This window comes from Carettochelys insculpta, chromosome 14, assembly GCF_033958435.1.
Source record: "Carettochelys insculpta isolate YL-2023 chromosome 14, ASM3395843v1, whole genome shotgun sequence".
NCBI classification, from domain to species: domain Eukaryota; kingdom Metazoa; phylum Chordata; order Testudines; family Carettochelyidae; genus Carettochelys; species Carettochelys insculpta.
The window spans coordinates 43,047,141-43,167,337 of NC_134150.1; the positions used below are offsets into that span (position 1 = coordinate 43,047,141).

General features: G+C 56.6%; 2 protein-coding genes across 3 annotated transcripts; both read left to right on the forward strand.

Annotated features, from left to right (window-relative positions):
- The first annotated feature begins 2,303 nt into the window (after positions 1-2,303).
- LOC142020614 (B-cadherin-like) lies at positions 2,304-35,529 on the forward strand. The gene is made up of 16 exons (XM_075008628.1): positions 2,304-2,429; positions 3,268-3,382; positions 19,099-19,322; positions 21,217-21,360; positions 21,820-21,975; positions 22,860-23,004; positions 23,658-23,833; positions 24,740-24,868; positions 25,820-26,005; positions 26,792-27,036; positions 28,296-28,438; positions 28,895-29,119; positions 30,329-30,553; positions 30,717-30,847; positions 31,495-31,638; positions 32,921-35,529. Exons 1-16 carry the CDS (start codon positions 2,376-2,378, stop codon positions 33,131-33,133), a joined length of 2,655 nt encoding a protein of 884 aa, XP_074864729.1. The 5' UTR covers positions 2,304-2,375; the 3' UTR covers positions 33,134-35,529.
- A 3,794-nt stretch (positions 35,530-39,323) lies between these two features.
- On the forward strand, positions 39,324-115,804 carry TANGO6 (transport and golgi organization 6 homolog). Of its 2 annotated transcripts, XM_075008524.1 has the most exons (18): positions 39,324-39,400; positions 42,326-42,978; positions 45,268-45,384; positions 48,590-48,740; positions 50,696-50,832; positions 51,528-51,690; positions 53,457-53,539; positions 60,048-60,160; positions 61,660-61,836; positions 66,629-66,755; positions 67,956-68,120; positions 70,413-70,547; positions 72,845-73,381; positions 74,631-74,688; positions 85,569-85,721; positions 102,037-102,188; positions 107,529-107,642; positions 115,091-115,804. In XM_075008524.1, the coding sequence occupies exons 1-18, from the start codon at positions 39,328-39,330 to the stop codon at positions 115,265-115,267; spliced, it is 3,285 nt and encodes a 1,094-aa protein (XP_074864625.1). In that variant the 5' UTR covers positions 39,324-39,327; the 3' UTR covers positions 115,268-115,804. The 2 variants fall into 2 exon arrangements, with proteins under 2 accessions (XP_074864625.1, XP_074864626.1); XM_075008525.1 differs by lacking the exon at positions 102,037-102,188 and having other exon boundaries at positions 115,091-115,229.
- The last annotated feature ends 4,393 nt before the right edge of the window (positions 115,805-120,197 follow it).

Consider the following 120,197-nt stretch of genomic DNA (forward strand, 5'->3'; position numbering starts at 1 on the left):
CTTAGGTTCAACAAGGAAAAGTGCGGAGTCCTGCACTTGGGACAGAAGAATCCCAAGCATAGTTACAGGCTGGGAACCGATTGGCTAACTAGCAGTACAGTAGAAAAGGACTCAGGGATTACAGTAGATGAGAGACTGGATATGAGTCAACAATGTGCCCTCCTAGCTAAGAAGGCTAACAGCATACTTGGGTGCATTAGTAGAAGCATTTCCAGCAGATCTAGAGAAGTTATTATTCCCCTGTATTCGGCATTAGTGAGGCCACATCTGGAGTACTGCGTCCAGTTCTGGGCGCCCTGGTACAGAAAGGATGTGGAAGCATTGTAGTGGGTCCAGTGGAGAGCAACAAAAATGATTAGGGGGCTGGGGCACATGACCTATGAGGAGAGGCTCAGGGATTTGGGGTTATTTAGATGGCAGAAGAGAAGAGCGAGGGGGGATTTGATAGCAGGCTTCAACTTCCTGAAGCGGGGCTCTAAAGAGAATAGAGAGAGGATGTTCTCAGGGGTGGCAGATGGCAGAACAAGGAGCAATGGTCTGAAGTTACAGAGGGGGAGGTCTAGGTTGGATATTAGGAAAAACTCTTTCGCCAGGAGGGTGGTGAAGGACTGGTTTGCATGGCCTAGAGAGGTGGTGGAATCTCCACCCCTAGAAGTTTTTAAGTCCCGGCTTGACAAAGTCCTGGCTGGGATCATTCAGTTGGGGTTCATCCTGCTTCAGGCAGGGGCTGGACTACATGACCTCCTGAAGTCCCCTCCAGCCCTGTGATTCTGTGACCTTATTGCCTCTGTAGAAATCCTTGGTGCGCCCACACACATCATGAGCAGCGCGCACAGACGTGATCGCCTCATCTCAGAGAAAAGATCTTGGCACTGGAAAAGGTTCAGAAAAGGGCAACAAAAATGATGAGGGGTTTAGAACAGGGGCCATGTGAGGAGAGATTTAAAAGACTGGGACTTCTCGGCTTAGCTGTTCCCATAACATAAGAACTAGGGGTCACCCAATGGATGAACGGGGAGCAGATTTAAAACTAAGACCAGGAAGTTTTCCTTCACCCAGCGGATGGTGGGTCTGTGGAACTCCTGGCCAGAGGACCTTGGGAAGAGCAGGAGGGTAACAGGGTTTAACAAAACAAACAAACTAGATGAAGGGGGTGCCCGGGTGGCTGGTCACAGGGCAGGGAGGGATGGTGGCCCTGGCCCGTTTGTGGGTGGCTGGCAGTGGGTGACAGGGAGGGCTCTGGCAATCGGGGTGGGCTGAACCTTTGGGCTGCCCGGGGTGCCAGCAAAGGCCAGGGGCGAGAAGTGGGACGCGCACAGGCCAGGGCTCACCAGCCGTGCTCGCCCTTGGGGGTAATGGGGTGCCTGGGGCGGGACGCGCACAGGCCGGGGGTGGCCAGACGCGCTCGCCCTTGGGGGTCACGGGGTGCCCGGGGCGGGACACGCACAGGCCGGGGGTGGCCAGACGCGCTCGCCCTTGGGGGTCACGGGGTGCCGGGGTGGGACGCGCACAGGCCGGGGGTGGCCAGACGCGCTCGCCCTTGGGGGTCACGGGGTGCCCGGGGCGGGACACGCACAGGCCGGGGGTGGCCAGATGCGCTCGCCCTTGGGGGTCACGGGGTGCTCAGGGCGGGACGCGCACAGGCCGGGGGTGGCCAGACGCGCTCGCCCTTGGGGGTCACGGGGTGCCCGGGGCGGGACACGCACAGGCCGGGGGTGGCCAGATGCGCTCGCCCTTGGGGGTCACGGGGTGCTCAGGGCGGGACGCGCACAGGCCGGGGGTGGCCAGACGCGCTCGCCCTTGGGGGTCACGGGGTGCCCGGGGCGGGACGCGCACAGGCCGGGGGTGGCCGGACGCGCTCGCCCTTGGGGGTCACGGGGTGCTCAGGGCGGGACGCGCACAGGCCGGGGGTGGCCGGACGCGCTCGCCCTTGGGGGTCACGGGGTGCCGGGGCGGGACGCGCACAGGCCGGGGGTGGCCGGACGCGCTCGCCCTTGGGGGTCACGGGGTGCTCAGGGCGGGACGCGCACAGGCCGGGGGTGGCCGGACGCGCTCGCCCTTGGGGGTCACGGGGTGCCCGGGCCTGGGGGCTCGTACGTAGAGCTGCCCGGCTGCCCCAGGCCGCGGGGGCAGGGACTGGCTCTGGCCCGGCCTGGGCCTTCCCCGGCAGGCAAGGGGCGCCCCGGCTCGGCTCGGCTGCGCGGGGTCCCCGGTGGGGCGGGGCCGGCCGGGCCGGGCCCAGCGCTGGGTCCCGCCTCACCTGCGGGGCGGGCGCTGGGAGTGGCCGCACCTGCCGGGCGGCACTCGGCGCTGCAGCGCGCCCGGAGCGGAGCCAGCGGAGCCCAGGACCCCCCGACCCGCCGCCGCCTCCTGCCATGGGGCCGCCGCGGGGCCGCCTGCCCGGCCTCTGCCTCCTGCTGCTGCTGCAGGTAATGGGGCTGGAGCTGGCCGGGCCGCTCCGCCTACCTGTCCCCCGCCCCAGGCCCAGCTCCGGCCGCACCGCCACGGGCACAGCCCGTCGTTAGCTGGGGGGCCGAGCCCTCTCCGGGGAGGCCCCAGAGACCCCCCTGGGCTGCCCCCCTTTGTGTGGGGATCCCCCCTTCCTTGCTGCCCCCCTTTGTGTGGGGATCCCCCCCTTCCCTGCTGCCCCCCTTTGTGTGGGGATCTCCCCTTTCCCCATCGCCCCCCTTTGTGTGGGGATTCCCCCCAGGTTGATCCCACTGCCCCCCCCGATTGTGTGGGTATCAGCCTTCTGGGACTGTTCTCTGTTTGCCACTCTCTGGGCAGCGGGTGCTGGACTTGTGGCATTGTGGGGCAGCATTGGCCAGGGCTGTCCCGTTAGCAAGGCACTGGTTCCCATGCTCAGGGCTGGCCACGCTCTGGGGCCTCCGGTCCGGGGCTGGGACTCTCCCGGTACAGGGTGTCGCGAGCCTGCCGGCCTGTGACAAGCTGTTCTCCCGGGGGGGGGATGGGAATTCGCCTCGTGTCCTGCCTCCTCTGGGGTCCGCCAGGGTGGAAAGGAAGGGGGCCGAGGAGGGGCTGAGCTGCCGGTGGAATTGCCTTGTAACCTGGGGCAGGGAGGGGATGCTCTGGGGGGCCGTGACTTGTGCTGGGGCTCCCCAGGGGCCGGAGCTGTGGGAGCTGCTCTTTCCAGACCCCGCAGAGTTGGGTTCTCTAGAGGGACTTTCTGGGGCTTGGTGCAAGCGGGTCCCAGGGAAATCGCAGGCAGAACGTGTGCCCCACGAACGCTTGTTTCTGCGGACTCAGGCTGGCCAGTGGTTTTGTGAGGAGACGTCACCATGCCAGCCAGGTTTCAGCGCCAGGAGCTACACCTTCCATGTCGCCAGGCGGGATCTGGAAACGGGCCGAGTGCTGGGCAAAGGTAAGGAACACGCTGCGACTTCTCGTCCCCGGCTGGCGCCGCGTGGGGCAGCCGTTCTCACGCGTTGTCTTGGGGCCAGTCTCGTCCTGAGCGTGTCCCTGAGCCGCCCTTCTGGTCGGCCTCATGCAGATGGCTCCTGGTCCTGTGGCTGGAAGAGACCACTGGGATCGTCTCCTCTGCCTGCCCCAATAACTCGGGCCATGGGACGAGTCCCTGCGTGGACTGGGCAAACAGGCCACCTGGGTGGAAAAACTGTGGGTGGTGTAGAAGCGGGATAGGGCCCTAGTGGCAGATGCTGCTGGGGATAAGTACTGAGAGAAAAGGAGCTGAGAGATTTTTAGCTGCTGCTGCTATTAACAGCAGCTGGAAGGAAGCGGAAGTCGGTCCCTTTTGGGTTGTGGAGCAGTGGCTGGTGGCTGGAGGGGTTCAGGGAATGCCCAGCCGGTTCTCTACTGGTGGTGCACCTCCGCACACCCCTCGGTACACAGACCACAGTTCCTCCTGCCCGGGTGGGATTGGTCGGCAGGGCCCTGCCGTGGAGATAGGACTGGTCATCAGGCCGCCCGTTTGCATTTGCTTGTGCGTCTGTTGCTGCCATAGCGGCAGGGGTCATGGGCTAGGCCAGTAAATGTTTATCCTGTCTCCTGCTGCTGTCAGTAAAGTGTTAAGGAGCAGGAGGCTCCCTGGAATCTGCCCTTTTCCCTGCAGCCATGGGAGGGGCGAGGCAGGCTGAGAGCAGGCTTGTTCTAACCAGCCCTTTTCCGGAGGGCAGCTCCCCTGACAATGTGTCTTTGGAGCTCCCGCTGCCCAGCAGCAAAAACCAGCTCTCTGAAGCTTGGGTGTGAGGAGTGGGGCAGCTCTCTGGGCTTTGATGTTGTGTAAGCATGGCCCCTCTGACGTATTAATCACTGAAAGGCCCCTACGCTTGGGGGCTTAGCTTGGGTTGGCTGCTGACAACTGGTTCTCAGGCGTGACGGGCCCAATCAAAGCAGTCTGTCCACAGAGCTGTGGTCTCTTCCGCGTACAGTCTGCGGGAGGGAGCCTTGCACAGCTCTCTGGAAAACACCTGGGACTAGACAAGTAGCAATTGCCAACGCCTGTCGGTCCAGCCAGAGCAGTGCCTCTGTCCTCCCTGAGCCGGTCGACAGGCTTCGTGCCCCCACCTGGCACTGAGCCCCTCGGCCGGCGCTTTGCTGGTGGTCCTGCTGGTGCGTGTAAGTTAGAGCAGGGCTGCCTCGTGCTACCTCAGCCGCCTGAAAGGCCTGTGACCCAGCCTGGACAGAGTCCCACTGGTGTGCTAGGAACCTCGCCAATGGCCAGGTGAGGGGCCCTGTGTGGAGGTGCCTCCAAGCCGTACCTGTAAACAAACACACCTGGCTGCAGAGGAGGCTGGGTTTCAGGGGGTGGGGAGGTCTGTCCCTCACTAGCCACTCGCTGCACCCCTCAGGCGTCCAACCCTGGCGCCTGGGAGTGAATGAAGAGTAGATGCAGCCCCTGCCCCGTAACCCCTCCTTGCAAGCACTGCTGCCTCACTCGCGCTTAGCATTCCCCCAGGAACCTCCCAAATCAGCAGGAGCCCGCCCACTTCCTCTTCCTCTTCCGCCCCACAAGCCAGCCCAGGCCCACTACTCACCTCTTCCTCAGTCCCGCGGCCTGGGGCTGACAAGCGGCCAAACATGAGCAGAACAACGAGGGTGTGTCCACCCGTCCGTCCGTGGTCCAATGTCCTGGGCTGGGGCGGCGGCTGCTTTTGCTGGTTGTTGTGGAGCAAAGGAAAGCTGCTTTTGCCTGTGGCTGGCACCAGGCATTGTGGGGTGTTTAATGTTGCAGTGTGGCTCGGGACTGGAAAAGGCCTTTCCTTGGTGGCAGACTGCTTGGTGAGAGGCCACTGGCTAAGGGAGCACACAGGGGCTGGCCTGGAGCTCCTCTCGCCTGCGTCTGGCTTGTCTGAGCGATGTGTAGCCATGCCAGGGAGCGGGAGAGGGTAGGGGGCATCGGCTCAGGCTGGAGGGCCAAAGGCTGCAGAGCCTGGCGTAAGGTGACAGAGCGGAGTGCCTGAGGGGCATTTGGAAAGGTGGTGGAGGAGAGGGCTCCCTCTGGTTCTCATCCCTGGGCAGAACCATTGTTCTGTGTGGACGTGCACCACCTCTGAAACGCCTGCTGCCCATTGTGGGAGGCTGTGGGTGCTCTGCCAAGCAACTGGCGGCACCTGAATCTCTCGTGGGCCACCCAGGCGCTCAGCTGGCAGGGAACGCTGCTGGTGTCAGTGTGACTCTTGTGCCTTCTAAGGTCCAGGGGGTAGTGTGGGCAGAAGGGACACAGCACAGAACAGACTTGTCAGCACAGGAACCAGAAGCCGTCAGTACAATCCAGCTGGGGCAGAGGGGCCCAGAGGGGTCCCCGAGCCGGGCCCTGGTCCTCCTTCCTCCCCCTCCAGCCAGCCCAGACTGCCCCACTCACCAGCCCAGTTCCAGTTCCAGCCCGCCAGGCCCCTCCTCCGCCTCTGTCCTGTGTCCCGGGGAAAAAAGGGGTCACCTGGTTGCCTGGGTTACAAAGCATTGAGTACATGTGACAAGTCATCACATGGAAACGCCCATCTCCAACCATGCCCTGATGCTGTGCCTGGGGAAACTGAGGCACCTGCCTGGTGTTGCCACAGGACAGTGGGAAAAGTGCAGCCTAACAAAAGCCCTCGCACCCGCTTGGTTACAAGGGTGCCCTCTGGCACATCTGCAGCAGGCGCCTCTGACCCTCCTTGGGCACTTGTGTCTCATCCATTCCAGACATAGCAGAGCGGGTGGCCAGAGGGGGCCTGGGAGGCAGGCTCCGGAGGCCACGTGTTGTCTCACGTGAGTGGTGGGCAGCGCTGCCCTGTCAGGCTGGGCAGGTGGTTCCGGCGGAAGCTTCAAGGGCTGCTCTGGTGCCCTTCATAGGCTTGCTAAGGAGATGCTGTGTGCACTGGCTAATGGGTGACTGGGTTTGGCTGGTAGACCAGAGGCCTTGGGCTAGAGGGGCGGCTCAGCCCCTGGGAAGGCCACCCAGAGCCCCGCAGCGGAAGTGCTCACACCGGGGGTGAGTGGTGGGGGACAGGGCAGGTGCAGGAGCTCGGTGGATTTCTTCCTTGGGAAACGCCTGGTAGCGCTGCTGCTTGGCGAGGTTGTCAGCCCCTGCACTGAGCTCTGCAGCCCTGTTTGCAGCCCTTAGACTTTGCACCTCTGCTGTCAGTGACCATGAGATAAACCCGCGGCTGGGCTGCTGGGTCCCTCTGCCCAGTGCCATGCTGCCTGCCCAGCCTGGGCTGGCGGGACGGTGGTTTGCCACTCAGCAGGCTGAGTCATCCTTCTTCCAAGCCACCCCAGTCCCATGAGCCAGGGAGAACTGGAAATCCCCTTGTTCAGGGGCATGTTTTGCTTCCTGGCTGGGCAGGTACCAGAAATTGCTCTGGGATGGTCTGCGTCCTGCCTCCCTTACCTCCACCACCCAGGCTCTGGCTGACCCAGTTGGGAAGGCCTCACGTGCTGGGTGCTTATTACCGCGGGACAGAGCGTGAGCAGCAGGACGGGCTCGCCCCAGGCCTAGCGGCTGGCTAGAGGCAGCATGTTGCAGAGAAGTCATTCTGCTGGGAGTTCCTGGCTACTGCCTGTGGAGAAGCCAGGTCTGGGACATGCAGCAAAAGCCATTCAGAGTATGAGACTGAGTCAGACCAAAGGTGCATCCAGCCCAGCGTCCTGTCTGCTGACAGTGGTCAATGCCAGAGCAGTGAACAAAACAGGGATCAAGTGATTCTGGTTGCCCATTCCCAGCCTCTGACAAAGCGAGGCCAGGAGCCCCATCCTCTCCCATCTTGGCTAATAGCTCTCGGATGGTCATTTACTCCAAGAATGGAACTAGTTCTTTTCTGAACCTTGGTGAAGTCCTGGTCTTCTCAGCACCCTCCGGTGAGGAGTTTCACAGGGCAACTGTGGTGCTTACAGCAAAGCTTCCTGCTGTGTGTTTTAAACCTGCTGCCTGCTAATTCCCAGCCCAGGACAGCGGGGAAGGGAAGCTCCGTAGTAACGGGGTCCGAGGCCACTTGGCTTTCTGCGTTGTGAATTCATTACCCTCCCTTGCCACCCACTAGAGGCAGAGCCTGCAGCCCAGTGCTGAGTGCTCACAGTGCAACACAAGCCATGCCATTCTGTGCTAGCTGAGGGCACCAAACCTTTGCCTGACAGGCCCCAGCAGAGCCCCTTGCAAGGGTCTCTCCTCCAGGTAGAGGCACGGGTCTGCACCCCAGGAATGGACATGGCCTCCTAACCAGCCATAAGTGGGGAAATTCTCCAGAGGCCACAGCCAGAGTGGGAGACTCCCGAGGCTGGTGGAAGTCTGGATGTGCGCCTCTGTGGCAGGGGCCTGGGGGGTCACGTCCTTCGCAGGGTTCAGTGGTCAATGGTAGGGCAGAGTTTAGCCCCGCACCCCAGAGAGGAGCAAGATGACTTGGATTTCCCACGTTCGAGATGAAACTGTCCACTGTGCGTTGAGTTCTGGTTTCAGGGCTCATTCCTCACTCACCGCAGGGGCAGATCGCTCAGGAACGGCATTGCAGTAAATTAGATCTAAAAGGCAGCCCTGGGTCTGGAGGAGCTTGCTAATCAGGCACTTCAAAGGGAATCCGCTAGGTCCTGTGACTGAGGCCTGGGAGCTTCCCCCCCAGTGAGTTAGGCTGTAATTCGGATGATTAGCTCAGGGTATGTGCACTTTCCAGCTGATGGGTTTTGGTAGGTCCCAGGATGCAATTGGTTCTGAAGGACAAACCACCTGTTTCTGGGATCCTGGCCAGAGCTCTGGCTGGTTGCTTTAACCGGCCATCCAGGCTCTGCTTAACTAGCTCCTCTCTGGAGGCACTGGGCTGCTGACTCTCAAGCCTGCCTAAAGATGTAGTCCATGATAAGGCTCTTTAAGGAGCTAACGAAGGGGTTGGATGGGGGAAGGTGCAGCTTCCTGAGAATTAATGGCAGGGAATAAATGCGGCCTGTTGCATTACGCTCAGCAGCCATTACCGAGTAGCATTTACATGTCACTTTGTGACTGCTCTGCCTGCTGGTCTATTCACCCAAGAGCAGGGCAGGTGCTCAGACCAAACCACCCTCTCGTGGAAGGGGTGGGTGGGCGCTGGGGCCAAACCATCCTCTTGCGGAAGAGGTGGGTGGGCGCTGGGGCTAAACTATCCTCTCGTGGAAGGGGTGGGCACGCGCTGGGGCTAAACCATCCTCTCGCAGAAGGGGTGGGTGGGTGCTGGGGCTAAACCATCCTCTCGTGAAAGGGGTGGGCAGGCGCTGGGGCCAAACCATCTCTTTTAGAAGGTCCTCGGCCTCTAATGTCGACTGCAGAGGCAGGCTTCCCTGAGTGCTGGGCTGAGGACACGGTGTGCTTAGTGGACAGAACGCAGGGCTAGGAGCCAGGAATTCCTGAGCCTGTAGCTCTGGCTCTGACTCGCTGGTGACATTTGGCCTCTGTCTCCCCAGGCATGGAGGGCGGAATGGTGCCTTGGCCTTGAGCGGAGGGAGCGGGTTAGCTTGTGTGGCACATGGGAGAGTTTTCTGGCTGGTCCCATCAGCGCAGCCAGGAGGGCCAATCTCTGGAGTCGAGGGCTGACGACATCTCCACCTCGTGTATGAGTTTATCTGGTATCAGCCTCCTGCCGATGCCCTCTGGGGTCCCTGTGGCGTGCAGCCCACGCAGCATGCAGGGCTGTGGCGTCCTTCCATAGCGATCACCTCTCTGAGGCCCTGGGAGCCCCCCCAAGCAGCTTGGCCAGCGTCTGGGGAGGCAGCAGCAGGAGTCCCTCGCTGACCTTCCCGCCCCTGGTTCAGGTCCCTAGAGCCTGTGCAGCCCCACTCCCCGGCAGCGTCCGTGGGCTTGGGAGGAGCAGGGACTGCGTCACCCAGAGGCCTGGGCCCGGATGTGGAGCTTTCTGAGCGAGGCCGTGCCCCGTGAGCAGCCTGACTGCACTGTTTGCTTTGCACATGTGTGATGTCACCCTGAGTCACCTTTCAGGAGAAACTGGTTTGCAAGCCTGGAGTCGTGGTGAAACCGCGCTGCACGCCGGGGTGGGGTCGCTGGGCGCTCGCCATCCTGAGGGTCCCCAGGGTCCAGAAAAGCTGGCGCTGCTCTGGTCCCAGACTTCCTCCTGCGCCAGAGGAAGGGGCTGCCTCCTGTGAGGGAGCGGGGCCTGGGTAAGCACAGCAGCAGGTTGTCGCTCAGACCTGGGGCTGATCCGACAAAGCCAGCAGCAAAACCGTCTCTGGCTGGCAAGAAACCCGGGCCCTGCCCTGACTCTGCGTGGGAGGCGGGAGCTGGGAGCTCGGCTTGTAACCTGAGGCTCTTTGCCGCTTATCGGTTCAGGAAGGGCGGGTGCTTTCCAGCCAGTGCGTCTCTCTGGCTCTGGGAGTGACTCACCTCCACCTGCGCGAGGCCTGAGTGCTGAGCTGGCTGCGAGTGATGTCACTGTGCCCGGCCCGGCCTGGGCTGGAGCGAAAGTCTGACCCATCCCTGGCGGTGCCAGAGGTGGGTTCCCACGGGGACTGGGATTACCATGTTAGGTGCTGTGCGAGCGGCTAGCGGCGTACCCCTCTCCGGCGTCGCTGAGCTGTGGGGACTGGGCATTGCAGGGGCAAACAAGCACCTCTCGGAGCCGAGCTCCGGCTCTCTTGTGGGCCATTCCCATCCATGGTCATCTGCGCCCTCCCGCCCCAGCTCTGGCCCCAAGGCCTGTGCGTTGCAGACCTGGCAGAGGCGGACGGAGGACAGAGTCAGGAGTCTCTCCAGGCTGCCCCATTCTTTGGTTAAGGGGAGTAGGGACAGGCCAGTATCTCTGTGAAGGCCACAGCCTGCCCTGTCAGAGCAGGGAGGTCTGCCCGCGCTCGGCCTGGCCTGTGGTCGTGGCGTTCTCCCTGGGCAGCTTGGGGACAGGCGGAGAGCTGCACACAGAGCAGCTTTGCCCGTCTCACCTCTCGCGCGCTCTCTGTCCTGGCTGGGGGAGCTCAGGGCACAGGAGCCGTATTGTGCCGGGGCAGATTGCCGGCCCAGAGCTGCCTGCACGTCATTTGCTGGTAGTCGCACGTGGGTAGAAGCCGTGGTGCAGTGTCTGGTACTGTGGCCTCTTGCTGTTTGCAGTGCACAGAACGTGGGCTAGGCTCCTGGGGGACATGCCGGCCCAGTCGTTTTCACCAGTGTCTGAAGTGTTGAATCTTTTCAAAGATGCTATATTAGAAGCCCAACTTAAATGTATACCCCAAATTAAGAAACACAGTAACAGACCTAAAAAAGAGCCACCATGGCTTAACAACCAGGTAAAAGAGGCAGTGAGAGATAAAAAGGCATCTTTTAAAAAGTGGAAGTCAAATCCTAGTGATCAAAATAGAAAGGAACATAAACACTGCCAAATTAAATGTAAAAATGTAATAAGAAAAGCCAAAAAAGATTTTAAGGAACAGTTAGCCATAAATTCAAAAAACAATAGTAAAATGTTTTTAAGTACATTAGAAGCAGGAAGCCTGCTAAAAAAGCAGTGGGGCCCCTGGACGATAGAGACATAAAAGGAGCAATCAAGGAAGATAATGCCATTGTGGAAAAACTAAATGATTTCTTTGCTTCAGTCTTCATGGCTGAGGATGTTAGAGAGATTCCCAAATCTGAGCCGTCCTTTATGGGTGACAAATCTGAGGAGCTGTACCAGATTGAAGTGTCATTAGAGGAGGTTTTGAACTAATTGATAAGCTAAACAGTCACAAGTCTCCAGGACCGGATGGTATTCACCCAAGGGTTCTGAAAGAACTCAAATGTGAAATTGCAGAGCTATTAACGGTGGTTTGTAACCTATCCTTTAAATCAGCTTTGGTACCCAATGATTGGAAGACAGCTAATATAACACCAATATTTAAAAAGGGCTCTGAAGGAGACCCTAGCAATTATAGACCGGTAAGTCTTACGTCAGTACCGGGCAAATTAGTAGAAACAATAGTAAAGAATAAAATTGTCAGACACGTAGACAAACATGATTTGTTGAGCAAAAGTCAGCATGGTTTCCGTAAAGGGAAGTTGTGTCTTACTAATCTATTAGAGTTCTTTGAAGGGGTTAATAAGCATGCGGACAGGGGGGATCCAGGAGACATAGTATACTTAGATTTCCAGAAAGCCTTTGACACGGTCCCTCACCAAAGGCTCTTATGTAAATTAGGTGGTCATGGGATAGGAGGAAAGATCCTTTAATGGATTGGAAACTGGTTAAAAGACAGGAAACAAAGAGTAGGAATAAATGGTAAATTTTCACAATGGAAGAGGGTAACTAGTGGCATTCCCCAAGGTTCAGTCCTGGGACCAATCTTGTTCAACTTATTCATCAATGATCCAGAGAAAGGGGTAAGCAGTGAGGTGGCAAAGTTTGCAGATGACACCAAACTGTTCAGGATAGTCAAAACCAAAGCAGACTGTGAAGAACTTCAAAAAGATCTCAGCAAACTGAGTGATTGGGCAGCAAATGGCAAATGAAATTTAATGTGGGTAAGTATAAGGTAATGCACATTGGGAAAAATAACCCTAATTATACATATAATATGATGGGGGCAAATTTAGCTACAACAGATCAGGAAAGGGATCTTGGAATTATAGTGGATAGTTCTCTGAAAACATCCACGCAGCGTGCAGCGGCAGTCAGTAAAGCAAACAGGATGTTAGGAATAATTAAAAAAGGGATAGAAAATCAGACAAAGAATATCTTACTTCCCCTATATAAAACTATGGTACACCCACATCTTGAGTACTGCATGCAGATGTGGTCTCCTCACCTCAAAAAAGATATACTGGCGTTAGAAAAGGTTCAGAAAAGGGCAACTAAAATGATTAAGGGTTCGGAACGGGTCCCATATGAGGAGAGGCTAGAGAGACTGGGACTTTTCAGTCTAGAAAAGAGGAGACTGAGGGGCGATATGATAGAGGTATATAAAATCATGAATGGTGTGGAGAAAGTGAATACAGAAAAGTTATTTACTTGTTCCCATAATATGAGAACTAGAGGACACCAAATGAAATTAATGGGTAGCAGGTTCAAAACTAATAAAAGAAAGTTTTTCTTCACACAGCGCACAGTCAACCTGTGGAACTCCTCGCCAGAGGATGCTGTGAAGGCCAGGACTCTAACAGAGTTTAAAAAAGAGCTCGATAAATATTTGGAGGTTAGGTCCATAGATGGCTATTAGCAAGGGGTAAGGTATGGTGACTAGCCTTTTGTCGAAGGCGGGAGATGGATGGCAGGAGACAAATTGCTTGATCATTGTCTTCAGTTCACCTCCTCTGGGGCACCAGGCATTGGCTACTGTCAGCAGACAGGATACTGGGCTAGATGGACCTTTGGTCTGACCCAGTATAGCTGTTCTTATGAATATTTTGTGTGCTTTGATTTTTTTGTTCATTTAAAATCTACAAAACCCCTTGGCGTTGTCCAGCCCCAGCTCTGCAGTGAGGGCTGCCTGGGCTCTGAGGAGCTGAGTTACCGGCCCATGAGAATGCGTGGGGCCAGAGTAGGTGAGTGAGTTGAAGGAAATACGGATGTAACCTCAGTCCGGTCCCCCTGGGCTGTGCTAGGATTCTGCACCCCAACCCCACTTCCCAGCACCTGTCCTGGGGAGGAGTCTGGCTGGCCAGGTAAAGGTGAGCCCACCTGTGCTGTGGGTGTGGCTGGCAGGAATGCACTTTCCTTCCCGTCAGGCTTTCTGGACAAACAGGTTTGGCAGCTGCTTCTCCCACACTGAGCACAGCAGCTCACTAGAGTGAGCCCGGCTCCCTTGGGAGTGCGGCAGGATGGCGGCTGCAGCCCCAGAGTCAGGAGGTTTCTCTCTCCCTTTGGGCGTTCCCTCTCCATGCAGAGCACCCCGGAGCTGGCTCCATGGAGAGAAGGAAGGAAATGCCTGGGTGGAGCCAGTCACAGTGGGGCGTAGGGGCTCTGTGTGTGCTGTGGCAGTGCTGGCGTCATGGGTTACAACCCTGGTGTGCTAGGTGCTGTACAGACCCACAAGGAGACCTACCAGCAGCTTCACGACAGCCTCAAAGGCAGATGTGGCCCAACAGCGAGAAAGGGGCCGGGGCCCATTGATCTGCCATCTCACGTTTGTGGTTTCTTGCCAGCTCGGCAGCGTGCGTTGAGGAGGGTTTCGTAGCTCTTCCTTCCAGCTGCGTGGCTTTGGCAGCCTTTCTCCATTGGCTCCCCCCGACCCCCGGGGCACAAGGCCACGTGCAGCCCCACACACACAAGAGCCCTGGCTGTAGAAGGAGTTGTGGGAGTTTGTATTCAGTGTGCACCAGTGACAACCACCTGCCCCCTCATTAGAGTCCCCTCCCTGGTGCTTGGCTCCCTGTAATAACGTAGAGCTGCCTGCCAAAGCCTGGAGGCCAGTCAAGCTGGTGCTGAGCCGGCACAGTGGCTGGCTGGCTGGCAGAAGGGGTTGTGCTTCACCATGCCGGGACGCAGAGCTGAAGGCCCTGCAGGGCGTAGCAGTTCCTTAGGCATGAGAGCGTCTCCAGCAGCTGCACTCTCAGCTGGGCAAAGGCCAGAACCCTCCCTGCACCGTCCCCTGGGATGAACGGCACTCAGAAATGGCACCTGGCTTTTCTGAGAGCAGCAGGAGTCCTCCCAGCGCCTCTGTGCGCAGCTGGCAAACCAGCGCCTTGGACGCTAACCCTTTGCAGGAAGGGGAGGTCTGAATGTGTTCTGTGTGCTGCCCTATCCAGCCATGGGACTGAGGGAGCTGGGCCCATGGGGCTGGGACCCCCCCAGGTGGGGGGAAGGGTGGTTTTCCTTTATTTTGCATTAATTGCTACCTGCGTTATCTCTCCGCTGCACGCGCACATCCCCAGGAGTGTGCACCAAAAGCTGTGGGCAGGCTCCTTCCCGCAAGACTGGTTGGTCCAGCCCAGGCACACTGCGGCCTAGTGGTACTAGCAGGGGTTTGGCCCCGCAGTAGCTCGTTGCTGCCGGTGGAGATGATGAAATGTCCTGCTGTTCTAATGGCTTCACAGCCTTTCCCTCTAGCCAGGCAGGTAGTGGGCGTGGCTTGGCTAGATCCTCTGGGCACCGGCCGTGCCCTGTCTCTGAGCAGAATTCAGCTTTCGAGATGGGAGAAGTGACCGGGGTGGCTTACCCAGGCGGTGGCAAGGAACGAGTGAAGAGAGGGTTTAGGGGAGCCCTGCGAGTCGTGTGCCTTTCCAGTTTGCTCTTCAGTGCCATAATCACCACCTTGCTCAGCTGGGCTCCGCTGCCGCCCCGGGGACGGGGACAGAGCACAATCTGCCAGGCAGGAAATCAGCCCAGCCGCGTCCACACTGCTGTTCAATGCGCCGAGCGAAAGTCCTGGGACCCTGAGCTGTGCTCTGAGCTCACCTCCTGGGGTTACTTGTTCCAGCTGTGTCAGAGGGGTAGCCGGGTTGCTCTGTCACTTCCCAGAACAAAGCGAGCCGTCCTGTAGCGCCTTCGGGGCTGACACTGTACTGCTAAGGTAATGAGCTCCCAGGGCTAAGACCTCCACCTGTAAACTAGCCCCCAGTCTCCAGACCTGAGGACGTGGGTCTGTCCCACGACAGCTCGTCGCCTGCTACCTCGTTTGCTAGCCTTGGAGGGCTCCAGGGCCGCTGGTTGGTTTGCGAAGGTGCAGGCGCCCGCTGCCTGCGACAGTTAATAACGGTCAGTCTTTGCCACGCTGCGGGGCTGCTAGCCCGAGTGGGGTTTAACGGTCTCATTCACATGTCATGGTTCGCACTGGTTATCCAGACCTGGGGAGTAACCGGGGCAGTGCACCGCTGGGCCCTGCCGCATGCTTTGGTTTGGCGTGTCTGGCCAGTTTCACTTTCCCAGTGTCGGGGTGTATTATCTTGGTGCCACCTGCATTCCAAGCTGGCGAAGGAAGCGAGCTTGGAAGTTGAGGTTATGGAGCCCCAGACAGAGGGGCTGGAGGACACGTGGGATGAAACGACGGAAAACCCAGTGGCAAGTGCTCATTTCCTCTCCCCGGGCTGTCCCCAGTCTGAGCCGTGGGATTAGGGGAGCATCCAAGGAAACCAGAGAGCAGTAAGCCTGGAGCGAGTGGCAGGAGATGGTTTCTGCAGTCTGCTCAGAGCACACCGCGGCAGGAGGTTGGCTGGTGCCAGGATTTTAGAGAGCCCAGGCGACAGAGGCAATCGGGTGTATTGACCCCACTTCAGTTGGTGTGAGAGCTGAGCTTGGTGTGAGCCCCAAAGCTGTTCTTCCTGGCCACCAGTAAAAGAGATCACCTCCCTGACCTCATCTCCTGAGCACAGAGGCCTGGACCATGCCCAGGCTAGGTACTTTCAGGATTTGCAAGGTCACCTGCAGGAAGGAAGGAAGGCTCAGGGTTTGAGCCAGCTCCACAGGGGTCAGTGGCCGACCTGCAGGCTCTTAGCTCAGAGCTCAGGCCAATGGGTGAGGTCTGGGAAGGGACATTCCCTCTCCATGCAGAGCACCCGGGACCTGGCTCCATGGAGAGAAGGAAGGAAGTGCCTGGGCTGAGTGACCAGCAAGAGCTAACAGAGAGAGCCGTGCCAGGCTATATACTATCAAACCAAAAAAGCAGCCCAGTAGCACTTTAAAGACTAACAGAATAATGTATTAGGGGATGAGCTTTCGTGGGACAGGCCCACTTCTTCAGATCATAGCCCTACCAGTGGAGGAGCCAGTCACTCTGGGGCGTAGGGGCTCTGTGTGCGCTGTGGCAGTGCTGATGTCATGGGTCACAGCCCTGGTGTGCTAGGTGCTGTACAGACCCACTGCTTCCTTTGGTTCCTGCAGTGCCCTGGTCTGTTTGTACCCACAGCAAAGCAAGGGAGGCCTGTCTGCTGGGAGCTTCTTAAAGTCAGGATGGATTCACCTTGAGGCCAATGGGTCTGAGCCTGGGGACCCCTGGGAAAATGGGTGTCTCCCCATATCCCAGCCCCGCTCCTTGTCAGGAGAGGAGGGCGCTCACTTGTGCTTACCCAGGGACCCACAAAACTGTAATCAGCCTCTGCTGAGGACGAGCTGTTGGAGAGCCCCAGCCCCAGCCCCAGCCCCAGGTTTGTCCTGCCATGGCTCGCTCTGTTTTGGAGTCTGGACAACTCTTCTTCCTTTGTGCCCCCAGGCCCTTCCAGGAGCTGAGCTGCCAGCACAAGGCTTTCTGCTGGCTGAACTGGCCAGTCCTCTTGGGGGTGCATTAACTGGAGCCCCAGCCTTCGAGCTGCGGCACAGCTCCAAACCAGTTACAACGCAGCCCTGTAAGGTGCTTCTGCCTGAGGCGGCGTCTCCCTCTGCTGCCTCGCTGGCGCCCGTTTCCCGGTGAGCAGGCTGAGGCCCACGTCCCAACATAAGGGCCAGTGCTGGGTCCTGGGGGCAGAGCACAGGGCTGGGGGGTTGCTCCTGGCTCTGCCCCTGGCTTGCTGTGACAAACCAGTTGCCCTCAGCCCTGCTCAGTTCTCTGCAATGAAGACAACACACCCGGCCTGCTGCACAGGTGTGCCGAGGGGCCGCAGTGGGGCCTGTCCCCCTTTGGTAGGCAGGAGCCAGGGCTCTGCAGGGTGAGGCTCTGGGAGTTTCCTTCACGTGCCTGGCTCTCTGCTGTGTGTGCTGCTCTGTCCCTGTGCTCAGCAGCAGGGCCAAGCCGCATGCAGGCAGGGACCCTCAGCAAGGTGAGCCGTTTGCACCTCTGCTCCCTGCAGGGACTCAGCGACTGCCCCTCACCCACTCCAGGGGCCCCCAACCTCTGGTCTGGAACCCAGAAAAGCCCCCGGGGCCTTGTGGCTCCCTGAGAGGCCTCTGGGCTGGTGACCTCCCTTGCCATGCCCTGGGGGCGGCTGCTGGCAGTGCAGCTGCTCTCTCGATGGCGAAGTTTTCCCCGGGTGGCTCTCTGTGACCCTGAACACACAGGCCCCCTCCGTGCCCCTGCGCGGCGGCCCAGGGCAATGCTCTGCTCCCCGCGGGACCCGGCACGGACTAGCGCGAGCGAAAGGGCCAGAGGTGGTGGAGTGGCGGAGGGGAGGGGAGGTGCGGTGCGCCATGCCGACGGCTGTCCCCCAGCAGCAGGTGGGGTCCCCCTGCTCCACTGGAGAGGAGCAGTGGGAAAGGCAGGCTGGAGTCTCCTGCATCCCTGTCAGGCCAGGCATCGTCCTGGCTGCAGCAGTGACCTGCACCTCCCACCTGCGGGGCAGGGTGGAGGGTGGCACCTGGAAGGCCCCAGGCTGTGTGGGTGTCTCTCCCGAGGAAGTAGCAGGTGGTTTCTGTAATGGCGGTGCGCTCGGCCAGGCGGTGTCTGCTGTACCTGTGCTGGGACCTTGCCCTGCGCAGCCTGGGCCCGGCTGTCCCCTGGGGAGAGGCGCAACCCCAGCGCTCCCTGGGGGCACACGTTGGAGACGGCACGTTCGCACGTCGGCCCTGCACCCCAGAGCTCCAGGGCAGAGCCCGGCTCCGATCATTGCTACCTGCAGCAGCGCTGTTGACTGGGACCAGCCTGCCACCTGGGCCCTGCAGCCAGGGAACCCGGCTAAGGAGCCCTGGCCCCACTGCTCATGGGCCTGCATCCTGCCGGCACTCTGGGAAGAGCAGTTAGCCGTGGGCTGAGCTGCTAAGGCCCTGTGCCCGGGAGCGGCGTAGCGCCTGATGGGTGGTGTTCTGATGCTGCTGCGGGGTGTTCTGTGCTGCTGCGGCCTCACCGGGACCCGGCTGCTGCACTTGCTGGGTCTGAGCTCAGCGACAGCCCTGCCCTCAGCCTGCTGAGCTGGGACTCCAGGCCCAGCCCCCGGGCAGCCGCTCCCTAGCTAGCCCCTTCCTGCCCCCCTACCTCTGCAGCAGCCTGGCTCACTTGGGCTCTAGCCTTCAGGGCTCCGAAGTGGGGCAGCAGGTGGGCAAGTGACTAGAGAGAGCACCACGGAGGCTCCCCGAGGAGCCCTGCGGCACGCCCGGGGATGGAGCTGTGACGGGGGGGAGGATTTTCTCCATGGGTGGGGCTGTGTGTGTTTCCTACTCTCCTGTAGAAGTGCCGGGTCGTGCCTCAGTTTCCCCAGACACAGCATCAGCGCACAGGGGTGAGGGGGATTTCAGTGCGATGACGTCTCAGACGCAGGCAATGGCCCTCCCGGCTCTTTGTAACCCAGGCAACCAGGTGACCCCTTTCTTCCCTGGGACACAGGCAGAGGCAGAGGAGGGGCCTGGCGGGTTGGAACTGGACCTGGGCTGGTGAGTGGGGCAGTCTGGGCTGGCTGCAGAGGGAGGAAGGAGGACCAGGGCCCGGTTCAGGGACCCCTCTGGGCCCCTCTCCCCCAGCTGGATTGTCCTGACGGCTTCTGGTTCCTGTGCTGACAAGTCTGTTCTACGCTGTGTCCCTGTCGCCCGTCGCCTCCTGTTCTCCCGCTGAGCGAGAGCCGCCTCTGCCTGCGGCTGGGGCAGGGCCTGGGGACCCCCTTGCCGTGACAGGGCTGTTAGCACTGCCATCTCTCCTGAAGCCAGGCACAGCCTGGGGGGAGAAGTGCTGGGTGTGTTGGCTCCTGGCTGGCTGGGTTGATGTGGGTGGTGCTTGGTCCAGAGCGGAGCGTTCAGCTGCCCATGGTCCCGCCACCTGTGGGGGGTAGCACTCACTGCCCTGCCTGGGGCACACAGATGCTAACCCCCGTCTCCTCCCGGGCTGGGCTGTCTCCCTCTGCAGTGAGCTTTGAGAGCTGCACCGGCAGGAAGCGGGTGGTGTACCTCTCGGACGATACGCGGCTCAAAGTGCACACGGATGGAGTCGTCTCTGTCAAACGTCCCCTCCAGCTCTCTGGGCACGAGAAGAGTTTTTTCATCCATGCCTGGGACTCTGCCGGCAAGAAGCACTCGGCCAAGATCACGGTGAAGAGAAGTGGGCACGGGCACCGTCCCCACCAGCACGCGGTACGGTGACACACCCTGGGCAGCTGGTGCTGCGAGACCTGAGCCACTCTTTTAATAATCTTCTGAAAAAATGGGCTGTGAGTTCGGTAGAGGCCTGAGGCGTGTGCCTGGCTGCTGCTGCTCTGCGGGGGGAGGCCAGGGCCTGTCCCCGGAGGAGCAGGGGTGAGCAGCACACAGCAGGCAGTGGGCGCACGCTGCCCTCCATAGCAAAGCTGCGTCTGTGCCAGTTTGCAGCAGGTTGGGGTGAAGGAGGCTGTAAATTTCAAGCGCTTAGTGCTGCAGGCTGCTGAACACCCTTAACTCCCCGTCAGTGAGTGCAAAGGACACAGCACCTAGCAGGACTGGCCCTGGGTGAGGAGCTTGGTTCTCCTCTGGCTCTGGTTCCTCAGCGGGGCCCTGGCTAGACTGCTGAAAACATGAGCTCCGAGCACGTAGCCACCAAGCAAGGTAACGGTGGTGGGAAGCAGCAGGAGAGGCGTAATGGGACAGAAACCGTCCGACGGGCACCCTGGAGATCCCTGGGCTGCTGCAGACAGGTGGGGTCGCCCATCGGTTAGAGGGCGGGAAAGGGCACCCAAGCAAGAGGCGTATGGCACGGCTTCCCTGTGGGGAAGGAGGGCAGAAGGCCGGGGCTGCTCAGCTTGGAAGAGAGAGGACTGGTGAGGGGCGGTAAAGAGGTGCCAGGTCCTGGCTGGTGCGGAGAATGTGAGTGGGGACGTGTCTAATAATGGTAGATGGAGACACGCGTCTCCCCGAGCTGGCAGGGACCACTGGAGGGCGTCGAGGCCAGGCACCACCCCTTTTTTTTTACCGATTTGCCCCAGACCCCTGAGTGGCCCCTCAAGGACTGGGCTCACAGCCCTGGGTTCAGCAGGCCCAAGCTCGCACCACTGAGCTGTCCCTCCCCCACGTGTCAGTCACCCCTTCGTATAATACAAGAACCAGGGGTCGCCCAAGCATGTCAATTGGAGCAGGTTCAAAGCAGCCAGCAGGAAGGATTTCCTCACCCCGCTGGCAGCCAGCCTGGGGCACTGCTCGCCACCTGGCACTGTGGTGGCCAAGAACACGACAGGGTCCAGAACGTAATTAGCTACGTTCCTGGAGGGAAGGGCTGCCTGGGGAGAGCCTGGCTCCGGCTATCTCTAGCCTCTGGCTGCCAGGCCGGGGACTGGATAGATCGCTCCATGAACTGCCCTGTTCTCGTCAGTCCCTGGCGCTGGGCGCTCGCTGCTGGCTGGCGGGAGCCCTGTGTGGACACACACAGGTGCAGTGACAGACGCGATCTGCCGTCCCCGGGCGCACGTCTCTGCAGACTTGCCGGGCTCTCTCCTGGGGGCTGGACTGAGGCACCCCTCTCCTAGAGCTTGGTAGGGGTGAGCCATGGGCAGCCGCACCCGTGCAGAGTCAGACCCTGCACCTGCCCTCTGGGGAGCTTTGGGGCACGGACATGGCCGGGGGCTGCTCTCAGCACACCTGTGCCAGTGCTGCAGGCAGGTGGAGGGGCTGCTGCAGCTCCCCCCAGCTCTCCTGCCGGCCTGGCTGTGGGGGCATCTGTTCCGTGGACTGATGTAGGCAGCACCCCCGGGGCAGTGGAGCGAATGTGCATCCCCAGTCCTGCTGGCCCCAGGCCAGCCGGAGCGTTGCTCTCTTCCCCTGCCTGGATTTTAGCAAGGAGCCCGTTACAGCCCTTGTGGCTATGTGCCAGGCCCAGCTGGGGCAGGCAAGTTCTCTGCCCTTCCAGTCACCTGCCCCAGTCCAGCCCAGCCCAGTGGGGCATTGGTAACAGCTGGCAGCCATGGCAAGAACCGAGGCCTGGACCTGTCTGCGCAGCACTGGCCGCGGCTGGACTCCAGCCCCTTGTGTCTAATGCTGTGACTGGCATCTCCCCGCACAGGACTCCCCCACCGGCGCCGGGGCGGAGGTGCTGGTCTTCCCCGAGTCTCACCCTGGCCGGAAGAGGCAGAAGAGGGACTGGGTCATCCCCCCAATCAACTGCCCTGAGAACGAGAGGGGGCCCTTCCCCAAGCCGCTGGTGCAGGTAGGAGGGTTGGTGCGGTGGGCGGAGGGGGCTCTTTGGGGCGCCGGCAGTGGGGGCGTGGCTGGGGGAGGCACAGGGGGATGCTGGGAGCTGGGCAGCAGCCTTTGTTTGGAAGAGCTCTTGGGATCTGACATACTGGCCCCCCAGCCTGCTCGCGCTGTACCACGCATCCAGCTGGCCAAGGAGCTCTTTCATCACCTGGACCCTGGGCACTAGCACCAGCCCCAGGGCAGCCTCCACCTGCCCCGGCCGGCTCCTCCCTCATGAACAGCTGCCCCCCCAAGACCCAGGACCTGCCTTCCAGGCCCGGCGAATGGGGGTGCATGCTGGGCAGGAGCCTGAACTTAGGGGCTGTTTTTTCGGGGCCAGGGGGATGCTGGGGAGACGGGGAGGGGAGCCCAGACTGGCATAGCCAGGGCCCCAGATCCCCTCGCTAACCTGCCTGTCCTCCGGCACCAGATCAAATCCAACAAGGACCGAGAGACCAAGATTTTCTACAGCATCACAGGGCAGGGCGCAGACGAGCCCCCCGTGGGCGTCTTCACCATCGAAAGGGAGACGGGGTGGCTGAAGGTGACGAAGCCGCTGGACAGAGAGGACATTAGCAACTACACTGTGAGTCCCCGGCTGCCGTGGGTGGAGCAGGGCCACGTTCTCCGGGCTGATGGCCCCTGGCGCTTGCAGGTGGCTGGACGGGGCCAGAGGCTGCAGTGAACTGAGGCTCACTCCACTTCTTGCACTGCAGGGTCCAGAGCACAGCTGCCCTCGCCTCCCCCATCGCCGCCTCCCCCTGAGGCCTGGCTGAGTGACGCCCGAGAGGCAGGTGCCGACCCCAGCTCTGGCCAGCCCTGGTCACTTGGCCACGTCAGCACGTGGCCCTGCGGCCTGGCTCTTTCCCCAGGGCGCTGAGTGCTGCAGCGCCACTCAGGGGTCCAGCACCTGTGAGAATGGGCCTTGTGCACATTGACAGCCCAGCACCTGCTCGCTGCCTGAGCAGGGCCCTGCTGCTTCGAGACACGCCCAGCGTGGGCCCCCCTCTCCGAAAGCCTGGCCGGCATGTGGGGACGGGCTGTGGGTCTCAGCTGGGCAGAGCAGGGCTGGCGGGTGGCCCAGCAGGGAGGAGAACCCGTAAATCCGCAGGGTGGGACTGGCCTCTCGCCGGTAGCAGGACACCCCTGTCCATGGGCCAGCCGGTGACTGTCCCTCAAATGCCGAGGGGAGCCGGAGGAGCCCCTGAAGGCGGCTGTCTGGAGCCTGGTCTCAGGCTGATTTCCCCTGTGCTGAGCATGTTCCTGGGGCCTGGTCAGCCAGCAGCCAGCACGGTGGAATTGAAGGCAGGTCCCATCTGGCAAAGCCAGCCAGCCTGGGGCTCCTGTTCTGCACATGCCACGTGACCGCTGCTTTGGGAGCTGGGACTGGTCCTGGTGGGTGCTGCTGGCTGCCCAGGGCTAGACAGCTGCAGGCCTCACATGGGCTCACCGGCTGCGCTGGCTTTGCAGCTCTTTTCCCACGCCGTGTCTGCAAACGGGCAGCTGATGGAGGACCCCATGGAGATCATCATCACTGTGAGCGACCAGAACGACAACCGGCCGCAGTTCACCCAGGAGGTCTTCACGGGCTCCGTAGAGGAAGGGGCCAAGCCAGGTGCGTGAGCAGAGGTGCTGGTCATGGGACGTGGCTCGGAGCGTCCCTCCAAGGAGAGAGCCCTGGGCTGCTGTAGGGCTGGATTGATTTTACTCCAAAGAATGTAAAGCCTAGAGCAATCCAGGATGGCTGGGCTAGAAGCAGGCTCTGCCTCCCCCTCCAGCCCAGCCGTCACTTGCACCTGAGCCTGATGTCGCGTGGGCATCCTGGAGTTGAGCCTGTGGTGTGACCAGGTACCTTCCCAGAAGGCTCTGGGGCTGGCGGGGAGCAGGCGCACAGAGCAGTTACCAGCGATGGGGGCAGTAGGAGAACTGGAAGAGAATAGGGGAGCTGATTTGGTAACTACATGTGGCTGCAGATTGTGCCGTCTGCTTAGCCGTGAGTCGCTCCCAGGGCTTTGTCTTCCTCTCTTGCGATGGCTCCGGACTGGCCCTGCCCCGAGGCGCTTACGCTCTTATTCCCTCTCTTTGGTGGCTGCGAGGAAGAGCTGGTGGACGTTAGGGATGGGACACGCCTCCTGGTGGGGTTAGTCACCTTCCTCCCCCTTGGCAGGCCAGGGCGGGATTGTTCCCAGCAGTACGTTCTGGAGAATCGTCTCCGTCTAACTTTGTCCTGGAACTAGACAAACAGTGTTGCTGTAAACTGGCCCCCAGGCACCCCCGTGATGCAGGTGACGGCCACGGACGCAGACGACAGCGTGAACACCTTCAACGGGGTCATTGCGTTCTCCATCCTGCAGCAGATACCTGAAGAGCCTCATAAGCAGATGTTCACCATCAACTCTGATAACGGCATCATCAGCGTGATCGCACCTGGGCTGGACCGAGAGGTGAGCGCCTGCAGCGCCCGGTCAGAGGCACCTCCGCGTGTGACGCTCACCAGAGGGCGGACAGCCCTTGGATCGGCCGTGTGATCTCTGCCGAGACGCACTGGGAGCGTCCGGCACCGTCCGTGTCACCTCCAGGTGTCCGGCAAACTTCCGCTGGCTGTTCTCCGTAGCGCCTGGGCCACGCTAGCGCGCCCCTGCCCGGCCCGCCTGGGGCTGAGCGAGTTGTGCCTGGCGGGGATGCAGCGCAGGGCTCAATGGGCATCTCTGCGGTGCTAGAACCGAGCCCCAGGGGGAGGCCTGCTCGTGGGGACGCGGTCAGTTAATTCCGCTCATGCGAACGCATCGAACCTCAGCCCCCGGGGAGACGCTGCTGCACAGCCAGCGCCCAGCAGGGGAGGCTGCACCGGGAACTCTGCTGATCAAGGGACACCCACTTTCAAACACTTATAAAAAGTGAAGTTGACGTCACTGATTGATTGCCCAAGGCCAGAGAGATTGGCCCACCCCCTTCCCGCCCTCGCTCCCCAGCTGTCCTGGAGCAGAGTGAATGCACAAAATGCTCTCGGCTGTCACAGTGAAACATGGCTGGCAGCGGAGTGGATGCAGGCTGCACAGCAGATCTCCTGTGCCTAATCCTGCTGGGTTCGGTGGCTGGAATGCCCCACGGGGGGGCTCCTGCGGCTGGTTTCACAGTGCTGCCTGACGCCTGAGTTCTGGGGCTCACCCGTCCCGGCTCTGACAGCGCTGAAACAATCGTACAAAGCCCCTCCCCTCCGCCACAGCCACACGACCACTCCCAGGAGGGGCAGGGTCTGCCAAAGCCAGTTCCCACTGTATTGTAGCAGGCTGGTGTTCCCCACTCCCTCCACCCGGTGCTAACTCAAACATGACTCTTGTGCCTTGCAGACGACCCCCAACTACACACTCATCGTCCAGGCGGCTGACTTGCAAGGCCAGGGCTACACAACCACAGCCAGAGCGCTGATAGAAGTCACAGACGCCAACGACAATGCTCCTGTGTTCAACCCGCTCACGGTAAGGTCACCCCCTGGGGGCGCAGCCCACAGTGGAGAATATGGGGCTCAGGGGCTGCTGGGGCGCCCTGGATGTCGGTGCTGGTTATAACAGCAAGGCTGGTGGTTCCCGCCTCAGCTCTCCAGGGCGTCCCCAGGGAGCCCAGCAGCTGCCCTACCCGTGTTGAGGTTCCCGCCCAGCTGGAGAAGCCACGTACATTTTGCTGTTTTATGAGTTGCTCGGATTCTGGTGCTGCAGGAAGTGGTTGGGCAGCTGCTCTATAACTGGATTCCCCAGCCAGTGGCAAGAGCTCTGCCTGACAGCTCAGCCCAGGGCTCAGCAACCTATGGCTCCGGAGCCACCTGCAGCTCTTTAAGGGCTTCCTTGTGGCTCCCAACACTAACTGCAAAGTCAAAAAAAACCCCAAACCCTCCTGACTAGTCAGTGTCGGAAAGCCCAAAACTGGACATCTCCTAGCTAGTCGCCAGCGAGAGGTGAGCTCGAAAGGGTGCAGAACTCCCCCTGTGTGCATTGTGGGATAGGATCCGCTATCTGTGTTTTGATCGTGTTGCTAATAAAGGCCTGAGTTTTGCAAAGGCGAAGGAAGCTTGGGCCATCCTGCTGCGCGGAGCAGCGTGCATTTTGGGAGAGAAAACCAAACTTAGACATGGCCCAAAACTGGCACCGTTACAGGGGTTGGGGAGCGCAAGTCCCTCACAGAGGTACAAACACTCTTGCACGTGAAGTGTGAGGAAATAGACTGTAAAAAGTTAGTGAATGTCCTGTAGCGAACATGTATTGCAGCACAAATCCTCAGAACAGGGGCTACAGAAAGGCTGGCGTACCGTTATTTGAGGACTGGCTCGTAGTTGCGTGCATGGCTGCTCTGGAATTTTGCCACATTCGGAAAAAATGGCTCCTCTTGCTCTCTGGGTTGCCACCCCCTGGCCTAGCCTCTCCCTTCCATTGCAGTACGAAGCCTCCGTGCCTGAGAATGAGGCGGGGGTACTGGTGACCAGGCTGACCGTGTCAGACAAGGACAAGCGGGACTCCCCAGCCTGGAGAGCCAAGTACGAGATCGTGAAAGGGAACGAAGGGAACCTTTTTGCCATTACCACAGACCCCAACAACAACAACGGGCTCCTGGAAACAGCCAAGGCGAGTTGAACCTGCCCAGTGCCGCCTCGGCCCCCGCGCCCTCTTGACATGACTTGGGCGTGTGACGGTGTGGTGGGGACGTTGCCTGGGGACCTCCAGCTGCACACGGCTGCCTTCACCCCAGGAGCACACACTGGCTCACTCTGCTGGAGCCCCAGCAGAGCGTGCCTGGGGGAGATCCTTGTTCTAGTCCCCAGAGGTTTGCTGTGTGGGGGCCCTTCCCTAGGCAGGCGTGGCTCTGTCTGGCAGGGGCTTGGCTCAGCCTGACCAGGACCAGCTCTACGGACACCGGGCAGCGGTGGACCGGATGTGGAAGAGTCAGGCAGACTGCGAGCCTCAGCTGGGTCCTGAAGATTCCCAAAGTCTCTCCCTCCCACTCCAGGCCTGGTCAGGGGCCATGGGCCTGCCCACCGGGGGGCAGAGTTCGAGGCGCTGCCTCCCACAGGCCCCATGTGGTGCAGCGCAGGGCAGGGAGGGCTTGCGGTCGAGGGATGGGAGCTGAGGCCTGGGGGTTTGGGGTAATAGAGCTTCAGTGACCGCACGGTGGGAAGTTGTGCCTGCAGGAGGCTCAGGGGCCGTGCGCGTGGAAGGCCCGGGGCAAGGCCCAGCCTGCCGAGGGGCGGCGTTCTCCTGCGCTGGGCTGGTGTCTCCTTCCTGCAGGGCAGGCCAAAAAGCCTCCCCCATGCCCGGCGCTGCTCCTGGCCGGGAGCCCCACTGGAGGTGCTCTGCCGGGGTTGTCCTGCGTCCCACCTGGGAATCTGACTCCTCCCTTTTCCCTCCTGCCAGGGCCTGGATTTTGAGGCGCAGAAGCAGTTTGTGCTGCTCGTTATCGCCCTGAATGACATTCCCTTCTCCGTGAGTCTCCCGACGTCCACTGCCACCGTCACCGTGAACGTGGAGGACATGAACGAAGCCCCAGACTTTATTCCGCCCGTCAAAAGCGCGGTGGTCTCGGAGGCCTTGCCCGTAGGACAGGAAGTCACCTCCTACACAGCCCGGGACCCGGATCGGAGCCAGCTGCAGAAAATCACGTAAGGGCAGCAGTGCTGCAGCCGGGCCTTGGCCAGCTCCAGGGACCGAGCCCGGCAGCCTCTCCATTACTGCAGCTGCTGCCTCGGCCACCCCCAGAGCAGTCCAGAAATGCTGCACCATGGCCGGAGGTGTCCACAGGCCGGGGGCAGAGCCAGGCGCTGGGAGGGGCTGAGTGCAGCCAGCTCCCCCTTCCTGCGTGGGAATCCTCGGCTCGCGGAGAGGAAATACGGGGAAATTCTCCTGGCAGAGCCGGGGCGGGATTGTCCTGCCACAGCTCAGACCTAACTCGGCACACTCTGCCGTCAGGCGTTGCACCGGGCGCCTAGGAACGCACTGAGCGGGCTCTTGGCACGGGTGACCAGGGGATGTGCTGCGTGTGCAGGGCCGCCAAGCCGCCCGCAGAGCCAGGCACAGCAGGCCTGAGCCGGGAGGCAGAGCAGGTGCGTGCTCTGCAAGGCTGCGTCTGCGCAGCTGTTTTGGAGGAGCTCGTTTCCAAGTAGCGCATCTGCACACACAATTCACCTCACGAGAGCAGCCGTGCGGCTCAGATGCTGAATCGCAGTTCAGGCCACCCTGGAGCGGGGCTGGCGGAGGCCCCCGGATCCCCTGGCCGTACAGCCCCTGGTCCAAACTAGTCCTGTCGAATGAGCTCTCCAGATCTCGCACGAAGCCGCCCGCTGCTTGGGAACGATTTGGGACTAGTGGTTTGGGCGGCTGGACGCTCACAGAGCTCTTTCCAAATAGCGGCCGCGCCAACACGCAGCTCCCGCCAGCGCTTCAGCTGATGTGCTTAGGGTGAGGCAGTGTTCGCTGGCTGCGAGCTGGTCTGCCTTTGCCGGGCAGCAGGGCTGGCAGGTGCAGTGCTCAGCCGCTGACGGGAGCCAGTGTGGGAGTGAGATGGCACTTTGATTACTGCACAGGCTGTACCTTGAGCTAATGTCGCAGCCTGGACAAGTCCAACCATCCTCACCCGGCCCTGTCTCCTGAGCTGCTTCCCTGCGGTCCCCACGCTGCGAGCTCGGGGTGCCCTTCTGCCTTGCCCGCCGGCGAGCTGCTTTCTGCCAGAGAAACCTGGCAAGGACCAGGAGCCCATGGCAGGGGCTGAGCTCTCCCCTCCTGCAGGGGCTGTGAGCAGGAGACAGGCAGCTCGCTGGACTTCTGCCTGCAGCTGTCCTGGGCAGGGTCGGCTTGCACAGAGCAGGGCCCATCTGCTCAGTCCCTGCACTCCACGCTCATGCCTGCTTGCCCCCCCCACCAGGTACAGCATGGGGAACGACCCTGCCGGCTGGCTGGCTATTGACCCTGAAAATGGCATCATCACCTCCAGACTCCCTCTGGACAGGGAGTCGAGCTATGTCGTCAACAGCACCTACAAGGCCATCGTCCTGGCCGTGGATTCCGGTAAGGGCCCGCAGCTGAGCCCTTGTTCTGCGTCCCTCGCCAGGCGAGGACACGCCCGCCCCCCAGCTGCGGCACTGCCTCTCCCGGGGCCCAGCCTTTGCCTGGTGCTCACGTAGCTGCTCTCCTCTCCTGAGCCCGGCGTGCTGCCCTGCTGGCGGGGAAGGGCGTCCAGGAGACCCCCAGGCTGTGCCGTGTAACACTCTGGCAAAGGAAGAACAGTGCCCTTGCCCTGGCTGGGACGTGGCCGGGATAGTGGGGCACCAGGAGAGCCGTGGAAATGTTCACTAGAGCAAGGCACCACTTAAAGCTGTCTGAGCCCAGCTCCCCCAGTCCCAGCCCACCTGGTGGCAAGGATTCTCCAGCAGAACTAGCCCCCAGGTGCCTATACAGTGCTGGGGGGCAGCACAGGGCCACGTGGTGTCCTCTGCTCTGAGCCGTGGCCGCTGTCTCTCTCAGGGCAGCCCATGGCCACGGGCACGGGGACCTTGCTGCTGACCCTGGAGGACGTGAATGACAACGGGCCGGTGCCAGAGCCCCGGGAGTTTGACATCTGCAATCAGAACCCTGTGGAGCAGCGGCTCCGTATTGTGGACCTAGACCTGCCCCCAAACACCTATCCCTTCAGGGCAGAGCTGATGCATGGCTCTGGCTCCAACTGGACAGCAGCTGTGAACGCGCAGGGTAAGGGGCTGGGCTGCTGTGCGCCCTCCTGGGCTTGTCCTGCTGCAAAGCGGGGCCAGGCCCCTGCCCAGCCATCCAGAGGAGTCCTGCCCCCGGGCTGGTGTTCTCGCCAGGGCTGGCGGCCCAGGGTAGGACTGGGCCCATCCACTGGGCTTTCATGGTTCATTTGCCTTGTGGAATGGCCAGCAGCGCCTCAGGCTCTTCCATTTGCTGATTGTGCTCCCCGCTCCCAGCAAAGCGAGATGCAGGCACCGCAGTTCCCTGGGGTGTGGGGTGGATGCTTTTTCACTGAGCTGCCCAGCCACCGCTGCCCATGTGAGAGGTCTGGGGCGGGCAGGCATCTGCTGGGCTACTCGTCCGGTGCCAGCCAGCCTCCCAGGGCCCTGTAGCTATGGCAGGGGGACCTGAGGGGAGAAGCCTGCTAGGAATGACCCAGCAGACCATGTGAAGTGGCCTCAGGTTCCCAGGTGCCTGCTGGATGTAGCCAGTGGCAGCTCAAGCCCTCTAATGCCCCCCAGTGCCATCAGGCTGCCAGCCGTAAGGTTTGCTAGCCTCCCCGCCACACCCTGTGTAAACCTTCTGGCCAGAGCTGGGCTTGGCAGACGGCCAGGCCCTGGCGCTGGGCAGCTGCTCCACAGAGCATCTGGCCATAGAGCTGGAGGTGCTGGGGCCGTGCAGCAGTACTGCTGTGGCATGGCCAGGGCTCCAGGATCCCTGGCAGGCCCGTACGCAGGAATCTGTGTGGGTGCGGGCGTGTGACCTGCAAGTGTGTTAACTGCAAGGAGCTCAGACTTGTCGCGCAGCTAGTGTGCTGGAGAGAGGCTAGTGAAAAGCTAGAGTGGAAACGGTGACTGGGAAATGGTTTTGCTGTACTAACCACGTCTACAGTAATTAGGGTTTTGCAGAAATCTTACTGTAATATCCCAAGGGAAAAACAATATTCCCTCCTCCCCCTGCCTTTCCTGTTGCTAGCATCCCAGGGCCTGCTGGGAAATGTAGTCCTTTCCCTGGTCCAGGGCCAGCTCTCTAGGAAGGGAGGTGGCCAAGGAACTACAACTCCCAGGGGGCCTTGGGTTCCCCCATCATGTCCTGCAGGCTCCCCTGGCACAGTGCAGCAGAGGGAAGGGAGAGAAACCAGGCATGGAGGGTACATTTATCTGAGCCCACCTGCAGTGGGGTTCTGACTCCCAAGTCTGCTCCCTGCTGCAGGAGACAGCCTGGACATAAAGCTTACCAGACAACTGGAGCCAGGAGATTACAGCATCTTCCTGAAGCTGGTGGACAACCAGGGTAAATCCCAGGTGACGACTGTCAAAGCCCGCGTGTGCGACTGTGAGGGGGAAGCCAGGAACTGCGAGCGGAAAGCAGCCATCGCGGGCGGCATGGGGATCCCCGTCATCCTGGGGATTCTCGGCGGAATCCTGGCCTTGCTCAGTGAGTACCGCAGCACCCTGGGGAGGAGCAAAGAGCCGCATGCGCCTGCCGTAGATGGCCTGGCCTGGCCTCGGGGCGGCTGAGAACTCCCGGGGGCTGCGGCGGCTCAGCAGAGGGAATGGTGGCCCCTGCTCAAGGTGACACTTCTGCTCCCTCTGCCCAGTCCTGCTGCTGGTGCTGCTGCTCTTCGCGCGGAAGAAGAGGGGGGTGAAGGAGCTCTTGCTGCCCCCCGAGGACGACACGCGAGACAACGTCTATTACTATGACGAGGAGGGTGGTGGGGAGGAAGACCAGGTGAGTGGAGCTCCGAGGCTGGGCTTCGCGAGGGCCCTGCTCCCGGGGGCAGCGCTGGGGCTCGGGCACTCAGGGGCCGGCTCTAGACCCCACTGGCTGGGTGGGTTATTTTTTGTGCCAGACGCATGGAACGTGGGCCTGGCTGGGGTGTCACCGGGGGACCGTGGCCCTGCCAAGCTCTGCACCAGAGCTCTGCTGGCATCCCACCTCCCCCCGGCCAGTGCCAGTGCTCAGGCCCTGCTTAGGCTGCTCTTGATTGCCAGCCGCCCCTCGTCCCTCTGACCTCCCTGCTGCAGGCCCTGGGCCAGGCCATGGGCTCAGAGTGTGGCGGCCGAGGCACAGAGGCCAGGGCCTGCGGAGGTGCACTGCCTGTCAGGGCTCGGTTCCCCAGGGTGGCCCTACAAGGCTGCTCTCAGCTTCCTGTGGCCGGTAACCTTCCCCAGCTGGCTGCTTCCCTGTAGCCCTCTGTCCAAGCAGCGCTCTGCAGCGCTCCATGGGGCTGAGTGACGCACAGGCCCTAGGGAGGCTGAGCAGCAGTGAGGGAAATTCCTACCTCTGGGTGAGCCCCACCCTCTCTGTCCCACCCTGCTTTGGCTGCGACTTGCGGCACCGCCTGACGTCCCCTCTTCCCACATCCTCCTCCGCAGGACTATGACCTCAGCCAGCTGCACCGCGGCCTGGATGCTCGTCCTGAAGTCACCCGCAGCGACGTGGTCCCGACGCTCATGCCGGCCCCGCAGTACCGGCCTCGCCCCGCCAACCCCGACGAGATTGGCAACTTCATCGATGAGGTGAGCAGGGCGGACGGCCTGGCCCGGCCCGGCTTGGCTCGTCAGTCCCCTGGGCGGAGGGGCCGGTTCGTAACCCCAAGCTGTGACTTCCACCCAGCGCCCCTGGGTGGTGCGGTGCCTCTCGCCAGGTGGAACCTGCAGGGGCTAGAGCCTGCTCCATGCCAGGCAGGCCCTGCCCGGGGAGCTCGTTCCCACAGCTCAGGACTAGCCACCTTCGGAGCATGATGCGCAGCCCGGTGCCCCCGCCACCCTCCCCCCAGCCATTGGTACAGGTGCCTGGAACGCAGCGTCTGCATCCCCCGGGGAAAGCGCAGGGATCCCCTCGCTGCTGTGCTCAGAACCAGGCACACGAGACACCAAACACCTGGTTGGGAACCGGGGTGCCTGGAGAGACGAGCCCCCAGGGACAGAGGGAGGGAAGGGGGCAACCCTGCTGGACGCCCTTGGGGAGCTTGGCTGCCTCGGATCGTCTCCCACCCCCTCCATTGGGGCCAGGTTCTGTGGTGGGATTCCTGGGATGTAGCCTGGACCTGTGGGACTGCTCTGCCCCCTTTTCTCTCTCTCCTGGGCTGTCTCACAATGCCTGGCTGGCAGCAAGCTGCACGCCCCTCAGCACTACCACACAGAGCCCCTGCCCAGCTAGAGCTCCCAAATGCTCCTGAATCACACGCAGAAAGGCATCAGCAAAGCCCTCCGCCATGGGCGCCCGCACCGTACCGTCTGGTACCGCTCCAGATCCCTCCCTGAGCACTGCAAGCTTACGGATTGGTTCAGCACTTCCTCCACGGGGAGAGGGCCTAGGCCAGCCCCAGCAAACCTGCGAGCTCGAGGGAGAACCAGCAGAACCCGTTCATTGATGACAAGGGAGAGATTGATGCCGTTGCACCTGATGGGCAAAAAGCCAAAGAGGGCGTCCAAAGACAGCTGTGTGTGTGGCCTGCCCCTGCGTGGGAAGGCACCCAGCGGCAGCGCCCCTACCCTGGGGCCTGCATGGCTATGCCCCCCGCACCTCCTCGCAGCTTGTGCTGGGGGCTCCCCTGGGGCCAGGAGAGCGAGAGGCTGGTTCCTCCCAAGAGAAGCCGCCTGTCGGCAGGTGCCCCGGCGGCTGACTGCGAGGCAGGCACTGCGGTGTGCAGGAAGGGCTGATTCTGGGACAGCTCTGCTGTCCTGACCTTCCATTTCCAGTGCACCTGCGGGTCTCCTGAGGGCGTCCCCAAGAGGCACCTCTGCGCAGGGCGAAGCTCGTGCTCTCACTCCCGATTTAATGCTTCTCTCCCCCCAGAACCTGAAGGCGGCTGACACGGACCCCACGGCACCGCCCTACGACTCCCTGCTGGTCTTTGACTACGAGGGCAGCGGCTCCGAGGCGGCCTCGCTCAGCTCCCTCAACTCCTCCGCCTCCGACCAGGACCAGGACTACGACTACCTGCAGGACTGGGGCGGCCGGTTCAGGAAGCTGGCCGACATGTACGGCGGGGGTGAGGACGAAGAGTAGCTGCTGTGAGCATGATCAGGCTGCAGCCGGCGGCGCCTGTGAGGCACATTGCTGTGGTCCTTTCAGTGCATCCCAGCCATTGCTGCTCTGCTCGAGTGGGCTGGATGGCTGGAACTCCCCTCCCTTGGCAGACAACAGCACTGCATGAATCCATCCTCCTGCCAGGCCTGGCGCGGTTTCCTCAGCCGCCACGGAAAGCAGATGCTTTCCAGCTTAATGTGGGCAGAGGGTTCTGCTCCAGGAGCAGCCAGGTTTCAGTCATCCAAGGGCCTTGGCGGCAGCCTGTCAGGAATGAATGTTCCCTCCCGAACATGCTGCCCTTCCCTGCGTTTGCTGTCGGGGCCCCAGGCATTAGCCACATGCTCTAGGGGACCCCCCTTTACCCAGGTCCTCAGGGTCAAGGCAAAACGGGGTTGAGTTAGACAATCCCACCCATACTGACTCCCTAGGGCTCCAGAGGAAAGGCTCCTCACCTTACCCAGGCCCTAGGGCTTAGCACCTACCCTTTTGCCAGTCTGCAGGGTCGTCTTACTAGTGAAAGAGCCTTACACAGCAATATCTTTACCCTCTATTTATTAACAGTTACCAAAACAGACTGCACACACTAGGCCCTTAGTGCTCACCACGCCTGGTCAGGCAGATGACCTTTCCCTGATGGCCAGTCAGGACCTGGGGAACTCAGCTTCTGCACAGGGGAACTGGCCAGACGTTGAGGTCCAAGAGCTCAGATCCGGGGGCGCCAAAGAAATTCCTAGGACCCTCATTTGTACAGTGAAACTTGAGTCCTGCTTCACTATCCCTTAGCCCAGGGGTAGGCAGCTCTTACACTGGGCCCCACTTTTTGTCCCTGCAATGAGCAGGGGCCACCACCTGCCTAATGTCATCGAAACCGACGGACATTTTGGTTCGGTTCTTGTGAAAAAGCCCCTTTAGGCCCGGGTCAGAAAAGTCTGTAGAAGGTAAAAACGAAATGCGAACACAGATTCCAGCATTGGTAATGAGCTGGATGAGCCTGAGACCCAGCAGCCAGTAGTTCTACGCCCCTTGGTGAAGTCTCACCCTCCCCAGGAGGCCTGCCCCCGACTTTGGGTACCGCTGCCTTAGCCGATCACGTCATTAAAGTATTACCACACCCTTCTTTGAGTGACCCTAACACTGTGAACGGCTTCATTCCCCCACCGCCTTGAGTGCTTATAAAATGAATTATGCAACCCAGAGGAAAAGAACGAGATCAAAGCCATACAGATAAATGACAGAGAAGCGGGAACCATAAAAGCAGAACAATCAAGAAGCCGAGATTTCCTCCCCAGGCATGTGAACCAGCTCCTTGCCAGACAGACTGCCGTCAGAGAGTCCTTGCTTGTCTGGTGCCATGGCTGTGCCCTCAGTCAGAGGGGTGTGAGCATGGGGCTTTCTGCTGCTGCTGTCCGGCCCTTACACAGGTCCCATCTTGGCTCAAGGCAGAGCAACGCCTGCTGGGATTGGGCAGTTCCTAGCAGAACGCATCCCCACCCTTCCATTACCCAGGACTGTCTCCCCTTGTGCAGCTGGGGATCTCCTGGCTGCTGCTACTTCCCCAGCCAGCCAGCCACATCTACTTTCTGTGCCCACATGGCTGTGCACTGGCACGCACCCGCTAAGCAGCCTAGTCTTGCTCCTTTGCAGCCCGCTGGGCATGGGGAAAGCACTCGCACCCGTTGTCATCTGCTGGGCGTCTCTTGCTGCAGACTTCCCAGGAGCTGGGCCTGCTGACTTCTGGGGACTCCACCTCCAGCAGCACGATCCATTTCTCGCAATACCTCAGTCCCGTGGTAAATCCCCTCCACCAGCGTAGGGCATCTGTTCACCATTTAATGCAGCCCAGTGTGTGGTTTGGTGCTGCACATGCCCACAGAGGGCGTGTGTTCCGCAAAGGTGCCTCTGAAGAGCAGGCATGAAATAGCCTTTCCCTCAGTAACTGTGGGCTCAGCTACCGCTGGTTCAGTCCAGAGCACGGCCAAATTGCAGGGGCTCTGCCAGAGAGATTTGTACGGAATTTTCGGTGCCACTTGCATTTAATGTAACCGGAGCCCTGAACCAGGAGCTGAACTTATCATTGTGCCCAGCCCACAATGAGCAAAGATGACTGTAGCCTCCTGCTTAGCAATTGTAGCCATGGGACATGTTGGGAAGGGGGACATTTGGGACCCAGGAAATCCTCAGGGATTGACAGTAGATGCACACCCTTCCTGGAGAACTGCAGGGTTGCACAAACACCCTAGTGTGCTGATTAGTAACCGAGAGGGAGCCGTGCTAGTCTATACACTATCAAAACAAGCAAGCCATCCAGTAGCACTTTAAAGGCTAGCAAAATAATTTATTAGGTGATGAGCTTTGGTGGGACAGACCCACTTCTTCAGAGCACAGCCAGGCCAGAACAGACTCAATATTTAAGGCACAGAGAACCAAAAATTACTATTTACTATTACTGATTACTGTTTTTGGTTCTCTGTGCCTTAAATATTGAGTCTGTTCTGGCCTGGCTGTGCTCTGAAGAAGTGGGTCTGTCCCACCAAAGCTCATCACCTAATAAATAATTTTGCTAGCCTTTAAAGTGCTACTGGATGGCTTGTTTGTTTTCTTAGTGTGCTGGTTTCAGTGAATCTACCTGTCCTTTTCCGTGCATTCGAGTGCTCGGGACTCGATGCTAATTTGTGCCTGTGTGCTGCAGTGGTGACTTTCCATTTGTCTAACGAGAGGGCAGTGTTCTTCCCCACCTTGCCATGCACCTCTTACCTCCTCCACAGCAGCTGGGTTAGAAACCCACTCAGGTAGAGCGCTGCGGAGACCCTCCTCTCCCCGGTGCTGCAGAGGGCTGCCCCCCATCCTCTGCCAACGGGTGGGGCAGTGTGCTGAGGGAGTGTTCTGGAACACTTGGGGTCTCCATAAAGACATGCAATGTCTAAACCTGTCAGCTCCACTTGACGCTATATGTTTGTATAAAGTTGTTCCTTCATGTGCTTGAATAGGGGGGAGGTGATTGATAAATTACCAGCCAATAACATGCCATTTTATTTTCATATTGTATTTAGCAGGATGTCTTGTTTAATAGCCACCGCCGATCTATATTCTTCCATAATCTCAGATTATGACTACTTCCTTCAGTGTGTTTTAATCTACAAGGTTTGCAGGGTAATAATTGTGGATTTCATTAATGGAGCTTTAAAAAGGAAATGGCTTTATCTGTTTTCTAATTTATGTATTTGTACTTGGTACTTTTCTGTGATGGGAAATGGTGGACACAAAGCAAGCGCAGAGAACAGCAATAGCTTCATGTTATTTTGAGTCTACATTTTATAACTTTTTAATAAATCTGTTTTTAAATAGTTTTATTTAAGGCTAAATTTAAGGCCTGTTTTTTTCTGCTTTGTACACATTCTCTACAACTGGCCCAAGCCGACACCTTTGCCTGCCCCTCAAGGAGCACTGTTGTGGGGTCTTCACTTAACCCCCGCTGGCTCCTTTGGAAAAAAGCCCAAAGCCAAATGCTTTCTGCAGCCTCCAGCTCTTTCATATGAACATGGCTTTCAGAACAGCCCCGTGCAGTGGGACAGGCCTGGAGTGCAGCCAGTAGAGCAGGAACTAGTTGGCAATTCTCATTCAAAGGACTGGAAAAGAATTTATCCAGCACACACTGTTGCTTGAAATGCTAATGATGGAGTTAGGCTGGGATCCATTTTATACAAACAAAAATAATAAAGCTCAGACCTATATTAATGGAGTTTGGGGGCTAACTTCTGCTGGGAGTACTACAGGACTTACACACTGAAAAGTTTTGCTGTTCCAGCTGGAGAGAGACACTGGCAAACACTGCCACTCCCACTTCTTCCAGGTGTATGCATGGCCTCCACCATAACAATTCTTTTGCTGATATACCTCACAGAATTGTAGAACACTAGGACTGGAAGGGACCTTGAGGAGGTCATTCAGTCCAGTTCCCTGTCCTCTTGGCAGGACCAAGCACCTTCTAGACCATCCCTGATAGGTGTCTGTCTAACCTGCTCTTAAGTATCTCTAGTGATGGAGATTCCACAACCTCCCTCAGCAATTTATTCCAGTGTTTAATCACCCTGACAGGAAGCTTTTCCTAATGTCCAGCCTAAACCTCCCTTGCTGCAGTTTAAACCCATGGCTGCTTGTCCTATCCTCAGAGGCCAAGGAGAACAATTTTTCTCCCTCCTCCTTGTGACCCTCTTTAAGGTACTTGCAACCACTATCAGGTCCCCTGTCAGTCTTCTCTTTTCTGAAGTAAACAAGCCCAGTTATTTCAGTCTTCCCTCATAGCTCATGTTCTCTAGACCCTTCATCATTCTTGTTGCTCAGACCAGTCCAAGTGAAATAAATTATGCTGATATAGCTGCACCCGCAGGAGGGCTTTTCCTGGTGCAGATGTAACCCACACCCCTAGGTGTGGTTAACTGTCCCATGTAGTGGTACCTAGACCACTTTGCAGAGAAACAATGTGTCCTCTACAGCTAATGGGTAGCCCGTTTAAAACTGATAAAAGTTTTTTCACAGTGCCCAGTCAACCTGTGGAATTTCTTGCCAGACTGGAAGAGAGTTGAAAGAAGAGCTAGATAAACTCATGGAGGGTAGGGCCATAAAAGGTGATTAGCCAGGAGGTAGGAATGGTGGCCCTGGCCGCTGTTTGTCAGAGGCTGGAGATGGATGGCAGGGGACATGCGTGATGGGGTTCAGGGGTTCCCAAGCTCTGCACCACATCCGCAGGCAGGAGTGACTCTCACTCAGCAGGAGAACAGCGGGTTTATTAGCCGACAGGACACAGCATCGTACAGAGGAGTCAGTGCAGCCGGCAGAGACAGCCAGTCCAACCCATGCTGGGGAGAGGAGGCCCCGAGGGGCCCCCAGAGCCGGCGCCTGGCCCCCTCCTTTGTCTCTCTCTCCCCCAGCCCAGATTCACTGCTCCCAACTCCCAGTTCCAATTCAAACCCCTCAGGCTCCACCTCCCCCTTTGTCTGCAGTACAAAGGTGTCACCTGGTTGTCAAGGTTACCCTCAGCAGGAGCCCCCCACCCTCTGTGAGCCCCTCACACACACAGGTACCCCCCACTCCATCACAACAAGTCCCTTGATCTTGGGCAGGGAGGGAGGCCAGAGGGAGGGATGGAGGGAGGCAGGGACAGCTCCGCGGTTTGAGCATTGGCCTGCTCAACCCAGGGCTGTGAGCGCAGTTGTTGAGGCCATTCAGGGACTGGGGCAAACAGCTGCCAGGGATGGTGCTCGGTCCTGCCAAGGGGGGCCTGGACTAGATGAGCTCCTGAGGTCCCTTCCAGTTCTAGCAGATGCACATCTCCTATTGAACAACACCACCATTGTCCTCAGCCCCCCCCGGGCACCCGGCACTGGCCATTGTCAGCCAACGCGATGCAGCACGGGAGGGACCTTTGGTCTGCCCCCGTAACAGCCACTCCTGCAGCCCGGGAGCCAGCCAGCCTCTAGCTCCGGCTGCAGAGGCGCCTGCGCGGGGCTGGTTGCACAGCCCGGGTGTGAGCTCGCCCCGCGGCAGGGCCCCGCCCGCACCGGAAAAGCGCCAGCGGGCCCGGGCACTGCACGGGTGAGCGCAGCGCCGCAGGGAGCTGCGCGGTCCCTGGGGCCCGAGGCGGCTGCCGGCTCGCAGCGCCCCCTGCCGCCCGGCCCAGGCGCACCTGTCACCTCCCCCATCCCCGCCCTGGGCAGAGCCAGAGCCGCGCCTGCGCCCTGCCCTCGCTTCGGGGCCGGGCCTGGCTCGGCTCAGCCTCGGGGGCGCCAGGGGCTGGGAGGCGGCGCCGCAGGGTCCCCCAGTGCCCCAGGGCGAGCTGCAGCGGGCCGAGGCCCAGAACGTTGTGACTCCCCCAACATGGCGGCAGAACCGCCCTACGGGAGGTGTTGGGGCGACCCTCCCAAGATGGCGGCAAGGCCCAGCTGCCGGTCTCGGAGGTGGCACGCGACTCTACCAAGATGGCGGCAAGGCCCCGCTGCCGCTCACGGGGGGTGGCACGCGACTCTACCAAGATGGCGGCAAGGCCCAGCTGCCGCCCGGGAGTGGCACGCGACCCTACCAAGATGGCGGCGGGCCAGTCCCGCGCCACCCGCAGACCCTCTCAAGATGGTGACGCTCTGCGCTATTGTGCGCAGGCGCAGTGGGCGCGGAAGGCCATGGCCGGCGGTTTGAAGCTAGAGCGGGCGGTGGAGGCGCTGGAGCTGCTGCTGGGGAAGCCCGGAGGTGCCGGTGAGAGGGGCCACTCCTCGCAGGGGCCCCCTGCCCCAGTCCTCCCCCGTACCCGGGGTCCCCACCCCTCCCGTCCTGCGCCCCCCGCGCCTGGGGGTCCCCACCCCTCCCCCTCAGCTGCTCACCCCGTCCTGCCCCCCGTACCTGGGGTCCCCACCCCTCCCCCGCTGCCCTCAGCCACTCACCCCCGTCCTGCCCCCCAAACGTGGGGGTCTCCACCCCCTCCCGTTGCCCTCAGCCACTCACCCCCATCCTCCCCCCTCATGCCTGGGAGTCCCCTCCCCTGCCCCACAGCTGTAAGCCACTCACCCCATCCCATCCTGTAGCTGTGTGGGGTCCCCTCAGCAGCCGCTCTGGCCCATTCCCCATGCCTGGGTGGGTCCCCCTGGCCCATCCTTCCACACTGCCCTCAGCAGCTCACCTCCATCTTATCCCCTGCTGTCCTCAGCAGGCCCCTTCCCATGCCCCCACTGCCTTCAGCACTCTCTGGCCCATCCCCATTGTGCTGGGACCCCCTCCTCTGTCCCTCAATCACCGTGGGAGCCCCTGGCCTTGTCATGGTTTTCCACCATGAGGGAAGACGCCTCCCCCTTTCCCTGCACCCCGTTCTCATAAAGGTGCTTCTGGCACCCTTAGGCAGGATCTCTCTGCTGTCCATAGTGCTGTTCGTGTTTGTTTAAAAAGTAGCAGCTGCTGGAGCGGTTTTCTCAGAGTGGTGCTGGGGAATGATGGGTGAGAGCAGCCTTCCAGGGCACTGCTCTGTCTCTGAATTCCCTGGGCTAACAGGGCTCTGCTCTCCCAGATCAGCATTTTGCCCAACAAGTAACCTGAGTGAGAGATTACAAGACTTTTTCTTTGCCCATCTAGTAGCTGCTGCTGCTACTTCAATCTACACATTTCTCTTTGATGCAGCCCTCTTGGACTGCATCCACCCTGCCAGATAAATCCAAATTTCAGGCAGTTAGCTCCATTGTACCAAGTGACTGTCTTCACTGTGAATAGCACTAGCTCAATTTAGGGAGCATTAATATCGATAGCATGCAAGTTTGAATTTAACCGTTTGAGTGAAGGCTGGTGTGGAAATGCCATGTCTTTGAATCGAATTCATTAGCCTCCAGAGGCTGATTGGTGTTGCTGCACCTGGCCCCCAGCTCCTTGCACTTGTGCTGCTGTGCTGGTCAGTTTCCCAGCTCCCCTGAGTGGCCCTGAGCCAGGAAACTGACTGGCGCTGTTGCAACTGGCTGGGCTGGACTCCCAGCTCTGGCAAGCCAGGCACAGCAGCTCTGGTCAGTTTCCTGGCGCTGGCCTGCTCTCTCCCCCTCCCCTCCCCAAGCTGCAAGGGGAAACAGGCAGCAGGGTGAGTGCTGCTGACGGTGGGGGGGTGGGGTGCAGCAGGGCCTAGGGGGAGGGCACTGAATGTGGGGCTGAGGGAATTGTGGGATAGGTTCCCACAATGCACTGCTGAAATAGTCGCCATTCAGTGTGGCAGCACTAACTTGACTTTGTGGGGAAGTTAGGATACTCAAAGTCAAATTTATAAAACCCAGAGTTATAAAACTGAATTTAATAAGGTCAGATTTAGCTGGTAATGTAGACGTAGCTCTAGTCCTTCCCTGAAGCTGATAGTCTCCAGGTTTTCTCCTGTCCCAAAGTGCAGTTTGAAAGGCTGCCTCTTTGTTCAGCAAGGATGGGTGGTTTTGACCAGCAGGCATATGACTATGCAGCATTTTGGCACAAGTCTCCTGGCCTGAACTGAGAGACTTTGGCTAGTGAGGCTTATACTAATTCTTTAAAAATAGCTGCATGAAGAGCTGTGAAACTGGCATCTCGGGTTCTGAAGCCTGGGAGTTGGGGTGGTCTTCAAAGCCCAGCCTGAGCTGGCACTTTAAAGTGCTGTCTATATATACAGCTATTTTCAGAGCACCTGCCCAAGCTCTGCCAGCCAGAGCCTCTTGACCTGGGTTGGGAAGCTCACGCCAAAATAATGTGCAGACATACCCCAAGTGGGGAAAGGCAGCACATCCATATTTATTTTCACACAATGGATGGTGGGATGGGGGAGCTTCTCCCCAGTTCTCAGAGGTCAGGAGAGTCTCTTCTTGTTTGTTTTCCCCAGCCAGGGAAGGGCTACCAAGGCCTTTTTTCCAGACTCTTCCCAGGCAGTGCACAGGTACCAAGCTCTGACCTGGTGAGTTCCATGTTGGTAGGTCTTGCTAGCTCAGATAAGCAACAGTGAGATGCACCCATAACCCCTGTGCCTCCTGAGACAGTGATTGTCTCTTTTTCTGGACAAAGCCAAATCCTGGCTACCACGATAGAAATACTTGTCATCATTTTGCTCCTTTTCAACCTGAGCAGCTAGTTAAAGTATGGGGCCCAGGGAATGTTCCAGTTGGGAGTACAACTGGAGCTAGGTGCTTCTCTGATGGCACTTTGTATGGTTATAAAGAATGTATTGAATGTGGTGCCCCTGAAAGGAGAAGCAATCAGATAGCAGAAACAGCTTCTTTCAGTCACAGCACAAAGAGTATTCTTTTCTCTGCAGTCCTGACCTAGAAACCTCTGCCGGGTCTCTCTTACAGGCTCAGATATGCTGCTTTCAACTGCTCCTTCTAGCTCGCTGTCGCTCCCAGTTTTGTTCTTCTGAGTTCCTCTGTGTTCTGCTTCCCCCTCACTGCACAAATGCAAAGCAGCAAAACCCCTCTGACCCACTCAGCCCAAGAACTCTTGGGCTGGTTCACTGCCTCTGTCTGGTGATTAATTTATCCAGCTAGAGACATGAAAGTTTCCAGGGAGTAACCAGTACCTGTCAGCAGAACGCTGCTAGTAGCAGCTATGGTGGGACCTTATGTGGCTTAGTGCAGGACAGCTGCTTAGCATTCGCAATCCTTGTGCTGTGTGTGACGTTTTTGTTTTCCCTTTCAGGAACAGATTCAGGTTCTTTCCAGACTGCAAAACGTGCAGTTCTGCTCAAAACCTTAGGCTCCAACTTGGCTGCATTAGAGGAAAAGCTTGGGCAGGATCCCCAGTGGAAAGATCTGCAGGGCTTGCGAGCTGAAGTCAGAGAGCAGGCTGCGTGGATAGAAAGCTCCACAGATGTGACCTGGTGTTTTACGTCTCAAGTGCTGCTCTTACTGCTGTGTTTGAAAAAGTGCATGATCCTCCTAGCTGCTGCTTACCAGCCAGCCAAACCAAATCCTAGGAGTGCTGAAGTTGCTCCAGCTCTCAGTCCAGACACACTCAGCATCTCCCAGCAGAAGACAGTCCAGTCGGCTTTGCAGTTTGTGGTGACCTTGGGCCTTTGTCCATACCTGTTACCAGGGGTCGGAATCCCACTGAAGCACAGGACGGAGTTCAGTGCTGTTGTGCAAGATGTGGTGTCTCTGGATGCTGCCCCCAGTGCTATGCGTAGGCTCTATGCCTGCTGTACTGCATTGCTGCAAAGTGCCCAGCACCCATCTTTGGGCAACCTCATCCTTACCCGCCACCTTGGGGATCTCATAGCAGGTCTGTGCCAGCTAGGATTTTGCCCAACCAAAGGAAAGGGTGAGCAAGGCAGGCCACCGGTGGAGCTACAGGTTTGTGTGCAGATAGAATTTCCTGTCTTCAGAGCAGCTGGTGGGTAGGATCGCAGGCAGAAGGGCCGCCTGGACAATGAATGCTGTCATCAATTGGAATGTGTGGGGCCCGAGGCAGCCACCATGTTTGCCTTACCCTAAGACCAGGCCTGCTTGCCTTAATTTTGTATATAGGCTTAATCTGGTAGCTCCCCTCTTTCTGGGCAAAGGCAACTGTCTGGAAGGAATGTAAAACCCTGTGCTCCAGGACCTCAGCCAGTCTCTCGCTATTGGGGATCAGAGTGAGACCTTCCTTGAGGAGCAGATTATCCCAAATCTGCCTTCTGTATGGGGTCTTGCCACCTTCCTTTGAAGTGGCTTGTACCAGCTGCTGCCCCAGACAGGTTACTGTGCCAGCTAAGCTCCAGATCTATCCCTGTCATAAGAACAGCCATGCTGGCGTGGGCCACAGGTCCATCCAGCTTGGTGGCGTGGGCCACAGGTCCGTCCAGCCTGGTACCATGTCTCTGACAGGGACAGTGCCAGGCGCTTCAGAGGGAACGAACAAATCAGGGCAGTTTATGGAGCGATCCATCTGCTCTCATCCACTCCCAGCATCCGACAGGCAGCATCTTTGGACCACCTACAGCATGGGGCTGCATCTTGGCTAGTTGCCGTTGCTGGACCTACCCTCTGTGAGGGCTGTCTAATTCTTTTCTGAACCCGGTTACAAGTTTGGTCTGCACAACGTCCCCTGACGGTGACTGAGTTGTGTGAAGAAGCGTTTCCCTTTGTGTTAAAGCTGCTGTCTGTTACTTTCGTTGGGCGACCCTTAGTTCTGGTGTTATGTGAAGTGGTAAATGACATTTTTAATTCACTTTCTCTTCACCATTCATGGTTTTATAGACCCCTCTCAGATCCCTCCTCGGTCCCTCTTTTTAAGCTGAACAGTCCTAATCTCTTGAATCTCTTCTCACATGAAAGCTGTTCCTACCTCCAATTTTTGTTGCCCTTCCCTGTGGTTTTTCCTATTCTAAAGTAACTTTTTAGATGGGACAACCACAACTGTTTATATTGGGGCCTTGTGATATTTTCTGTTTTAGTATCTGTCCCTTTCCTAATGTTTCCTCTCAGGGACTCACAGCCTGGAGTCCCATGGCTACCTCCTGAGGAAGGGTTGGGGTGTGGCGAGCAAGAGAGCCCAAGCCCAGGTTCTCATTTCATCACCCCAGATCCCTCAGCAGGAAGTGACAGCAGGGCTCCAGGTCTGAGCCCCACACAGGTTTGATAGCCACCAGGCAATGTAAGTAATGCAGTAACTATATCGACCTGAGTCCTACGCCTCCTGCAGAAGTGGAGTTGTTAATTGGATGGAGGGGGCCTTTCACATCAACCATCACCATTCTAGAGCAGACACTTACAGATTTAGGTCAAGTGAAGCTGTCTTACGTCGCCCTAACTCTATAAGATAAACCAGGCCTGTGGCCCAGAGGGTCTCATCTTTCTTCATTAGCTCCTCCAGCTCAGCCAATCTGGTCTCAAATGCTCATACTTGGTCTCTGAGGGCTACCAGCCACTTGCACTGTATGCAACTATATGACCTGCCCACGGGGCAAGTAATCGTACATGCTGCATTCACTGCAGTAAACAGGGTAGGCCCCACTCTGCTGCTGGACTTCTGCCTGCAATGGTTTTCCTCAGGCTGGGTTTTTGGGTCTGTGCTTGTATGTGTGGTGGTTCTGGAACAGTTTTTGTTTAGACTTGCCCAAGTAAAAAAGTGCTCTTTTGCAAACAGGATTAGAATGGCCTAGCTTAGGGGTTCCCAGACTTCATTGCACTGCCTCCCGCTTCTTACAAAACAATTTACCAGGGAGGGGTGATGGAACTCTGAGCCTGTCCAAGCCCCTCCATCCCCAGGTGGGCAGGCCAACTTCAGATCCTCCACTCTTGGGGGTGAGGGCAAAGCCCAGGTGCTTCACCCCAGGCAGGTGGCTTGTGACCTGACTCATGCTGCTCAGGCTTTGGTCCTGGGCAGTAAGACTTGGACTTTGGCTTCAGGCGTGGGAGCCAGCAAGTCTATGGCAGGCTTGGCGATCCCATTGCAAGAGGATTGTGACCTGCTTTGGGGGCCTGACCCACAGTTTAAGAACCCCAGTCTATTCCCTACCCACCTATTTGTTTCACAATTAATGTCTTATAAGTTACTAGAGGTCCAGTAGAGGGAGGCAGAGCCTAGCAAAATACCTTATGTTGCTTTACCGTGGCCTGTGGTGTGTTAATGCTCCAGCACAGGGACCTGCTCTTTTTCAGGGCCTTACAGAAGAGGAGCGAACCTGCTGCAGAGAGGCTTTGCAGAGTGTCTTGGATCGAGTCTACCAACCCTTAGTAGTCTGGGAACTGCTTGTTCTTCAGGGTGGATCCAAACAGGTACCCAGGCTGCCAGCTGGTTCTGTAGCTGGTGAAGGCGTTTCTGATTCAGGAGGCTGTCTCCAGTGCCTGCACCTTCCAGGGCGTAGGAACTGGAATAAGATGTGATCTTCTGGCTCGGGGGTCAGCAACCCCTGGCAGGGGTGCCGAGAGTGGCACACGAACTGATTTTCATCCACATGTGTGGCAGGAGCTCAGCCCTACCCTCCTCACCCATGCGGCCAGGAGCTTGCTCTAAGCCAAGCCACATGCGGATTAACAAAAGAACAACTAATGCTCCCAACCACCACCCAAACAGTAAAGCACTGCATGTTTGTTTCTTAATGACGCTCTTGTAAGTAGGACTGTTAGGCTACGTCTACATGGCAGAGCTATTTCGGGATACTGGAGGTATCCTGAAATAGCTACTCTGTGTCTTTGACGCATGCCCATCCTTTCGAAATAGTTTTTGAAATAAAAGGCACACTGTTTTAGCATCCCTATATTCCTTGTTGCAGGAGGAGTAACGGATACTTCGAAACAGTGTATTATTTTGACATTTGCACTGTTTAGACAGCACCAAATACAAAATAGCTTATTTTGAACTATGCTCCTGCAGAGTGCAAATTGCATAGACTATTTTGCATTTAGGCTGCTGTGTAGGCGTAGCCTTAGTGACTTTAAAAAGTATCACCAACAGTCAGACTGTGCATAGAGGTCAAAAGATCAGCACTCCTCAGAATGGTTGTGACCCTACTCTAGATACTTATCTGAGCATTGGGATGAAGACGTGGACAGGGAATGTGCAGTAGAGACTTGCATTTGGAGGCTTTGTTTTATTTTTACACAAGCTGCATACTAACAGTCAGTCTGCTTTCTGGAAAAGCTTAGAAGCAAACCTGCTCCTTCCTCAGAGAAAGTAGTGTCCTGCTTCCACCCTGACTGCCCTTAGAAACAAACCTGCTCTTTCCCCAGTGAAGGTAGTGTCCTGCATCCATCCTGACTGTGTGGCTTCACCAAATATATAGCTGTATATGCAGGACAGAATCTGGCCCGTTGTCTGGTTTGTCTTCTTCCTGACAACCCAGTTGAATTTGTACTAAATGCATATTTGTGACTACTTCCTCCACGTGGGTTGGCTCTGCTATTTGTCCTGGAAACTTGGCTATCTTACCATAATGATTATTGCAAAAATATGTTAGTGTCATTATGGATTAGAATAGAAATGCACAAAAGTCAACAGAATTGTGGCTCATACAGTAACAGTGACCCTGTCACATAAAACATAAATATGTGTGGCATATATAATAATAAAAAGCCTCTTTGGGATGTGTGCAATAAGGGAGAGTTGCTGTATGCTAATTTTTGAGGCATTCACACTTGTAGCAAGTATACAAGCCTTACCAATTTAACAAACTGACTGTAGCGCCGTGCTTTATTCTTTGGAAAGAAATTGTTCTATGAAACACCTTGTGTGCTTTTGGTGCTCTCTGATTGGTAAATAGAGATTTCTGGCAATGCCTCGCTCTCTGGGTGGGGTGGTTTGCCCTAGAACTCCACAGATGGCATGTACTTACCAGCGGTCTTCTGTGAAAGTGGGTACAGCACCAAGTCAGCAGTTTGTATTCTGTCAAGCTTCCAGCATGACTGTCTTCTGGTGAAGGGTCTTGTCTTGTCACCTCCCTGGGTTACTCTGGCAAGAGAGGCATTGATTTATTGTCAGGCTGTGTGGGGCTCACTTGAGCAAATATCCGCAGTGGCTGGGGTGTGCTTAAAAACACACAAGGAGATGGGGGATCTGAGAGAGTCCTGTGAAGCTGACAGTTCCTGACTTCAGTCTGCTTAGGACCGCTGGGAAGAGCCTGCTGCTAGGCTTTAAATGGGGAGGCTAGCAGCACGTCTTTCCTGCCAGGTAGCAATTTAAACTTGGCCACGTTTCAGGGTGCACTGAAGGCTTATAAATTGGGAGGGTCAGGGGAGTTCAGCACACTGAGAACAATGTTGTTGTCAGGAATTCAAGGAACCACGTCTGGTGAAACAAGAGAAATCTGAGCCTTGGTCTTAATGCGCTGCCTACTCGTGCCCCTAAGTTGGATTTGAAATGTTTGGCTTGTACTGCTGGATTTACTGGCAAGGAGACTATTAGCGAGTCCTTTAAATATTTTAGTAGCCTGTCTAATTACGTATCTGTACGCCCATCACTGTGTTCTTGTGCTCCAGCCGTGTACTGTTGTTCTCATCTGTCTATTTGAGCTGGCAGGTGTCAATCGAAGTTGTTAATTTTGAGTTGGAACGGTTTTCACTTAGCACTGCAGCCTTAAAGGGGAGACAGATGCTCATTAAAGAAAGCTGCTGTCCAGAATGGGCCCTGGTCCCAGTCCCTCTGGGGTGTTAGGGTAAAGCAATATGATAGAACAGTCTATTTTAGGGTTGGGGTGTCAGATCTCATTAAATAAAACAGTTGCACCCTTCCGATCAGTTCTGAAAACGCTGTTGCCAGTAGCCTGGAATCTGCACTGGTTGATTCTTGTTTGATCTTTCCTCCTCCATAAACATCCATTTTATGAACTGTAGCTAATGAACACGGGAGGGAGTGCTGCCTTGTGAAGAGGAAGGTGAGAGGCCCCAGAGGTACTTTGTCAGTAAAGCAAACATACACCAGCCTTGTCCACTGTTGGGCGACAAGTGACTGAGCAAATTCTGTCCATGCAGACTGCATGCTTTCTGCTCGTTGTGCTGGACCAGCACCTGTCCTGCTACTGAGACACATGGAAGTTGGGTTTCCTTTTGTAACCTCATAGCTGGTAGATTTAGTTGTCTGTTTTCTCACCGCAGTGTGCTTTATTACATCACGGGAGTTGGAATTGTCTCCTCCTGAATGCAGAGAGACCTGGTCCATCCTGAGAACCCCCTGTGCATGTCAGTGGCAGTGAGACAGTCAAAGCTGACGTATGACCCCAGGAGACTGTAATTAGAGAAGAAAGCTCTGCATGGAGGAGAGGCTCCTGGGATGTTCGGCCCCTCAAATTAAGCCCTAATTATCTTGGTGCCATTGGTTGGTGAAGTGATTTAGTGAAAATTCCCCTGGGTTGTGTTCCTGCCATCACATGCAGATCAGGGCCCTTCCAGGCAGAGCATGTTGCCTTGCCCATCTGCAAGTACTGGTACACCGGTAGCATTCTCTAAAGCAAATATGTTTCCTGTCCCGCTCTCCGTGTCATTGCAGACTTTGCGGTCCCCCAGACAAGAGGTGCAGCAGCCACTTGCCCAAGCCCCAGCTTGGCTTCGGCGTCTGTGTGGACAGCTGCTCTCGGAGAGGCTGATGCGGCCTAACGGGGTTCAGGCTGTTGTTCGGGGCATCATGGAGGGAGTAGGGAGTAAGTATGTTACTCGCACTGTGTCGTTTCAGTTTCACAGATTATGAATGAATCAAGATTTCCACAGTGGCTCAGAGACCCCATGAAATCACAGACTGAATAGCATTGTGGTGACACTGACGTAAGAGTTCCTCTCATTAGACCGGTGGTGTCCAAAAGGAAGATACCCTCTAGCCACATGCGGCTCCGCCCCCCCCGCCCCGCCCCCAGTCAGGGGCCCTGTCCCCCTACCCCCAGTGACTCACCAGAGCCTCCCAGCCCCCAGAGCCAGTGTGGCAATGGCTCAGGAGCTCGGGCGCAGGTTGGCTGGCTTGGGGGCCAGGTGGTGGTGCAACAGGCCCTTGGGCGCTGCACTGTGCGGCTCTCTGGGCTGTGGGGCTTGCAGCTGGGCTGCTCCGTTGGCATGGTGCCCGAGGCGCTGCTGCACCAGCCATGCGGTGCCCAAGGAGCCACCGCCGCGTGGTGCCTGGGGCGCTGTGTTGCTGTACCGCTGACCACACCAGCCCACCGACCCATATTTGCCACAGCGTGCTTCCCCGTTTGCCACGTGACAAAAGGAGTGGATTGGACACTGCGGCATTAGATGGTAGACATGCGAGCTACGCTTGCTGCCAGACTTTAAAGGGGAATACTGAGCTCCTGAGGGTCATGGCACCATTGGTCAGAGTGTGTTGTTACATTTCTGGGTTCTGTAACTGGAAACCTCTACAGTGATTGAGCAAATGTAACTAAAATGACAAAACCTGGGCCCAAAATACCTGCGCATCTGAAATGCCAGTTCTTCACTCTTGTGGAGAGTGAGTTTGTCTTTAAAGATCTGTTTTACTCATCTTTTCATTAGCTCCTGTTTCTGCGAAGGGCATTGATCTGCAGGAACAGTGCTCTGTTGGTAAATAATAAATGTCCTGGGAGAGAAATGAGATCGATCCCACACCCTCTACGGGCTGGGTTCTCAAAGCCTAACACTGCCCCCATCTGGCCAGTTAGATCAAGGCAATGTTCCCTTCCCAGACTGGTATCAGAGAGGCAGCCGAGTTAGTCTGTATCTTCAAAAACAAGAAGTCCTGTGGCACCTTATAGACTAACAGATATTTTGGAGCATAAGCTTTCGTGGGCAAAGACCCACTTTGTCAGATGCATGAGTGGGGGCGTTCAGAAGAGGGGTTCAAAGAGGGGGTCTCAGTAAAGGGGAGGGCCAGAGCTGACAAGGTCTATTCAGTCAGGGTGGATGTGGCCCATTATCGGCAGTTAATGTGGAGGTGTGAACACCAAGAGAGGAGAAAGGAGGTCAGTTCAGTTGGGGGGATGTGGAAGAGCTCTTGATATTCACATCTCCACATTAGCAACTTACAATGGGCCACATCCCCCCTGACTGAACTGACCGGCTTTCTCCTCTCTTGGTGTTCACACCTCCACATTAACTGCCGATAATGGGCCACATCCCCCCTGACTGAATAGACCTTGTCAGCTCTGGCCCTCCCCTTTACTGAGACCCCCTCTTGAATCCCCCCCACTCGTGCATCTGACCAAGCGGGTCTTTGCCCATGAAAGCCTGTGCTCCAAATATCTGTTAGTCTGTAAGGTGCCCCAGGACTCGTTGTTTTCCCAGCCTCGGGGACCCATGTTCCATAGCCTGTGCTCTCGGAGCCGCAGCCAGGGTGGCAGTTTTGTGCTATGGCTCTCTGAGTGGGCCTTGAGATCACCACTTGCCTCCAGTGCCTGGCTGTAATGCTCACGAGTGGGAGTTGATGGCTGGCATCTGAGGCTTTTGTAAAGCTTTGTTCCCTTGCTCCAAGAAACTGGGCTGCCACCTGAAGGACACCTGGGCTGAGGAGACTGTTGAAACAAGAATCCTTCTTTTAGCCTTTCAAAGTCTGGCTTCAGAGAAAACTGAATGGTGGTTTGGAATGCCAAAGGCTTATGGGGGTCTGTGTCCTGCTCTCCTTTGTTTTCAGCTGGGGCAGCTGGAGGTGGCAGTGCTGAAGCAGCAGCTGCAGACTGGAAAAAGTGTGACATGGTTGCTAGGATCCTGGCGTCCTGTCCACAGCAATCTCTGTCCCTGGAGGATTACTATCGAGGGGTGTGCCCACAGGTATGCCCTCTGCTCCCCATTCTCACCAAAACACATCTGCGATGCCCATGAGAAGGGGATTGGGTGCTTAGCCCAGAATCCCACAGCATGAAATAGCCTTGCCGCCTTTTAGCATGCATTTGACAAAGGGGTCTTTGCTGATGAAAGCTTATGCTTCAGTAAATCTGTTAGTCTACAAGGTGCCACAGGATGTCTCGTTCCCACCTGTTATGTACAGCTTTAGCTCTGACCCTGGGGTAACCCAACAGAGAAGTAAAGGGAATCTGTGCCTCTGGTTCAGGCTTTTTCTGAACTAGGCTGATAGGCATTTGTTTTAGCCACTAAGTCATACAGATTCCTTTTCTCTTTCTTCTGCTGTGGCCTCTCAAATGTCGTCCTTGCTTATCACTGTCCATGGACCCTTGTGTTTCCCTGATGTCTTCAACATGAATGTTTGAGTTGGCCAAACTGCCTGCTCCTTTTGTGAATTGAATGGTCTTCTCTGTCCTCATTAGGTGACGATTTCACCCCCCTTCGCTGCAGCACGCGCTGGGGAGGAGCCCTTCCTCCTCGGATTCATGGCTGTCACTCATCTCCACTGGCATGGCCCCCAGTTTAAACAAACTTAATAGGGCTCCTCAGTCTTACCTGCTGGCTAAAGGTTAGCTGCTGCTCTTTGCTTCCTGGCTGTTCTGGACGTGTCCTTTCCATTCCAGATTCTAGACTTACTGCACATTCAGGATAAGCTGGCAGCCCACCAGTTCCAACGAGTTGCCACCACTGCCGTTCTGACCATGGCCAGAGAACACCATCAGCTGGCAGTGAAATACCTGCTCTGTCCTATGCTAGCACCACTTCTCCTGTGCAGGGATGTGGCAGGTAACAGCGTCTCTCTCTTTGTCCTACAACAGACCAGGCAAAACCTCCCATTGAGAAGGGCAGACTGGTTTCTCTTTCTGTCCTACACCTGTGGACACATCTCCTGCAATGGATCCCATGGAGAAATCTCTCTTCATATCTGGGGGTGGGTGAGCTGGGGTAGGCAAGCCCTCAGCCCCACCCCTGCTGCCCAGGGCCCCTTGGGAGCCAAGTGCACCCTCCACCCCCTGAAAGGGCACACTATCCCCCCCCCAACTGACAGTGTGGCCCCAGCCCATCCGCCACCCCCCAGAAATGGGCCAGTATGCTGCTGGCCTGTGTATAGCAATGGCGTTTGACAGCGTTACTGCTAAGTGGGGTGGGGCAGTGCACTGCGGTGGGGGAAGAAGTAAGGTGGTCATCCCTAGAAACCTTTGGTAGAAGATTGCAGCTTACCACCAAACTCGCATCAGGGCCTGTCAGGAGGATTCAGGGGATATTCCTGTGTGCATAAACAAGCTGCTGTGTGTGGCTCCCCTGTGCCGCCTCCACAGGACAATGAAAAGCAGATCTCAGTGCTTCCTCTGTTGTGCCACGACCTCTTTTAGTGCAAGTAAACCTTAATGCCAAGTTGATAGCTCTGTCCAGATAAGTTGGATCACTATTACTCAGGGTTTTCCGAACCTGTACTTCTATTTTCCCCTCTCCTGCTGGTTTCAGGAGTAAGTCAATGGGGCACAGCTCCTTTGTCTTATCAATGTCAGTGCTCCCTTCAGCCCCCCGAAAATCCTTTTTTATTAAAAGTTTACAGCATGCATCTAAAATAACAATAGTCTAGAGCAGCGGTGGGGAACTTATGGTCCACGTTCTGGATCCAGTCCAAGGCTTGCCTTGCTTGCGAGGCTCAGGGCTCCCTCCTGTCCTCCATGGGATGAACCAGCGATGGTTCTCCAGCTACAATGAGCGGTGTGGTTCTCTAGCTATGATGAGGGGTGCCAGGGGACCCTGTTGTCCCAAGTTGCCTGAGTTTTTTGCTTATTGTTTAGGGGCCACATCTATGAGAGCTTTTTTTTCGCTTCTCACTTGCATCCAGACCCATGCACCTCAGATATAGTTACCCAAAGTCTGAGATAGTGGTGAGTGATCAGTGGCAGGTTTCTGGTGTAGCTTTCATGGTCAGCTGAGTGGTGAGCTGGTAGGTGCGCTCACTATTCTGGGCACTTGGGAAAAGGCATTTCAAGAATTTTCAGGGCTTTAAAGGTGGGGGCAGCTTCTGACTTCCATGGAGTTCACGACTGAGACCAGAGTGGTCATTGTTGGGCATTGTGGGACAGCAGTTGGAAGACTGCTAGAATTGACATACGTAGTACAGTGTCTATGGTCACACTGCATCAACCTCAATACATCAAGCATGGCTCAATAGCTCTCCAGGAGGCGGTGTTACTATGTCAGCATAATGGAGCACTTATATAAATTGGAGGTAGATTTAAGTGTAGGCATATGCACAACTAAATCAATGCAAATTTGTCAGCTTAACTTTGTAGCGTTAACCAGGTCTAATCCTGGGGGACTTCTGATTTCACTGTGAGCTCTTCACTTCCTTCTGTCTGTTGTCCATTAACCTAACTGCACATGCATGTTCCAGTGCTGCCCCATCAAACTGCCTTTGGGTACTAGAGCAATGTGCTGAAACAGTGGCTTCTGCTCCCAGAGCGGGCTCTGTAAAGGTGCCCATGGGAGCGGAGTCCTGATGATCATGCTGTGTGGTTTTTTTTTTTTTTTTCCAGAGATGGCAGTGGAAGACTTACCTGCAGGGACTGTGCTGGTGAAAGAGGCAGAGCTCAGCCGCTGTGTGGAAGATGTGTTCAAGGTACAGTATCTGAGCTGGATCCCTAAGGTGGGTAGCTGCTGCCTGAGGATTGAAGAGAGAGCTGCATTCCAGGAAAGAGTCAGCCTTCAAGTCTGGCACCTGCCCAGCCACTTGATGCAAATATTTTAAGCTGCCAAAAGAGAACAAGGTCTCTAGTGCAGTCTCCATGCTGAAATACAGAGTTGGGAGCGCTAGACCCAGGGTGGCCAAGGGAGTCTTGGCCCTTCACTTTTTAACATGGGTGTTGTTTTGGGGAGCAGGGCTGCTGCATCCTCCCCCCTACCTGCAAGCCTTGGGCAGACACAGTGGTGCTGGCGGAGGCTGCAGCTTGTAGTGGGAAGGGTAAGACAGTAGGCTCCCTTGCCATGAAGCACAACCCCTGCCAGTAGCACCATCCTTCTTTTGCTAGGATGACTGAGGTGGAACTCCCAGGCCGCTGCCAGGGACAGGTGGAAGGTCCGAGTCACCCTACAGTAGTGCAGGCTCCTGGGGCGGCTCTTACTACAGCCCAGCTGTGACTCTGCCAGTTGTTCTCAGGTTTCAGCATGCCTGGGCAGAGTCAATAATGTCTTATCTAGCTAAACAATTAGTCTGTGCAAGCTGGCATGTGAATCTACCCCCCCCAGAGCTTCCAGCAGGCTCAGTCTGTGCACCCTGTGGACACGTGTTAAGTTGGTTAATGTGCTTTGGTCTAACCCTCTCTGACATGGGACTGAACCGGAATGTGTTGCACAGGTAGTGTGCTTCCGCAAGCTCCCTGGGGACAGTGACTTGATGGCAGGCTGCAGCGTGCAGGCTCTCTCGTGTTCATGTAGGCAAATCCGCAGAATGGCCCTGTGTAAAGTACAGCAGTGGGGCGACTGCTGCTTTTCTGATGTGACCCAGAGGCACCTCAGGAGCTTTTCATGCGCTGATGCTCAAACGTTCCTGGGAAATTTCACACAGCTAATTCCGCACAGGAGAACTTGCTGTTTGGCTCCTGTCCCAGAGGCACACTTGGGGTGAAATAGGCATGTTCTTCCTGGAGACAGTTGTGCAGCAGGTAGTGAGGCTCACACCACTGCTTCTTTGGGGAAGCCGTAACTGTGTGATTTGGAGCCGGTTGTAGAGTCCAGCCCTTTACGCAGGATAGAATCGTGTGCGTGTGGTTGTCTATCCTGTGGGAAGTGCTGGACTCTACACCCAGCTCCAAATGACATCATTACAGCCTCCCTAAAGGGCAGCTGGCCATTCTCCATTTTTCGCAGCCATCTCTCAATGAGGGTGACGTGTGCCATGTTAATTTTATACTGGTTGTATTTTTTTATCAAAATGCAGTGCTGTACCCAGTCAAACACCTTGTAGAGGTCAAGTGCACTACATCGCCGTTATTACCTTTATCAACCAAACTGATAATCTCATCCAAAAATTGTCAGTTTAGTCTGACAGGATCTGTTTTCCAGAAGCTCGTGTTGAGTGGTCTTAATTGCTGCCCTCCTTTAATTCTTTATTAATCAAGTCCCGTATCAGCTGCTGTGTTGTGTGACCTGGGATCAAAGCCAGGCTGACGTTACCCATGTGGTTACCCACGTCATCCAGTTTATCTTTTTGAAATATTGGCATGCTATTAGCTTTTTTCCAGTCTTCGTAACCTCCTTAGTGTTCTAAGACTTATTAAAAATCACCAGCAATAATTCAGAAAGCTCCTGAGCTAGCTCTTGTGCAACTCTTGGATGCAAGTTACTTGGGCCTACTGATTTAAAAATATCTAACTTCAGTAGCTGCTGTGTAATATTCTCTTGAGATACTAGTGAACAGCAAGAACGTTATCGTCGTCATGTGATGTGTCTACATCATCTGTTTTTCTCAAATACAGAACAGAAGTACGTATTATTGTAAGGCTTTTGTCAGGCTGAATACAGTTACCGACCAAGGTGAAGCCTGTTAGGAATTGGGAAAAGAAATATCACTGCTCAGCCATAAAGGATGCATTGTTCTTTTTAGCTGCCCAGTGTTCTATGCCCCAGGGTAAACAAAGTCAGGAGGTGAGACATCCAGCTTGGATAAAGAATTCACGGAGTGTCTTACTGGCCAGGAATGCATATCTAAATGTCCAGGTAAAGTGGGCAGGAAAACACAGAAGGCTGCAGCATCACTGTCTCAGCAACTGTTGCTGTTGTCTGCTCAGCCTTTTGCTTGGGATGATGTGGGTAAGGCAGGTTCCAGAGGAAGTTGGCTCAGTCACTCAGGTGTGCCTAAGCTTGTGTTGATTTTGGGAGTATCAGAAATCTGACTCTCAAAGGACATAGCCAACACCTGTCCCCTTCCGCTCAGATTTGAATTCTCGTTGACAGAAGTAAACACTGTTCGCATACCATGTAGATGTCTGCACGCTATGAACACCCCAGCTGTCCCTGAAAGACTGAGGCCCTGGTCTGCATTCCTGCCGCTGCAAGCAGCTTGATAGCTCTCTCACAGGGTGACAGTGACCGGTGCCCTGGCAGCTGGTTGGCAACTCGCGTGGAATGAATGTCTCTGTCCAGTGTTGGCTGTGCAGCTGTCCACATCATAGCTGATACCAGTCAGTGATTACGTTGGCAGTTTCCACCGGAGTGCCGAATGTTTGTGGAGACACTTCCTACCTCGCTGCTGGAGACGATTGTCACCTACATCAGAAGTGAGGCGTATGCCTGGAGGGCAACTTGCGAGCTCTTTCTGTCATCCTTCTTCCTGGATAAACAGGAAACTTCAGTCTTCAGGGCTGTTATCTAATACCTGTTCCTGGAACTAAACCTGAGGAGTTCAACATGTGTGACTGCTTTACAGTGGGGGGGTAATTGACTGTTGGAATGACTGATCTAGGGGTGTGGTGCGTTCATCGTTGCTTGGAGTTCTTAGTTCTGGATTGTCTGAGATGCCCTCATTCATCTGGAATTCATGGGCCCGATGAGCTTTTGTGGTAAGAGCCACTTGCTCAGGTTCTGAGTGTGAAGGAAGTGGGTCTTACCCACAAAAGCTAATTACCTAATGTGTTAGTCTTTAGCATGCTACAGGACTGCTTGTTGTTTCTGAAGCTGCAAACTGGCACGCCGCCCCTCTGAGCCTAGCTGACCTTTGCTCATGAACAAAACAGCCCCCCAAGTTCCCAAAAACATTGAAGTGAACCACTTGAGCCTCCAGCTAAAGTTTCATTCTAGCTCCTGGTTGCAGTTTCCATTTATGATGTGTCTGCCAGGTTGTAATCTGCCAGGTGTTTTCTCAGTTTTAACCTTCCTAAAAGAGTGCTAACAGAGTGTAATTCCCACAAAACCTGCCTTTTACCATTGTTGCTTACCCCATGCTTGGCAGGAAACAGAACTATGGATGGAATTCCTTCCATCTGAACTGGTACACTCAAAACATTGATGGAATAGTGAGAAGGAAACATACAGTTAGTTCCTTTTATCTCTGCTACTGGCGTGATGTTTTCTCCTGACAAGAGAAGTCAGACAATGTGGGAGGTCCACAGTATAGTGCTTTCCAGGTTCCCGATCTCATTACACCCTGCGGAGTAAGTAGGATGTTTTCCCTTGTGCAAAGGAAGAAGGTGGTAACTGAATTCTAACGTTAAATTCAGCTTTCAAGCAATGAGCAGAGGCCCTTATCTTACTCTGCAGTGTGTGGATTCCTCTGTGTTATGTAATTTCAGCACTGTAGACAAGTAATCTCTCCCATTTTTAGCACCATTTTAGCAGTGTAACTTACGAATCTTCTTTCAAGAATCACTGTTGCACGGCGTAGATCAACAGGAGGAGAATGAGCTGGCCAAGTCTGAAAGCACATTTGTGGTGATTGAGCCAACTTGCTACCAAAATTCACTGACACATTGGTAACGGAGAGGGAGCTGTGCTAGTGTATATACTATCGAAACAAAAAGCAGTAAAGTAGCACTTCAAAGACTAACAAAATTATTTTCTTAGTCTTTAAAATGCGGCTTTACTGCTTTTTTGTTTTCACTGAAACATGGTGGCTTTCCTGCTCCAAACCAGAGGGGGCACTCTTGTTCAGGTTATAAGAGATGTTGGGGGGGATCAGGAAAGCTGATGGAAACATGAGCTTACTACACGAATAAGCCTGTCACTGTCAGCTTTTGCCAATAGCTGACCGTCGTTAATGTTAATGCAGCAGGCAGGGAGGGTAGTGCAGACTCAGCATCTTATGTGCAGCTCCTCCTAACAGCGATTTATTGCTCTTGAAGCTGCTGCTAGAAAACTGCTCCATCTCAGTGGACTTGACCCTCTGTTGCTGAAGTGCCACGCTGAGGAATAAGTCCAAGGGGCTCAGATGGGCTCTTTAGAGCAGTGATGGCGTTGGGCATGGGGGATTGGTAACACAGGTCTGAGGTCTGTGGCTGCGGAGAGGAATTAACCTTCCCTTGTGGTGGTCTTTGAGCTTGTTAGGGACAAACTTCATGCTTTTGCTCAGAGCTGTGTCCAGAAATCTGATGCAGCGAGAGGGGCCTACTCAGGTATCATGCTTTCTGCTCCCCTCTTCCCACAGGTCAACGAAATGCTGAAGGGGGGTTAAAGTAGCGAATGGCCACCTTGAGTGGCAGCCTGCAGAGTCTGCATATGCAGAGCGGTGCTTGGATCAAGTGAAATGTTGACTGTGGAGACCTGTAATTGACGGGGTAGCATCCCTGTAGTAAAGGGAGAGTGGCAGCTGGCTGCATTGGAGAGCCCATGGGCACCTTTTAGCTACCCTGGCTAGTGCAGGATGGTGTGGGGGAGTAAAGCCCTCATAGGCCAGTCCAGGGTGAGACTTGAGCCTCTCCTGCGAGGACAGCAGCAAACAGCTGCTGGGGGGCTAGCAGAAAACAAGCTTCAAGCCAGTCTCAGCCTGTTACTAGTCTGCAGCGAGTGGCCCTGAGGCTTAGCTACGTGTCCTGCCAGGGGAGCGTGCTGTCCGCTGTGTGGTCCCAGACTGTGTGCTAGAAGGCAACTTCCAGAGCAATGGAATTTAACTGCAAGAAGCTAGAGAGAGGCTCTTTCATAAGATGCCTTTGTGTGTGAGCTTTTAATCCTTCAGGCATTCATGCTCTGTTAGAAGTAGCTGGATGGCAGAGACCAGACTGGGGCTGCTCTGCGACTGGTGCGCATTGTGAAAATGCCTGTATGGTTCAGGGTGGATCTGTCCTTAATGGCTGGGTGCTTTAGTCTTGGTATTAGCAGAACTTAACAATAGAGACTTGTGCTGGCAAGTGTACGTTTCTGTGCCTAGCTGGTGTCATTTGATGCTTGAGTGGGAAATGCTCCTTGGGAATTCAGCAGGAAGGCTTTGTATGTAACAGTTGCTGGTTAGGCAGCTCGGCTCCACAGGGATCAGCACCAGCAAAATACTCTTGCCTCAAGACTCGCCTGCACTGCCCTCTCGCTCGCACTCCGCTGGCATTCTGCACCTGACAGGCAATAGCGGCTTGGCAGTGCACTGCAGTCTGAGATTAGCTCAAACTCTAGGATCAGCTGCTAGCCCTTCCACTGCAGGGGGAACTGGAGCAGGACAGAATAGTCTTGTTTAAAGGAACAGTGCCCTCCAAGCAACCCAGGTTCCCAGCCTGCTGACCTGAAAATAACTCAAACCCTTTGCTAACAGGCTCGACATTTTATTTGTCTCTTCCTGGTACCCTCCCCACTTCAAACCAAACCCACATACCTGTGATTAGACATTTACTGTAACACTGGGAAATCGTAACTAATCCTAAGTCTGAACTTCCTGTGTGTTGCAGCCCTCTGCCCGGGGCACCTATAACATTAGTGCTATTACCACTGCCGTCTTAGGGGGGTTTCATTTAGAGAGAGTTCTGTGAACCCTGTGCATTGTAAGATTGGCAGGGTCTCTGTCCCTGGGCTTTGGGGTAGGGAAGGGGGATGTGGGGTGTTGCTTTTCTGGCAGGTGAGTGCCCTGGAGGAGGGCGAGGCTGCTGTAGAGGATTTGATATTTGAAACATCTGTGGGTGGAGAACTCTGGGTAGGTGCTTTGGGAAATGAAGGGGGAGGAGGAGAAACAGTCACTCTGAAGTCTCCTCAGACTGCTGCCTGGCTCCCAGGCCCTCTGCCTTGGATATCTCACTTTGCACACAGCAGTCCAGCCGTCATCCAGCCTTCGCTTTCGAGAGACTGCTCGTGTTCGCTCTCCCGGTGGGAATCTGACTCTGGGTGCATCATGCTTATATAGCCTTGTCTCTTCCCACACTGCCGTCTGGTTTTAAGCCCCTACCATGAGTGACTGGCTGTGATATCTGAATGGCAGAACGCCCTGCTGTAGCTAGCTCTGACTGTTCCTGGGTGGGTATGGAGAAGACAGTGCTGATGAAGGCTGCTTCCAGTGCTTTTGAGCAAACAGGCAGGGGATATGGACTGACACTCAGAAGGGCTGAGAGCAGTCCGTACCTTGTACTTTCAGAAGCCAGTCCCTACCAGGCATGCTGATGCCTTTCACCCTGCCCTCCCTCTGCGCCCCAGGCAGACATGTGACCCTTCTGTCTCCCTAGGTGTACGTGGTTGGGAATGAGCCCTCTGGTGCATTGCTGGAATCCTTGCAGCCAGCGTTGGGAGTGATTTTTTCTCTCTATTGTTTCACCAAGCAGAACGTGTCACACTTACGGTAAGGCCTGTGGCGAAGTCCTTTTGGCAAAGAATGCGGTAATGCCCGGCATGCAGCTTTGTGTCCTGGGCTGGGGAGCCCTCCTGCTTGGGGCCCAGCTGCAAGACACACATCAGTGATTTAGTGCTGCTCAGAGATGGAGGCGCCCAGAAGGCGCTCCTGGGTTGAGCACCAGAGCTACATTTGGTACCATATGTCATAACTGAAGGCAAAGCGTGCAGCCCCAAGGAGATCACGTTCAAACTCAACCCTGACCCTGCACGTCCGACACACATGGCAGACCAGAGCCGCCGCTGGAGTAAGTGCTTATCTTGGTTGTCTGTGACTCAGAAACTACAGTAGTACTTGGAGGTGGTGCCAATCTACTCACAGGATGCTGGGATCTGCCATCCCTGGGAGCGTAGTTTGTTCACGTTTTGGCTTTCATGGAAGGGATTACAAGACGGGGACTGTGGTTGCCCAGGCACAGCGGAAGGCCATGTGTGTGAGGCATGTGACTTGGCTGGGTGTGGCGTGTTTTGTGTGCAGGCAGGAGTTAGGGACTGGGGAGAGCTTTGTATAAATTCTCAGTTCCTGGACCTGAATGTCCTGGTGCTCCCAGGACCCCTTGTTTCCCATTTTAGCTAATTCTCTTCTTCCCGAAGGCGCACAAGACCTGCTCCTTGCCTGGCCATTGAACTCTGAGTTCTCCCACTGCTGGAGTAGCACCAATAATGTGCTGACTGCTTGAGTGCAGACAGCTGCCAGAGTCTGTGCCCCTGTGTCCTCTTGGCTTGCTCGGCGTGGGTTTGGAGATCTCTTTGGTACATACATTGCCAGGAGGTTTACTCAAGTCCTTCCCCATTTTTAATCCCAGGAGGGGCACATGGGCTTTGCAAAAATGCCCTTCACAGCGACAGCCAGTTGCCATCATAAAAACATCATTCCTCATTTCACACCTCCTTAAAAGGAGGAAAGCCGCCAATTAAAGCAGCTGCAGGGAGCTGTATCTTTCAAAGGATTCAGCAATGGTAACTGGATGGCAGCTGCTCAGCACTGGCCAGTCTGGCAGGGACCAGCACCTTCATGAAACGGCTGTTGGAGTGCACCCAAGGGTTACGGCCTTCTACAGCTCTGTCTCTGCACTCTCTTCCTCGGCTGCAGCTCTGTGCCCTGAGGGTGACTGCAGGCAGGCTTCAGGCCCAGCGGCCACTAATCCCACCAGGGCCGGTGGGGAAGTGGTCTTTGTTGTGTGTATTCACTTCCATTCACGCCGTCAGGCTTCTCCTGCAGCCATTGTGATGCATTGCTAAGCTGACATGAATAACTGCCGCCTCCCTGGGGTTCACTGCATCTGGGGAACTTTCCAAGATGTCAGTGTTCACCTGCCACCTTCCTGGGCCACCGGCTTGCTCTGATGGGATTTGTTGTGTACTGAAGCTCACAAAACACCATTGTTACATTGCTCTGTGTGCCAGTGGTGGAAGCTGGACTCTACTTTGGCCTGTGTCTCTTGACAGGTCACCATGCCAGGGGATCTTACTGTGGGTCTTGGAGAAGTCAGAGAGAGGGGTGGCCCTCTCCCTGCTGGAAGGGTTTGCAGGATTGGGCTCCACCGTGCAGCTTCTCCATCCACTGTGCCGGTTTCAAGTAGCTAGTGGAGGTGGTGCCACGATCGCGGTCAGAGAGACCATCAGGTGAGAGACCATGTTGTGATACTGCATGAGCAGCCTTATACCCACTGGCAGGCAGAGCGAGTGAGCAACTCTTCATCCAATGCTGCTGGCTGTTCTATGGCTCAGTCAGTGAGGGGGGCCCATGCAGAGGTCCACGACCTGCGCAGAACATGCGAGTGGGGTTCACATGGAGGTGGGTGATGCTGTAATCCTTGTTGCGTCCCCACTAGGCAGGGATGGACAATGATTTACGCTGAGTGCCAAGCTCTAGCGAGTGGAACTTCCTGCATGGCCTCAACCTTCCAGGCTAACAGAGCCCAATGTTGCTGGAGCAATGTGGTGAGAAGGTGGAGAAGCATTTAGCCCTGATACACCGATAGAATCAGGGGTAAAGTGAATGCTTGGCTTTTATTAGCATTACTGAGTTCTTCTTGGTACCCCTCGTCCTGAGGCTGGATGGCTCAGGGTCCTTGGAATAGGAAATGGTCTTTCACTGCTGGGTGACTAGTTCAAATGCCAGCCAGACTGGCTGTGTCTGAAGTCATCCCTGTCCAATGGCTGAGCAGTGGAGTGGACATCTGGCATCATCACCCGGTGGTAGTTGGCCTCCCGCTGGCAGCCTCTGTAGAGTGGGGTGGGCAGTAATTTTTCATGGGGGCCACTCTAAGATTTTGGGAAATAGTCAAAGGCTGCACTTTCCTGTGGAGGAGATGTGGGGTCTGGGATGGAGGGTGGGTGCAGAAGGGAGATCTGGGGTGCACGAAACTGTGGGGTTTGAGAGGAAGTTCAGGTGAAGAAGGGGGTTGTGACCTGGATAGGGTATTGGGGTGCAGGAGAGGATTCTGGTCTGGGGGAGCGGGTGCAAGGTGCAAGTGGGACTTTTGACCTGGGGGCAGAAGTTTTAGGTGGTGACCTGGGGCAGGGGATTGGATTCAGACCTCAAGGGAGGAGTGTAGGAGGGAGTGCAGAGCATTTGGGTTGTGACCTGGGGCAGGGGATGGAGGTGCAGGAGAGGAGGGGTGCAGGTCTGATGGGAGTTGGGGGTGGATGCATGTGTGTGACAGGTGGAGCAGCTCACACCGGCTGGGGATGACCCCCTGCTGTCTGTAGCCTAAGCTGGCAGGTAACACCCCTGTCCCTGAACAAAAAAGCAGTAAAGTAGCACTTTCAAGACTAACAACATAATTTATTAGGTGAGCTTTCGTGGGACAGACCCACTTCTTCAGACCATAGCCAGACCAGAACAGACTCAATATTTAAGACACAGAGAACCAAAAATAGTAATCAAGGTTGACAAATCAGAAAAAAATTATCCAGGTGAGCAAATCAGAGAGCAGAGGAGCGGGGGGCAGGGAGAGGGGAGTCAAGAATTAGATTAAGCCAAGTATGCCAAAGAGCCCCTATAGTGTCCCAGAAAATTTGCATTCTGGTTCAAACCATGTGTTAATGTGTCTAATTTGAATATGAAAGAGAGTTCGGCAGCCTCTCTTTCCAAAGCAGTGTGAAAATTCTTCATCAATAAGACCCAGACGCTTAAGTCATTAACAGAATGGCCCACTCCATTAAAATGTAGACTAACTGGTTTGTGGATCAGGAGTGTTTTGATGTCTGTTTTGTGCCCATTAACTCTTTGTCTGAGAGAGTTTGAAGTCTGTCCAATATACAAAGCATCTGGGCATTGTTGGCACTTGATGGCATATATGATGTTAGTAGAGGAACATGAGAAAGTGCCTGTGATTCTGTGAGTAATCTGGTTAGGTCCAGTGATGGTATCCCCAGAATAGATGTGTGGACAAAGCTGGCAGCAGGCTTTGTTGCAAGGAAAAGTCCCAGACTTGTGTTCCTGCGGTATAGACTGTGGCTGTTGGTGAGAATCCTCATAAGGTTGGGAGAGAACAGGCCTGTCAGAAAGCCCTGGGTGACATGCCTGTTCTCTCCTACAGAAAACCTCCCAACCTCATGAACCAGAATGCAAATTTTCTGGGACACTATAGGGGGTCTTTGGCATACATGGCTTAATCTAATTCTTGACCAACCCCCCCGCCCCGCTGCTCTCTGATTTGCTCATCTGGATAATTTTTGTCTGATTTGTCAACCCTGATTACTATTTTTGGTTCTCTGTGCCTTAAATATTGAGTCTGGTCTGGTCTGGTCTGGCTATGCTCTGAAGAAGTGGGTCTGTCCCACAAAAGCTCGTCACCTAATAAATTATTTTGTTAATCTTTAAAGTGCTACTTTACTGCTTTTTCGTTTTGATAGTATGTAGACTAGCAGGGCTTTCTCTGTTACTGTCCCTGAACAAAGAGCAGGGCAGAGCCCGGCTGGCTTCAATCTGGGGCGGCAGTTAGCAGGGGAGGGGAGAGCTGGAAGGCAGGCAGGCTGTGCTGAGGGGAGAGAGGAGGAGCGAGCAGGGGGCTAGTCTCCAGATGGGATGCCCTGGGGCTCCTCTCCCCAGGAGGGATGGAATTACTGTCTCTGCCACTGTACTGACACCTTTCCACTGCGCTGGCCTCTGTCGCCTCAGACTTCCTGTTCCACCTGCTGAGTGAGAGTCGCTGCTGGCTGCAGATGGTGTGCAGTGCTTGGGGACCCCTGGACCCCTCGCAGTAGGAGGCAGTGCAGGGTCTGGGAGAGAGTTGTGGCCTGCGCCAGGAGGTGTGCAGTGGGTTTGGATGGTGACTTGGGGGGGCGGTGCCAGATACAAGCTCTGGCTGGGAGGTGCTTATCTTGGCTGTTCCCAGCCAGCAGCCCAGCGGGACCCTCAGCAGGCTCGTGCCTGCCACAGCCCCAGGCAGTTCAAAGCAGCCGGTTGCTGGGGCCCTGTGCCTGTGTGTGCTGCATGCTCCAAGGGGTGGGGACTTCACATGGTGCCTCTGCCCCCAGCACAACCTTAGACACCGGCCAATGGGGGTGGTGAGGAGCGTGCTGGGGGTGGGGGGCACCGCCAGAGGTCCCCCTCCTGCAAGTGGCATGCTGCACCTAGAGGCACAGGGTCCCAGCAGCCACCCACGCTGAGCAGCCTGGGGCTCAGGCAGGCAGGGAGACTGGCTGAGGGTCCCGGCAGCCTATGGGCCAGATCCAAAGGCTTGATTGGCCAGATCCAGACCGTGGGCTGTATCTCGCTTGCCTCTGCTATAGACTGACTGAGCCCCAGGCACTGAACACACCTAGTGCCCCTGGAGGCGGTCAGGCACTCTGCTGCCCGGCGTCATACGGCCACTGCCTGTGCCCCAAGCGCAGGTTCCAGCACTGCCCAGGCAGAGCCTATCACCAGCACTACAGCTCTTGTTTGGGGAGGTATCTCCAAGCCAGCGTTACCACGTGAGTTCCTGCTTTGTCACTGGCTGGCAGTGTGGGCAAGTTCAGAGCTGTCTGCCACAGGGCTGCACCCATCAGTGAAGCTGGTGCAGAGCCCCATGTGGGTTACTCGACATCACTTCCTTCAGCCTGCTTGGAGCTGAGATCAGTGTCGCCCAGGGCTTTGCACTGCTTCAACGACGTGCGTGTCAGACCCCAGCCTTGGCAATGTGGATGGAGTTACTCTGCATGGAGCCAAGGCCTCCTTACCCTCGTTGCCCTCTTTTATAGTGGGGGAACACTTGCAGGCTGTGGTGTGCAGTAATTAGCTCTTGTCCAGCTCTCCGCAGCAGGGCTGTGTATGTGCTAAATATATGGTGTCCCTAGATTCTGCCCTGGTTATGCTTGTAATGAGTATAGGTTAACTAGTGAGCTGAATCCTCGGCCGTTTCAGCTTCACAACACTGAACGATCTGTGGGCTGTCCCCTGTGCCAGAGTGCAGTACTGTGAGTTGTGGTACCAGCCTGGGAGTGATGTAACGGTGTAAACACCCTCCCTGCTTCCCCGGTCTGGAGTGACAGGTGGGCTGGGAGGTTGTGGGAAGTACTGAGACCTGTGTGCCATAGAACCAGGTCCCCGACCACTGACTAGCTGACACCCCCGCAGAGTGGGCTGGATAGCCGGGGTCACCCATTGGCCATTAGAGCCCTTCATGCCTTTTGCATGAGTACAGCCCTTAGTCCTGGTGCCCAGACTAAATTTCATCTTCAGGTAATGTTGCCTCTGAGTTCCCGGCCCTCTTGTTGGATACGCTATTCCCTGCTGGGACCATAGCACTGCTGTGTGCTGGCTGCTGCATCTTGGTGGAGGATGAAAGGCTGCCCTCTCTCTGAAGCCCTCGGGATCGAGCATGCCAGGGAAATGCCCTTGCTGTGTCCAGTTCAACAACCAGCACACAGGCCATGTCCACACTGGCACAAAACTTCGAAATGGCCATGCAGATGGCCAAATCGAAGATTACTAATGAGGCGCTGAAATGCACATTCAGCACCTCATTAGCATGTCGCCAGCACGGCTCTTCGAAACTGCTGCCTTTTGCTCCTGCGCGGCTCGTCCAGACGGGGGTGCTTTTCGAATAAGGATAGGAATAAGGGGATTTTGAAGTTGGCGGGGTCCTTTAGAAAGGACCCCCATCTGGATGAGCCACGCAGGAGCAAAACATGGCAATTCGAAATCAGCTGATCGGAATAAGGGGATTTCGAAGTTGATGGGGTCCTTAAAGGACTCCCCCCCCCCCCCCGGTCTGGATGAGCCACGTGGCAGAGAAACGTGGCAATTTTGAAGAGCTGTGCCCGGCAGCATGCTAATGAGGTGCTGAATATGTATTTCAGCGCCTCATTAGTAATCTTCCATTTGGTCATTTGCATGGCCATTTTGAAGTTTTGTGCCAGTGTGGACATAGCCCCAGAGACAGTGGGCGGGCCCCTGTTGAGTGCAGTGCTGGCTCTGTTTCAGTGACGAGGATGAGGCACTCTACCAGAAGGTCTCCTTGGAGCAGTGGCAGATGGAGCAGTTGGTGGACCTGTTGACTCTCTGCCAGAAGAGTGGCTTAACTGGAGACTTTTTCATCTGGTGCTTAAAGGTGAGATGCTGTAGTGTAGTGTCAGAAGCAGCCTGGCCTGTGCTGGGCACAAGAGTCTCAGAGGTGCCTTGCACACCACAGAGTTCACTTTTGCATGCCTGATGGTTCCACACCACACGGAAGAAGGGGAGATTTTCCCCTAAATCTCCAGGGAGGGGAGGGGAAGGGAAGGAGCCGCCACAGGCATAGGGTAGCTGTGTTTCCCGGCAGTTCCTGTATGAAGCCATGAGCAGGCGCTTGGAGTCCTTAGTTCGTGAAAGGATTAACCCCCCCTTGTTCTGACAGTGGTAGCATGGCTGAGGTTTAATGGTGACGGTCGGGGCTAGGATGAGTGCCTCTTCCTTGGCTTTCAAGAAGAACTGGACCTTCTCCAGCTCCCTGCCTCCTGTTCCCTTTTCTTTCTACAGCTTCATATCCAACCTGGCCACCACTGCCTTGGTCCCATGCTTGGCTCCCACCTGCTTGCCAGGCTGATTGTAGAACCTGTGTCCTGCCAGCCTGGTTTGGGCTTGGTGACATGGTGTAATGGCCCTTGTGCTGTGCACAGAGCGCTGTGTTCCTTTGTCTCTGTAAATGGCCACCAGAAGAGCTCTCCCTGTGTGTGGATGGAAAGGGGCACTGGCGGCACGGGGGGGCACTTCAGTGTGAAGCAAGGGGCGTGCCTAGGCAACACCAGGAAGCCTGTCTGTTTTGTAACCAGGAAATAATTAAAAGCCAGCTTGTCTCAGGGTCAAAGGGCCTCTGCTGTGTCTGAGGCCAGCCCCAAAGCAAGTGGGCAAGCAGGAGCCTGGCAGGTTTGCAGCCCTCTAGCGCCTGTGCTTGGGGGAAAGCTCTCGGTGCTCCTTCCAGAGCCCAGCAGCAGTGCTTGGGGCTGGTAGTGGCCGTCTGAGGAGAGGGGCTGAGATCATGGGCCTGGAGAGCAGAGCCAGCACACGGTCCCTTGGGCATCAGGACTGTGGCTGGAGAGGACTCCCAAGACTTCAGTGCAGAGCAGCCTGCCCTGAATTCGGGCTAGGGCGAGGACGGCAGCAGCCTTCATAGGCTCATCGGCTCTGCGGCACTTGGCTGCTGTTAAATCTGCCCATGCTCTGGGATGTTAGCCGCTGGCTGGGTGTTCCCACGTGTGGGTGGGGCTGCTGCTACCCATGGCCTTCAGACCCATTCCCTGTAGTTAGCTTTGTTTCTGTCCGTGCCTGGCAGGAGCTGACGCGTGTGGCTGCAGAGGATGAGGCTGGCTTGGAGGCCAGTCCCCTCTCCCCTGCAAGTCTGGTGGAGGTGGGGCAGAAGAAGCAGCTGCTTGTGCTGCAGCTGGTGGCCATGCTGTGCGAGAGCGTCTCGGACACCGTGTTCACAGACATTGCACAGGTAGGTTGTGGCGGAGCCTGCGGCCGTGGCACCGGCCAATGCCTCACGCGTGGGAAATGCCGTGGGACCGGAGGCTCACAGAATGGTCCTCTGCGGGGCCCGAGGTGAGCATTGGTTGGACCTGTTCTGCAGACTGTCACGTGAAGCCGGATGTGGCCGTTGCCTATCCATGGACTGACTTCTGCACTGAGGAGGCGGTTTCCTTCTGTGGCCTCAGGGGAGGTGCCCAGACACACCTGCTTGGGTAGATGAAACTGCAGTAGTGCTGGGCTTCCCGCAGCCAGCACTACTACTCCAGTCACGAGCAGGCCCCCGCGGGAGAGGCTGGGGCTGAGCATTTCAGGCAGTGGCTCTCAGCTGCTTTCCTCTTGCGGACCTCTGAACAAGTTCAGACAGGTGCAGACCCCCCTGGAAGTCTTCAACAGAGTCTGCAGATCCCTGGATGAGCGCCACTGCTCTAGGGGACCTTGCCTTACCTGCTGCTCTGCTGCCACTTCCGACAGCACCTTCTTCTGGGCTAGTATTGCCAGTATTTTCCCCCGGTCCCAGGGCCAGCCACCCTTCCGTTGGCAATCTGAATAACGTTGGGACATTTCCAATCAGTTATTTATCCTGTACAACAAGCACACTTGTTACCCTCTGGCAGAGGTCGTCTGACCTGCCAGTAGGGGATGTCAGGAGCCCCAGATTGCTGGAGGTGCAGCATGGTGATCAGAGACCTGAAGATCCCATTTTGGGCCCCACAGATGGTGCTCTGCATTGAACCCCCTGCAAGAGGTATGAATTGCCACTCATCTTCCCTGCCCAGCACAAAGCTGCAGTAGGGTGCTCCAGGCTGCCTGTACAGCAGCAGTCAAATAATGAGCCTCCTCTCAGTTGCGCTGCTTCATGCTGCTGTTGTACAAAGAAAGAAGTGAACTGAAAGCCGAGCCAGTGACCAGCTCCATTAGACAGGCAGGAAGCCAAGGGACTGCCAGATAGAGAGGGCCAAGGCCAGTCAGGCAAGAAGTGGGTTTGTGTTTTTAAAGTTTGCAGAAAGTTGTGTACCTGGGCTGGCTGCTTGACCCTGTCTGACCGCAGGCTTGGTATGGCGTGAGTGGGGGCTAATCCCGCCTCTGCATGGCTGGGGAGCACTTGGAACAGATGAAATGTGCCTAGAGATGGGTTCGTGGCTGGGGGCTGGAACCCTCAGTGTGTTTCTGGAAAAGGCCAAGCCTTTATCCCTCCCAGCAGTGATCAGCTAATGCACCCAGTGCCCTTTGCTTCTCAGTACCTCGTCTGTCCTTGCCCACTTCCTGCCTTTCGCTCTGCACAAATCTCTAGCTGATGGTTTGCTCAGCTAAGGTCAGAAAAGGGGTAGTTCTTGGGAGCAGCTAACCTGCTGATCCCTGCAGACCCTGCAGGGTTTCTGCCAGCGGCGAGGCCTGCACGGGAACACGGTGAGCTGCATTATCATCTTCCTCGTCCAGGGACCGTGAAGGACTGCAGCGTAAAAGCAAATTAAAATGCTGCTTCCCTTGGAATAAAGGACTCAGCCTTGACAGAAGCCAACTCACTGTTGCTGTTTATAGCCCAGTCTTCCAGCGTGTGCCATTTAAGGGGTTTCTAGTCTGGGCTAAAACCAGCCATGTGTGACTCAGGCGGGGGTGTTAGTGTTTTCTGTTTTAAGAATCAGGCTTCAGAAATATCACTTTTCTGTCTCAAATCTGAAGGCTGAGAGGGAGGGGGAAGGCTGGGTTGGCTGCAGCCTCATACTCTTGGTGCTGACAGCCAAGTCTGCTGTTGAAATTAAAGCAGCCAGAATGCTGAGGCTTAGGATTGCCGAGGTGCTTTTTCTAGTGAAGAAAATGAGGCAAGCCAAGTTGGAAGTATCTGAGCAGCTGCGGGGACTTGTAGCTGCAGAAATACGTGCAATTTGCTATAAGTATTTCTCAGATTCCTATGGCTTCTTGGAGCCCCCCGAGAGAGCTTGTACTTAAATTAAGCAAAGCCGCGCTGTCGCCTCCCCCATTGGATCTGCCAGCTGGTCTCGCACCGGGAGCGCTCTGAGGCAGGACCCATTTTTGTGTAGGGTGCAACACCAAGCAGCTTGTGAGCCCTGAATAAGCCGACGTTCCCCTCTGTGGCAGACATGTGCCTCCAGCCTCCTGAGCGGCAGGCCAGCCAAAGGGGCACAGTACCTGGGGGTGTGATCGTAGGGCTTGGATCGAAGGTTGCGGGGTTCATGTGTCTCTCGCTGGAATGACGCGATCGCTCCTTTTCTTCTGCTCCCACCCACCCTTCCTTTGGCAGGTGGTGGAATTTGTGGCAGTTACTTTGCAACGCGCATGTGCAAGTCTAGCCCGGGGTTCAGAAGGCACCGTGGAAGCACAGACTCTGAGCATGTCCATGGGACTCGTGGCTGCCGTGCTAGGAGGGGCGGTGCAGGTGAGCTAGGCCACAATGGGTGTGTGCGTACGTACGGCGCGAATGCATGAAAGGGGCCCCTGACCAGCAGTGCAGGTGTTGCTCTGGAACGGGCATGATGGCCTGGACGCTGCCTGAGAGGCAACACCAGACTTCCTGGATCTGGGTGGTTAGTTTAGATCAGGTCCCACTGAAAGTTTGGAACCTGAGACCGGCTGTTTCCCCCTTCCCACACCTAAACCTTGGCCCTGGGGGAGACATGCCACCCCCCCGCCCACGACTCTTCGGCACTGGATATTGCAATGCTCCTGTCCCCTTTCCCTCCCCACGTCTGCTGAATTTTGTCTGCATGTGTTGCCAAGAAATTGATTCGTGCCGTCGTGTCAGCTGGAGCGGCCTCGTGTGCAACGTGTTGACAGGTGCAGCTGTGGTGTAGCAGAGGGACCAGCTGATTCACAGCTGAGCGGTTTAAGCATCACCTTTATGCAAGAGGTTACACTTGTGTCTGTCTGGGAAGCATTTTCGTGCCACCACCCATCTTTGCGCTGCTGGGATCCTGCTTCATACCTCAGCCTATTTCTCCGTCCGTTCACGCATTTCACTGAGGTCTCTTTGTAATGTGGTCTGTGTCGAGTAAGAAAGCCACTAAGCCCAACCTCTGCAAACAGACCCAGTGAAGGAGCATGGCCTGGGTGCCCATGTCAGCAAACTACTCTCCTTTTTCCTTTGCTGAATTCTGTTCATCTTCTAAAGTACAAAGAAGATAGTGACCCTGCATGTGGTTTGTAAGGGGCACAGGAGGGGGAGCCACTGCTGGGAAGGCAGAAAATGTCTTCCCTACCTACACAACTCTTAAGCCTTCGAGTGTAAGGGAACAGGGCCCTGTCTTGGGATTCCTGGTCCGGGGGAAGGTTGCTCAGGTGATGTTTTCCCACTTAGATCCAGATTGTGGAATTTGCAGCCGTACTGTTGCCAGACTTCAAATGCTGGCTGCTCCCAAGTCCTGAGAATCAATCTTCTTTGGGCATTTTTTTCCCCTAAACTAAATAAACCTAGGAAGTGACGTACAAAAATCCTGCCCAGCTGGTTGCTCACGAGGCATGAAGTACCAGCTAGCTTCGTGCGGAACCCTGAGTCTGCCACCATGTACACATGATCCTCGTCTTTACACTGGCACGCCATGTTCTTTTGTAATCTCATGTGCACGTGTATAGCCTCTTGTGAGCGTGCTGCTCCTCAGGTGCCTGACCGTTCCCGAAAGTCACCTAGGGGAAACGTACACAATACACAAAAGTCATAGGAAGACGTCCTGCATATTAAGCAGGCACAGGAATAATAGTGAACTTTTGGTGGGCAACGAAATTCACCTGGTAGTCAACTGCCTCATTCCCTGAGTCATACCAAGGGCAGGCGGAGCTGCTGGGGGGTGTTTTTCTGAGTAATGCGCTCTCGTTCAGACAGGAACCAGTTCAGGGCAGCCCCGGGGCTTGCGTGATACAGGAGGTCAGAGGAGATGATCACAGGACTTCCTTCTGACCTTGGGCTCGTGGAATGGGCAATCTGAGAAGCCCTCTGTGTCCCAGTGCATGTTCCTCTCCAGGGAGGATGACACACATGCAGTGTTTTTGATAACCATGAAATGTTCAGGCACCTCATCTAGTGACTTCCTATATGTGGCTCCTTGCAGATACTGAGGGCCAGGCAATCACTGCTTTCACTGTAGCACAGGTAGAGTAGATGATCTTGCGGTGTGATGGTCATGTCTGAGCACCTGTGCTCAGCTTTACCTGCACAGATTGTGAGCCATGGGGATGCAGTTGGACACAGCTGTCTAGCAGGTCAAGGGACTGCAGCTGTGCATTGCATGTTCCTTTTGTACGTGCTACTGTGAACACAAGGCCTGAGTAAATGCCTCCTGGGGGAGAGCTGACGCTGCACGGCAAGCAGACTGTGGCAGAGGCAGTGGAGGCTGCATAGGAGAAGGAAGAAGTGAAGCTTTGCAGAAACCAGGTCACTTCCAGCATATGGAAAATCACTGTCTGAAATGCTGCATGGCGTGGTGGGGGTCTTAGCCTCCTGCTAGCCAGTCCCCGTGTGGGGAGGGCAAGGGAAAGTGCAGGCCTGCTGTCCTATAATTCCCCCCCACCGCACCCCCATGCTCACACCTCTGGCTGGGGCACGTTGCTGCCTGACCCATCACCCTCAAATCCACGCTGTGCAGTTATTGTGGTTTGTTACTAGATTGGCTCCACCGCTCACTGTGCCAGGGCGTGCTCTCATTTTGAGCTGTGCCAGTGACAGCTGTGTTCTTCTTTCAGCTGAAATCGGGAGACTTTGCCATCCTAAAGCAGCTGGTGCCCCTGTTGGAGGAGCTCTCCTGCATTCATCCTGAGCCTGTCATCCAGGAGCTTGCAGCTGATCTGCGCATCACCATCTGCACTCACGGAGCCTTCTCCACCCAAGCCGTTGGCCCCGCTGCCCAGAGCACCCTGGGGAAAAAGACAGGGTCAAGCGGGTTGGGAGGACAGACCCACACAAACCCCACAGAAAGACTTGAGGCCGAAACAGCGGGGCTCAGCCTGGGACAGCCGCAGAGTAATGAACATTCCAGCTGCACAAAGAGCAGCGTGGGCCAGAGGTCCGTTCCTCAAGGAGAGAATGGGGAATCCACTGGGCGGAAAACGCACCCTTCTGGGAGTGCTCCTGCAGCCCACACCCCCCAGCGGCTCCACGAGCTCCTCTTAGCAGCCTATGAGCCTGAAATCCCACTGCGGGCCGCTGCCCTGCGGAGTCTCTGCCGGTTGGTAGAGCAGAGGGATCCAGACGCACTCAAGGCCCAGGAGAAACTTCTCAAGGTAGGCAGAACTCAGGACTAAAGCTTGCTTACAGCTGGCGCTGGTTTAGTGCCCTGTTTCCCTGATGACACTGAGCGCACACTACCTAGGGTCACGCTTAGAGGCTTGTCGTCTTGCTCCTTACATGACAGCACAGGTGGCACAAGGTGGGCACTGGGAAGTAGCTCAGGCTGGCTGTGCACATTTCTGAGATGAGCACACGGATCCCTGGGTGACAGGATTTTTCTGCAGACTTCAGCCTCCAGCCTGCCCATGGGCCCAGCAGCCCCTACTGTGTTCTTTCTCCTCCCCACCCCAGAGGCAGTAAATGTGAAGCGATGGTACACAGTTGTTGAGCCTGCTAACACGAGATTAACAAGGTTCCCCTGGCCCAAGATGGCTAGTGTCCTGGGGCACCTTTCCCACAGTGGCCTCTAATGCCCCACCTCTGCCCCTTAGTCCTGGGCTCAGGAGTAAGCAGCGGTCACTTCCGTTTTTCACAGAGGCGAAAGGAGAGGAACCAGAGTTAAAGCTGGAAAGTGCTCACAGATTGCTGTGAGTGAAGACTTCCCATCATCTCTGCGCATAGGTCAGGAAACAAATTGTCTCCCATGCTGTGGCAGGGCTGAGAGGAGATTCCTGAGCCACTCTCCAGCCTTCAGCTGCAAGCCTCTGCCGCAGAGGTGGGTGGCTGAGGAGTCAGTCTCTCTCTCTTGCAGATTTCAAGAATCAGCATGACATTTATGCTAGCCATGACCCAAGCTCAAACCCTTTAACCGGAGCCACCTGCAGTCCATGGCGCTGCTGGAAGTGACTCATGGGACAGCTCTGAGAGGTGTAAACTTCCATATTGATCTCAGCAGGGTGCTGAGTATGAGCCCTGGCTCTGATAATTTGTTAGCATTCACTATTTCACTGCTGGCAGAAGTGCCCAGCCAGCGTCTGGGTCTCTTGCCGCTGTCTGCAGAGGCACGCCGTGAGCTCAGGAGGAGGTAGAACAGCTAGTTGCTGTCAAAGTTTAGCATTTCAAAATTTTCTTTTGCTCCAAACTTGCCCACAAGGTGAAGAGAGAAGCTGCTTCCCCACAGGGCCTTGCTTGCAACTCCTGCTTGACCACAAGGTACTAAGGCTTCGCTCACTCAGAGGTGGTGGGGGCCAGCCAAAAAAATGGGGAGGTGCAGATAATGCCCCTGCATATGCGGGGCTGGAGCTGTCTTAGAACATGAGGCTCAGAGTCCTTGGAAAGTCACTGGTGTGGTTTGTCCTCCAGGTTTTCCTGGAAAATCTGGAACACGAGGACTCCTTTGTGTACCTTTCCGCTATTCAAGGTGAGTGCGGTGCCCACGTCGCAGGGTGCGGTGTCTGACGTTCTTCTGAGGAGGTGGTGGTGGTTAAAAGTGCACGTTGTGTCCGTCATGCAGAACCCTTCTCCATTCAGTTCCTAGACATGTCTGAGCAAAGGCAGCTGCCATGGAAGCCGCCCAGGGATCACTGCCTGGCATGTGGCAAGATCTCAGCATAGGCTCAGGAGCCAGGAACTGCTGGTTCTAATCTCGCTCTGTGACCTTCGGCGTGGTGCCTGCTTTCCCATCTCGGAATAGGTGTATTGCCTGGCCTCCCAAGGGCATGTGCGCCACACCCAGCAGAAGCCTACTGCTGTGCTACACGAGCACATCGCTCTGCCCTCTAGCGCACCAGGGAGCAGTCTCCTCCGTAGCCCCTTGGGGGCTATGGCAACTGGGCCGTGAGCTTAGAGCAATAAGCAGCCTTCTGCTGCTTGCCCGCGGGCAGGGAGCAGTGCCAGCAGGCCTCCTTGCTGCCTGTGTGCTGGCCTGCCAAAGTGAGTTGGCGGAAAGGTTCTTTGAGTGCAGTGACGGTGCCAGCCTCACGCAGGGCACTGTAACCCCCCCGGGTGTGTGGCTGTAGCCTTTCTGCAAGGGAGGTGCTTTCCTACCCCCGTGCTGTGGGCAGATTACCCAGCTCAGGACAGCCTAGTGTAAGCGTTGTTCTCGCCTGGGGCAGGACTTCCAGCAGAGTGGCTGCTTGGGTCATGACCAGCCTTCCCCCTAATCCTGTCCCTCCATCTGCTGATTTTTCCCATCCGTGTGTGGAAGAAGCTTTTATGTGCACTCAGGCCTGTGTGAATGTGCACCACCAACAGAAGCAAAGCACTGAGCTGGGCGCACTCGGCTAAGCAGCCAGCTGGCATTGGAATCTCTCCTGGGCAGCTGCACGGGAAGCCTGGCCATGGCAATAGATGAACCAGGCTCTTTGGTGAGAGCGGGTGGAAATGTGACATTCTCAGGCCTGGCTCCCTTCTCAGTCGTAACAGCTGTGCCGTTCTGGCACTCTCCTAGCCACTCTGCCTCGTGCTCCTCTGCGTCCCGCCCTCGGAGGGTGGCTGTGGTGCAACGCAGCAGGGACAGGTGTTGCTCAAGCCCACTCAATGACAGTATGAGGAGAGCTCCAGATTTTGGGCACATGAGGTAAAATGGCTTCGAGGGAAGACAGTGGCAGGGGAGAATGCAAAGCCAAGTGCCACCCTTGCATACACGTGTGACACTACAGCGTAATGGCTGGAGGCTGCCCCACCGTCACACAAAGGGTTTAGCTGGCCCCCGTGCTGCTATGGCGTGGGTGGCCCTGCTCTGTCGCCTCCCTGGCTCAGAGAGGACAGAAGGAAGAAAGAAGCCCAAGAATTGCAATTAGACTGGTTGTGATAGGAAACTTCTCTGCCCCGTCTGTGGGCTCCTTGTTGCCAGCGGTCGAACAGCGCCCAGCCTCCGGCTCGCCTGCTAATGGTGAGTGGGGGTTAGCATCTCCTCCACAGTCTCTAGTTGCACAGTGACATGGGCACTCACTTGGTACTGGCCTGCAGCTTGGTGAGGAAAAAGCAGTCCCCTGTTTGTGTCCTTCACATCTCTCCTTATGTTGATCCGCGTTGAAACCCCACTGGCAACGTCAGGGAGGGCCTTGTTCTGCCAGCACCCTGCTCTCTGCAGGCCAGTCCACGAGGGGATCAGCAGGTGCTTTCTGGGAGCCCTCTGAGATCGCTGTAATCCGAAAGGTAGGAAACCAGCCAGGTGTTGCTGGGTTCTTGCAGTGATGCCGGGCAAACATTTCCCAACAGAACAGGGTTTATTAGCCCCCTGGAACGCAGCACTGGCAATGCTTAGGTGAGCACGGGGATGGAAAGATTAGGACATAATCTGACTGGCCAAGCTCCTGCCATCCTGTCCAAGCTACTGTGGGCCACGTTCTGGGATCTCTCTGACCCTTTTCAGTCCCAAGTGAAAGCAGCCTGGCCTCACTCGAGCTGGTTCTTTATCCATTGCCTCTCACCTCTCTCCATTTTTCCCAGGCAGCGCCATGCTGCGTTTATGGCAGCAGTGTGCATACCTAGTCAGTCTCGTATATGTGCATTGTTTCCACCTGGGGACCAGGTCTCTCCGAGCAGCAGAAACATCTTTCTTGTGTGCAAGAGGGAGCAGTGCTCCTTTGGAAGCAAAGTCCGAGGCAGTATCTACACTACCAGATAAATTCCGATTTCAGGCAGTTAGCTCGACTGTACCAAGTGCCTGTCTTCACTGTAAATACCTTGAGCTGGATTTAGGGAGCCCTAAAATCCATTTAATAGCTATAGCATAATGCTGTCGGAACCAGGTGGGTGTAGCACTCCGTTTGAGTGAAAGGTAGTGTGGAAGCTCCAGGTCTTCAAATCGAATTCATTAGCTTCCAGAGATTCCCCGCAGTGCTCTGCTCTGGCCTCTTCCATCTCCACTGCTCTCCAGGCGTGCAGGAAGACGGTTTCACTTCAGCACTAGGAAGCCTGTGGCTGTGGGGTGCGGCTTGTATGGGGGGCTGCAAAAGGTCTGTCTTTCTCAGCTATCCGTGCTTTGAGCACATCTACCCCGACCGTAATCTCCAGCGTGGATTTCATGGTTCTGTACTACCTCTGCCAGCTGGGTTTTTCTGCACTGCCTGGTGCCAGCCACTGCCCCTCTGTACCACGTGGCCGCTAGGCTGTGGGTGAGGGTCGTGCTTGTATGAGAGGCTGAGAAGCTTCTTTCCAGCCATTGACATTTGGCGCAGGCCCCCCGCGAGGCACCACACAGTCTGGAACTTTCCCGCGCCCAGCCACATCACATGGCTTGCCCCCGAGCCCATGGAAGGACGTGCCTGCCGTTCAGAGCTGACCGTGCTGCCCAGCAGCTTCCACGTGGTGAGGGGCTCGCAGGCACCTGGGGAACGTCTCCCTCAGTGACTAAGATATTCAGGGACTTGATGCTGCCGTGGAGTAGTCTCCCCCAGCGGCTAACGTTCTTGGAGGGACTACTGCAGCTGGCCCCCCACTGAAAACTCCCCTCCCCCTGCCCCAACAAGGACCGGGGGCTTGCTGCCACCAGGGGAGGTCTCTCCCAGCAGCTAAGATATTGGGGGGCTTGCTGCAGATGGTGGGCAGGGGGAGTTTCCCCAGTAGCTAAGATTTTCAGGGGTGGTAGAACAGCCCCACTTGCAAAAAATGTTTGTGGGGTCTCGCTGCCTGTTGCAGACACCTGCTGCTTTTTGCAAAATCTTTGATGTTTTTGTTATAAAATCTTTTTCCTAACCTTTCCTATCCTCTTTCTTCTAACTTTGCACCCCTTCATGCAGGGAAGAGTGGGTAGAAGGCCAGTTGAGAACACAGACTGTACACAAAAGCTGTATAATGAACAGAGAAGCCAAATACCCTTCCCTCAGCAACTCTTCTTTCAAAAACTTTACTAGCAACTCTTTCTTCAAGCTTTTCATTGTCCCTTGGTTATTTTCAGGGATCGGCTACAATCATGGGAATGGGGGGGACAGTCAGTGGATGGCCAGCTGAGAAGACACACATGCTGATTTTTATGAAATCCTTGATAATTCAATTACAGAAGAAGGAGATTTCTGTTAACTCTGCCATCTTTGCCTGATGCCCTACTTTTCCTTCCTGCTGACTGGCAAAAATGGACCTTTTGCTTAGCATGGGAGGGGAATGAAGACAATCAATGTGGGAAGATGGTGTCAAAGACCAGTGAGCATACCCAGAATGCTATGGGGATGAGGGAACTGTGGGACAGGTTCCCAGAATGCACTACTGCAACATTCGATGTTTGCCAATGTTAGAGTGGCAGCAATAAGTCGACTTCTTGCGGCGCACATGGGGAGGTGTGGGTTGTCCAAATCGAATTTCTAAATTCCAGAGTTACAAAATCAATATTAATAAACTTGATTTTCTCATAGTGTAGATGCGGCCTGAGTGAGATTCTTAGAGGGGTGAGCAATATATTGCTTGAGAGACAAGTGTGGAGGAGGAAAACCCTGTTGACTGTACAGTTGGTTAATGCTGTCTCTGAACCTCCGCCGCAGTGCAGCAGGAAGCTGAGAAGAGAGGCATCTGGGGTGGTTTGATTGCACCTTGGAGCTAGCTGGAGCACATGGTTAAGACTGGCTCCTTAAAAATTCCCAACTCCTCAGTCCCTGTCTCTGCTGCTGCTGTTGGCTGGATCAAGAACAAGATAAGAGAACCAGCATGTTTGCTTCTGTAACTGGTTCCCTGAAAGAGCCACCCTTTGGAAATAGCTGGAAAATGAACATATTGGTAAACTTCCCTTTCTGCCTGTACAGTCTTGAGTGTGATGAGGTTATTCTTGCCTTGCAGGTGAAATATGCAAACACACTTAGGTACCTTCTGAATGATTAATGTGCCGTGGGCAGCTGCTCACATGTTTAGCGGTCGGCTGTGTTTCCGATGATCCCTGACACAGTTTCTTGTTGTGTTGAGTCACCGAGTGTGCACAGAAGTAACATGTTAACGAAGAGTAGGAAGCCTTGTCAGTCATGCACTGGAAATGGCCTGCAGGGATGTTGGGCCCAGGCTGAGAGCAGCTGATGGAGGCTTTAGAGAGGTTCCCTTTTTCTCTGGGCAGCACATGTTGCTTCTGCCGCAGCACTGTCTTGCCAGTCCTTTCTGATGCTGGAACTTGCGAGCGGTGAAGCCATGGCTGAGAACTGAACTCGGGGATTACGCCAGAGCAGTGATGGGCAACCAGGGCTAGTGAGTGAGTAGGCTGCCTGAGAGGCCCTCCTTCATCTCAGTGGGCCACCAGTTTGTCGAGCCACAGAGGGGCCGTGTCTACACGAGCCCCAAATTTCGAAATGGCCACGCAAATGGCCATTTCGAAGTTTACTAATGAAGCGCTGAAATGCATATTCAGCGCTTCGTTAGCACGCGGGCGGCCGCGGCACTTTGAAATTGACGCGCCTCGCCGCCGCGCGGCTCGTCCCGACGGGGCTCCTTTTCGAAAGGACCCCGCCTACTTCCCATGAGCTCATGGGAACAAGGGGACTTCGAAGTAGGTGGGGTCCTTTCGAAAAGGAGCCCTGTCTGGACGCGCCACGCGGCGGCGAGCCACGTCAATTTCGAAGTGCCGCTGCCGCCCGCGTGCTAATGAAGCGCTGAATATGCATTTCAGCGCTTCATTAGTAAACTTCGAAATGGCCATTTGCGTGGCCATTTCGAAGTTTGGGGCTTGTGTAGACGTAGCCAGGGTCTCCTGGGACAGGGTAGCATTGGTAACTGCGGTTGTGAAGCTAGCATTTGGGGGGTGAAGCGTAGCAGTGCTCTGGTTGGATGCAGAGGGAGGGGGCATGCAATCAATGCAGTGCACAAGCAGCGCACACCTTGCTTTCTGTGTGTGTCACTTCAGTAATACTGGGAGGAAAAAGCTACACAGCCAGAAACCAGCAGAATCTGGCAACCCTGCATCTGGGCAGCAGTAAACAAAATGTCTGGGCAGGCGCGGGTATTCAGAGGGCCCTGCTGGGCTGCAGGTTGCCTACCACTGCCCCAGAGCATGATACAAGAAGGGAGAGGGGTCTGGCACTGCCCCACTGTATCTGTGTCGGCGGGTGGCCGGCAATCGACAGGAGTGTCAGTTCATTGATACCTTGAGACTTGGGCACTGCGGGTGGGGGCTGCTGCTCTGAGGGGAGGAAGGAGTTAGATCTTGACAGGTATCGGGATAGCCGTGTTAGTCTGCAATGAGAAGTCCCGTGGCACCTTGTAGACTAGCAGATTAATTGGAGCATAAGCTTTTGTGGGCAAAGACGAAGTGGACTTCTGACGCAGCGGGTCTGCCCACGAATGCTTATGCTCCGATAAATCTGGTAGTCTGCAAGGTGCCACAGGTCTGTGGCTCTTGAGTTAGATCTTGTGTGTCAGCCCAAGCCGCCACCTGCAAGTTTGCTGGAGGCAGGGAAGCTTTGTGCCGCTGTACAGTTTCCTTGCCTAGCCGCTGCTTTTTGTTATGTTTCACGGTCACACCTGAAATAAGTCCGTCTTTGAGCTCAGGGCCAGGCGGTGCTGAACACCATCAGCTCGCCTGTGCTTCTTCCCAGGCCCGGCCGTGCTTCTCTCTTCAGTGTCGCTCGGACAAAGCAGCCAGGCAGGTTTGGATTCCATTTCGCAGCCTCGCTGAGAGTTGTCCCACATCTGCACTCAGTGGATCAGTCCTGAGAGCGAGCGAGCGCCTAAGCTCTGCATGGAGTCATCCTTCCTAGTGTCCCAGTTCTCCACTGGTTGGTGACAGGATGGCTCCACGTGGCACGCCCCTCCCCAGCAGTCGAACTGGGGCGTCTGCCTCAGTTTCACCTCTTGGGAGGATTCCAGTAACTCTGAGCGAGCAAGCGTTCGTGTCTCCTAATACCCCTTCTTGGGACGAGCTTATTGCAAAAACATGATGCAAATTAAGCATAACTAAAATCCCATTTCCCCTGCCCTGGTGTCATGTATGTCAGATCCCAACAAGACTCATGACAGCCAGTGACTACAGCAGAGCTAAACTTGCCTGGAAACTAGCCAGCCCCTGTCTCTGCACACAGTTATCTCACAGCACATTATGTCTGGCTTGTTCAGGGAATGGATGTTGACTGGCATGAGTTAGTGGACACCTGCTGCCACCTGTTCACTGCCTTCTCTCCCGTAACAGCGGCTTTCTGCGTGATAGCACGTTAGCACACCACAGCCTGTTGGCTTTGTCCAGCAGCCTGAGCAGAGGAGCTGTGTGGGGTGTGAGTAGCCAGCAAGGTCATGACACGAGCGCAGCCTGAAACCTAACTCCAATTCAGAGTCCATTCATGATGATGGGTATTGCAGGGATGGGCAACCAGGGATGGGCCGCATGAGTGGCCTCCTTTGCCTCAGTGGGCTCTAGCTGCTCACGGCCCACTGGGATTCTACCTGTGGCAGTTCAGGTCCCCTCCGCCAGGCATCTCTCGGGCACCAGAGTCCCCCCTTTGCCTGCTCCATCACCTCCCTCCCAGCACTTTTGGAGCTAGTGAATCAGCTGGTTCAGGCGACCAGCGTGCAGAGAATGTCGCCTTGCACCTGCCTTACTTCTCCGAGATTTGGCATAAAGACAGGTGACTGTGTTTGCTGGTTGAGAAGGAAACCAGAAGGTTTCCCACAGACTCCCATGGGGCTAGGTGCTGTACAGACTCAGAACCGAAAGGGGACCTAAGGAGCAGGCATCTCGGCACGTGATGGGCGGTGGTCTTGGCATGCAACAGGCAGTCAAGCTGCTGGCCAGTTTCGGTGCGCGTGGCAGTGAAGTATAACTCAGCAGCCATGATGCAGCAGTGCATAAGGGGTGGGCTGGGGACTAGTCCAGGGAAGGATTAGGGACGCAAGGTGGGCGAGTTCCTGTCGTTTATTTGACAGACTTGAGCTGGAGAGAGACAAACTGTCTGCACAGCTACAGCCCTGTGCCCAGGCAGATTTCCTGTAAGTCAGTGGCGCAGCCTCACCGGGATCCCAGGGGCAGCACTGGTCAGGCCAGCTTGGGGAGGGTCTCCCAGTCAGAGGGGAGCGATCCGGGTCTTCGCAGGGATCAGTTCAGCCCCAGGTGCTTCTTCCTGAGCAATGCACCCTGGCAGAGGTGGGAGGGCTCTGCAGTGCCGGGCTTAGCGTTCTGCCTGGGCAAGACCTGCTCTTAGTTTTACTTTCTGCAGAGTGAGAGAAGTTTTCCATTGGGGTTGCCAGTGCTGCGCTTTATCTGCAGATCTGGCAGGAGGGGAAGCGGTGTGAAGAAGGTGGTTACAGATGTAAGACAGAAAATGCCTGTACTTTCTGCCCTCAGAGATGAGGGTTTGGCTCCAGCTGTCTCATTTTCTCCTGCCTTCAGGGCACTGGGTAGGGATTTCTCTTCATTCCTACCTAAGTAGGGCGTGGCTAGCAGAGTCACATCCCTTACACCAGCAGGACTTTTCATTTTGAGTTTGTTCTCCATGTGACACTCATTGCTCGTTGAAATAAAGGCCACAGCTCCATGTCTCTCACTCCTGCCTTATAGCACCCTCTGCTCTTCGAGTCTGGGCCTCTCCCACCCGGGGGTGCCAGAGCGTCTCCATTCAAGTCTGCAGCATGAGCCCAGCTCTGGCTGCCCCCCAGGCTCCACTGTGCCCTGTTATCCCAGTCTGCACCTGCAGTTCCGTCAGGGGCTGCATGAGAGCCCAGGACACTGCTCTTGTGACCAGTACCACACGGCAGCTAGGGTCCCAGGAGACTTAACTTGCTGCCTCCCTTCACCTTCCAGCTCTGTACTCCCTGCACACCGAGGGGGCGGGTGGTGGCATAGACACACGTTATTTAACATCTACACCTGGGAGGTTCTCTGGGGATCTGCAGGTTGCTAAGGAGCGTGCCATGGAACGCCGAGGCTGCTGCTTGGCACCGGGGGGGCAGCACTCTGCTGCGAAGGAGAGAGCTGCTCCTGGGCAGAGAGTGCACGATCCAGGCTGGTGAAAACACCTCTGAGAGCTGCACCTCTTCTCTCCCGCTGCGGTGCTCAGCCTGGAGCAGTGCTGTACAAGCGAGTTCCTCGCGCCCTCCAGAGCGCGTGTCACACAGCGACCTTCCCGCCGGCAGAGCTGGAACCGACCAGCAATTCCAGAGGCCCACAACACGGGCTTAGGCTCGGAGCAGTTCACTGAATTACGTCGGGCTGGTGGGACAATGCACGGCCCGCAAACAGCACTCCCCTGCAGCTCACCAGCAGGGGCTGCCCAGACCAGGTACAGTGCTCTGGAAACCAGCCCCTGCCGTCCCTGTGCAGCCTATCGTGTAGCTGAGCCTGGGCGCGTGGGTTGCTGGCCATTGTGGTGGGTGGGATAGAGATTGCTCCTGGGGGTCTGGAAGTGCGCGAGGCGATAGTACCTAGCACAGTGCGGAGCCAGAAGGAGAGGGCAAGGGGTAGGGGGCAAGGCTGGCTCGTTTATTGAAGGGAGGTGGCCCCTGATGAATTCCGGCTGTGACTTGGTGTCAGTGCCTTGGTCTCCCCATCCCAGCCCATTGGCCTTTGCTAGGAGCACCTGAACCCCTTGCTTGCCTGGCCCCACTGCCTTTTCTGTTACCATGCACCTGAGGCCTGGCCTATGTTGTGTGTCTGTACCCTCGCCTAGCCAGGGCCATCCAGGCCAGCACCGTCCTGCAAGAACCTAGCCAGTGCTGAGCACAGGCGCTAGCAATCACGGTACCTGCCGGGATGCTGGGTGTGGCCTGTCCTGGTCTGCGCTCTGCGCTGCATTGCGTTCAGTGATGTCAGCCCAGCCAGCTTTGGCGACGGGCTGGGCAGGGCTGCCAGCTCTCGGGCTGCTGGGGCAAGCCTCGTAATGTTGGTGGTGGTCTGGAAGGCCCAGCTCCTTCTGTCACGTGCCTACAGAAGGGGTTCAGCTCCATTTGGGTCCTGGCCATGGTGGAAAGCCTGAAACGTAGTCCAGATTCACCCCAGCGGCTCAAAGGAAATAGCAAACCGATCTCCAGCTTTTATTACTGGCTGGGGTTGCTGGGGCTGTACACCAGCCTCGTGATTTTGGTGCCCTGCCTCAGGAGTTTGGCTTGCAAGAGGCCAGGGTCGGATGCCTGCTGAGAGTCCCCGGGATGGCGGGGAGAGGCTCAGGGCAGGGGGATGCAGTGTGTGAGGTGAGGGTGGGGGGCAAGGGCACTCTTTCGGGGTATGGGGGAGCTGCATCCCCCCCCACCCACGCTGCTTGTTGCTCGCTCTTCCCCTTCTGTCACTGTCAGGCAGGGAGAGGACAGCACACAGCGTGGCTTGCTCATTCCTCTGCCCCGGCCTGCAGCAGCCAGGAGGCAGCGGGTATGGGGACCTGTCTGCCGTGGCGGAAAGGGAACAGCAAGCAGCATCGGTAGGAAGGGTTCAGCTCCCATCAGCCCAAAAGGGCACCTTGGGGAGGGAGCTCGGGGCTGGGGCAGTCCTGGACAGGATGGGGTGCACTGCCAGCCAAGCCCTTTCACCTGCCTGCTGGCGGGCATCCCAGCTTGCCAGCGTGCCCTGGGCACCCGGCTGGGGGGTGTACCCTGCACGGCACAGGCACAGTCGGTGCCACTTCTCTGGGTGGCAGCGGGAGCGACACGCGGGCAGGAGCATGGCAGGTTCCGAGGCTGACACAGGCAGGGAGACACCACGTGTGCGGAGCTGGCGCCTGTTGGAGGAGCTCCAGCAAGCGCGCTGACACATGTAGAGGTACCAAAGGGAACGAAGCCTGGTAAAATTCCCCCAACTGTCAACTGCCACGGCCTTGTGCAAATAAAAGGTTTGCCTGCAACCTGCCCTGTCTAATCCCTGTATGGAGCTGTCAGGGAGCTCACTCCCTGCTCAGTCGGTGCCCAGTGCGTCTCCTGCTGCCCTCCAGCTATGGGTGAGATGCCTGGATGACAGCTGTGCCCACCACGCCCAGGGCTAGGACAGTAACCTGTGCTGCTAACCATTGCCCAGCAGCAGGGCTCCGGTGAGACCCCTGTCAATGCACAGACCTGCTCAGTCCCTGCTGTGGTGGCAAAGAAGGGAGTGCGTTTTGCAGCTGCAAGACCAGTTTTCCCCCCCCACCCACTTTCACAGCTCCAGGAGCCATTGGCCTTTGAGGCCGGATATTCTTAGCATTTATCAGCCTGCGAGGTAAAGTGCTTGCTCTGGGCTACAGCTGAAGGGCAGCCTGTTGCCCCAGGGAGCATCTGACCTTATTGTCAGGGGCAGAGTAATTAGACACCCTTGGTCCTACCTGTCCTCTCTCCCTCGTCCATTGTCCTGTCACCTGTGTGTGTCAGGTGTGTGCTGTCTCCTGCCTTGCATTGTTGATTCAGTCGCAAACCGCGTTTTGTTCTGAACATCAGGTGTGGCTCTTCTGTCAGACGTGGACCCAGAGCAGACCCTGCCCTGCCTGCTGGCCCAGTACGACTGTGCTGCTCCGGGCGCTGCAGGACCCCAGACTGCCGAGACCAGGATGAAAGTGGGAGAGGTGCTGATGCGGGTGACCCGGGCCCTGGGTGAGTCTACTACAGTTTCTCCAGATACTGCACCAGAGCCACTTGTACCACTGCTTTTGTGTCTGGTCAGGAGCTTTCCTGGGGCCTGCGTGTGTCTGTGTCCCAGTGAAAGTGGTGGCTAACTTGGAAATCATTGACTTTCTCACACAGATCTGCAGAAAATTGGTTTTTTTCAGATCTACAAAAGAAAACGTACTGCTAAGTTTCCACTTTCCAGTAGCGTCTCCACTGGAAGGTTGAGAGGTCAGCACTGCTCACTTACCCCAGCTGTGCCCAGACGTCACTGGCTGAGCTTACGCTGGGGATTTGAGGGCAACGTCTATCTGGCATAAAATGTAGGTGACAGCAAGCAGCATTCTCTTGTGGCGTGTGGCCCGGGCTGCTTGGATCAAGATGCAACATCCGTTTGATGTGTCTCCTGCACTTTGGCTGCCCTGACGTAAAGCTATTCATTTGTGACCTGATTTTCAGGTGTGCTCAGCACCTCCAGCTCCACCTGACAGCAGAGAGCAGCCCTGCAACCAGGTCCCTTCCAGCCCAACACGTCTATGGCTCTTTAGGTATCTACTAGTATGATACCCCAGGCAAAATCAGAGGGGAAGAGTGTCAGCTGGGCTAGTGGCCTGTGAGCTGGGCTTGGCTGATCAGACACTTCCACGCTCCTGGGGTGTTAGCGGCTCCTGTCCGCTGCTGTCAGAGACTCACTCTAGAGGGGGTGTTGTGGGGTGCCAGGGCACCCAGGGTGGAGGGATAAAATAAAGCTGGCTCAGGCCCTTCCGGCAGCTGCCATAACACGTAATACCCAGGAATTTGTCCCACCTCTACACCAGCAGCTAAGCTAAACAACCAGAGGAAAAGGAGCCAGGATTTCCTTTGCTCACGGACCCTGAAGGAGCTAGGCTTTGTCTTCCCCTTTGTGAGCCAGGAGCGCTGGGTGCAGCTCTGCCCCAGAGAAGAGATGCGGGAACATCGAGAGGAGTCCAGGGCTCCACATGGCTTATGCTCATCCAAGAGGCCACTGGAGACCCAGGCCACCTAGCCGCTGAGCCTCCACAGCCAGGTCCTACCAGGCCAGAGTGATCAGTGATCCCCCTTGAACTCCCCCAGATGGGTCTGAACCACTTCCCTCGTGGGGGTGTCAAGATTTGCGGTGCATGGCCTGCAGCCAGCGACAGCTTCCTAGCACCAGTAGTGATCCCTCTGGTGTCTGCAAAGGCAGTTGTCTATAAACCAGCCCTGGCCTCCGGGTCGCACTTCCAGCTCAGGCAGCTGGTGCCTTGGAGCCGGCTCTGATGACTAGCCTGAACCGTGTGTGCGGGAAGCGGAGGCTTATCAGCAATAATGTCCCGCTTCTTGGAGCTCCACCCCACTTCCTTGTCCTAGCAAATGCTGGGAAGCCCAGCAAAGCTCCCCGTGTGCTGTGCTGCGTTGTGTTGTTGTGAGCCAAGTGTGATGTTCATGCACCATAAACTCTCCCTCTGCTTCATTGCCATGGAACTGGTAATTCCGGGATTCCCCCCCGCCTCATACTCACTTCCCATGTGGCTGTCAACACGCTATATGGCAAAATGACTCTGCCCAGTGTTTCCTGGCACCCCGGGGACAGAAGATCTGTGGCTAGTCTGGGCATGGTGGTGACTGTGAGCCCTGCAGTTCTGCTCCTCCCACGGGAGGGCAGTGGCTCACACATGCTGGCCCGGTGCCTCTGAGGGCTTTGGCGCCTGCGTGGCTGATGGAGGGAAGTGCTACCTGGTGCTGCTCTGTTCCCTGCCCAGCCTGTCTTCGTGCTCGCCAGCAAACAGACAGTGCTCCTGCTACGTCCTTGCAGAGCTGCCTGTGCCCATCGCCTAGGTTCCTTTCCGGCCGTACTGAACTTAGCTCCGTACAGAGCCAGCTTCCCTCTGCCCCCTCCCTCATCCACCTGGTGCACAAGTGATTGATCAAACTGCTGCTAGGCTGCGCTGACTGGGGCCGAGCCCTGCCCTGGCTGGTGCTGCTGGTTACTAATGGGCTTCAGCCCCGTGAAGGCAGGTGTTGGGAGCCACGGTATAGGCAGTTGCCAGGTGCTGCTGATCCTGTTAGCTCAGTGGCCTCTAACTGTTTGGCGCCACTCTAATCAGTGCATGTTTGGCGTGGGTGGGTGAGCCCCCCAGCCGTGCTCCCGTGGGGGCAGGGGGACCTGCACCTCGGTCAGCAATGGCAGGGGTGTCCTGGGGATTCCCTTGGTCTGGGGGACAAGCGTTTTCACAGGCTGGTATGTCTTTGAACCAGTGCTGGTGACCTAGGCTAACCCTCCTCCATCTCTGGGGGCTGCCAGATTGTCGTACCCGAGACGGTCTCCCAGGACAGGGCAGTTTTGCTAAGTGCGCTGGTGTCCCTATAGGGTGCAGGGTGTGCTGATTGGACCCTAGCGGCACTGCGATTGGCTGCAGGGGAGCACAAGGCTCTCGCAGTCACTGTTGTGTGAAATCGGCACACCCCTCACATCGCATGCTCTTGCCTTACGTGTGTGTCATGTTAGTAGTACTGGTGGGAAAAACCTGTGTAGACAGAAACCAGGGGAATCGGGCAACCCTAGGCACTGGTAATGGTAAACGAACGTCCTGCAGGCCACACACAGACCCATAGTGGACCGTAGGTTACCCACCACTGCTCTAAATGCCGAGCGGCCATGCTGCGTTTTGGGCGCCCTGTTTCTTAGTGTTTGTGGCTGACGTCCTCTGCCTGCAAGCTGTAGCACCGCCTTCTGTCCCTGGTGGGGGGAAGGCATCCCCTCTTCTGCGGATCGCTGCAGGTCTTTGGGAATATGTCAGACTGACGGACCACAGTGAGGCTGGAGAGCCTGCTGAGTCCTCTGATCTTCCTGCCTAGACCTTTCCTTTTCATACAAGGCTGCTTGTGCTGAGTGGTAGGACCCCCAGGTTCCCCCCTCTTGGTGGGGGAAAGCTAGCTGGGCTTTCATTCCCATGGCCCCCACCTCAAGCCCCCTGGCACGGTGCGTTGTGCTTCCCCCACCAACTTGCTAGTAAACAGAGTCCTGGGCTGTAACCTTTGCCTAGGCATCTTGCACAGAAGAGGTTCCCATAAATCGTGTTCTTCTGCTTCACAAAGCAGACCCCAACTCCTGCCTCCTCCCGGGTGTGGCAGATCCACCTCAGGATGGTTTTAACTCGCTTCCTTTGCCTCCCTCCCTCCCTCCCTCCTGGGTGTTCCCCTCCAGTGGTGAGAAGAGTGGCCAGAGGAGGCATGTAGACCCGTCCATCGCTGTCTTTACTGACTGAAACTTCCTCTTACTGTGTGGTCTTTGCAGCCCCTTTGCTGCATTGGAATGTTTAACCCCTCACCTTCCCACACAGGCAGGGTGAGTCGAAGGGCCTTTGGTTTCCAAGGTAGAGGTACGTCCCTTGCTCTTGGATTCCTTCACATTGATATTCTAAACCGTCTCAGCTGCAGAAAAATTCCCTTAGCTTGGAGACATGAGCCGCAACTGGCAAAGGGCCCCTCCTTTAAAGAGAATAACATAATCACGCTCCAGTGTGCCAGGGCTTTATCCTGCTTGTTGCTCATTTGTCTCCTTTAAAAGAGAAAACAGTTGCAGTTTTCTCCTCTCCTTCCCCCAGAGCAAGGGAGTTGGGTTGGCTTGGTGGCCCTTGCCGTGTGCCAGGTCTGGAGGACAGGGAGCTAGAGGCTGAACCTGAAAAAAATAAAAATCCCCGGACACAACAGAGGGCTGGGTGTCCGGTGGTAGTAGGCAGGGCCATTCATCGAGCTGTTACTGAAGCATTCCAGTTACCCAGCCAAACAGGGAACGCTGAATGTCGTACTTGGCATTCAGCAGTGCAAAGGGTATCAGAGTGCAGCTTCCCGCTCAGCCCTGCTCTGCTCTCTGGTCTCCTGTTTACCCCGCTTCTACTGATCACAGGAGCCCACTCGTGGCCACAGGAATGAATTCCTTAGGTCACAGCAGCAGGGTGACAATGGGCCCTCTCTCTTCCAGCCTTTTGTGAGTGGAGAAGCCTGCTGAACTCACCTACCATAGGGAGTGGCCGGAGGTTGGGGCTTTTCCTTCAGATAGCCTAGTCTCTCAGCCGAGGCTCTAGCAGGTATCCCCGAGGTAGTCTGTCCAGTGTTTGGGTGGTTGAATGGGAACTCTTCTTTCTCTTGCGGCGGTTACTCGATTACGAGTAGGACGTCTTCATTCCACCCTCCTACGTGTGAGTCCGTTGATGGCTGATCAGCCCGATTCTGGAGCAGGTCCCTTCACAGGAGGGGCAGGTGTTGGTAGCCGTTGGAGGGGCGTGGAGCAGGCTTTGCTGCTCATTTCTTTTTTTCCACCTGTGCTATGGGGGGACCTCTCAAATTGTGCCTCTCCCCATGGGTTTCCGCTCTCATTGGGAACTAGCCTGGGCAAGGCTCTGCCACATGTCGACACCGATGCTGCACTTTTCCACATGCGCCTCCAGCGTGCCCATAGGTTGCGTCCGCTGGCCTCCAGCGCTGCTCGTCCTGCCTCTGGCTTAGACACCAGAATCAGTCTTGGGAGGCGGGTATTTGGCCAGTGATGGAGCAGTAGCTGAGGCGCAGGATCTTGCGTGGCAGGCGTATGATATTGTGGTCACTGGTGCACACGCCAAGGCCCTGGGGAAGTTCTGGTTCCCAGCCTCTAACTAGATGGAAGTTTGCAGTTTACAAGCCAGTTATGGAAATCTTTGTCCTGGGCGGGAGTAGGGGGAGGGGTCCCTGCGGCTCAGTGGGTGCTGCTCAGGTGTAGGAGCTATGAGCACACACTTATCACCTGAAGTCCTGCAGGGGGATGGAGCGAAGGCCGTGCACTGGACTCTGAGCTGCGTATTCCCAGGCGCTGACGTTTGGCATTTCTTAGCCCAGGTCTGCGCTATCAAGTGTTGTCCAGACAGCAGTATGAAAGGCCACCCTCCCCGTAGCTGACATAGCTGTGCCATCAGAGCCCAGGGGCTGGACTTGATGGCCTCTCGAGGTCCCTTCCAGTCCTAGTGTTTTATGAATGTCGCGTGAGCTGATATTACTGTGCTGCCAGAAAGCTGCTTCTATGGGGGAATGCTGCAGCTACCCTAGCCAGTTTTGCCAGCATAAGCTGTCAACCACTGCTAGTGCTCTTGAGCCCTTGCTGTGGTCAGTCTTCTTGGCTTTTGCCTTGTTTGTGCTATTGTGCCCTGGCATTTAAACCTGATCAGTCATTCTATGCAGTCTCAGCTCTGACTTCAGTTGTTTGGTTGGGATTCGTAGGGATGATCTCTGCTGCCTTCAGGAGCTGCCCTGTGGGAGGGACTGGTTCCTTGGCATTAGATTTCAGCCCTTTTTCCTGGGCAGGAGGTGGATCTCACAGTGCCCCTTCTTGAATCCTGGTACAGCACAGCTGTGTTGTGCCTGGCATGGGGAGACCTCAGCCAGCATGTGTCATGCCAAGTGGGACACCCCGGTGGCTGCTGAGCTTGGGGGTTGGAGGGCAAGCTGTGGTGTTGCCTGGCTCCAAACCATCTCTTCCACACGATGCTCCTTTGTCGGCACAGTCCCGGGGATGCTCGCTCTGTGGCGTGTGCTGACTAGCCTGGGTATTTATAGAGCAAATTAGACTGACTGGTGTGCCTTTGAATTTCACACATTGCAACACTCAAAAAGTTTATCCAGCGCTTCAAACCCACTGCTTGATCTTGCTCTTTTTTTCTCAGCGTTGCCATGAATTGGGTCTCCTCCGTCTCCTCCCAGCAGACAGTCCTGAGCACGAGTGGCCTTTTGTCTCCTGTGGCATAAAGGAAAGGCCATTTGTGTGGGTCAGGTGATGGAAGCTGAGGGAGTGTCTGTCCGTACCTCAACTGAAACGAGCCCTCACAAGAAATTTGCATTCTAATATGAAAGCAAAATGCCAGTAACGTTCTTCTGTTAATATCTCGTTTAGCTCATATTGACTTGAACCATCTAATGCAGCCAAGCTGACGTACCTGGGACTGATCCAGTAGAAGTGGAAAGGCTGTTAGAGACCACGCCCACCTTCCCACCACAAAATCAGGACGTGAATTCTTTCCAGGTGTCGCTGGAACATCCCCGGCAAAGCGCCTTTTCTGGGGCTTAGCGGGAAGCCAGGAGCCATCAGCTCCATTTAGGTTCCCATGCTGCACCCTCGCTGGGGTCGGACTCTTCCCCGGGGTGCTGATCCCACAGCAAACGACCTCGCCTGGGGCCGTTGTTCGGTGACAAGGATGAAGGGTGCTTCATGGCAGGTCACACACAAGCCCCTTCCAGCAGTGCGGCCGTGTGTGCATGGTGGGCAGCTAACTGAAGATGTGGTTCTTCTGCCTTAGCGGGGTGTGGTGCTGCAGTGCTGAATGGAGCACCCCAGCCATACCACTGTCCTCTCACAGCTAGCGGTAATGGCAGAGAAGCCGATCACTGAAGAGCTGTGGAGACTGAACCTTTCTTACCCCGAGCTGAGAGAGGTGAGAGCTGCTCTGGGGACCAGCCTGTGGGACGCTTGTACTGCCCTGCTCATGCCCAGCCTGCGCAGGTGACCAGGGAAGGGAACTCTCCCAAGGCAGAGCGGTAATGGCCTAGTGTTCTCCAAAGTGCCTGGGATGCTGAGAAATACAGACTAGGGCAGCTGCCCGTGTGCAGGCCAGAAAAGCAGAGCTGTATGCAGCCCACCATCCAGGGAATGAGAGCTTCAGTGGTGCTGTGCTGGCTCCGCTCACAAGCCCCATCAGGACTGAGAGCTTGCTTCAGCATGATGGTGGTTTAACGCTGTTACGTGCACAGTGCGGAGGCAGCCGGTGATCTCAGCGTCCCAGCCCCAGAGGAGCAAGGGGATGTGTCATCCTTTCCCGTTTGCACTCAGACAGTGGAAAACGAGCCTCGTGGCAGGTTGAAGGTAGCAGGTGTGCAGAAGGGGAATAAGGAAAAGTTAGTTACTTGTGCCCATGACGTAAGAACTAGGAGTCACCAAATGAAATTAACGGGCCACAGGCTTAAACCGAACAAAAGGAAGTACTTTCCCAGCAGCGCACAGCCGGCCGGTGGAGCTCCTCGCCAGAGGATGTTGTGAAGATCAGGACTTTAGCAGGGTTCACGAATAGTTAGATATGTTCCCGGAGGTTGGGTCCATCAGTGCTCGTTACCCAGGCTGGGTAGGAATGGTGGCCCTAGTCTGTGGCCTGTTTGTCAGAGGCTGGAGATGGGTGGCAGGGGAGGGGAGGGATCACTCACTGTTTACCTGTTCTGTTCACTCTCTCTGGGGCACCTGGCATTGGCCACTGTCCGAAGACAGGACACTGGGCCGGATGGGTCTTTGGTCTCACCCTGTGTGGCCGTTCATATGTTCTTAGCAATCTGGGGCTGGCACTGGAGCATCAATATGGAATAAAATTCCAACCTGCTGATCATTGTCTTCAGCAGGCTGTCATCCCCCTGAATGTACGGCTGTAGAGGTGTCTGGTGTCGCTGGGCTCCTGGGGGAGGTGACTCCTCAGGCAGCATGAGCATGGGCAGGAGTAGCCAGCCCTCAGTGTCACCAGGACTGTGCAACACTCCTACCCTCCCAGTCCTTTAGCACTGCCCAGAGTGCGCCATGTGGCGCTCTGGTGATGATTTAAAGGGCCTGGGGCTCTGGCCACTGCCTCTGGGAGCCCCAGGCCCTTTTGAATTGCTAAGACTTGAAGCAACTGCGCCCATTGCCCCTCCCGCCATCAGCAGGCCTGAATGGTATTGACACAAAGAGATTACAAATAAATTAGCCATGCAGGACCAGCTGGCATTCGCCCACAGGTTCCGAAAGAACTCATATGTGAAACTGGGGAATTATTAACTGTGATTTGTGACCTATCCTTTAAATCAGCTTCTGTACCCGAGGACTGGAAGACAGCCAATGTAACACCAATATTGAAAAAGGGCTCTAGTGGCAACCCCAGCAATTACAGACAGGTAAGTCTAACGTCAGTACCGGGCACATTAGTTGAAACGACAGTAAAGACTAAAATTGTCAGACACATAGAAGAACGTAATTTATTGAGCAAAAGTCAACATGGTTTCTGTAAAGGAAATCATGTCTTACTAATCTGTTTGAATTCTTTGGAGGAGTTAACAAACATGCAGACAAGAGGGATCCATAAGATAGAGTATACTTCGATTTCCAGAAAGCCTTTGGCAAAGTCCCTCACCAAAGGCTCTTGTATAAATTAGGTTGTCGTGGGATAAGAGGGAAGATCTTTTCATGGATTGAGAACTGGTTGAAAGACAGGAAACAAAGGGTAGGAATAAAGGGTAAATTTTCTGAATGGAGAAGGCTAACGAGTGGTGGTCCCCAAGGGTCAGTCCTAGGACCAATCCTATTCAACTTATTCATAAATGATCGAGAGAAAGGGGTGAGTAGTGAGGTGGTAAAGTTTGCGGACAATATTAACCTGTTCAAAATAGTCAAGACAAAGGCAGACCGTGAAGAACTTCAAAAAGATCTCACCAAACTGAGTGACGGGGCAGCAAAATGGCAAATGAAATTTAATGTGGATAAGTGTAAAATAATGCACATTGGAAACAATAACCCCAAGTACACATTCCATATGTTGGGGGCTGGTGTAGCTACAACTAGTCACAAAAGAGATCTTGGGGTTATGGTGGATCGTTCTCCAAAAACACCCATGCAGTGTGCAGCAGCAGTCAAAAAGCAAATAGGATGTTAGGAATTATTAAAAAGGGATCGAAAATAAGACAGAATATTTACTTCTGCTTTATAAAACTGGTACCCCCCACATCTTGAATACTGTGTACAGATGTGGTGTCCTCACCTCAAAAGAAGAGCTTTTGGCATTAGAAAAGGTTCAGAAAAGGGCAACTCAAATCATTAGGGGTTTGGAACAGGTCCCGTATGAGGAGAGGTTAAAGAGACAGGGACTTTTCAGTTTAGAAAAGAGGAGGCTGAGGGGGGACATGATAGAGGTATATAAAATCATGAGTGGTGTGGAGAGGCTGAATAAGGAGAAGTTATTTACTTGTGCCCATAATACAAGAACTAGAGGCCACCAAATGAAATTAATGGGGAGCAGGTTTAAAACTAATAAAAGAAAGTTCTTCTTCACTCAGTGCACAGTTAACCTGTGGAACTCCTCGCCAGAGGAGACTGTGAAGGCTGGGACTGTAACAGAATTTAAGACAGAGCTAGATAAACTCATGGAGGTTAGGTCTATAAAAGGCGATTAGCCAGGGGTAGGAATGGTGGCCCTGCCCCTGTTTGTCAGAGGCTGGAGATGGATGACAGGAGACAAGTTGCTTAATCATTGTCTTCCGTCCACCCGCTCTGGGGCACCTGGCACTGCCACTGTTGGCAGAGGGATGCTGGGCTTCATGGACCTCTGTTCTGACCCAGTAATGGCCGTTTTTATGTTCTTGTGTGTCTCTGCTGCAGCTTGAGTAGCCATGCCCAAGGTGGCATGAGGGGTCAGGGCCCAGAGCCTCTCAGCTAACTGGGGAGCTGCAGCAGCAGTGGGGCCACCCTCTTGGTGAAAGATTTCCTCAGATGTTTGCTGTTGCAGCAGCGTTTCGTTTTCCCCCGTGGTAGGGTGACCACAGCTCCTGGTGCTGAGTGCAGGGCACCTGCTCACATTGCTCCCATTCAAGCAAGCTTAATGGCAATCAGTCGAACTAGGCAGTGCAAACATCCTGATTCCCAGTGCTGGCTGAGCCCTGGTTAAAAAGAAATGCTGTGTACTGGGTCCTTTCCTTCACCTTCTTGGTTTTAAGGCTTTAGGGTTCATGTGGGGTGTGACACACACCACACTCCCTCCCCCCAAATGGGAGAGGGTGACACACAGCACTCCCATACACATCTCTCACACAGGGTAGGGGCGTTACCAACCCCACCTGCCCTGCCCTGCCCAGTACTCTGCACCTCCAAGCCTGGCTGGGCTCCTGGCATAGACTTGCCTCTCCTGTACCAGCTGCCAGGGCAACAAAAATTATTAGGGGTGTGGAGCGTCTGCCATATGAGGAGAGAGTAATGAGGCTGGGGCTTTTTAGTTTGGAAAAAAGATGATTAAGAGGGAATATGGAAGAGGTCTATAAAATCACGGCTGGTGTGGAGAAAATAGATAAGGAATTATTTACTCCTTCTCACAACACAAGAATTAGGGGTCACCAGATGAAACTAATACACAGCAGGTTTAAAACAAACACTAGGAAATGTTTTTCACACAGCGCACAGCCAACCTGTGGAACTCCTTGCTGGAGGAGGTTGTGAAGGCCAAGACGATAGTAAAGTTTAAGAAAACTAGATAAATTCACGGGGGACAGGCCCATTGATGGGCACGGAGGGTGTCCCTGGCCTCCGTTTGTCAGAGGCCGGGAATGGGCGACAGGGAATCGATCACTTGATGATCACCTGTTCTTTTCTTTCCCTCTGGGGCACGTGGTCTTGGCCACTGTCGGAAGAGAGGACCCTGGGCTTGATGGGCCTATGTCTGACCCAGGGTGGCTGTTCTTATGCCACATGTTCCCAAGGCAACAGGGAGGGAGCGAGACCTGTGCCGCCCAGGAGGATGGAGGAGCAGAAGGGCTGAGGGGTGCGAAGGCAAAGCAGGGAGCAGAAGGGTGTAAAGGACTGATGGAAGGGCAGCAGAGGCAACCCACACCTGACCACTGTCTGGCACCTGCCCACGCTCACCAACCAGAAATGGGAGGGGGGACTGCTGGCCTGCAGCAGCGGGGGCGGGGGGTGGCCAGCCCTGTGCACTGTGTCTTCACTCTGCCACCCGCCTTGCACATCCAGCGCCATCCTGGGCTACTGGACCTCCCACCCACTGCTGGTGGGCAAGCAGTTGGTACAAAGGGGTGTGGCCAGCAGCAGGACCTGCCAGTGCTGATGGGGCGGGACAGGTGGGAGAGGGACAGAAAATACCGAACAATCTGCTGCCTTTTTAAGAAAAAATTGGGTCACCTGCAGAAGGGCTTAAATCCCAAGACTTCCTTTGATAACGGGATGTCTGGTCACCCTGCTTGGAGCAGTGGTGGGCATCCCCCGTTGGCCTTATCCAGCCACTCGCTAGTTGATGGTAGTACCAAAAGTCACTGGCAGCTAGTGGGGCAATAACAGAACATTCTGAAAAGAAATAAACCATTTAAACCATCCACCCCGTGTCCTGTGAGCGCTGGCACGGCCAGCGACTGATGGGCAAGAGCTGGCTGGTGCAGAGGGATACATGCCAAACAAGTGTTCAGTACAGTGTGCAAGGAAGGGCAAGGTGCCTAGAAAAAGCCAGCTTTCCACGGCCACCCAGCTGAACACTTGGCCAGCCAATGAACAATTCATCAGTCTCTGGATTGCAGAAATTTGTGGAAGTCCTGGGGATCCACCGGCAGCATGCAGCATGGGGAAACAGTGGTGGCTTCTGACCTTCCTTTTCCTGCCGTGACAGAGTTGGTGTCCGTTATGGGACAGCCTCTGACTCACCAGGAGGAGAAGCGTTTTGTGCAACATGCTGCTCCAGTAGGGCTGGAGTCCCGTCTGGGGTCGCAGGTGCATCTCGCTGCTTGCTTGGGAAAATCTCTTGCAGTGCTGGATTCTACAGGAGAGGCAGCCCTAGCTGCTTAGGCAGTTGAGCTCTTTCTTCCTCGTGGGCTGTTGTAAGTGCCAGGTACCGCAGCATCTGTCGGTGTGGCCCACAGCCCTTCCCATCCAAGGAGTGCGCGTAGCCCAGCTTTGGCTCTTTGTCTCAGCCTTTTTCTCAGATAATGGTTTCGCTTCTGGCACCTGGCAGCAGACGGGTCAAGGCAAGCTGAGATCTGCTAGCTGGCTGCAGGTACCAGGAAAGTGATGAGACTCTGCAAACCGTGTAATCTGATGCTGGGGGCAGGGGGTGTAGTCCTGTGAATACGGCTGCTGCATCCTGCTTGTCCGTGAGCCCATTTGGGATGGGGCCAGTGGGGAGAGAGCTTTTCCCTCCTGGAGATTCCTGGAGGGTTTACAGCAGTGAAGTGAGTTTTCTTCACACAGGGAGAGACTTTTCCTCTGGTCAGTCAGGGATTAGCTGCCCTGCTCCATGCAGGAGGAGACGCTGCTTTGTTCATTCTGTAACTAGTCCTCCATCCAGCTTGTGCTGTCGGTGGCTTTAGCCAGACAGCCCCCTGGTATTTAGCTGTTCCTTAACTGCATGGGCCCCTCAGTGCAATGCAGGTGGGTGCCTAGCTATCCATGCTGGCCAGTGCAGAGAAGACCCTACCACGGTCCCTCCAGGGATACCGGCGTCTTTGCTGAATGGCTGTAGTGTGTGAATTCCAGAAGTCGCACTGTTTGATATGTTATTTGTATTAGCACCTAAGGACCCTGGCTGGGAGCCAAGACCTCTTTGTGCTGGGCACCGTACACACACACAATGACGAGATGCTGTCCCTAGCCTGTGTTTGCTAGAAGCAACAGGGGAGGGTCACTTGACAATTACCTGTTCTGTTCACTCCCCTGGACGCCTGGCACTGACAGCTGTCAGACAACAGGATACTGGGCTTGGTGGTCCTTTTGGTCTGACTCAGTGTGGCCATTCCTGCATCTTTGCTCCAAAGAACCGACAGTCCCAAGACAAGAGAAACAGATGGAAACAGGGAAGTACAAGGAGACAGCTCTGGTCATCATGACAGGCTGTGATCTCTGCACATCTAGCAGCTGAGAGCTTGTCCAGTGTGTTAGATGTGCCTGCAAAGGAGAGTTTTCAGGAGTGAGCTGTAGTGGGCTCATGAGGTAGCTTTGCAGATTTTGCCAGGGAGCTGCTCCAGAATGAGAGAAAGCACAAAGGGGTTTATTTCCAGTGTAAGATGTAGAAAATGTACAGAGAAAATGTGGCGAACAGGCAGCTGTGTCGTACAAGGGCACAGCTGCATTAGTTTATGGAGTCAGCACTCTGCAGTGGTGGTAACCCTGCTGTGAACTGGCTGAACTCTGAGCAGTCCAGGCTGGGTGACTGCGAAACAATGCAGTGCATTCTGTGCAGCTCTCCGACTGAATCTAAAGACAGGAGAAATTCAGAATGACTTGGACGTGCACTGAGAACACCCCACCTCTGGTGCCTTCTGACAGGCAAGTCAGCTGCTCAGTACCAGCAAAAGTGCGTGCTCCTGGACCCCAGGCTGCTTGGGACTGGCTTATGCCTGGCAGCTGAAAGGATTGCTCCTACTCCTACCTGCTGTCGTACAGGTGTGCTTCTGGTTCTTCTTCATAGAAATGCTAAATCTGTGTGTGCCTGCTGCTGAGCCTGGAGGCAGCTAGACCTGCAGGAGAGCTGTACTTGGTATGATTTTTAGTTAAGCATTCAGTTGCCCAGGCAGGAAGCTGTAAGCTAGAAAGGCTGAGCCAGGTCAGCACTAGAAATGTTGTTGGTATAGCAGCTTTCACTGGCATGGCTGGGTTTTAGAACATTTTTGTATCACAAAAGCCTTGGCGTGGACATGGTAATATTGGCATACACGTGTTTTTGCTAGTTACTTGCTAGGGATGGCTTAACAGCAAAACAATGGCCAGCGGAAGCTGCATCTGCTCTAGCAGGGTTTACACATACAGTGTAACAATAGCTTTACAGCCACCCTGGGAAACCTTTCTAGTGTGCACTAGGCTAAAGTCAGAGGTCCTGGAATGGGTTCTGCAGAGGATTTTGTTTGAATGGCCCAAGGCACAGGAGTGGGCCTTGTTACAGAACAACAGTTTGTAGCCAGTGGTTGTGCAGTCCCTCCTGTGTGCAGAGGGGTAACACGGTACTGAGTGCTGGTGGATGGGTAGAAGCCCATGGTTGGCTGCAAGTTCTGCTGAACTCGTGTGAGAGCACTGGGTCACGAGCAACCTGCTGTCCCCAGGCTCACTTGAAAGCTAGCGCAATAACGGGTGAGGCTCAGATTCCCAGACCAGGCTGGTTTTTACCTGTGACCTCATCCCGCCCCCCCAGCACAGGTGTGAGGAGTGCGGCAGAGTAGCAACGCCACCTACCATCACACCAGAGCCCCCGTTTGGAACACCCATTGCAAGGGGAGGAGCAATCCCAGCCCCAGGGAAAGTGGTGTAGTGGGAAGAGGAGCAGATCTGGAGCTAACCATTTTCTGATGAAGAACTCGGGAAGGAAGACACTTCCCATGTTTGAAATGATTAAAAATGAGGTGAGAGGAACTTGCTCTTTTTATATCCACAGGTCGTGGCCTCTGCTGGCAAAGCTCTGACAGAGCACGTCAGGATGAGTCTACGAGAATGGGCATGTCATGTTCAAGGCAGGGGAATTGTGGTCACTGCCTCCATCTCCTTTGTCTGCACAGAGCCAGCACGTATCTGCTGCAGGCTGGGCTGACACCTCTGCTGTTCTGGCCCTCCGTCTCCCACCCGGACAAAACTCAGGGGGCTTTGTCTGGGCAAGAGAGCTGTACATCTTTTGAGCATGTTTTCTTCAGCTATGCAAGAATTGCATCCGCCCCCTTGTCTTGATTCCTTCCTGCAGCTCTCTGGACTGTCTCTTGGGCCTGGACAAGCAGAACTTTACCTCTCCCTTTGTTCTGCCTTCGATTAGTTGAACTGAAGTGCATGTCTGCGAAATGCTGCCCTGTGCCAATACAGCAGCACTGGGAAGGGAGAGCCAGGGAAGCAGATGCTTCTCTGCTTGTTCATACCAGATCCCCTGAGCAGCATTTTTGTACAGGCCAAGAGACTTCTTCCAGTTCAGTAGAGAGCAGTTGTGGAGCAGCTCCGCCTTTGCTGCTTCCTGGGCACCCACTAACTAATGTCAGAGCAGCCGTGCTGTGAGCGCTCCCCCTGGAATCCCAGCTTTTAACAGAGCCTGATCACAAGTGTCTCATCTGGCCTCCTGCATGCGCTGGTTTGATGAGAACAGCTGCTTCCTCTCCTTGGAGTATATTGCTGGCATCTCTTCTTCCCATTCAGCACACGCTCTTCGGTGGCTAAGGGCTTTGGTGTCACTCCAGATTAGTGTTTCAGGGAACAGATACTGGGTGGGGGGAGGCTCTGGCAGGAAGCCCTGAGAGAGGCTTGTGAAGTCCCTGACCATGTGAAAGCGTTAATGTCCCCAGCTCCACAGTGGGATAGCTGCCATGCAGAGAGCCTCTCAGCCCTGCACAGCCACTGACCGGTTGCTCTGCCACTGGGGTTGGCTTAGAAACTCTCACCCGTTCTTGGGCCTCCCTTCTGCTCAGGTGTGGGGAGTGTCCCTCTGTGTGTCTGACGCCCGTGGGTAGCTCATAGCTGGTGTCACAAGATGCACTGTAAGTGAAACCAGAAGGCTGGAACAACTCCCCAGCTCCACGAGGCCGAGACACAGTGAGGGAGGGGTGTCTCCAGGTCTTCATGGATCACTGGTTTTGTTCTCTTGGTCTGTTACTGTTCTGTGTTTGTATTCTGCTCCCGCTGTCTCTGCACTTGTGTTTTAGTAGTGCCCCAACTTAATGTCAGTTGTAGCATGTAAGCGTTTGGATTTATACTTTCAGAAAATAGCATGCAGAGGAATGGACTGCAGTGTTCGCAATGCTTTTGTCCTATTTTCAGTTTAATCCTTTCAGACTTATGTCCTGATGTCTATATATTGGATACTTGTGCATACAGGTAGCCTATTGTGTGCACATTCACCCAGTTTGCACACCCACAATGCCCGGCCATGCTAATTAGATATGGATTTTGGCCCCTCTGAGTGTTCTGAAACTCTGACCTGTAGCACTCACTATGAGTTTGAAATGGTTTTAGTTGTGCTAAGTACTGCGTCATATTTGTAAAGGATGAAAGAGATTACAGCCGGTTGGAAGAACATGTGCGGCAGAGTGAAAGTCCCAGACACAGGTCTCTGATCCAGGTTGCACAGAAAACTGATGATCTACTCCTAGGCTGTTTTCCTGGTGTGTCTCTGGAATTGCTGAGGTCTGCAGAGTCCCTGTCTGAGATATAACATGGTGGTGGGCTGCCAGTGAGAATACGTATCATTTAATAGGTGCCGATCGCTGGCTGGCCTGCATCACCTAGGAGAGAAGTGGCTTAAGAGGTGACATCCTGGAATGCTATAGGAGAGCGGTACAGGAGCACAGCCATGCTCTAGCAGTCATGAAGGGGCTAAAAGTATTAGGTCCACCAATAGCTAATGCTGGCAAGTAAAAAGACTGGTTTGGAACAGGGTCCTTTCTGTGCTGCACCAGGAACGGGCTCAGCCTAGCAGGAAAGGAGTTCTGGAAAGTCCTTCCAGCTAGTGGGAGCCTTGTCTGGCCTTTAAACTCTGTGCTTTTGGAAGCTGGTGAATCTCCTGAGACCTGTGCTTTGTTCTTTCTCCTGCAGGGGACATGGTCTGCCAGTACAGAGCTCCTCTTATTCATGCCGTCTTGAGGGGAGCCAGAGACCCGGAGAGCTCCCTGAGGGCGAGCAGTCTGTCCAACCTGGGCGAGCTGTGTCAGAGGCTTCACTTCCAGCTGGGCTCTGTGGTTCAAGAGGTATTGACAGTTTACATCTCCCCTGGGCAATAGCCGCTTGATGAGGGTGTCTTGCCGCTGAAGAGGGGCCTTATTGACAGTTACAGGCGTGTTCTTTCCAGCCCCTCCCTCATAGATGGGAGACCTGGGATCGGGTGGGGGCAGCCATCCTCGGGCTGCTGCGCATCTTGCCAGTGCCCTTTTAGTTTCCTAACCCTAGAAACCATTTGTGCTGGGCCGAGGTAGGAATGAGGAGGCCTGTCTGCACTCAGTGAGAGCAGCACATCCTTTGCCTCCAGCTGGTCAGTGCCTCCATCTCTGCCAGTGTATTTATGATGCCCACAAAAGACAGGAAAGGCTGTGGAGCCGAGCGCTCGGGTTGAGAAATGCCAGAATTAAGGCTGCCCCCTTGTGCGTGTGCATCATACCAGAGTTTTCAGTTAGGTCAGCCATGGTGGGGTTTCCATGGGACCCCTGCCTTGGTCAGTGTGCGGGGCAGACGGTGTACTCTGAACGAGCAGCTGTTTGATACCTGTTTTATCCTCCTTGCTTGGTGTGTGACTCCAGGCCCCGTTTACCGCATACCACTCAAGCCCTCTTCTGAATACAGCACATGGCTCCCAGAGTGCCAGCTCCTCCCCTGGCTCGTCATCCCAGTCCCCCTCTCGGACACCTTGTCGAATTTCAGTCTCTCCCTACCCCTCTCCTGGGTCCCAGCGTCTCCCCAGCAGCGTCCAGTCCCAGTCACCTCACCTTGGCTCCCCACCTCAGGCTCCAGCTCAACTGTGTGCTAGCCTGTCCCGACCATCTCTGCACTGTATTTCTTGTCTGATCTGCCCTGTCCTCCCGATCCCTGTCTCGCCCACGCCTCCGAGCGCTTTGCTCTTGCCCCCTCCCATGTTCAGCTCCAGTCCCCTCTGCACTCAAGTCAGGCGGCTGCTCCTTGAGCCTGCCGAGGTGCCAGCTGGGGGGTCTTGGGAACACAGGAGAGAATTCCCGTTCCCATGCCCAGCACCCAGTCCTCCCGGCACCCTGGGCTGGAGCAGGCTCAGTGCAGACGGAATGTACATGGAATTTCCCTGCTGTCCCTAGTAAGCGTGTGCAAAGCGAGCCTTTGCCGTGGCCTCTGGCTGTACCGAACCTGGGCAGTTTTCCCGGGGACAGTGAAGTGCGCAGCTCAGACACTGGGTGAAACCACCGCCCCGGCTGTCAAACGTGGAGGCACTGTCACGTCTCAGTGAAACGAGGGAGAGAATATTGTAAACAGGGGCAGAAACCTGCACTTTTCCCTGAGCTCATTGTTGGCATCCGCTGGATGTGTTTTCCTGGCACTTGAGTCCAGTCTGAGGCAGTTCCCTGGTGTCTGAAATGTCAGCCCAAATAGCTGAAGTTTGGCAGCTGAAAGCAGAGTCTTATACTGGGCAGTGCCAGGCCCCCAGCCCTGCCTGTAATAATTTCACGGTTGGACAAGACCTTACCGCGTATTTTGTACCTGCTCCAGGCCCCTCCTCCCAGTTAACAGCATCTTATTACCCTTTGCGTGGCTGCACATGAGGAGGATTCAGAGCCGCTTTCGTTATAGCGGCTGCGGTACAGCACTTGGCTTGACGAGGTCTGTCTGTCAGGCGCAGCGCAGGTGCAGTTCCTCCAGCTGCCGTTTTCCCTTGAAGTTTTCCGGGCGAGAGATGAGTTTCTCCTGTTTCCCGGGCCAATTGTAACTGTTTGGCCTGTTGGAGGCAGTGAACCTGCTGCTCTGGCACTAACGCCATGTCCCTCACTCAGCCAAAACCAGCTTCTCAGGGGAAGTGCACTTCCACCCACAGGTAGTGTAGTGAACTGGCAAATACCATCCCACCTTAGCAAGCTTTGCAGCAGAGGATCCGGGCAGCTTTGCGTTTGTGGTCGTCAGCCCTCGCTTCCCTTGCAGGTGTGTGCACACACCTCTGTGGCAACTGGATTTATCAGGTGCGTGAAAATAACACGAAATATTTTGCTCGTGTGTTTCTTGCGCTAGCCAGCTGCAAGGCACTCTGGTATTGAAGGAGAAGGAGCCAGCCCCACGTGACAGGCAGCTGTGTCCTCCTTTGCCCTGTTCTACTTTGGACGTTGCCGCACTGGAGACTGAAAGCTCTTTGGAGCAGGGACTGTGTGTGTGCAGGACCTGACCCCGCGGGTCTCCTAGGGACTGCGCTCATATAAATGACCGGGAAACACCTCGAGCCCCATGGCAAGCTGTGTGTCAGGGCGAGGAGCACGCTGCACCGTGTAGCAGTTCTGTCGCTCGCTCAGCTGTGTCCTGGAGGTGCCCTCTCTGCCCAAAGGGCTGGGCCATGCCGTGTGGCTCAGTGGTGCTGGGACCTCCAGAGAGAGTTATGGCCCATGAGTACATAGCCAGGGTGGGCCTGGCAACCTGTCAGAATCCCAGGGCTCAACCTCATTTGCATAAAAGTGAAGCTGCTCCTTGCCTCTGCTGAAGTGGAAGCGGTGCCTGTCGAGACCGTGCCACGCTCCAGGTTCTCCTCCTCACTGGATGTGCTCTGTGCATCCAGCTTGTCCACAGTAAAGCCAAGGCAGGGCACAGCTGGGCCACTCCCAGGCTGCTGGCCTGTCTGGGACGGTCCTGAACCCAGGTCGCTGTGACTCGCTTGTGGCTTCCCCGTGTGCTGACACAGCTGTGTCTGTGCTTGTGAGTCAGAAGTTGAGGTGGCCGATCCTGCGCGTTGCAGCATGCAGGGCTGCGTCTCCGCAGGCATTGTGTGGGGCTGACAGAGCCGTATGTGATTTATAGCCACCACCCGGGAGCAGGGGGAGACCGTATCCTTGGGAGCCGCTTGGTTCTCTGGTGTTAGGGAGCAGAGCCCCCCCAGGGCAGGCCGGGTCAGCCGCGCACACGTCAGTGGCACAGCTGCAGAGCTCTGCAGAGACACAGGTGCAGACACTAGGCAGTTCTGGTTTGCAGCAGAGATGGGGCCTACAGCCTCGGACTGTCGGCGAGTTTGAAATCTGTATGCAGCAGGTGTGTGAAATCGGCCACTCCCGGCTGAGCAAGCAAAGGGATAGGGCGGAGGCAAGGGCCCACTCACAGGTGGGAGGCACTGGGAATGTTGGAGCCCTTTGGTCGTGTAGAACTTGTGCAGGACTCTTGGAGGGCTTCCAGCTCACGGTAAGGCCTGGCTCTCGCTCCATCCTCCCCTGAGGGGCTCCAGTATGAACAAGTGTGCGGACAGGTGCTGCTGTGTGAACCACTTCTGGCTCTGCAGCAGGCAGCAATCCAGCTGCTCTCAGTGGTCCTTGCAGCAGCCCACTCCCTGGGCGATGCACTCGCAGGACATGCCGGACTGGGCGCCAGCTTTGAACAAAGAGCCAATGCTCTTGCTTTTTCCATTGTTTGGAAATCTTGCCAGCCGGCATGCCTTGGGGAGAGGAGCGCGTTTGTCCGGGTCGGGCAGGGACCCACCAGAGGGGACCAGCTTTAGGCACTGGGTGTTGGGTCTGTCTCTGCAGGAGGCAGGTGGGAACTGGTGCAGCACATGGGAGGAGGAAGGCAGGCCATGCTGCTGCGTGGGACTGAGAAGAAGAGAATGCCTAGCCAAAGCCACTGAGGCATGATGGGTCGTGGGCTGGACTGGGATTGGAAGAACTCTGCTGGCCCACCTGTGCCATGAACGGGGGGCGGGGTTCTCACCTCTTGCTCACAGGCTGCTCTGGGAAACCCCTCTTAGCCCCCGTATGTTTCTGGGGACCTGGCTAGTGCCAGAGGCAGCAGGTGCACCACTGTGGCTGGGAGCTGTGAAGTCAGCAGCCATGCTGGAGCAGTGAACGCAAGCCACTGGCAGAGCAAGACAGTCAGAGCGATGTGATGAGCACTTCTCTCTGGGCAGCTGCTCCTGCCTCAAGCTGGCAGTGACCGTCCTGGATAAGCTGCCAGTGCACCGCATGTCAGCAACACGCTGGCTCTGCGAACACTCCCTGCTGGCGCCAATTAGCTCATTAGGCTTTTTAAACTCGGCCTGCCTGCTTACCAGCGGGGACGCACGCCGTGTGCCTGGCTGAATCCCTGCACGTGTGAAGGACCTCCCCTCCCACTGGAGAGCCACTCGCCATCCTGAGCAGTGCTCCAGGCTGGCCCGTCCTCTCTGCGGCAGGCGCTTGCTTTCCTTGTGGGCAAGTTTCTCCTCCTGTGTTCTTAGATGGTGCCGGTCCGGGACGTCGCTCCCCAGCAGACTCTGCCCCCTCTTTCGCCCATGGGATGGGAAGGGTGGGACGTGCTCCGAGTTGGTCAGTCTGTGATGAGCTCTTCAGGGCCGTGCCCAAAAGGGGGTTTAGTGCTAAAATCCCCAGTGTTCTCCTGCGATTCTCAGTACCTGGCACGTGGCTGTGGAGACAGAGCCAATCCCCTTGGGAGCTACATGCAACGCCAGCCAGGGCTCCAAGAACCGCAGGCCAATGCCCCAAGAAGGGAATACATGAACCCAAGCCAGTCTGGTGCTGCAGAGAAATGCAGAGGCCACGAGGTACCGTGGAACTATCTAGGCAACCAGCGTCCCTTCCCAAAGGAGCTGGGTACAGGACTCGCCGTGTGTTGCCCCTTTCGGGGAGGAATGGGGCCTGCTTGGAGCCCTTTGCTATACATTTGCTTTCTCCCCATGCAGTCTCTGCTGCGTTCCAGGGCCCCAGCTCAGCTTTGCAGCCTCATTGCCCTGACAACACTGTGAGCAAAGCCCCTCCCAGTACCTGAGCGGCCCAGTGGCCTCTGCATGTTTGATCAAATTGGTCCTCTGGCTAGGTGCCCAAGTCCCGGCTCTGGCTGCCAAGGAGGCTGATGTGCTGTAAAGGTGCTACACGACTCGCTCACTGGCGTGTGCGGCAGCCTCAAGAGCAGCACCTTTGGGAATTTGGACCCTTTTGTGGAGGGCTCTAATTTCGGACGCATGTGGTTGCAAATATTCAGAGACCAGCAGTGCTCCGTACCTCAGCGGGCAGAAAACCCAGGCGAGCAGCAGAATGTGGAGCTTGCAGACACCACCCTCTCGCCTGCAGCTGCTCTGAAGACCCATGCCCTGGGGTGTGCTCTGGCCTACAGGGCCATGTCTGCCTTGGTTTCCACAGGCTTGTTTCTGCCCCAGGCTCTCCTGTCTGCCAGGAGCTGCAGGTGGGCAGGCGTTCCCCTTCTCTGGGGGTGCCAGTCCTTTGCAGAGGTGCATGTTATGTCACTGATGGGGTTTCCAGGTCTGGGGTGGGTGTGCTGACAGGTCAGCCCCAGGACACTGAGCGGGACAGGAGCCCCTGGCTCCTGCAGATGAGGGAGTGCAGCAGGGGTGCTGTGCGCGCTCATGGAGTTCTGGCTCGTTCGCCCTGCAGGTGACCTCCTGTTTGACAGCGGTCGTGAGGAGCGACCGGGAGGCAGAAGTCCGAAGGGCGGCCGTCCACGTGGTAGTACTGCTGCTCCGGGGGCTCACTGAGAAAGCGACTGAGGTAAGCCTGTCCCTGCCTCAGGGACCGCCAGGCAGCCTCCTCACAGGCTGACCGTCACACATGGCTTAGGTGTGCACCCTGCTGCTCAGGTGCACCCCCCCGCGTGTGACACCACAGCAACTTCCTGCCTGGCTGGGGCAGTCACTAGAAAGCAGGGGCTCAGGCGCTGCTGGCGCATGGAGTTACTGGGCAAGGTCACTGGAGACATTTCCTGTCCCTGGCAGGCAGGTGCGGCTCTTGGAAGTTAATGAACTCACAGAGAAAACTTCCTTGCTTAGGCAAAAGTGCACATCAGGAGTCATTGGCCCGACGTAGTGAAATATTAACCCAGCGGTAATGACCCTAAAAGCCCCAGACTCCCGGCTGCTCTTGTTCTGCCTTATCAGTGACCTCAGGTTCCTCGCTCACACAGCAGCTCCTGCATATTGGCCTCCCCAGAGGAGGCTGGTCTCCGAGGGGAGGGGCGGCCATGTTCGTCTGTGCCTTCACAAAGCAAACCAGCAGTCCTGTCCCACCTTAAGGCTAACAGTATTACCAGGTGATGAACTTTCATGGGAGAGACCCACTTGTTCACAGCTGGAGAAGTCCTGTGGGAGAGAGAACCTGAGGAATCAGCTAATGGGGGGTGGGGAGAAAAGCCTCTGCAAGTGTCCGGGAAGCGAAGTGGGATGTCGGCCATGACAGCGAATATGGAAAGTGAGAAGTTGTCCCTGCACTGGGTCAGAGAACTGAGATCTTTGTCGCGTCCACGGGGATAGGTGTCAAACCTGAAAATGAGTTCCAGTCCCGAAGCCCCCTGGCCCCAGAGCCGGGTCAGCACTGCTCCTGCTGCAGTGTCTGGCTCCCTTGGCAGACTGAGTTGCAGCCTCCCTGCGTGGCTCTGGTGATGGCTGTCCTCTGCCGGGGGGCGTTTTCGCTCCTATGTCTGACTCCGTCTTTCCAGTGCTGCTTCCACCACGTGTGTGCCCTGGCCTGCTCTGCTCCTTTGCACTGCAGAGCCACCAAAGGTAGTGATAAGCAGCCTGTCCTAGTGAAGGTGATGGGGCCGGGGCCTGGGCCAGTACTGCCAGGGGTAGGTTCGCCCTCGGGACGCTGGATCTGGCACGGCTGTGTCTGAGGCTGTCGGCTGTGGAAGCCCCAGCACAGTCCAGCACCTTGCGGTACTGCCAGGGGTAGGTTCGCCCTCTGGGGACGCTGGATCTGGCACGGCTGTGTCTGAGGCTGTCGGCTGTGGAAGCCCCAGCACAGTCCAGCACCTTGCGGTACTGCCAGGGGTAGGTTCGCCCTCTGGGGACGCTGGATCTGGCACGGCTGTGTCTGAGGCTGTCGGCTGTGGAAGCCCCAGCACAGTCCAGCACCTTGCGGTACTGCCAGGGGTAGGTTCGCCCTCTGGGGACGCTGGATCTGGCACGGCTGTGTCTGAGGCTGTCGCTGTGGAAGCCCCAGCACAGTCCAGCACCTTGCGGTACTGCCAGGGGTAGGTTCGCCCTCGGGACGCTGGATCTGGCACGGCTGTGTCTGAGGCTGTCGGCTGTGGAAGCCCCAGCACAGTCCAGCACCTTGCGGTACTGCCAGGGGTAGGTTCGGCCTCTGGGGACGCTGGATCTGGCACGGCTGTGTCTGAGGCTGTCGGCTGTGGAAGCCCCAGCACAGTCCAGCACCTTGCGGGGGAGTTCAAGGTCTAGAAGACATGGCCTCTCCTGGGTTCAGCGCCTCTGTACGGTCTGTGGGCCCCTGACCAGGCAGGCAGTGCACTGGGAAAGCTGCCTCCCTAGGCCAAGAGCTCACTGGCTGACTCCATAGTTGCTTGGACAGACAGAGCAGCGTGACCTCTGGGTGAGAGTGAGAGAGCTCGCGAGGGGGGCTCCGGGGCTCAGCTAGCGTGTGACTCCAAGCCCAAGCGACCCCAGGGTGTGAATGGTACAGCGGCTTGATGCCTGCATAGGCAGCAGATTCTGCCTGGAGCCACCGACCTCAGAGCAGCCCTGTCCCCTGTCTGACCAGGACCAGGACCAGGTGTGTCCGAGGGAGCTGACAGAACATGGATGTTTTCAGCCAGCCAGTCCCAGGGATCCGGGCTCAGCTCAGCACGCAGGAGCGTGACAGCTGAACGCACCCCCCTGGGTCAGTCGGGCGCAGCTGGTGCTCCAGCGGCGGGGGTGGCGGGGTTACACAGCGAAGAGCAGAGCCCGTGTGGGAGCTGCCTGCATGCTGGGCTCAGCCGCTCATACGCCAAGAGCCAGTCCAGCTGGGGCGCAGAGAGCACTTCGGCAACCGTCCGGTCTGGGTCCACGGCCTGGCCACAGAGCTGCTGCTTGGCTCCTGCCCCTTCCCAAGCAGGTTGTCCCCCTGCCGATTGTGTTTACGCTGCGGCGTACACCTCTCGAGACAGTGATCCGGCCCAAGCGCCAGCAGCCCCTCCAGGGGCTGACAGGGCCCTTCGTTCCTGTCCTCCCCGCGGGCGCTGGGCTCGCTGGATGGGCTCTGGAAATTACAGGCAGGACTCTGAGTCAGGGCCCTGCTAGTGTCCAGGATTCAGCTCCTTGAGGCCTGAGAGCTGCCAGCAGCTTCCTGCCATTGTCCTCCTGGGGCTTCTCCCCCGCCTTGTTATAGCACCTTTCTGAGCCTGGGTTTGCCAGGGCTGACCACAGGCCCAGCTGCCGTTGCTGCTGCCCGAGCTCTGGGCCTTTGTAAATTGCTGGGCCCGTGGGCACGTGCCCCCTTTGCCGAGGCCCAGCTGCTGTCCCAAGAGCATTTCAACACAAGTTAACTCCTTGGGGCCTCACCTTTCCCACCGCCTCCAAAGTGCAAACGTTTGTGAAGCCACCTGCCGCCCTCTGCTCAACGGTGCAGCGGGTGCATGGCGCAAGGGGACTGGCCTGAGGCGGTCAGTGGCACTCGTACAGGCGTCCCCTGGGGCCTAGTGGTGCAGCTGCAGGAAGGAGGAGCTGGGGCACGCGCAGGAGTTCAGTGGGGGGACAGGGCTGGGTCTTCGGGATGAAGGTTGGGTGCCCGTAACGCGCGGGGGCAGACTGCACCCCTGGGCCTTCTCAGCGGGCACAGCCAGAGTGGGGGCATCTGCGCACAAAGCTTCCTCCCCCGGCAGCGGCTGGGCCCTGGCTTGGACTCGGGGCTTGGTAGCTGTGCTGGAGTTGCAGTCACACCGCATGCTGCACAGCTGTGTCCCTGGCGGCTCGCTCGGGGGCGCAGTGTTCCAGGGAGAGGTGAGAGCGGGTCAAAGCTCCGCTGCCCAGCACCGGCGATAGCTCGGCCGTTGCGCTCCATGTGCTGCACCTGGCAGTCCCCCGGAAGCACTGCAGACACTGAACCTGAGGCTTGCGTGCAGAGAGGTCAGGGACACCCAAGGCCTGTGCACTAGGGAGCCTCACTGGTAATGTCCCCTTTCCCAGCCCGAGCTGTGGCGGAGCTCTCCAGCGGCCCCTTGCTCTCCTCAGAGCACCGTTGCAGGTACCTGGGGTCTCCCTCTGACCTTCAGCCAAGAGCGGAACACCAGGGCCGGCCAGTCAAAGTATCTGCCTCCTTCAAGCCTGGCTCTCGGGAGAGCCCAGGGACTCGCCGGTGCCCTCTCCTTCCCCTAGCTTGTGAGCACGAGGGGCTGGGCCTCCATGTCGGGCCATTCTGCCCAGCCTTCTCTGAGCGAGGGTGGGATGCGCAGCGCCAGACACGCAGGAGATGGTTGGTGCCGTGGGCTGTGTGTAAAACTAACCCAGTAGCCCCACAGGCAGTGCAGAACTCCCAGCCTGGCCCCGCTGTCTACCCACGTGCAGAGTAGCCAGGCTGGGCCATGGCGTGCTGCTCGCAGGTGGCCTAGGGTGGTACGGCCGGGGGGCTGTGATAAGTTACAGGTGCTTGGGCTCATGAGTCGCTCGTGCCCAGGAGGGCAGTCAGCCCTGGGTCTCCCTGGCGCCTCAGCTGCTGGCGCTGGATTCCTTTCGCAAGGTGCCTCTTGCCTGCTGGGGGGCGGAGGTGGAATTCCCCTGCTCAGGATGAAGACAGAGTTGGCACAGGAGCGCTGTGCCGGGTAAGGCGCGTCAGTCCTCTGTCTGGGAAAGCCATGGAGGTGCTCGTGTAGCTGCAGCACTGGGAATGGCCCTTTCCCGCTCTGCTGGCCAGCTGCGTGGTGTTCCCAGCTGCAGCCTGGGCTGGGCCTCCTTTCCCCAGAAAAGGCAATTGTGCCCTGGCTCTGGGAATTCCCAGAGCCCGGCTGGGCTGGCAGGGCACTTGGCTCTTGAGAAGTGGGAGCTGTTGCTGTGCTGTCGGGTAGGACAGTGATGTGGGCGTGGAGGGAATGAAGCCTTTGGATGCTGAAGGGACAAAAGCCAAGGAAGGAGCAGCAGCTCGGGGGTGGAACAAAGGAATAACTGAGAGAAATGGGATTCCGCCGGGAGCTGGTGGTGTCCTGCCCCTGGGCCACGTGTGTAGCTGAGTCCTTGCTGGGCTGCGAGGGCAGAACGTGGGGCCAGGTAACAGGCCAGGCCAGATCTAGGCTGTCTCCTTTTGTGAGGTGATGCTGGTAGGCCCATGAAGTGCAACCCAGCTGTGGGACCTGCCCCTGGGAACAGGCAGGACACAATTTTTTTGCTCCCTGTGGTGGCAAGTTCTGCACGCCGAGGAGGACGTGTTGTGGAGGCTTTTGCCCAGGAGCGTCAGGTCCCTGGCAGGCTGTGTCTGCCACACACAGAGTGAAAGGAGCGGAGATGGAGCTTTGCCTCCCTTGCACTCAGCGAGGCCTCCCAGCAGCAGCTGCCACCCACGAGGCCAGGGCGAGCAGGAGGACAGGCCCAGGCTCTTCACAGCCTATCTCCCTCAACACCCTTTAACTCTCAGTGAGTGTTACTGGAGTTGTGAGTGCGAGGGATGGCCAACCTCCCGTCCCTGGGGAGTTAATACAGCGCCGGGAGGCGGACAGGGCAGGGGATGGCCAACCTCCCGTCCCTGGGGAGCTAATACAGCGCCGGGAGGCGGACAGGGCAGGGGATGGCCAACCTCCTGTCCCTGGGGAGCTAATACAGCGCCGGGAGGCGGACAGGGCAGGGGATGGCTGACGTCCCGTCCCTGGGGAGCTAATACAGCGCCGGGAGGCGGACAGGGCAGGGGATGGCTGACGTCCCGTCCCTGGGGAGTTAATACAGCGGGAGCTGGACAGGGCAGGGGATGGCTGACGTCCCGTCCCTGGGGAGTTAATACAGCGGGAGGCGGACAGGGCAGGGGGTGGCTGACGTCCCGTCCCTGGGGAGTTAATACAGCGGGAGGCGGACAGGGCAGGGGATGGCTGACGTCCCGTCCCTGGGGAGTTAATACAGCGGGAGGCGGACAGGGCAGGGGGTGGCTGACGTCCCGTCCCTGGGGAGTTAATACAGCGGGAGGCGGACAGGGCAGGGGATGGCTGACGTCCCGTCCCTGGGGAGTTAATACAGCGGGAGGCGGACAGGGCAGGGGATGGCTGACGTCCCGTCCCTGGGGAGTTAATACAGCGCCGGGAGGCGGACAGGGCAGGGGATGGCTGACGTCCCGTCCCTGGGGAGTTAATACAGCGCCGGGAGGCGGACAGGGCAGGGGATGGCTGACGTCCCGTCCCTGGGGAGTTAATACAGCGGGAGGCGGACAGGGCAGGGGATGGCTGACGTCCCGTCCCTGGGGAGTTAATACAGCGGGAGCTGGACAGGGCAGGGGATGGCTGACGTCCCGTCCCTGGGGAGCTAATACAGCGCCGGGAGGCGGACAGGGCAGGGGATGGCTGACGTCCCGTCCCTGGGGAGTTAATACAGCGGGAGGTGGACAGGGCAGGGGATGGCTGACGTCCCGTCCCTGGGGAGTTAATACAGCGGGAGGCGGACAGGGCAGGGGGTGGCTGACGTCCCGTCCCTGGGGAGTTAATACAGCGGGAGGCGGACAGGGCAGGGGATGGCTGACGTCCCGTCCCTGGGGAGTTAATACAGCGGGAGGCGGACAGGGCAGGGGATGGCTGACGTCCCGTCCCTGGGGAGCTAATACAGCGCCGGGAGGCGGACAGGGCAGGGGATGGCTGACGTCCCGTCCCTGGGGAGTTAATACAGCGGGAGGCGGACAGGGCAGGGGATGGCTGACGTCCCGTCCCTGGGGAGTTAATACAGCGGGAGCTGGACAGGGCAGGGGATGGCTGACGTCCCGACCCTGGGGAGCTAATACAGCGGGAGGCGGACAGGGCAGGGGATGGCTGACGTCCCGTCCCTGGGGAGCTAATACAGCGGGAGGCGGACAGGGCAGGGGATGGCTGACGTCCCGTCCCTGGGGAGCTAATACAGCGGGAGGCGGACAGGGCAGGGGATGGCTGACGTCCCGTCCCTGGGGAGCTAATACAGCGGGAGGCGGACAGGGCAGGGGATGGCTGACGTCCCGTCCCTGGGGAGCTAATACAGCGGGAGGCGGACAGGGCAGGCTGCAGGTGTGGGGGGCGGGGGGGGGGGGGGGTTTGCCTGTCTTGGCCTCCAGAGGCTCCTTGCGGGTGCCTTTAGCTCTCGGCTGAGGGCTTTGGTGCGGTTGCTGCCTGCGGTGCTTTGGTCTCTGGGGCACGCGAGCTGCTGTTCAGGGAGCAGGTGCTGCAGAGATCACCCTCCCACCCCACCTCCCAGAGCCAGAGCGGGGGAGGCTGGAGACACTGCTGACGGTGGGGCACACAAAGCCAACACTCTGCAGGTGCCCAGCTGGCAGGGGCTCGGGTCACTGGTCTGGCCAGATGGCAGCGATGCAGCCTGGGAAATAGATGGTAAGTTCAGGTGGCCGTGGGGCTACCAGCCTGGTGTGTCAGCCCGGCTCCTGAGGCAGGGCCCTTCCCCGCAGAGCAGGGGCCCAGGCGTTACCTGGGAAGGTGTCTCTGGGCGCCGTGTACCCTGCCGCTGGGAGCCAGGCTTGTTTGGCTCATACGTTCAGAGATCTGGAGCCTCTTGCTCCAAAGCGGTGGAAGTCTGGTCCCGTGGGTTGCAGCCACGCGTGCCCCTGCCCAGCCCTTGGGGCTCTTGCCCACCTCAGCCACGCTGGACTGCTCACAGAGCTGCCTGACCTGCGGCAGACGTGGCAGGGGCTCGGGGGTGGACGAGCACAGCAGGACACTTGGCTGATCTGCCTGGGCTGCGGTTTCTGAGCCCCGGAGCGAGAAACCTGCCCCGGGAGAAGAGCCTGGGCTGAGGAACCAGCAGCCACCTGGTGTCTGCAGGCTGCCGAGTGGACCTCCAGGGGCTCAGCGTCCTGCTGTGGGGCGTGAGCGCTCTGCGGGGTGGCGCCCCCCCCACAGGTGAGGAACCTGAGGCCGCTGCCTTGATTTGCTGAGGGGTCTGTGACTTGCTTGGCTGGTGTGCCCCAGAAGGCAGGAGGGCTCCGGCTGCTGTGCTCGGTGTGGGGTGTCGCAGCTGAGGGGAGGCTGGAGGCACTGACTGTCCGTCTCTCCCCAGGTTCTCCGAGATGTGCTGCAGGACCTCTACCGCCTGCTGAAGTGGGTGGTGCTTTGCGAGCGGGACGAGGTCACTGTGCTTCACGCCCAGCTGGCCTTGGAGGAGCTCAGTGACATCGTCAGGAGGTTCTTGTTCCCCCCGCAGAGCCTAGAGAAGAAGCTTGTGGTCCTGCCATAGTGTGGCTGTGGGATTTGACTGGTCAGACAGGCCCAGTGCCCAGTCCTCTCCCAGCCGAACCTTCGGCCCTGTCGCACGGCAGGGCCAGGATTCCACCGCCTGCTGCGAGCATCGAGTGCCCCGGGGCTGTGCTGAGCCTGCCGAGGCTCCTGCCCAGGGTCTGGGTGGCATCTGCGAGAAATCAGAAGCTCACAGTGAGGGCTCCCTGCCCAGGCCAAGTGCAGCCTGGCTGTGGGGGCAGTTCCGCCCGGGTCCCTGCTTGCACAGCAGAAACCAACCGGTGCTGTGCCCAAACACACCGGGCAAGAAGGAACCCACCCCCCCGGTGAAAAATCCTCGTGCCCTGCCCTGCCCTGCCCTCAGGGTCCTGTTTAACAGAACTGCCGCCAGCACAGCGCGTGGCCCGTCCTGGCAATGCCACATGTAGGGCGCTGGGTTCCCCAGCCACCCGGGTGCAGCGCTCTGCCCCACTTCACCATGTGCTCGGCCTGCCAGGGCTTGCTGCCCACAAGCAGAGACGTAATAAAGACACCTCCTCTCCGCACCTGTGTGCCTGGCTGCCTCTGCCAGCGGTGACCTTCAGGGGCTGGCAGCCAAGCCCACTTCAGGCCTGCAGCCCTGGGCGTGGGGCACTCAGACAAGGGCGCCGAGCTGGGCTGTAGCTGCGGCAGGGCAGGGGCTGAAAAAGGCCGCTCCAGGGGAGGTATCTCCAAGGCAGCCCCTCCCCACTGCCCGAGCCGTCTCCCTCTGGGTGCTAGGGACGGGGGCAGGCCCGTGTTGGACATGGGCCGCCCTGCGCTGGCCGCCGGGGTCTGTTAGGTTGCAGTGTGAGGTCAGCCAGGGTTCTCCCACCCTGGGCGCTCGTGCTCAGCTGCTGCGGGGATGGGGGGAGTGCAGCCTGCTGCAGACAGGCCCGGGGGGAGCCTGGGGCAAAGGGGTTGGGTGGCACTGGGGGGGATTGACCTGGACCATGCCCTGCAGAATGCCACGTCGGAGGCCCCTGCTCGAGCTCTCTGCGCCCTGGGGGCTGCCACCGCTGGGCGGCGTGGGCCAGAGCAGTGCCGGGGGCTGGCTGTGGTGCCGCGAGGGAAGGATTCCAACCCCCTGGCTGGATGGCAAACACTGGGCCCTTTCTTTGCCCAGCCCCACGGCCCGCGGGCCAGCAGCTCATTGTTGCTTAAAGGTTGTGGCAGCTCAGGTTGCTGGGGACAGGTGCTGTGCGAGGCTCCAGCCAGCCCAGTGTGCCCCAGGCCAGGGCCAAAGACTACCAGTGTTGGGTGGCTGCAGCGCTGCGCCCCCCCCGCACGGCAGCGCAGCTGCTGAAACGCTCCCTCGAGCTGCCCCACAACAGCAGCTCCCCAGGCGGTGGGCGGAGAAGTGCCTGCGCAGCGCCTAGGGACGGATCCCGGGCTGTGAACCGAGCGAGAGCGGCAGCCCTCCGCTGTGCATGCTCACTGCCCTGGCCGGGGGCTGCCTGCCTGCTTCAGGGGCTGCGCCACACGGGGCTCTGCCTGGCTGCCTCCCCGCCCTGTCCTGGGTCACACCAGGGTTTGCCGGCCCGCAGCTCTGGCCACGTGCCTGGCCAAAGCTGCATCCCAACCACAGGCAGGCAGCTTGGAGGCTATCTGGGGCTCACACCAGCCCTTGAATGACAAGTCTCTTCTCTGGGCTGCGGGCCCCATGCGAGCAAGGCGGGAATCCCTACCCAGGAGTGCACCCCAAGGTAAGGCGCTGCGACGGCGCCAGGGCCTGGGAAGGAGCAGCTGGGGGTGGGCGCGTGTGTGTGCAGCAACCCCCCAGAGGGCCGGTCTCTGGCCTGCCGGCCCAGTGCAGAAGCGGGGCGCCCTGCTGCAGCGTTCAGCAGCCACGCGGTGGAGCAGGGCTTGCAGCCCTCCCCTTCCTTTCTACCCCCCTGGCGCGCTGCGGGGTGACCGGGGCTGGCCTTTAACAAAGAGCCTCCCGCCTTTTAAAGCCTTTGTGCCTGGGACCGAGGAGGGGTGCCACAGTTTGCCCACGCAGAGCACACCCAGCCAGCCCCCGAGGGCTGGTGCTCAGCGTGCCTTGTGGCCCTCGTGGTTGGGATGCAGGCTGCCTAGCGAGCGCTGTCAGTGCAAGGCCTGCGTGTGCCTGGTCACACGGGGAGCGTGCGGCCAGCTTGCTCTCCTGCTGCCTACCCAGCCGGGCTGACCCCAAGCCTTGGGTGGCCTGTGCTTGGCTGTCGCACCGGGGACAGGCACTGGTGGGGGGTCTGTTGCAATCTCTTTTCCACAAATCGACGCCCTCAGCTGGGCCCTGCCAGCAGCTGCCGCTGGAGCCAAGGGACAGGCGGAGTCAGGCACTCCCCCAGCCCAGGTCTGTGACTGAACTAGGCCCCTGGGCTGTGGCAGGGCTCTCCTGGAGGCAGGCCCCTGCCCTGCCCTGGCAGAGCTGAGCTCTGTGGTGTAGAGCAGCCAGCCCAGACCAAAACACATGTGCCGTTCAGATGCTGCTGCTGGTCACCTGCCCTGGGCCCCTGGTGCTGGGCACAGCTGGTGCCAGGAAATCTTCCCTCTTCTTCAATGGGCCCCACGGCAAGTAAGCGAGCAGCTGTGGTGGCTGGTGGCAGTGGTTGGGTCTGGTGGTGCTGGCCAGGAGAGGGAGCGAGGTGGAGATGCTGGGGAACTGGGGGGTGTGCGCTCCAGGGGACATTTCCGTGGCACCGTACCCACAGGGCGACCACTGCTGAGAGGCGCCCAACTCCCCTTGTGCCGGGTCACAGAACCCCAGAAAGGCAACGCGTGGGGGTCAGCCCACCCTCTGCACGGAGACAGCCCCATGTGCACCTGGCTTGTCCCATCGGGACTTGTCCCACAGGCACTTGCACACTGCCAAGGACAGCGGCACCCCGTGTTGGAACTGCCCTGAGCCATGGACAGGCCTCCCTGGCTGCAGGTACAGGCCACCACTTGGCCTAACTTCAGCGGCCATGCAGAACAATTGAGCACCTCCTGCTTTGTAAGAGCCCTGAACAGGTTGGAAAATGCTCCCCAAGCCCGTCTGTTTTCTGCAAGGCAGAACAGCCCCACTTGTCTGGCCCTTTCCTTGCAGGCCGGGTTTCCGATTTTGTGTGGGTCCTGCCCAGAACTGGATACAGGGCCCCAGCTGATGCTGCCGCAGTGGCCAAGGGGACAGTGAGCTCCCGTGTCTCACATCTGGCTCTCTGTAATATGCCCCAGAGGAATAGTAGCCTTTGTCCTGCTGACTTGGTTTGTGATCCAGTCCCACCTCCAGCGCCTGGGCTGCTGCCTGGTTTGCAGGCGTGCAATTGATTTTTCCTTCCTGTGTGCAGCACTTTGCACTTCGCACTTCCTAGTCTTGAATTACATCTTGATGATCGCAGGCAATGCTTCGGTGTGCCACAAGCATGCCGAATTCTAACCCTGGCCCCCCAGGTTTGTGTCAGCTGCCGATTTTACCAATATACCAGACACTCCATTAGCCAAAGCGTTAAAGGACCCAGCGACTGGGACAGCCTGCACCAATACCAGCAGACTCCAGTAGAAATGCCGGCCCTGCCCCCCGCCCCAGTTTCACAGTGAATCACTGACCATTATAGGACAGGCTTTCAACTCAGTTTATTGTAATTTCATCTGGATCGCATTTCCCTAGGTACTGTCATGTGAGACTGTGTTCAGAGCCACCCCAAAGCAAGCTCTGTTAGTTCTGCTGCTTCCCCAGTCCCTAGGTCACGCAGCCAGGGCCCACACTTGTTAGCTGCCAGCCAAGACACCCTCTGGCAAAGCAGGAGAAGAGATGCGGTTGGCAGGATTGTTCTTGAGAACACCCATGCTGGCTACTTATTGTCCCACCGTCCTGTAGTATTTACAAATCGTTGGAGTCACCATGTGCTCCAAGCGCTGCAGTTAGGCTGCCTGCTCTAGAATACCCCAGATACTTTTGGGTGGTAAGTTCTACGTTAGCCCTTCTCCAGTCCTCTGGGACCTCAGCCATCCTCCAGGAGCTGTCAGAAATCATTGCTACCTGCTCCACGGTTTCTTCAGCTAGTTCCTTCTCTAACCAAGGGCGAATTTCATCAGGCTCTGCCAATGTCAGTACGTCTAACTGAGCTGTGTACTCTTTAACCTATTCTCCCCCTAGTTTGGCTCGTGTGCCTCCCCCAGTTGTTAATAGTGGTGAGCATTTACTTTTGACGTGAAGACTGAAGGAAAAAAGGTTTCAAACACCTCGGACGCCTGGAGGTCACCCCTTACTAATTCTCCTCACTGCAGGTTCCTTCCTCTCTCTTGCAACTGATGTATTTCCAAACCTTTTTCATTGCCTCTTACATTTCTTCCTAGGTGTCACTCACTCTGTGTGTGTGTGTGTTCTGCCTAGGTGTCACTCATTTTGCGTGTGTGTGTGTGTGTGTTTCTTCTTAGCAACCTACACATGATTCCACTTTCTGCAGCATTCCTTTTCTGATATTCAGGTCATTCAGGAACTCCTGATGCATCTGTACTGTCCTCTTACTAGTTTTCCTGTCTTCCCTTTTTAGCATCATAGTTTGTTGATGCACCTGTAATACTGTCTCTTTGTGACTGTAATATTACAGGGGGTTCTGGGCACAGCTAAGAAAACCAGTCCTGGGTTAATCACTCAAAATAGGACCACTTACAGCCCAGGATGAGATTTCCTTCTCACTAAGGCAAACCAAGCAAGCTACCAAAGTCCCTCTGCCAGCCCCACTGGCCAGCCAGAAGCCACACAAGCAAACCCACAGCTTCTCCAGCTGCTCCAAATGCCCAACCAGTCACCCTCCTCACTCACAGGAAAGGTTCTGAAAACCTATTTCACCAAAACCTCACAGATTCTCCCAGCCACATCCCCAGGTTAGTAGATACTTAGCTCTCACCCAAACCAGCAGCTGGGCTAGTCCTTTAGAATCCACAAT

Bases quoted from the DNA above. Each gene is read 5' to 3' on its own strand.
- LOC142020614 (XM_075008628.1), top strand. From the start codon at position 2,376: ATGGGGCCGCCGCGGGGCCGCCTGCCCGGCCTCTGCCTCCTGCTGCTG. The intron at 23,834-24,739 runs GTGAGCGCCTGC...TGTGCCTTGCAG, and splicing joins CACCTGGGCTGGACCGAGAG to ACGACCCCCAACTACACACT. The intron at 24,869-25,819 runs GTAAGGTCACCC...CTTCCATTGCAG, and splicing joins CTGTGTTCAACCCGCTCACG to TACGAAGCCTCCGTGCCTGA.
- TANGO6 (XM_075008524.1), top strand. From the start codon at position 39,328: ATGGCCGGCGGTTTGAAGCTAGAGCGGGCGGTGGAGGCGCTGGAGCTG. The intron at 45,385-48,589 runs GTACCCAGGCTG...GTGTCATTGCAG, and splicing joins TTCAGGGTGGATCCAAACAG to ACTTTGCGGTCCCCCAGACA. The intron at 70,548-72,844 runs GTGAGCTAGGCC...TTCTTCTTTCAG, and splicing joins TGCTAGGAGGGGCGGTGCAG to CTGAAATCGGGAGACTTTGC.